The 133,879-nt window shown below is 40.0% G+C and overlaps 9 protein-coding genes and 2 long non-coding RNA genes across 18 annotated transcripts in view; 2 read left to right on the top strand and 9 right to left on the bottom strand.

Moving 5' to 3' along the window:
* Positions 1-7,613, bottom strand: part of clk2b (CDC-like kinase 2b) — a 12,212-nt gene extending 4,599 nt beyond the window's left edge. For 2 of the 4 annotated variants that reach the window (XM_046847172.1, XM_046847171.1), the window contains exons 1-5: positions 7,485-7,596; positions 6,186-6,255; positions 5,903-5,969; positions 5,659-5,775; positions 5,357-5,523 (exon numbers count right to left, since the gene is read on the bottom strand). In XM_046847172.1, the coding sequence (XP_046703128.1) occupies positions 5,357-5,523; positions 5,659-5,775; positions 5,903-5,969; positions 6,186-6,255; positions 7,485-7,544 (481 nt within the window). In that variant the 5' untranslated portion in view covers positions 7,545-7,596. Of the gene's footprint in view, positions 1-5,356; positions 5,524-5,658; positions 5,776-5,902; positions 5,970-6,185; positions 6,256-7,484 lie in introns of all 4 variants that reach the window. The other 2 variants (XM_046847170.1, XM_046847169.1) reach the window with 2 other exon arrangements.
* Positions 7,614-13,741: 6,128 nt separating this feature from the next.
* Positions 13,742-17,950, bottom strand: malsu1 (mitochondrial assembly of ribosomal large subunit 1). The gene is made up of 4 exons (XM_046847474.1): positions 17,659-17,950; positions 17,068-17,240; positions 16,424-16,505; positions 13,742-14,073 (listed from the first exon to the last, which is right to left on the bottom strand). The coding sequence occupies exons 1-4, from the start codon at positions 17,894-17,896 to the stop codon at positions 13,883-13,885; spliced, it is 684 nt and encodes a 227-aa protein (XP_046703430.1). The 5' UTR covers positions 17,897-17,950; the 3' UTR covers positions 13,742-13,882.
* Positions 17,951-19,355: 1,405 nt separating this feature from the next.
* Positions 19,356-26,622, bottom strand: spag1b (sperm associated antigen 1b). Of its 3 annotated transcripts, XM_046847119.1 has the most exons (16): positions 26,490-26,622; positions 25,759-25,918; positions 25,522-25,681; positions 25,221-25,319; positions 24,645-24,721; positions 24,333-24,445; positions 23,973-24,078; positions 23,657-23,787; positions 23,367-23,473; positions 23,114-23,237; positions 22,543-22,782; positions 22,346-22,445; positions 21,821-21,970; positions 21,426-21,705; positions 20,933-21,295; positions 19,356-19,603 (listed from the first exon to the last, which is right to left on the bottom strand). In XM_046847119.1, the coding sequence occupies exons 2-16, from the start codon at positions 25,902-25,904 to the stop codon at positions 19,475-19,477; spliced, it is 2,325 nt and encodes a 774-aa protein (XP_046703075.1). In that variant the 5' UTR covers positions 25,905-25,918; positions 26,490-26,622; the 3' UTR covers positions 19,356-19,474. The 3 variants fall into 3 exon arrangements, with proteins under 3 accessions (XP_046703075.1, XP_046703076.1, XP_046703077.1); XM_046847120.1 differs by lacking the exons at positions 25,221-25,319; positions 25,522-25,681; positions 25,759-25,918; positions 26,490-26,622 and adding an exon at positions 25,021-25,166; XM_046847121.1 differs by lacking the exons at positions 25,221-25,319; positions 25,522-25,681; positions 25,759-25,918; positions 26,490-26,622 and adding an exon at positions 24,898-25,002.
* Positions 26,623-27,721: 1,099 nt separating this feature from the next.
* fbxo43 (F-box protein 43) lies at positions 27,722-30,736 on the top strand. Its single transcript, XM_046846087.1, has 6 exons — positions 27,722-27,858; positions 28,281-28,284; positions 28,330-29,528; positions 29,669-29,771; positions 29,839-30,015; positions 30,189-30,736. Exons 1-6 carry the CDS (start codon positions 27,722-27,724, stop codon positions 30,444-30,446), a joined length of 1,878 nt encoding a protein of 625 aa, XP_046702043.1. The 3' UTR covers positions 30,447-30,736.
* A 2,350-nt stretch (positions 30,737-33,086) lies between these two features.
* Positions 33,087-38,640, bottom strand: creb3l4 (cAMP responsive element binding protein 3-like 4). Its single transcript, XM_046847122.1, has 10 exons — positions 38,446-38,640; positions 37,507-37,647; positions 37,061-37,274; positions 36,243-36,415; positions 36,036-36,125; positions 35,648-35,754; positions 35,496-35,564; positions 34,100-34,184; positions 33,808-33,904; positions 33,087-33,700 (listed from the first exon to the last, which is right to left on the bottom strand). Exons 1-10 carry the CDS (start codon positions 38,491-38,493, stop codon positions 33,384-33,386), a joined length of 1,341 nt encoding a protein of 446 aa, XP_046703078.1. The 5' UTR covers positions 38,494-38,640; the 3' UTR covers positions 33,087-33,383.
* A 4,625-nt stretch (positions 38,641-43,265) lies between these two features.
* Positions 43,266-46,046, top strand: LOC124384360 (zinc transporter ZIP1-like). Its single transcript, XM_046847123.1, has 4 exons — positions 43,266-43,577; positions 43,962-44,422; positions 44,583-44,704; positions 45,044-46,046. Exons 2-4 carry the CDS (start codon positions 44,281-44,283, stop codon positions 45,644-45,646), a joined length of 867 nt encoding a protein of 288 aa, XP_046703079.1. The 5' UTR covers positions 43,266-43,577; positions 43,962-44,280; the 3' UTR covers positions 45,647-46,046.
* Positions 46,047-51,353: 5,307 nt separating this feature from the next.
* LOC124385116 lies at positions 51,354-52,031 on the bottom strand. Its single transcript, XR_006925691.1, has 3 exons — positions 51,982-52,031; positions 51,602-51,752; positions 51,354-51,412 (listed from the first exon to the last, which is right to left on the bottom strand). It is a non-coding gene; the product is annotated as an uncharacterized LOC124385116 (long non-coding RNA).
* Positions 52,032-54,273: 2,242 nt separating this feature from the next.
* LOC124385115 lies at positions 54,274-56,973 on the bottom strand. 2 transcript variants are annotated; one of them, XR_006925690.1, is made up of 6 exons: positions 56,336-56,973; positions 56,100-56,146; positions 55,016-55,992; positions 54,632-54,782; positions 54,396-54,442; positions 54,274-54,289 (listed from the first exon to the last, which is right to left on the bottom strand). It is a non-coding gene; the product is annotated as an uncharacterized LOC124385115 (long non-coding RNA). The 2 variants fall into 2 exon arrangements; XR_006925689.1 differs by having other exon boundaries at positions 54,632-55,992; positions 56,336-56,486; positions 56,720-56,973.
* Positions 56,974-63,751: 6,778 nt separating this feature from the next.
* On the bottom strand, positions 63,752-79,576 carry LOC124385309 (serine protease 30-like). The gene is made up of 2 exons (XM_046848560.1): positions 79,340-79,576; positions 63,752-64,204 (listed from the first exon to the last, which is right to left on the bottom strand). Exons 1-2 carry the CDS (start codon positions 79,384-79,386, stop codon positions 63,847-63,849), a joined length of 405 nt encoding a protein of 134 aa, XP_046704516.1. The 5' UTR covers positions 79,387-79,576; the 3' UTR covers positions 63,752-63,846.
* A 12,346-nt stretch (positions 79,577-91,922) lies between these two features.
* On the bottom strand, positions 91,923-101,458 carry LOC124385308 (complement C1r subcomponent-like). The gene is made up of 13 exons (XM_046848558.1): positions 101,306-101,458; positions 100,105-100,306; positions 99,262-99,436; positions 98,864-99,001; positions 97,355-97,557; positions 96,525-96,672; positions 95,960-96,078; positions 95,711-95,789; positions 95,322-95,456; positions 95,043-95,111; positions 92,765-92,964; positions 92,466-92,680; positions 91,923-92,375 (listed from the first exon to the last, which is right to left on the bottom strand). Exons 1-13 carry the CDS (start codon positions 101,329-101,331, stop codon positions 92,018-92,020), a joined length of 2,067 nt encoding a protein of 688 aa, XP_046704514.1. The 5' UTR covers positions 101,332-101,458; the 3' UTR covers positions 91,923-92,017.
* An 8,113-nt stretch (positions 101,459-109,571) lies between these two features.
* Positions 109,572-133,580, bottom strand: LOC124385347 (complement C1r-A subcomponent-like). Of its 2 annotated transcripts, none has more exons than XM_046848648.1 (14): positions 133,510-133,580; positions 127,244-127,445; positions 126,344-126,518; positions 123,742-123,944; positions 122,440-122,587; positions 121,538-121,620; positions 121,046-121,085; positions 120,716-120,834; positions 120,490-120,568; positions 120,123-120,257; positions 114,847-114,918; positions 111,249-111,454; positions 110,305-110,519; positions 109,572-110,211 (listed from the first exon to the last, which is right to left on the bottom strand). In XM_046848648.1, the coding sequence occupies exons 1-14, from the start codon at positions 133,533-133,535 to the stop codon at positions 109,854-109,856; spliced, it is 2,061 nt and encodes a 686-aa protein (XP_046704604.1). In that variant the 5' UTR covers positions 133,536-133,580; the 3' UTR covers positions 109,572-109,853. The 2 variants fall into 2 exon arrangements, with proteins under 2 accessions (XP_046704604.1, XP_046704605.1); XM_046848649.1 differs by having other exon boundaries at positions 120,716-120,831.
* Between the last annotated feature and the right edge of the window lie 299 nt (positions 133,581-133,879).

The raw sequence follows: 133,879 nt of genomic DNA, 5'->3' as shown, positions 1-133,879 counted from the left end.
AGCACTTTACAACGTATTTTTAAAAGATAGGAATTATGGAGTGACATCTGGTGTCCATACGTATTAAACTTTAAGAGAACATTGCTTGGTATTGTGAGGGAACAAGATCATTGCATAACACCAGAGAGGTTTTACGCAATTATCTTGTGTGTGTGTGTGTGTGTGTGTGTGTGTGTGTGTGTGTGTGTGTGTGTGTGTGTGTATGTATGTATACACATTGAGTTATTGTGAATTCAGATGCATAACATATTGCTATTCCAAAAAAACTATCTATTTTATTCAAAATGTGATCAATAAAATAAAACTTAAAAAGGCGATGTAAAGAAATGTTTTTATTTATTTTGTATTTGAACAACGTTTAAAATTTTTATATATCTATGCTTTTGTAGTAGTACACATTCTAATGTTCAGCAGACTGGATTAGAAGACTTTCACTGAAAAAACCTTACATTTTTAAACAGAGCAGTCTCTAATCTTCAAATTCAGAAATAGTACTTAATTACTCTCACATTCTTGAATAGAATTTTTTTTTTTTGTAAAATTCCCATCTGTCTTCTGAGCAATTCACAGCAGTGAAACAGCGTCTGTTTTTTAACCTTTATCATTTAGGTGTAAATAAATGTGCTATACAAATTCAATAAAACTGAATTGCACATTTTCTCAGTATGTGAACATGTATAAATGTTGAGTGTTAGTTCCAAAAACTCATATCTCAAAACTCATATTTAACATACACTGAAAAGACAAAAATATTTGGAAGACATGCTTTTTCAGCCATATCTGGTCCTTCCCCAAACTATTACTATTACTATTAGTTGTATAGGATGTCTTTGGATGCAGTAACATAAACATTTTTTCCACCAATGAAGTAGACATGAAAGAGTAAAGAGCTTTGCTAATGTCACATGATCAGGCTAGTCCATCAAGGGATTCGGTGGGAATGGGAATATTAGTCACCTGTGTACTTAGTGAGCTAGAGAGGGGGTGAGCAGGGTATGTTGTATTCTTTGTTGACCACAAACACACAAACTTTTTAACATCGGGAAATATCAGTCTGTGCAATAAAAAAGAATGATCAAAATCATCTTTTGCCTCACCAATATTTTATTGTTGCGTTGCAAATGTATCGATTTCCTGTTTTAACTTTTGGTTTTGGGTAACTACAAAGGAGCCGCTACATTAAGTTAACAAAAAATTTACTTCTCAGTGGATGCATCAAAAGGATTAAGTGTACATCAGTAATTGATCAGTAAAACTCGGAAGAGAAGCAAACAATCACCGCATAGGTAAGCCTCTTGTTAAGTAGCTGTGCGGTTTTGGAAAGCGCGCTGTTTGAATCAGGTACACTGTTTATCCATTGGGGATAATCGCGCGGTTGTGTTATTGTTTGTTGTTTGGCTTCAGTTGGTTTTGTCCAGAGTTCTGGTGTACAAAGTTTGTTGTTCGGCTATCCGTTTTGTGTTTGTGTAGTTGATGGTGTTTTATGTGTCGTTGTGTTGCTGTTATTGACTCAGTCGTGAGCACACAAACATGAGTGAAGTAAGTGATGGTGGTGTCACTGCCCTTGAAATGGAATATGGAAAAAGAGAGATTAAGCTCAATGCAAAGGAGTTGGCGAACCAAATGGAAAGTTTGCAAAAGGAACGAAAAACAAATGTGAGTAAAATCAAAGAGCTGCTTACAGAGATTAAAAGTCTGATGACAAGAAAAGAAAATGCCTCTCAGGTGCAAATGCTATTTCAAACTATTGTTCAGCTTTGTGAAAATGCCAGCAATTTGCATGATATGGGTGATTACTTCCTCGGGATGAGCAGGAAAAAACTAAATGAATGTTTTTTTTGAGTATCATGAAATACAACAATACATTTAAAGACACAGTTCAACATTGGTTAAGTGGACCAGAAGGATTGTTGAAAGAGGTTATTCCTGTTCAGTCTGACGCTATTACAACAAAGGACGTGTCTACTATTCCTCAAGTGACAGTCCAAGCTTCATCCATTGTTATGTCAGATAATTAACAAGATGACATTAAACCTAACGACAGTGTGTCAAATGTAGGGAGCAGATCATCCAAAAATAAAATTTCAGAACGAAGATCTGGGGTGTCTTTTGCTTTTTCTGTAAGTTTTAAAGCAGAGGCTGAGTTAGCTGCATTAAAGGCACAACAAAAAAGTGTTGAAGGATAAACATGATCTGGAGCATCAAGAGGAACAGTTAAGAAAAAGAAAAGAAGAACTTAATCTGCAGGGAAAAATTGAAGTTCAAATAGCCAAATTAAATGTGTTAAAATCACAGAGTATATAGAGCAGTAAATCCGGCCGCTCAGGTGGATAACATTCCAATTTAGAGCCAGATTATAGGATAACACAATGTCTGAATATTAATGACAAATCATTTGTTACATAAATGTCTGCAAAAGAGAAAGGATTAATGTATAACTCTAAGGAATTGGGAGGCCTAAAGAGAGAGTTATTCAACAGAGGGTACTCTTACAGCCTCATAAAATGGAGCGGCATTTATCTGGAAACCAAGCAATGGAGCGGAGTACCCAAGGAAATGCATTGGTCCAGATGTTGAATCCAGCTATGACGCACAGGGCAATATTTTGGGTATATAAGAAAACAATAATAAATAGTGTTGAGTAAGACTGATACAGTGATTGCCTGTACATTATACTGTTGGTTCTCCAAGGGATATACGAGAGCAAAAACTTGTTGCAGGAACATTTTGACAATTAACAGAAAGTTGCATCTGCTTATATGAATAAAGTGCTTTCATAATTTTTTTTGTTGTAATGTTATGAAGGAAGTGCAATATATGTATGAGTTGGACATGCTAGCCAATATGATGAGTATTATCGAAAAAAATGCATTAAAGACTTAGGAATAAATGGAGAGCAGTGGTTTGTGAACTACAAGAAAGACACAATCGCAGAGTTTCCTTCATTGATACTGATAACTTGCTCAGCCAAAGGTCACAGTTACTAGAATTTCAGTCATGAATGTGGAAGACATGTTGCACTAGCAGTTTTAAATTGACTTCCCAGAGAGCAGCCAAAATGAACAAACTACCTACTCAAAAGATGGTGATAAACTTTTTTTTTTTTAAAGTTGCCTTTCTTGATGATTATGAAGCCTTTATGAATGATATGGTCTCCATAGGTCATGCAGAGCAAGTATCGGCAAAAGATTTGACACGCAGTGATGAAAATATCTGGCATATTCCACATCATGGTGTCTGTGTGGTGTTTGATTGTGGAGTGAATTTTCAAGGAACATCACTTAATTCTTGGACCAGACCTCACCAGCTCACTTATTGAAGAGGTGATGAGGTTCAGAAAAGAACCAGTGCTGATTATGGCAGATATTGAATTAATGTTCCATCAAGTAAGAGTACCAGCTAATGATGTTGATTTGTTAAGCTTTCCTTGGAGGCCTGATAGGGACTTAAGCAAAATTTCAACTGACTTTAGGTGCTAGCACATCTCTTTGGTGCAACGTCATCTAGCTGCGCAAACTTTGCTCTTAAGAACTGTGCAGAAGACAAGAAAATGTTCAATGAGGAAACAGTGAATAAAATACTCAATTCTTTTTATGTTGATGATTGTCATGTTTTAGTTGCTAATGTTGAACAAGCATCAACATTGTACCAAGAACTTGTATCCATATGTGCCAAAGCTGGATTTAGGCTCACAAAATGGATGAGCAACAGACATCAAGTGCTGGCTGCAATGCCTGAAGATCAAAAAGTAAAGACTGTGAAAGATCTAAATATAGATTGAGAGTGTTAGGTGTGCAAGGGTGCATTCAGTTTGATGCATTCAAGTTCAAGATTGTAATTCAAGCTCTGACATGAAGAGGAATACTATCCATGATTAGTTCTGTTTATGACCCACTGGGAATTGTAAGACCTGTGGTATTGTCTGCTAAGAAAATCTTGCCTGAATCGGTTTAACGAAAACCGCACCTTTCGGAAAATTTTGAGCTTGCAAGACGTTTAAAACCTTCAAAACTTTGTTGACATTTTTACTGCACAATTGCATAATTTTTAGGACATGCGTAAGGATGGTTATGGAACTGTGACATTCTTGCTGTTATGCAACATGCATTCTCAAGTACATTGTGCTTTTATCATGGGAAAATCAAGAGAAGCTTCATTGAAGTCTGTTACCATCCCTAGTATGGAGCTCATTGCTGCTACAATGGCAAGCCGTATGAATGTGTTTTGAAAGGAATTGAAATATTAGTCACCTGCACTTAGTGAGCCAGAGAGGAGGTAAGCGGGGATGATGTATTCTTTGTTGACCACAATCACACAAAAACTTTATAACATCTGGAAATATTAGTCTGTGCAATAAAGAAGAATCATCAAGATCATGTTTTGCCTCACCGATATTTTATTGTTGGTCGCAAATGCATCGATTCCGTTTTAGCGTCTTGGCAGCTTATGGTAACGACAAAGTAGCTGCTACAACCAAAAGGGGGCCCAATCCTGTTCCAGCATGACAATGCCCCTGTGCACAAAGCCAGCTCCATGAATATATGCTTTATACGTTTGGAGTGGAAGATCTTAAGTGGCCTGCTATAGAGCTTTGACCCTACTGAACTTCTGTAAAAACCTTTGGAATGAATTACAAAGCTGACTGCACCCCAGGCCACCTCACCCTACACTAGTACCTGATTTTACTAATGCCCTGGTGAATGAATTTGAACAAATCTCCACAAGCACACTTCAAAATCTATTGGAACATCTTCCCAGAAAAGTGGAGGTTATTATAACAGTAAATTGGAGCTAAATGTGGAATGGGATGGTCAAAAAGTACATACGAATTTTATGTCCAGGTGTTGTCCATATAGTATGTATAACTCGGAACTACTGCCTCAGGTTGATTATCAAAACAACTACAGATCAAAAACTATATAAGATGAGCCAATGTTTGGGAAAATATTATTGTTTTTAGAGCCTTATCTTGGGAATCAAATTCAACAGTACTATGTATTTGTGATGTATAGCATACAGTACATCTGCAATAAATCGACATTATGCACAGAACATGGCAATCCAGATTATAGAATAAAAATGTTATTTATCTCTCAGAGATTTATTATTCATTATTTTGTGGCTTCAGTGGTTTATTTCCAGCAGTCCAAAAAAACAATGCCTTGCAAGTGTTCACAAAAGCACTCAGAGTGTGTCCAACTTTTAATCAACTTATTTTTGAAACCTAAATTATAAACCTAAAAATGAAATCTGATCTAATATTTTTGCGTGTATTATCGAGTGCAATCTTAATAACGGTCTCCTTGATTACTCAGTCACATGCATGTATGCTGAGTGTGTGCGTGTGTATACTTACACTCCACAGCACTGCAGATCTGGTAGGCCATGTGTCTCACCTGCTCCAGGGTGTACGGTATGAAGCTATTTTGCTTCAGAAACTCAAATGTGCTTAGAGACAACAACTCGAAACTAATACATACATGACCACCGTACTGAAACCACCCGTACATAGACACACACAACCTGGGAGAGAGAGAGAGAGAGAGAGAGAGAGAGGAGAGAGAGAGAGAGAGAGAGAGAGAGAGAGAGAGAGAGAGAGAGAGAGAGAGAGTGAATAAATTGTTTTAAACTGTGCATTTAGTATTGTAATAAACTCACTGCTTGTTCTCTGGATCTTTCTCTTTGATTTTCTCCAGAACATTTATCTCCAGTCGAGCTGCTTCTCTGTATTTCTCCACATTTTTAATGATCTTCAGGGCAACACGGGAGCCTTGTCTACATTAAACAAAGACCATAAAACATTCAAAACATACAGCTGAGGACCAAAAGAGATTTGAAAAATGTATCACATATATGTATGTGTGTGTGTGTGTGTGTGTGTGTGTGTGTGTGTAGAACTCACCTGTGATGGTCAATACACTGCACAACCTTTCCAAATGTCCCCACCCCCAACGTACTCACAATCTCATCTACACACACACATATACACACACAAACCTCAGTTAAATAATGTACAGAATAGCCATATTGTACTGCAAAGTGTATTGTTATCACTAGTGTAGGGAACAAGCTGTAACACTGCATAGTGAATCTGGGAAATTTGCTATTTGTTTTGTAGAAGGAAGCGGGTTAAAGATTACATGTCAATGCAGTGAACAATATGTAAAATATTTCATTTTACTCACATCTGTCCTGCAGCAAATGTCCATTCTTATACAGCAGGTGACCATCATCATCATCACGTCTTACACTCTGCTAGGACACATGTACACATCATGGGCCTCATTTGAGACACAGAGCAGAACAAATACATCAGGCAAAACGGACAGGAATAGGAAGAGGGTTTTTTTTTATCAACTGCTTGATAAATGCCTTTTTTGCATTTGGATACATAACATTGCTATGGGAAGTATTTATTATTATTATTATTATCATTTTTAAGATTTTTGATAGCTTCTGGTATTGTCTATTTGAAAACACATATAGGTGGGGAATCTTATGAATAGTTCTTACTATTGTCACTACACAATGCAGGGAAACGTTCTAGTTTATGTGTATAAACGAGCTTCAATGAGCCCAGAATGCTGCAGCAAGAGTCCATACTAGAACCAGAAGATATGACCACATTACCCCTATTTTATTCACAATGCATCCAATCAATTTTCACATTAATTATAAAACACTACTGTTGAAGTATAAAGCACTGAATGGGCTCCCACAGTAGCCTCTCTGTAAACTTTTGATTTATTATCACTAACCACAATCACTTTGGTCAAAAGGTTCAGGCTATTTGTTGTTATTCTAACTGTGAAGGCAACAGCAGGGGGTAGATATTTCTTTCACAGAACCCAACAGTTATGCAACAGCCTTCCAATTAGTGTTTGGGAAATAGTCTCGAGTATAAGTCTAGACTAAAATAATATTTGTTTAATCAAGCCCATAGACAACAGTATTTTCTAATGTAAATGAGTAGATATGGAGGGTCTATAGTTGTAGATTGTTTTGGTGAACTGGGATGTTTGAACGCTGAATCTATAATAAATAAATACATTTTATAGATAATATGCTGCCAATGGTTCTTTTTTCCTCAGATGCCACTTATAATGTTTTGCACTTTAATCAATATAATTCAGAATCTAAATTTTTTGTGTTAATGTTAAAATGTGCTTTCTGACCTATGTGGTGATGTCATCACCATGTTTTTATATAGTTAACTGATGTAATTCATGGGCAGGATCATGTTAATATGTGAATATGTGAATAAACATACATTAATGTCCTATTTGTCTGGAATTGATAAAACTAATAATTTTGTCTACGAAACATTTGTAAATATTGATGAGTTTTTTGTTTTACAAACACAGTGTTCAGAATGGACAAAAATAAAGTGTTTAATACACACATAGGGTCAAGCCACAAGAAAGTAGAGAGAGAGTAATACTACAAGACAACAGTGTGTGTGTGTGTATGTTCAGGTTACTCACAGAGAAGCAAAAGCAGTCCAGAAATCCTTTACATGCTGAATACACACCTGTAATACCCATGTGTGTATCTGTGTGTGTGTCTGTCTGTCTGTCTGTCTGTCTGTCTGTCTCTCTCTCTCTCTCTCTCTCTCTCTCTCTCTCTCTCTCTCTCTCACACACACACACACACACACACACACACACACACACACACACACACAGCAGAGAGACAGAGACAGAGAGAGGACCTAGAGTAAAGTGAAGAAGTAAATGTGTGTGTGTGATGAGTCTTGGTCTAATTTTAAACTGCACACACACACACACACAAAATACATGTCTTGCAAGGCTAAGACTCAAAGATCTGATTACACACACAAACACACTTTCCTATGGCTATCTTTGTGGGCTGTGTCTCAAATCACACACTATTCGTGACACTGTGTAGTGTGTATAATGAATGTGTGTGTGTGTGTGTGTGTGTGTGTGTGTGTGTGTGTGTGTGTGTGTGTGTTTGGTTGGATGTCACATGAATATGCCTATATTTAGTGCACGCTGAAAGCAGTTTGGGATGCAGCCCCGAACTGAACATGTATTGGAGATTGAGCAGCTTAAAGAAACACCCCTTCTCTTTGATATCCTCTTTAAACTCTACACATTAGACAACTACAGCTCCTGCAGATCACTTAGGATTTCACAACTATTAGATGCATTCACTGTTATCTATGCAGATTAATAAAGGGATACGGGTACCGATGATTACAATGCTGTAAGGGCAGGAGGTAGAGGTTAGTGCAGGTCCTACAGGTACTTTGCACTACCTAAACTGCAGATTGGACTGGACAGCAGGGATGAACATTCCTGATCACCATCATCTTTTCTCTGCTTGTGTTCTATATGGTGGATGTTCAGCCTGGATACAATCATTATGTAACACATTACTTAGGGCTGTCAAAATTAACGTGTTAATAACGTGTAAATGCAATTTCACTTTAATGGCATTTTTGAGGGAGCAGGCAATTAGCATGCTGACTGCAGGAATGTCCTCCAGAGCTGTTGCCCGTAAATTGAATGTTCTTTTCTCTTCCATAAGCCCTTTCTGAGAATTAAGCAGAACATCCAGCCAGCCTCACAACCGCAGACCACGTGTAACCACACCAGTTTAGGACCTCCACATCCAGCAACTTCGCACAGCCATTGAAGAGGAGTTTCATTGAGTAGACCAAAATTGCACAGGCCACAATCAGCAACCTGATCAACTCTATGCGAAGGAGATGTGTTGCACTGTGTGAGGCAAATGCTGGTCACACCAGAGACTGACTGGTTTTCGGACCCCCCAATACAGTAAAACTGCACATTTTAAAACAGTCTTTTATTGTGGCCAGCCTAAAGCACACCTGTGCAATAATAATGCTGTCTAATCAGCATCTTGATCTAACCCAGCCATTAGGGGGGCACAAGCCAGTGCACTCTTAGTGCCGGTCCCAAGCCCGGGTAAATGGGGAGGGTTGCGTTAGGAAGGGCATCCAGCGTAAAGCATGTGCCAAATCAAATATGCGGATCACATACCGGATCGGTCGAGGCCCGGGTTAACAACGACCGCCACAGGTATCGTTAGCCGACAGGGTACCGGTGGAAATTGGGCTACTGTTGGCCGAAGGAGGAGAAGGAGAGGAGGAAGATGTCTACAGAGACGGCAGGAAAAGGAGCAGTGTAGGAGAGTAGAGGTACTATGGCGGGTAAAGGGAGAGAGATAGCTGATATGATGGAGAGGAGAAAGGTAGATATGCTGTGTGTTCAGGAGACCAAGTGGAAAGGGAGTAAGGCCAGGAACATTGGAGGTGGGTTTAAACTGTTTTATCATGGTGTGGATGGGAAGAGAAATGGTGTAGGGGTGATTCTGAGGTGGAAGTTGAAGGGATGATGATAAATGTCATCAGTGCCTATGCTCCACAAGTTGGCTGTGAGATGGAGGAAAAGGAAAGATTCTGGAGTGAATTAGATGAAGTGGAAGATGGTGTACCTAGGAAAGAACGATTGGTGATTGGGGCAGACTTTAATGGGCATGTAGGTGAAGGAACAGAGGTGATGAGGAGGTGATGGGTAGGTATGGTTTTAAGGAGAGGAATGTGGAAGGGCAGATGGTGGTAGATTTTGCTAAAAGGATGGAAATGGCAGTGGTGAACACGTATTTTAAGAAGAAGGAGGATCATAGGGTGGCGTATAAGAGTGGAGGAAGGTGCACACAGGTGGACTATGTGCTATGCAGGAGATGCAACCTGAAGGAGATTGGAGACTGTAAGGTGTTGGCGGGGACAGTGTAGCTAGACAGCATCGGATGGTGGTCTGTAGGATGGTTTTGGAGGCAAAGAAGAAGAGGAGGAAAGTAAGGATTGAAAGAAGAATAAGATGGTGGAAACTGAAGGAGGAAGAGTGTAGTGTGAGGTTCAGGGAAGAGGTCAGACAGGGGCTTGGTGGTGGTGAAGAGGTGCCGGATGATTGGGCAACTACTGCAGGAGTGATGAGGAGGCAGCTAGAAAAGTACTTGGTGTGACATCTGGAAATAGAAAGCAAGACAAGGAGACGTGGTGGTGGAATGAGGAAGTGCAGGAGAGCATTAGGGGAAAGAGGTTGGCAAAACAGAAGTGGGATCGACAGAGTGATGAGAAAAGTAGGCAGGAGTACAAGGAGATGCGGCAGCAGGTAAAAGGGATGTGGCAAAGCCAAGGAAAAGGCATATGAGGAGCTGTATAAGAGGTTGGACACTAAGGAAGGAGAAAAGGATTTATACCGATTGGCCAGGCAGAGGGACCGAGCTGGGAAGGATGTACTGCAAGTTAGAGCAATAAAGGATGGAGAGGAAATGTGTTGACTAGTGAGGAGAGTGTGTTGAGAAGGTGGAGGGAGTATTTTGAGCAGCTGATGAATGAGGAAAATCACAGAGAGAGAAGGTTGGAGGATGTGGAGTTGGTGAAGCAGGATGTAGATAGGATTAGTAAGGAGGAAGTGAGAGCAGCGATTAAGAGGATGAAGAATGGAAAGTCGGTTGGACCAGATGACATACCGGTAGAAGCGTGAGATGTTTAGGAGAGATGGCAGTGGAGTTTTTAACCAGATTGTTTAACAGGATTCTGGAAGGGGAGAGGATGCCTGAGGAATGGAGAAGGAGTGTGCTGGTACCGATCTTTAAGCATAAGGGAGATGTGCAGACCTGCAGTAACTACAGGGGAATTAAGTTGATCAGTCACACCATGAAGTTATGGGAAAGAGTAGTGGAAGCCAGGCTGAGAGAAGAGGTGACCATCTGTGAGCAACAGTATGGTTTCATGCCGAGGAAGAGCACCACAGATGCCTTATTTGCTTTGAGGATGTTGATGGAGAAGTATAGAGAAGGACAGAAGGAATTGCATTGTGTATTTGTGGATTTAGAGAAAGCGTAAGACAGAGTGCCAAGAGAGGAGTTGTGGTATTGTATGAGGAAGTCAGGTGTGTCAGAGAATTATGTGAGGGTGGTGAAGGACATGTATGAGGACAGTGTGACGGCAGTGAAGTGTGCAGTAGGTACGACAGACTGGTTCAGGGTGAAGGTTGACTGCATCAAGGATCGGCCCTGAGCCCTTTCCTGTTTGCAGTGGTGATGGACAGGTTGACGGACGAGGTCAGACAGGAGTCTCCTGGACTATGATGTTTGCAGATGATATTGTGATTTGTGGTGAGAGTAGAGAGCAGGTTGAGAAGAGCCTGGAGAGGTGGAGATATGCGCTGGAGAGAAGGGGAATGAAAGTCAGTAGGAGTAAGACAGAGTACATGTGTGTGAATGAGAGGGAGGGCAGTGGAGTGATGCGGTTGCAGGGAGAAGAGGTGGAGAAGGTGGAGGAGTTCAGGTACCTGGGGTCAACAGTGCAAAGTAATGGAGAGTGTGTTAGAGAAGTAAAGAAAAGAGTGCAGGCAGGGTGGAGTGGGTGGAGAAGAGTGACAGGAGTGATTTGTGATAGTAGGGTATCTGCAAGAATGAAAGGGAAAGTTTATAGGACTGTGGTGAGACCTGCGATGTTGTATGGATTAGAGACAGTGGCATTGAGTAAAAGGCAGGAGGCAGAGCTGGAGGTAGCAGAGCTGAAGATGTTAAGGTTTTCGTTGGGAGTGACGAGGATGGACAAGATTAGAAATGAGTTTATTAGAGGGACAGCGCATGTAGGATGTTTTGGTGACAAGGTGAGGGAGGCGAGATTGAGATGGTTTGGACATGTGCAGAGAAGGGACATGAATTAAATTGGTAGAAGAATGCTGAAGATGGAGCCACCAGGTAGGAGGAAAAGAGGAAGGCCAAGGAGGAGGTTCATGGATGTGGTGAGGGAAGACATGCAGGTAGTTGGTGTGAAAGAGGCAGATGTAGAGGACAGGGTGGTATGGTGACGGATGATCTGCTGTGGCGACCCCTAATTGGAGCAGCCGAAAGAAGAAGAAGAAGAAGAATCAGCATCTTGATCTGCTACACCTGTGAGGTGGATGGATTATCTGGGCAAAGGAGAAGTGCTCACTAACACAGATTTAGACAGATTTGGGAACTATAGGTTCCCTGGTGGTTAGGATCTAGTGGTTAGGATGTGGCGCTCTCACCGCTGCGGCCCGGGTTTGATTGCCAGTCAGGGAACCAACCCCAGCCATTTTTAGTGCCGGTCCCAAGCCCGGATAAAAGGGGAGGGTTGCGTTAGGAAGGGCATCCAGCGTAAAAACGTGCCAAATCGAACACACGGATCATGAATACAGATGATCTGCTGTGGTGACCCCTAACAGGAGAAGCCCAAAGGAAGTTTGTTTGAGAGAAATAACTTTTTTGTGTACATAGAAAAAGTCTTAGATCTTTAAGTTCAGCTCATAAAAAATGGGGGCAAAAACAAGTGTTGCGTTTATAATTTTGTTCAGTATATATAAAAAATAAACTCCACTGAAAATTTTTTTAATCAGTAAACATTTGTTTTACTGATGCGCCAAGTCTCAAATTAGCACCAAAATCAGCCATGATGCACACAAATAACCCTCTGGGGGTAACTTTGAGTTTGTTCAAGTCTAGAAGCTTTTATTGTGATTTTAACCATATATAGCTGTCGCATTACACAGTGAAATGAAACCACATTCCTTCTGAACCCATGTGATACATACAACAACAATCACAGAAAACACAGGGCTAAGGACTAGTGTCCTCACCACATAAAGTGCATCGTGTGCAACCTGGTGCAAAGACAACACAAGACAGTTCAAGACAAATACACAAAACACAAAATACAAGTAAATGCCACAAGTAAACCTGTTGTATATTGCACACTGCGGTGTGTAAGAAACATAAAGTGAACATTGTAAGTAACAAAAAATGTAAACAAAATGTATCACCTCATTTACCGTCCGTGTGGAAACATAGCAATGTTTCCGTTTGGTGTCCTGATGATTTACGTAATTTAAAACAATTACTTTAAAACATTTACAAGAATATTTTGTCTTCATGCTCTATATTGTTTATGGTTTCACTAATAATAAACATACAGTTCCATTAAGCATCAATATTTGTCCATGTCCATGTTGATTAAAGTATTTAAACTTGAAATGTATTAATTTAAGGTACATTTGGAACAGATAAAAAATTACGATTATGTTTTGTTTAATGTTGTGTTAACTCATGACAAGCGTTAATAATCGTGATTAAATATTTTAAGCAATTAACAGCCCTAATATTATGAAGTGACATCCAGTTATCAGCATGACACTAAAACAGGTAGTGTTAATGGTTACTTTTTACTTAAGTACATCTCAGAGCCCAAACTTCTTCACTTTAACACTTTAAGAGTCTTTTAAAACATGAGTATCTGTACTTCTACTTTAGTGAAGGATGTGTGTACTTTTGTCACCTCTGCTGGACAGGAACAGTTCTTTATGATAGAGGCTCAGGTTTTCCTTCTGGAGTTTGGGGGTTAGGGTTGTAGTTTTACAAGTCACATGTAGCCAGTGTTCATTTCTATGGTGTGGTCTGCTGCAGAGGAAGAGTCACTGTCGAGGATTGAAATCCGTGTTTTGATGGGGTTTATTTCTGCCATCTCTCCACAATGCCTCCTCACACCATGTAGAATTCAGTCATATACACAAATACAGTTATAAATACGCAAGACCATACATTCACCACACCATGCCAGATTACGTCCCCCCTGAGCAGTGTTAAAACTGCACCTTGGTGATTTCACGATGTCAGATCTTTTATACTGAAACTCAGAAATGAAACACTCAGCAAATAAATTAACCAAATCATGTTTATTGATAAGTGTATAAGATGTTCAGTAACAGAACATTGTCAACAACACTAAACTTTCTTTTTTTTTTTACAGACAGGTGTTTATGGACAGGAGATCTGGAGGGGTGTGTGTGTGAGAGAGTCAATGTGTGATTGTGTCAGTCACTGTGTGCGTGTGTGTGTGTGTTTGCGCATGTGTGAGAATGAAGTCAGGAGGCAGTGTGTGTGGGAGTGTGTTGTTGGTCAGCTGTTCATAGCTCCGCAGCGTCCACAGTGTCTCCAACTGGAACTTCTCTCTTGTCTCCGGGAGCATAAAGTGGACCACCATCGACCCTGCACACGCAGACACATGCACAAATGTCAAACTGACCAACAACTACAACACTAACACCTGGTGTGTGTTTTCATAGAGCTAATAAAAGCACTGATCTAAAATAGCTTCCCTGATTTATTGTAACAGGTTAATCGAGGCTCATGCTGTTTTTTTGTTAAATCAAGGCTCCAACCCTGAAACACACACACACAAATATATAAACAGCTCCATCAGGGCACTGAGGATTGGAACTGTACTACATGGCCCAGTGTGAAAAAGTGTTTGCCCCTAAACCTAATAACTGGTTGGGCCGCACTTAGCAGCAACAACTGCAATCAAGCTTTTGCGATAACTTGCAATGAGTCTGTTACAGTGCTGTGGAGGAATTTTGCTCCACTCATCTATGCAGAATTGTTGTAATTCAGCCACACTGAAGGGTTTTTGAGCATTAATCGCCTTTTCAAAGTCAATAGAATTCAGATCAGGACTTTGACTAGGCCACTCCAAAGTCATGTGGACTTGCTGGTGTGTTTTGGATCATCCTGCTGCAGAACCCAAGTTCAGGATTTTTGATAACTAGCAGAATTCATGGTTCCATTCATCACTGCAAGTCTTCCAGGTCCTGAAGCAGCAAAACAGCCCCAGACCTTCACACTACCACCACCATATTTCACTGTTGGTATGATGTTCTTTTTCTGAAATGAGGTGTTACTTTTACGCCAGACGTAATGGGACACACACCTTCCAAAAAGTTTAACTTTTGTCTCGTCAGTCCACAGAATATTTTCCCAAAAGTCTTGGGGATCATTAAGATGTTTTCTGGCAAAACTAATCCGAGTCTTTATGTTCTTTTTGCTCAGCAGCGGTTTTCGTCTTGGAACTCTGTCATGCAGACCATTTTTGCCCAGTCTCTTTCTTATCTTTCTAATCATTCTTATTAAGGTCATGAACACTGACCTTAACTGAGGCAAGTGAGGCCTGCAGGTCTTTGGATGTTGTTGTGGGGTCTTTTGTGCCCTCTTGGATGAGACGTCCCTGTGCTCTTGGGGTAATTGTGGTCGGCTCCACTGTTTCATGTTTTTGCCATTTTGTGAATAAGCTTTAGAAATGGCTTTATAACCTTTTCCAGACTGATAGATCTCAATTACTTTCTCTCATTTGTTTCTGAATTTCTTTGGATCTCGGCATGATGTCTCACTTTTGAGCAGGGTCTACTTCACTTTGTCAGGCAGGTCCAATTTAAGAGATTTCTTGACTGTGAACAGGTGTGGCAGTAATTCATTTAAAAACTGCATGTTGTGTTCACTTGTGTTATCTTATTCTAACATTTAAATAAGTTTGATGAATTAAAACATTAAAGTGGGACAAACATGCAAAAAATAAAAGTAATCAGGAAGGGGGCAAACACTTTCACACCACTGTGTGTATGTATATATTATACACTATGTGCATGTATATATAATATTAATTTTTTTACTAATTTATATAACCGATAATAATCGATAATTAAACACTGTTATCAATTAATTGGGCTGCTCAAGTTACAGGTCAGCGTGACTAAGATAACAGATGATGGCGAAATGGCAGAGAGAACACGGTCAAACAGCAGCAGGAATAATGTGTGCACGTTAAGCGAAACCTCTATAATCCTTATCATGTGAAATGGTGTAATTTATTAAAGTCCTATTGTGTAAACAGTGTGTTTCTAACAGTCGCACTGGATCTGTTCTGTTGTGACTCGCGAGCATCAGGTTGCACAATCAGCTTGTTTGCGATATAGTGATGGATTCAGTTAAACCGGTGCGAACAAACACTAAATCTAAAAGGAGCAAATGATACACGATTCCATTTTAATAATTCACATATTTTTTTTTTAAATCAAGTCTGTTAGTTTGCTGTATTTCTCCGTTACATTCTCTTTTATAGCATTTGTCTACTATAACAGTAAACATGATTTACTGTGGCTTTAATACGTTTAACTGTCCAAATGCTTGTTTTTTTATGTTTGTATATTTAATTTATGCATATATCATTCCATTATTATACAAAATTATATTAATTATATATTCTTAAGATATAGATGCTTATATCTTCACAAATGAACAAAATGTCTGCATTGTTTTTTAAACAAGCAGCCACTATAAGCTTGAAAATGAACAGATAGATAAACTCAATATGTGGCTTTTGCATTTTTAAGTAAACTTTTATATATAAATACACTAAATGAGGGTTTCAGTTATAATAAGCAAAACATCTTATTGTAAAATTAGTGTCATTTTTTATCCAATTTATTAAGCAACTGATAAAAGGTGCATAGCTAACTTTGACATTATACATTTTCTAAGTGCACACTGAAAAGATCAGACCCACCAAAATCTATACACATCCAGTCATCACTGTCCTGTCCCTCAATGTGTGTGTGGGGATCACAGTCTCTTCTCAGGAACTTATACTGCAACACAGAGGTAAAACACTCAATCCATATATAAACACATTTGGGGTGAGCCTGAAGAGTTGAAAATTCAATGTTTCGATAGGAGAGCCTGATTTCACTACCAGTCACAAATCATCGCAGAGGTGTTATGAAATGAGGATCGTGCCATTTTGGTTGTTTTGGGGGTGCTCAGTGTTTGATTTCACAAAGAACTACCGGTTTTCTCCCAATAAGTACCATACAGCCAATTCTAAACTTTCTTTCGGCTTCTCCCATTAGGGGTCGCCACAGCGGATCATCCGCATGTTTGATTTGTCACGTTATTACGCTGGATCCCCTTCCTAACGCAACCCTCCCCATTTATCCGGGCTTGGGACCGGCACTGAGAGAGTCTGGGGTTGGTTCCCTGACCGGGCCGCAGCGGTGAGAGCGCCGCATCCTAACCACTAGACCACCAGGGAACCCCATTATAATACTCCTGTAATAGATTTTAGTTTCACTTCCCATGATCCATGACAACACAGGACCATCTTGGTAGCAGGGATTTAAATATTTAACAATGTCTGTAATATTCTTTTACCACTTTAATGGCATACTCTGCCATGGCTTTCAGGTGCCGAGTTGAAGATCCGCTCACTATGATGAAGTAGTCAGTGTATTTCAGCTCATCTGAGACTCGGATCGCACAGATATCCGCAGCGTTCTCCTCTCGCAGGAGAGACACCAACACGTCGAGATTAAACACAGCTCCACCTGAGCGCACACACACACACACACACACACACACACAAACCAGATGACATCCTCTGAAGACACTACACACTGATACCTAGCTAACACCAAGGCTGAGTCCACAGGACCTGTGCGGTGGTGCTGCAGCTGTATGGGCAGGGAAAGTGTTGATGCAGCTGTATGGGCAGGGAAAGTGGTGCTGCAGCTGTATGGGCAGGGAAAGTGGTGCTGCAGCTGTATGGTTGGTGCTGTAGATGGTTGGGCGTGGATAATTGTGCTGTGGGTGAAGTGCTGCAGCTGTATGGGCGGTACTGTTTGAGTTTTTAATTACAATATGTAGAAAACAAGTAAGAACAGTCTCCCAGGGATATACACAGCGCATGCTCTAACCTTATTATAGCATCATATCGATAAAAACGGTGTGTGTGTGTAAACTCACCATGCTGCTGCTGCTGACGATGATTGTGTGTATATGAATCTCGCGCTGTCAATTCTGCGTCACTTCCGTCACTGTTACTGAACAGCGCACGAGACAGAGCGCACGGCTTGTTCGGGCACCGAGAGAAGCGCGCAGGATTGTGTGTGTTTGTGAGTGTGTGTAATCCGGTCGCTCTGTAGTATACACTCGTGTTGACCAGTCGTCTGAAAACACATCTACCACTTCCCAGAGCTGCCATTCCTGTGTCCTGTGCGATGTTTAATAATGGCTGTGCTTGCGCTTCCGGATTGTTGCAGGGACATTAAAAGTGCCTGACTACTGCAGTGCCGCCTAAAGGTCCGGAGTGAAATCACAGCATGTACTTACATACAGATTCATTTTATTCTTTACGGGCACATTTTAACTACTAATAATATTATCCAGTTACTCAATCATATGTCATTAGAACCACAGGCGTCTCAGAGTGGGTTCCCTGAAGTGGCTAGTTATAGATGTAGATCCATTCATTCATTGTTCTTCTTTTGGCTGCTCCCATTACCCCATATACCTCCTCTGCACATGTCCAAACCATCTCAATCGCGCCTCCCTCATCTTGTCTCCAAAACATCCTACATGCACTGTCCCTCTAATAAACTAATTTCTAATCCTGTCCATCCTCGTCACTCCCAATGAACATCTCAACATCTCAACATCTTCAGCTCAGCTACCTCCAGCTCCACCTCTTGTCTTTTACTCAATGCCACTGTATCTAAACCATACAACATCGCAGGTCTCACCACAGTCCTATAAACTTTTCCTTTCACTCTCACAGATACTCTTCTATCACAAATCACTCCTGATATCACTCTTCTCCACCCACTTCTCCTTTACTTTGCACTGTTGACCCCAGGTACCTGAACCCCTCCACCTTCTCCCTGCATCCGCACCACTCCACTGCCCTCCCTCTTATTCACACACACGTACTCTGTCTTACTCCTACTGACTTTCATTCTCCTTCTCTCCAGCGCACACCTCCACCTCTCCAGGCTCTTCTCCACTTGCTCCCTACTCTCACCACAAATCACAATATCATCTGCAAACATCATAGTCCAGGGAGACTCCTGTCTGACCTCGTCTGTCAACCTGTCCATGACCACAGAAAACAGGAAAGGGCTTAGCGCGGATGCTTGATGCAGTCCAACCTCCACCTTAAACCAGCCTGTTGTTCCTACTGTACACTTCACTGTCACACTGCCCTCATACATGTCCACAATACATACTTCTCTGACACACCTGACTTCCTCATACAATACCACAAATCCCCTCTCGGCTGAGTTTCTCTGAATGCTGACGTGGTGTCAGATTGCAGTCTGTTTGCATCTTAATAAATCAAATATGTTAAATTTGATTTATTAAGATGCAAACAGACTGCAATCTGAAACCACGTCAGCATTCAGAGAAACTCAGACTGTGTAAACTGAGAGTCTAATGAAGTCAAAAAAAATAAAACCCAACACACAGTGATAAGTGTTTTGATGTTTTAATTTAGTTATCTCAGCTGTTGGAGGAGTGTGTGTTTCAAGTCAAGTCAAGTTTTTCAGCGCTTTTCACAACAGACATCGTCTCAAAGCAGCCTTTTAGAATTTAAGAGTTAAACAGAATTTAAAAGTTAAACATAATTTAAGAGTTAAGGTGAATGATGTACATTGCAAAAGAAATGAAGCAGATGAAACCTTTAATGTTTCCTTCTGAACAATGGTATCTTCTGACAGATGAATTAGTGACTCCCCCCACTGCTTTCATATTTTGTGTGTGTGTCTGTGTGAGAGAGAATATCTTATATGAATTTATTAGCCAGGCTATTAATGTTCTCATGCGTGAACTCATCACACTCCACTGTATGCAAACAATCAAAAAGCTGTGTGATCTGTCTCCTCTCTTCTCTGTCCATCAGCATCAGAGCCACCTACAAACACACACACACACACACACACACACACACACACACACACACACACACACACACACACACACACAAACGTATGTATAAGGGTATTGTATCATTAAGTAATACACAGAATAAATGTCAGGAGAGTGTAATAATAATAATAATAATAATAATAATAATAATAATAATAATAATAATAATAATAATACTTTTTATTTAAAGGCACCTTTCAAAACACTTAAGGACACCTTAAGTGCAATTCATTTATAATTATAAAATCAAGACGAACAAAGAACAACAGCTGTTAACTAGTAAAAATGATCAGAAAAGGCATATTTAAATAGATGAGTTTTGAGGCATGATTTAAAGGTGGTCAGACATTCACTCATACAGATTGTGGAACAGAATTCCAAAGATGAGGAGCAGCCCAGCTAAATGCTCTAGACCCCAACATGACTAAACAAACGGAAGGTACAGCGAGAGAACCAGATGAAGAAGATCCGAGAATACACGTCATTATACTTGCAGCTAAGTTCTGGACCAATTGAAGTTTATGAAGTTTGTGAGGTAGCTTAAATAGAAGAGAGTTACAATAATAAATATGCGAGGTAACTAAAGCATGTACAAGAAAAGCTGTGGAATTGGATGTGACGGACCGGACGTATGCAGACCGAGTAGAATTGTTCACGTGCTTTTCAAAAGACAATGTACTATCGAGGATGACACCCAGACTCTTAACCTGATAAGATGAAGAGATTATAGAATTATCAATAGAAGATGAGAAACTATTGAATTTTGATTAACTGGATTGAGTGCCAACCAGAAGAAACTCTGTTCTGTCAATATTCAGCTTGAAAAAATTGCGTGAGAAACAAGATTTAATCTCCTCTAAACAAGTCAAAAGAGAAGAGAAAAGAAGAGTACAATTTTGCTTGGAGGACAAATAGAGCTGGGGTGACCAGTGGTAACAGATGAGGAGTATGACCCAAAATGTTTAAGTTGGACAAACTGAGTGTGCCCAGAGAGAACCAACTAAAAGGGCACCAGTAATACCTATAATCGTAATCTATCTAAAATTAACTTTATGGGAAATAGTATCAAAGGCCACAATTAGATTGAGAAAAATAAGTATAGTTAAGAGTCCAGAATCGGCTGCCATCACTAGCTGGCATACACATCAGCAGTTTGTGTATAAGTGTGTGATCTCTTCATAGAGCTGTTGGAAGTGTGCAGGTGTGTGTGTGCATGTTTCTGTGTGTTCTTATAATTAACCTGACGGCGATGTGCAAGGGCATGTCTGTGTGTGTGTGTGCGCATGTGTGTGTGGGTGTGTGCACATGACCTCACCGTGAACCTCTCAGCTGTGTGCAGATGTGTGAGAAGATGGTACACCAGGCTGGGCTCAGTAGGCAGGATGTGTGTGTGCAGTGTGTGTATGATGAAACTGAGTGTTTGTGTGTCTAGCTGTGTGCTGATGTGGTGAGGAAGGGTATGAGGTGGCACGCTCCTCATGAGCCGAGCACACGCCACCAGGTCACCACGGTAACGGGCTGCATTCAATGCTTGTCCAAACTCAAAGACATTCGCTGGACTGAAGGTCTTGACGTCATCACCAAGATCATCTTTACCTTCACTATCGGCATCATCTTTATCACCATCATCTTTATCATTATCAACACCATCTTCATCCTCATCATTATCACTCTCCACCTGCACACACACACACACAGGTATGAGTGAGTGGACTTACATGTGAATTAATTGCTTAAAGACCCACACACACACACACACACACACACACACACACACACACACACACACACACAAATCCATACACAACCTCTAATATGCTGATGTGCCTGCGTGTTTGAGATGGACCAGAAATGGGTGGAGCCTTTGTGTGGATCTCCATATGTTTGGAGAGAGGAGTCTCCATGGTGGTCAAAGTCTCTGCATTAGAAGAACTTGTCATTGTGGGCAGAGTGTGTGTGTTGGGTGTGGTTTGCGATGCGGGCAGGGTCTCTGTATCATCACACTGAGCTGATACTGGGACAAGTGGAACCTCTGGCAGTTTTGTTCTCCAATCAGTACCATCCTGCTCCATCAGCACCTGAGTGAGTCTTTATATCACACACACAGAGTTCCTCATTGTGAATCACATGAAACTTTAAACTATTTATATCATACTATAATGAACTTTTTTGGTGATGTGTGTATATCTACTATATGTGTTACCTGTTGACATGCTGCTGTACACAGTAAGTGTTGTGTATTTGTTGTACAGTTCTGTAATCCACAAAAGCGAGTCGAAACTGTTCTAGAGCTTCAAACGCCATCGCTCGCCTCAACAGAGCTTTCACACCAAATGGTTTCAGCTGCAGAGCTCTGATACACACAACCGTGCACATAAACACATGATTTATGGTTACATATAGATGAGAGATTAGGGTGGTTTAGAGTTGTTACTGTAATGTAGTGTGTAGAGTGGAGGTTATACAATGTAGTATATAAGATATAGGAGTGCAGGATGTAAGGTGTAGGGTATAATATGTAAGATACAGGCTATAAAGTGTACAGTGTAGAATAAAGAATGTAAGATGCTGGATGTAGGATATAGGGGTAGTGGTTAGAGTGTACGGTGTAGGGTGCCGGGGATATGTTGTAGGTGTAGATGTCGTTGCAGTGGATATAATGCAGGGAGTAAAGTGTAAAATGTAGTTGGTATGGTATAAGGTGTAGTGTGTAAGGTGTACTGCTCACCGACTGCAGTCTGACACACACTCAGAACACTGTCCCATCTTCAGGAAGCATGCAGCTCTGTTACAGTACAGAACAAACATGTCCTCCTCAGTGTACACACCTGCAGACAAAACATACACACAGACTAATGGACTCACAGGGTCAGGGCAACATGTGTGTGTGTGTGTGTGTGTGTGAACACTGGTATGTAATTGTACCTGATTGTGTAAGTGTTGTAATGCCGTGTGTGTATTTCTCAGCTGCAGCTCCATATTGTCCGATCCTGTACAACTCATTTCCTTCACTTCTCGCAGTTGCTGCGTCCACACCATGTCTCACTCCATCGTTCTTTCTCTCTGTCTCTTCATCTGTTTTAATCTCCATCTGTCTTTTTGTCTCTCTGTCTGTCTGTCCTTTTTTGTCCCAGTGAGCAGGTTTGTCGACTCCAGTTTTAGCATCTGAGAGGAAACAGGACAGAGATATAGATTGTATACAGTTTGTTATCTTCCCAAGGTTCCATCGTCATATCTTCTCTCTGAGTTTTTCTCACCACCCTTACATCTAATCTATTTATTTCGTAAAGTTGTGTTGTGATAATGTCCATTGTTAAAAACACTATACAAAACATTGGATACAGGAGGGCAACCAGTGTGGCCAATTACAAGCAAAGTGTTTTGAGATCAAACATGAGACAAGTATTCATATACATGCACAGACACTGCAGTGCAGATTACCCGGTCAGTTATAGTCAATTTGATGATCAGTGTGTTATGATGTCACATGTCTCACCATTTGTCTTTTCATCCCTTTCCTCATGTACTTCCTGGATAAAAATCTTTTTGCCCTTAGCAAGCTGGTTTGGTTTGTGCTGCAGCTCTGTATTTATTTTCTTATTCACATTCTGTAAAAGTTTCTGTTCACAAAAACACACACATACAGCACAGGTAGTAAAACACACACACATAACACACACACACACATATACACACACAAGCTGTTGTACAAGTGAAGACAAGTGTGTGTTATGTGTGTGTTTTCCTACCTGTGCTATGATATTGTGAGGTTCAATCTGAAGTACAAATGTGATGTCATCATGTGCTGCCTGTAGCTTTCCCAGGTGTGTGTATGCAGTCGCACGACGCAGCAGAGCTACAAAACAAACATACGCACATGTGGATTCAGGTGGCGCTGATGGAGTAAAATGGATGATGGATAAAGGGTGTAAGGCGTGCGTGTGTGTGTGTGTGTGCGTGTGTGTGTGTGTGTGTGTGTGTGTGTGTGTGTGTGATCAGATGAGACTGGGTTAGAAGAGATCAGGAAAAGGACTCTTACCTTTACAGTTGTGTGCTTCGATCTGCAGTGCAGCATCACAGTCTCTTAGTGCATCAGGCCAGCGCTGCAATTTAATCTCAGCCTGAGCTCGATTATTAAACCCAGCTACTGTGGGCAAGATCGACAGACTCCTATATACACATACACACACACACACACACACACACACACACACACACACACACAAACATACACAGATACAAATGCATGAAGTGTTTCATTAATGTGCTGGAGGCACATTCATTTTACAGTAAGTTTGTGTGTGTGTGTGTGTGTGTGTGTGTGTGTGTGTGTGTGTGTGCATGTGAGATCTGACCTGGTGTAGTAGACTATGGCCTCGTTCCAATCGTTTGCTCTGAAGGACTCATTTCCTTTTTCCTTTTCTCGAGTGGCTAACACACATTTCTCCTGCGGTGTCAGAGCTGAAATAAATAAACAAACAAACAGATAAATAAATAAAAATAATTCAAATAATATAGGAATCGATTAAACTTTAAATATAAAATGGTGCCATCTTTTCTATTCTCTAATCCATATACATGATGCAGTTCTTGATTGGAATAAAAATAGATCTAGGCTATATATTTTAAGAACAAACTGTGTAGCATAATGTGATGTGATGTCATTACAGTCCTGGAGTGTGTATGTGTGTGTGCACATTTGAAACAGAACTCACCTGAAGTGTCAATATGTTGTTTGATGTCTGCGTGTGCAGAGTTTATCACAGCAGGGGCGTCGTTGTTATTTACACCCTCCTCTATCTTCGCACATTCTTTATCAACATCAAACCTGCAATATAGTAAGAACCAGCCTATGTATATGGTACACTCACACATTCATGCACACACAACCTCACATGCACACACACACACACACACACACACACACACACATTCACACCCAATCGAACATGTACACACACACACAATCTCACAAATATATTCACACACACACACACACACACACACACACACACACACACACACACCTGTCCCAGTCGCTGTATGCACGAGGAACAGCAGATCTTTCCCTGTGTGTTGAAGTGGCCGTGGTGTTTTTGGGTTTCTGTGTGAAGAGAACGACATGACATTCCTTTACACACCTGTGTTCATTTCCAGCAGGAACACGCTGTCAGAGCAGCACCCAAGATAGTGACAGTAACAAGGTAATTTAACTAAATAAAAATATTTCAAAATTATTTCTTAAGAAGTTTTAAGCGTTACAGTGACACGCTAACATACACAGAACATACTCTGTACGCTCCAGTGTTAGCTGCAGTGTAACCTCAGTTGAAGGGCCAGCCTCTATCTGACACCACTACAACCATTTAAGGATTTGTTTGATTTTTATGAATATTTACAACCTGTCATTACCAACGTCCACCACATGACTCCCTCAGCGCTGCTGTAAAAATTATGAACTTATACTTATGAACAGGAGGAAAAGATCATATGAATAGAGGACAGTATCAGTGCTGAAATGAGCAGACAAACAGCTGACAACATTAAGGGAGAAACTGTGTGTGTGTGTGTGTGTGTGTGGGTGTGTGTGTGTGTGTATATACCTGGAGTGTGCGATTGTTTACAGGTGGGAGTGTTTTAGCATTAAAGAGTGGTGATTGTTTGAGCTGCTGCTCACTTTTTGTGATCTCTCTCTGCCAGGCCTGGGAACATTACACACACACACACACACACACACACACACACACACACACACACACACACACTTCATCAACATTATGAACTCTTAGACAGTGCACACATCACACTGGCTTTCCAATTTCATGTGTTTGAGCACCAGTTAGGTGTATAATAATACATAAGACTGTAAAAGTAAAGAAGATAATGATGTGAGGGTAATGACACCTGTAAGTCTTCAGTGATGTTGCTCCACTCTTCCGTGGAGAAGGAGGCAGAGGTTGCTGGACACATGTCCTTTCTCAGAATGCGATGTCTCGGGTCCAAAGACTCAATGCGCTTCTCACAGAATTCGATCAGGTGTGGATACATCCCCTCTTTGCCTGACCTGAAGGACGTCGCCGATATATTATTAACCAATAAACAGTGAAATATGTACATGTGCATGTAATTTTGAGGACATACCTAAGCACATGCAGAATCTTTTCCAGGTATTTCAGATCTCCACACTTTTGGATGTAGGTGTAGTCCAGGTGCTCCACAGGAAGTGTGTGTAATTTGTCCACTGATGATGTCATCTGTAGAGAGGACATGGCCTCTCTCACACTCATTATTCCTCTTTTCTCTGTATGTGTGTGTACAGGAATATCACAGTGAACAGGTGGGGATGTGGTCGTGCTGAACTTCTCTACAAACCACAAACACTGCTATTTACTCTATAACTTACACTAAAGCCATAACCTTAAAGCCATAACCTGAGTCGTGCTCCACAGTCTTCACTGATAAACTTCTCCTTCTAAACAACAGCTTTGGAATGTACACAAACAATCCAGAGAAGACTGTAGATCAACATCAACTCAATAATGTTCACTGACACTTCATTATACACCTGGTTATGAATGTGCATAAGTCACTTTATAGTCAGAAATAAATATATATTTACTTGAATGAAAAGTATTTTTGAGTAGTAACAACATCTAAACATCTGTGATCATCCTCCTCCTCCTCCTCCTCCTCATCATCATCATTCTCTTCTTCTACCTCTTTTTATTATTATTTATAACCTTTAATCCCCGTTACAGATGTGAGCACAGAGAGACTCAGAGCTAACAGGCTAACGGTCAGATTACAGAGCTGCAGTTATAAAACTGCTGGAGTGAGAAATAAAATCTGGTTTATTGCGCTGATAAACTTACCTAAGATCTTACCAAGTACAGCTTAGACAAACACACTAAAGCTGCAAAACAATACGAGAATACAGCAAAATCTCGAGTTTCGGTCACTTGCTGTCTGTCTGCTTACTCTCGCGTCGAGTCAAACTCTGAGCCACGCGCAGGGTTTCCATGGCAATGTATGTGTGGGCGGAGTCAACTGAGATCAAAGAGTGTGCTAATAGCAGCGCGAGAGAGAGAGAGAGAGAGAGAGAGAGAGAGAGTGAAAGAGCTGCCTTTTTATTACTTTTAAAATATTTTTTATATATGATGCCAATATGCTTTGAAACTAAAATAGAAAATTGAGAGAGAGACATACACACACGCACACAAAGGTTTAATTGTTTATGTTTCTATTTGTCTGTTCTTTATAAAAAATAAAAATATTAAGATGTTTATTATGAAACCGGTGATTTTTTTTATTCCTTCATGTTAAAAAAGAAAAAACAAATATTGTGACCCTAACAGCCAGGTAAATAACCCGGAAGTGCGTCACTGACCAATCAACGCGAAGCAGCAAATATGAACGGTGGCGGTGCGCACTGAGATGCCACTGTTTTACTGCAAGAGACTCCGCTGAGCTGCAGGGAGAGAGAGAGAGCCCGGGACGCGCGCGGGTACTGGTTTAATTTAATGTACTCGTGTACTGTGTGTGTGTGTGTGTGTGTGTGTGTGTGTGTGTGTGTGTGTGTGTGTGTGTGTGTGTGTGTGTGCGCGCGCGCTGGGTTAGTCGTTAGTTGAATGATGATTTGAGTGGTGTGTTTATGATCTCTGCTGATTAGCCGACGGGTGTTGATAATTAAATTCATATTTATTTGTATTGCGCTTTTAACAATAAGCATTGTCTCAGAGCAGCTTTACACAGATAATGTGGTGATAAAAAGTGAAGATGTTCTTTAAGTGTAAGTTTGTCTCTGATGAGTGAGCTGGTGGCGACTGTGGCAAAGAAAAACTCTCCGAGACTGCATAAGGAAGAAACCTTGAACCTAGGGTTTAGGACTCGTTTGCTGTGTACACACACACACACACACACACACACACACACACACACACACACACACACACACACACACACACAGTGATACTGTTCGAGAAATGTAAGAATTATACTTGAACACGGGGTGATGTTTGTATTTTTAATTGTATTAAAGTCCTTGTAAATGAAAAACCGGATGTTTTACTTTTAATGATAAATTAGGCTCGTTTTATTTCACGCAATGTTGCGCGTGCGCGCGCGTATATTTGCCGCGTTCGGTGCTGTTTTTCGCGCGCGGCGATTTAAACGGTGGAGCTCACGCGCAGGGGAGGAACTGTCTGTGGAGTACGCGTTCTGGAACCATGGCAACAGCGAGCCGTAATTCTTCTCATCAGTGCTGCTTTCATTCAAAATCCCCCGAGCACCGGAAACAGTTCTGTCACACTGCTCCTCACACTTCACTCACCTTAACTCTGTCTTCCTGATCTCCTTCTGCAACACACGCACACGCACGAGATGAGGGTTGTCTAGGGTTTTGCTCGACGCCCGGATGTAGGGGACCAGGTAATGCAGTGTGTTGAATGAGTGTTGTGTTGAATGAGTGTTGTGTGGATGTGTTTTGTTTTATGAATGTGTTGTAAAACAGAATTCCTTTTTTTTTTTTTTTTTTTTTTTTTTTAGTAAACCAGCTTATTTTGTCATTGATGAAACTACTATACATATTCTATTAAAAAAATTATTTTTAGTATAAACGTTTTTTTTCTATAAAATTGAATGTGTTTATAATTTTGTCCCAGCAGGAGTGTGAGACTCATACCTGTCTCCACTAGTTGTAAGGATCCTAACTAGGAGACATGGACAGTGAAGGCTGGGTCCAGAAATCCATCTTTCACCAATCCTGTGAGCTCACACACTTACTCGCATGGCGATGACACCAGGACATATGGGAAGGAGAGTGTCCACTTCAGCATTGTGGACACGCAGAAGGAGAACTTGTCCAGCTCTCAGAGACGGGGGAGAGACAGTCAATACCCATCTCACCCGCAATGGTGTGAGACTCCCAAACTGACCAAGAAAGATGTGTCTCTGCGCAGACGTATCCTCACATCCAAATCCTTTACTGACATGAAGATGAGTGTGTCCAGGACACTGGGCTGCAGGGATGCGTGCACACAAGGAGAGGCAGAGTCTCCGGATGTCCTCCTTAGTGGCCCGCTCTCTTTCAGCACGCTCAGGTCAGACGCAGGAGCCTTGGTCTGCATGAAGCGCCGTCTGATGTTCTCTCAGGCTGTTACGTCCACGCTGGAGGACGGGAAGGATGAGGCAAGCCCCCCTTTGTCTGAGCCTGACTTGGATGAAAGCATCATCTCGGGCCTGTTGCCGTCTGAGACACCGGAGATGCAGCGGGGACGAGAAGGCTTCCAGACCCCTGTGACCCGTCTAGCGGCTGATCTGTCTGAGAGCCTGAGCGTGTTGAGTACTCCTTCACACACTCCTCTCTCCGGACTGAACATGTCTGAGGACAGTGGCTTTGGTTCACTGCGATTGGATGGCTTAGAGGATGGTGGTGATGACTGTTCATTCCAGGACGGTGCATCACGGGTTACACTCGGCCGAGACCACCGCCGCTCCAGACTTGATCACCAACACAGACTGTCCACACTCAGGGAGGGCTCACAATCAGATGATGAGGTCAAAGTTTGGTGCATGAATGGGCAGGGCCTAAAGTTGGAGGAAGAGGTGTTTGCAGAGACTCCGCCTCTTAGGGTGACTCAACATGATCTGTCGCTCACTCCTGCATTGCAAGCCATGGAGGCTCTAAGCCGCTCCTTTACTCTCTCACATGACCTTGAGCGGTCAATCAGCACATGCCTAAACCTCTCACATGACCTTGACCATCCAATCATAACGCACCTGCCGCTCTCTCACTTGATTGGCCGGAAGATGGGTTTAGGTAAGGTGGATGTTCTCAGTGAGCTTCACATGAGGAATCTGCACCACATCCTTTCCTCCATCCTGCAGCTGCTCTCTGCCAAAGACTTGCAAATGTGAGGCACGCGCTAACACGCACACATACATACACGCAGAGATGTACAGGAGGAATAGTAAATTGTTACAAATAAGTTTTAAACACAGATCAGAGAAGTTAGGCGAAACCGATTCAGTACTTTTAACTCTGTGTGAGCAGGTGTACTCAGGTGTGTGACTCCTGGAGCGATATAATCCTGCAGGACAGGAAGGCAAATCGCAGAAGGAGAATGTATGAACGAGAGCAGAAACGCGTACTGGAGGTGAGTGCCGTTAGTTGTTGAAACCTGTGTTTGTGTGGTCAAATGTTACTACTGGTGTGTGTTTCAGATGGGTGGAGCTGCTCGAGTGGTGGATGCAGAGACGCGGTTAACCCTGGCGTGTCGCTCGGCTCTTGGCAGTGTTCAAGCTCAGGCTAAAACGCCCAGTGCTCACACACTCACTCCTGCAACTAACGGCACCCATGCACACACTCCACCCTCCATGAAACGCCAACAGTTCCTGCAGGTGTGTGTACAAACTCGGTAGCACTGTAACATACTTTCTCTAGCATACTTGACTCTAGGTTTTGAAAATGTGTGTGTCAAAGTTTAGATATTTGCTACTACATATGGTACTGAAAGCTACACACCAACATTAAGTTAAAATGCATTTTTATTTGTGTCTCCCCTCGCCATCAGGTTGCAAAGACACTGTTCAGTGACGAATGTCTCCGTCCATGTCCCCGGTGTGAGCGTCCCGCTCGCTGTAACTCTGTAAAGGCTGAAGGTGTGTGTAGCTGGAGCGAGTGTGTGTTCCATTTCTGCACTTTCTGTCTGCGAACCTATCATGGCTCGGCAGACTGCACACGCCTTCCCAACATGCACTCCCGCAGGAAGGGCCGGAGCCAGCTGTTACCAGGCAGCGCACAGAGCAAACGCAATGTCAAGAGACTGTGACACTGACTGTGTGTTCTCCCAAGCTGCTAAAGAGTGTATGTGTCCGTGTGTATGTATGTGTGCGTGGCAGAAATAAGGCTGCTAAAGTGTCTTTGTAACCATGTGAGTATGCATGTTTTCTCTGAGTGTGTGTGTGTGTGTGAGAGATTTCAGTGCCTACACATTCTTATGTACACACTGTTTCTGAATGTGATTCCTTATGATAAGATGTTCAGTGTGTGTGATGTACATTGTTTTTACTTGAATTTTTATGGCTAGTTTTAATAAAGTTTTTTTATTCCTTTATCTAACACTGACACCTCATTGAATCAAGTGTGAGCAACTGAAGGCTTTATTTTAACTCTGTATAGCAAGGTTTATACTTTCTCTACCCCAGGAATGCCACGCCACACCACTTTTGTGTGTGTGTGTGTGTGTGTGTGTGTGTGTGTGTGTGTGTGTGTGTGTGTGTGTGTGTGTGTGTGTGTGTGTGTGTGTGTGTGTGTGTGTGTGTGTGTGTGTGTGTGTGTGTGTGTGTGTGAGAAAAATCATTCTTAATTTTACTCATCTGAAACAGCCAATGAGAGTCTAATGAAATCAGATTTCCTGAATCCAGTTCAATGTCAAGTGTTACAAAACCTGAATAAAAACACAACACACACAAAAAAAAAAGAAAATTAACATTAACCACCTGTTTCATTCCTTTTCTTTTGTCTCTGTACAAAATAGAGCACAACTTTCTCAAAATATACCTATTAGGATTTGGGAAGAAGGTATGATTTGGGGAGGAGTAATTTCACTGTAACTCTCTCCAGCTGAAAAATCAGTATGATTCTTCACAGTGCTCCATAGTGGTCATCAAATACCGTTAGAGTGCCGCTTTCAGACCGATTGTGATCATGTCACTTCATTTATTCATTCATTACATCAGTCATGGATCTTACTCTAAGCCAAATTAACCTGACCCTGACTTTTCCCTGACTTTCACTGACTAAAAAGCTGAATTTCCATGACCTAAAATGAACAGAAAAACAGGGTACTAGCCATTTGCAAGTGCCTTGTCAATCTTTTCAATTATCCTAAACATCAAATACAACATTGATTGAAACTGTATTAACAAGTTAACAGTAATTAGCTCGCAACCTAATTAACTACAATTTGAATAATGTCAGTGACCACTTATGCTATCTAACATAGGCTACACTTAAAAATGTTTTAATTAGAACTAGCTAGCTAAAGTTATAGCTATATAAAAATTTGTTCTGATAATCTGTATGACGAGAGGGACTCAACAAGCTTAAGGCACCACAAGATTTCAGCCTCCAGGGTTTTTACTGGTGTTAAGTCGAGACGTGCTCAACTGTGTCTCACACTGCTGTCATGGCTGGAGGTGGGAGTGGATTCATTGGCTGACTGCTTTTCTGTTGAAGCTATATGGGGAGGCTGCAGTAGAGTAGTGATGGGCACTTGGGCCAAAGATGATGCTACTTTCAGCTGCATAGGGGTAGCATGGTTTTTACTGTGGTTCTGCAATGTGCTCCCTCTCAATTATTTGGTGTATGCTCGATAGTTGTTTTACAAACTTTACATTTAACCTTTCTGTCGTCTAATTTTAACACCACACTGCATGAACAGAGCAGAATCCGGAAAGATTAGGAAACAGTAAACTCCCACTTAATTGTTTATTGGATGTATGCAGATAAAAAGTGACCCAGGTTACACAACATCCGCAAACAACCATGTAACTCAAGTAAGCAGACATACTCAGGAAACCGTGATATTTTACGGAAAATAAGGAATGCCTTTCATATGTTGTGAGTGAAAGGTGTTAGATGTCTGCTCTGTTCCTAATGGGAGGGAAAAAGCTGGATGTGTTGTAAATCACTAAAAACTACAATATAACAATTAAATGAATACAAAGTTTATTAATAATAATGTAAAAATGTGTAATCATGTCTGGATTGCTCCTCTTTACAGGGTAAATTCCCCGCACAACCAAAACGGTGACCTCACACCTTCTGAAGCAGTTTTGTGAGTTTGTTGATGCTTGTCCAGATTTTTTTAATATATTTTAGATGTTATTATGTACACTTTTAGACATTGGATTACACATTTAATTTAATGTTGCTAATAATATATTTTCGCTCTGTTCAGCATCCTGCAAGACGTATGAAACCCTAAGCAGGAAATATTCAATGGAACAGCCGGACAAAGCAGAGCTGAGGGAGTCATTAAAAGCTTTGGTCAAAAAGAAAGAAAGAAAGAAAGAAAAAAAGAAAGAAAGAAAGAAAGAAAGAAAGAAAGAAAAAAGAAAGAAAGAAAATAGTTAAGGAATTTGATAAATGTTGTTAGTGTTGCTTTCTACTCTTCTGACACAGAGTCAGATGAGTTTATTATTTACCTAAATTCTTGTAAGTTCTAATGTTTATTTAACTTTTTTAATATTTGTATTTTTTAAATGTATATATTGTTTTATATTCCATATTGAATTGTTATTTTTTATATTTTATCGCTATTTATACTTATTTTATGATATTGATATTTCTACTGAAATGCAAATATCTAAAAAATTCCATGAGCCGTTGGAACCCTGATCAGTGTACTCAGGCCTCCCTCTCAAAATCAACAAACAAACTAGAAGATTGCACACACACAAACACGTTTGACATCGTGATGTTTATTATAGAAAATAAAGACGTTAAACAGAACAGAAAAACCTCAATTCCAAACTGGTGATTAGAGACACAGCCCACCCACTGTCCTAAGCAAACACAATGTGCACTACAGCACTGAGATAGTGTCTTAACAGATACACCCACCAATATTAAAAAAGAAGTCATACCAGCCATCCTAGCTGCTCTGTCCCAGTAGTGCAACTACTAACGTACCTGTGTATAGTGCGACTGATTTGGGACATGGCCCATTAGCGTCCATGAATAAAATTAGAACTTCATGTTACTACATTTCGTCAGCATGAGCAGGTTTAGTTGCATCGACATCCACCACAGCACCCCCTGCTGGAGGAGACTGCAAGTTGATGTTTACTATCTCCTTCCCATTTTCCTCTGTCGCAGAGTCGTTTCCTTTCTGTGTATCCTCCTGAAGCAGTATTTCCTGTAGCCTGTCATCTCTGTTTGAGTCATCTGTGTCATAGTTCTCCCCTCGCTGCATCTCCACCACTGATTGGAACTCAGTAAGGAGGGATTTATCATCTTCTGCATTCTCAGATGGGACAAGAGGAGATGCTTCATCGTTTAGGATGTTTCTGGAAATTACTTCACAGAGGGGAAAAAACAGAATCCTGAATTTATTACAGAAATATGAGTGTTCTAGTCCAATCAAAGTGATGAGCCGATTGTTAAATGCTAATCAGAAGCCATACCTCCAGTGGGCGTGTACGTGCTATCTGAAGCTTGAGTGCTCAGACTGAATGGACGGAAACTTGGGAAAATAATCAAGGTTAAAGAGAAGAGCAAAATCTGAAAAAAGAAAAAAACTTTGTGATCAGCAACGTAAATAATTCCATTATTTATTCACTAACCCCTGTTCTTAACACAGAAAATTTCATTTAGCTATCATGCTGAAGCAGAATTAGCAAGTTAGACATAAATTATTTATTAGCATTCATTTAGTGATTATCCTTTAACACGGAAATTATAATGAAATGCACTGACCACGATGCAGGTGCTGGTCTGAGCCGCTTTACTCGCCGTCTGTTTCACCAGAGACTGTAACTTCCTCAGCTGTGTTAACAGAGACCTAAACACACACACATACATATAGACACAGACACACAGAAAAACAAACGCACCCATGCACACACACACACACACACACACACACGCACACACACACACACCCAAAGCAGTGTGCACACAGACAAACAGACACTGCTAATTTCTCTGCCAAACATCATACTGATCTAGTAAACTGATAAAGACCTACATTTATAATTTATTACACACACTTTTGCAACCCAAATCCTAACAAAGTTGGGACGCTGTCTAATGCAATGATTTGTAAATGTCATAAACCCACAAGGTATTCAGAAAAGAACATAAAAATATATAAAATGATTACATTAAGTAAATGTACCAGTTTGAGAAAAGAATAAAGCAATTCTGAATTTAAGGGCTACAACACATTTTAAAGAAGTTGGGACAGGTCCATGTTTATGCTACTGTATAGCATCCCCTCTTCTTTTAACAACAGTCAGTACCGTAATTACCGGACTATTAAGCACACCCTAATACCCACTGAATTTGACAAAGATTTTTATTTTGAACATAAATAAGCCGCATCTGTTTATAAGCCGCAGGTTCCTACACTGAATTAAATGAACTTTACACAGGCTTTAACGAAAGACAGTGTCTGTTACACGGCTTGTATCTAAACAGTAGCCTAACAAGAAAGTCATTGTTCTCTGTCTTCCTCCATCCTTTCACAACAATTTCTCTCGAGAATTTATCTTTTGGCATCGTCGTGCGGTGAATCTTTTCTCCCGATGCCGTGCAGCTCAGAACACAGGAAAAATCCATAAATTAGCCGCTTTATTGTTTAAGCCGCGGGGTTCAAAGAGTGGGGAAAAAAGTAGCGGCTTATAGTCCGGAAAATATGGTATACATCTGGGAACTTAAGAGAATAGTTGCTGGAGTTTTGGGGGAGGAATGTTGTCTCAATTGTGTTTGATACAGGATTCTAACTGCTCAACAGTCCTGGATTTTCTTCGTCATATTTTTAGTTTCATAAAGCACTGGACTCTTCTACTACAAAGCCAACCATCAGAGATGCAGGCGTCTGATCTCTGCACTGATAAAAAGCTGGATGGTCCCTCTACTCTTTAATATGGAGGATGCAGCATCCATGATTTCCAAAATAAATTTCTAATTTCAATTCATCTGACCACAGACCAGTTTTCCACTTTGCCCCAGTCCATTATAATGAGCTTTGACCCAGAGTTTTTGGAATTGGGGTTTTATATTGGAATTGGGTTTCTATATTGTAAATAAAAGTGTATGAGACTCTGTGTGTTTGTTTGTATGTTTGTGTGTGCGTGCGTGCGTTTCTCACATGTTGTGTTTCTCCAGATGCTCCACTGTTCTCTGAAGTTCCTTATTCTGTGCGGAACATGATGCAACCCTGATACACATACACACGCATACGCAGGTTTTATTATTATTGTTGATTTGTTATTTGTTTATTAATATTTATATAAAGTGCACCTGTTCTCCAGACCGTCGATGTACTCTTTTTTGCGGCGTCTGCTGTCCTGAGCTGATTGTTTATTACGAATTTTACGCCGCACTTTTTTCAGTATTCTCTCCTCCGCCTGTATCCACACAAACATGTGTGTACACACACACAAATGAAAGCTGTGTTTTAAACCACATGCATTTATATTAATCAGTGTGTAAACCAGTGCAGGTAAATGACAGTAATTTAGTGTGTGATTGGCGACACAGCACATGTGCTATTTCCTACAGCTTTTTAAAAAGGGGTTTTAAAACAGCTGCTCTGGAATTTAGTACAGCAATGTGTGATTTGAGACACAACCGTGACTTATTTAGTGTTTTTACAGTTACAGTGTGGGTGTAACTGGAATGTTGGTACCTTTGTGAGTGGCAAGTTGTTAGGAAGGGCCACACCCTCCTGACTGAGGAGCTTCTGTTCCTCCTCAGTGAGCTTTAGTTCCGGATACAGCTGGAATATTAACACAGTATAACACAGTAATAACATCATAAAACCATATTAAAAGCATTATTAACATGTTAAAGGGTCACTGTGAGCAAGTGATGTAGCAAACACTAATCCACTCACCAGGCCATCAGTGAAGGAGTGAGGGGCGTGGCTAAGATTGAAAAGTGCATGGTCAAGTTCAGAGGGGGAGTGGCTGAGCTCTGGATTGGTGTGTTCCACTTTAATGGCAGAAACCATTGGCAGCTCGTTCACCACACACGAGTCAGACATAAGCACTGGAGAACTCCATTCATCTGTAATATTATGAACACACATTAACACCACCTTATTTATTAACACAGTCTTATTAATCACCACCCTTTTATATTCATTACATCACCTATTTATTAACCCCGCCTTATTAAAAACCACCACCCTATATTCATTAACCCCACCTATTTATTAACACCATCTTCTTATATAATAACCACCCTTTTATATTAATTACACCACCTTATAAAGTAGGCGGTGTTAATAAACAAGGTGGTGTTAATAAATAGGCAGTGTTAATGAATATAAAAATGTGGTTAATTTCTAAGATGGTATTAATAAATAAGGTGGTGTTAATGAATATACAGTAAAAGGGTTGTTATTAATAAGGTGGTGTTAATGAATATAAGAGGGTGGTTATTAATAAGGCGGTGTTAATAAATAGGTGGTATTGATGAATATAAGAGGGTGACTCTTATTCAAAGACTCTTACTGTATATTTATTAACACCACCTTATTAATTAACCATCCTCTTATATTTTTTAACACCACCTTATTAATTAAGCTATTCAACTACAAACAATGCTAAGCATTTTATTCAAAAATATCTATAACCCAAATAAAACACATTTAAAAATAGTAAGTAAGAAAAAATAACAGTAAGAAAGATGCATTAATGGTGGACGCACCGAGTTCGATGGAGATAACATCAACCTTCTGCTGCTTCTGTTGATCCCCGCTGATTCCGCTTATGTCATATACGACCTGATACACAGTCGACGTATCCACATTCGAGCAGTGGGTGGGGTCAGAACCATCAGAAGTGCCACTGTCACTCTCATTAAAGACCTCGTTTGGGTTCACTGTGTGAAGAACATCCTCTGACTCGCTGTCGTTAAAATTCTAAGAGTAAAATGTCATGGTACACACTGTATTATTTAAATGCCGATTAAAGCAGTGAGGTGTGTGTTTAATAGAAATTAAAACAGTGGTGTGTTTAATGGAAATTAAAGCGGGGGGGATGTTTGATGGTAAATAAAGCAGTGGTGTGTTTAATGGTGATTAAAGCAATGGTGTGTGTGTGTGTGTGTGAGAGCGCACTTAATGCCACTTAAAGTGGCGGTGTGTCACTTACAGACTGGTGCTGGAGAACCCATCCCGCTGTTCCCTCATACACACATGGAGGACAAGAATCAGCGATGAACACTCTGTCTTCTATCACTATATCTTTGTCACACTGTTCCACATACACACTTTCTGCCTCCTCGCTCGATTCCTGATTCACATAGAGCAGAAAAGGTCAAAGGTCACATGATAAGTGAGATTTTACAATTATTATGGTTTTGTGTGTGTAACAGAGATGAGTGTGTGTGTGTGTGTGTGAGCTTCGCTCAGTTAACAGGAACACGGTGATCCTCCCGTTATCTCCAGCTCACCCATACAGAAGGAGAACGTGAGTGAATAATGGGTATACACACAAGCACACACACACACACACACACACACACACAAAACCACCCACCCACACACACACTTCTCAGTAAGACAGAGAGAGAGAATGTGTCCTTAATCACAGTACCACACTTATTAGTGCACCACTGAGAGGGATGTATTAGTGTACACAAGTGGTTGTGTGTATACATGCGTAGGGTATATTGTGTGTTTGTGCATTCTTCATAGTGTGTTTGTGTAGTGTTTACTGTGTGTATATGTGTGGTGTTTAAAGTGTGTGTAGTCTTTATAGTGTGTATGTAGTGTTTATTGTGTGTGTGTGTGTGTGTGTGTGTGTGTGTGTGTGTGTGTAGTACTTAGTGTGTGTAGTAGTACACACACACACACACACACACACACACACACATCACTATGTCCAGCTGGTTGTGTATAAAAACCCTACAGAATGAGAACTCGTCATTATTACAGATGTATGTAGTGTATGTGTGTGTAATGTTTATATACACACACACACACACACACACACACACACACTCCACCATGTCCAGCTGGTTGTGTATAAACACCCTACAGAATGGGAACTCGTCATTATTACAGATGTATGTAGTGATGTGTAACTCACACTTCCGGTACGTGTCCCGTGTCCTGCTCCACTCGCCGTCTCGCGCATCTTTTCTCACCAAATCACGTTATTATTATATTGTAGTTAGTTTGTGTGTGAGTGTCTGTACTGTGCGCGAGCGCAGCTCCGCCCCCTCACCGCATATCCGTGTGCTCAGGATACCGAACAGGATCAGCGTTCCATACAAAAACGCAATCTCTAACACATATACACACCTGCGCATTACAAACTTGTCAATCCGCATACTTTGAAACTCTGGGCCGTTTCTCCGCGAATACTCATGTCTGATTGGCTCTTCCTCAGGGCGGCCCAATCATGACAGTGATGCCGGAAGTAAGTGGTTTTAAGATTGTAAAAATCTATGTACAGTATTTGAACAATTTTTAATCGATTTATTGGTTACATACATATTTCCAGAAAAGATCAGAAATACTCGAAATTTGCTTCGAACAACTAATACAACCATCATAAAAGCCTTTGGCTTGTTATGCAGTCAGAATGTATATGATTGGTTCATACATTGAGACGTTGTTCTCCAAAGACCACATAGCCTTTAATTATCTCAGTGTTGAATATCAAACCTAAATATCTTCTTCTTCTTCTTCTTCTTTCGGCTGCTCCCATTAGGGGTCGCCACAGCGGATCATCCGTCTCCATATCACCCTGTCCTCTACATCCGCCTCTTTCACACCAACTACCTGCATGTCTTCCCTCACCACATCCATGAACCTTCTCCTTGGCCTTCCTCTTTTCCTCCTACCTGGTGGCTCCATCCTCAGCATTCTTCTACCAATATAACTCATGTCCCTCCTCTGCACATGTCCAAACCATCTCAATCTCGTCTCCCTCACTTTGTCACCAAAACATCCTACATGCCCTGTCACTTTAATAAACTCATTTCTAATCCTGTCCATCCTCGTCACTCCCAACGAAAACCTCAGCATCTTCAGTTCTGCTACCTCCAGCTCCATCTCCTGTCTTTTACTCAATGCCACTGTCTCTAATCCATACAACATCGCAGGTCTCACCACAGTCCTATCAACTTTCCCTTTCATTCTTGCAGATACCCTACTATCACAAATCACTCCTGTCACTCTTCTCCACCCACTCCACCCTGCCTGCACTCTTTTCTTCACTTCTTTAAAACACTCTCCATTACTTTGCACTGTTGACCCCACTTACTCCTACTGACTTTCATTCCCCTTCTCTCCAGCGCATATCTCCACCTCTCCAGGCTCTTCTCAACCTGCTACCTACTCTCACCACAAATTACAATATCATCTGCAAACATCATAGTCCAGGGAGACTCCTGTCTGACCTCGTTCGTCAACCTGTCCATCACCAGTGCAAACAGGAAAGGGGGTTAAGGGCCGATCCTTGATGCAGTCCAACCTTCAACCTAAACCGGTCTGTCTTTCCTACTGCACACTTCTCTGCTGTCAAACTGTCTTCATACATGTCCTGCACCACCCTCACACACTTCTCTGACACACCTGACTTCCTCATACAATACCACAACTCCTCTCTTGGCACTCTGTTGTACGCTTTCTCTAAATCCACAAACACACAATGCAATTCCTTCTGTCCTTCTCTATACTTCTCCATCAACATTCTCAAAGCAAATAAGGCATCTGTGGTGCTCTTCCTCAGCATGAAACCATACTGTTGCTCACAGATGGTCACCTCCTCTCTCAGTCTGGCTTTCACTACTCTTTCCCATAACTTCATGGTGTGACTGAGCAACTTAATTCCCCTGTAGTTACTGCAGGTCTGCACATCTCCCTTATTCTTAAAGATCGGTACCAGCAAACTCCTTCTCCATTCCTCAGGCATCCTCTCACCTTTCAGAATCTTGTTAAACAATCTGGTTTACATTTGTGATCATCACAGATCCAGCACCAGCTTCTCCATGCCAGAGCCTTTAAACACTCCAGAAGGTCCAATGTCAAAACTCCACACATGTACTGGTACGTCCCTGGTGGACGAGATGTTTGCGAGTTCGGCATCTACTTCTTCAGAGGTCCATAATCTTCATGAGGGGGGACATTTTTTTTAACTGTCTGTCTAATATAGGCAATATTGTCTGAAATATCCAAAAGAATCCATGATAATTTTTATATGCCCGGAAAATATAGATAAATAAAAAAATAATTGATAAAAAAAATTAATCAATAGGGAAATATTGGAAAGACTACAATTTAGTTTTGGCTTTATAATCTATTTTTTTCTCCTAACTTACAAAAGCCACAAGGCATCAGTGGTTGTCTGCAATGTCCTGGCTCAGGCTGGATTTAAAACTTTACACCAGAAACTACAGTGGGTGAAGAGAAAGGTCTCATATCTGGGCCATGTGATCTCAGAAGGCCAACGTAAGATATCACAGGACAGAGTACAGCTTGTGTGCCTGGGTTTTCAAGACCTCTGACTGTGAAACAGATGCAGAGCTTCTTGGGACTGATGAACTACTGCCGAGTATGGATCCCTGACTGCGCACAGCATTATAAAGTTTTGCGTAGTGCTATTGATCACAAAGCTCCTCAATCACATCTCATTCTGTGGACTCATGAAATGATTGATAGTTTACTGCCCTCAGGCTATACAGTCTGCTCCAGCTTTAGGTCTTCCAAATTATGCTAAGCCTTTTCACCTTCATGTGCACGAACGTGGTGGTACAGCTGCGGGGATTCTAGCCCAGGAACATGGTGACAGATATCGCCATGTTGCTTATCTTTCCAAATCTTTAGACAACATAGCACAAGGCTGGCCCTTGGGTTTTGTGCGGTGGCTGCTGTGGCTCTGACGGTCCGGGATGCTAAGAAAATGGTGCTGTCACATCCTTTGATACTGTACACCTCACATCAGTTAACAGCTATTTTACACTACCTCAACACACAACATATGACAGCACAACGTAGATCTGGTTATGAAACCACACTCTTGGCGACAAAAAAATGTACCATCCTATTCTCAGCCGCTTTCAGCTGTAGTAGCACTGCATGATCTGCTAGATTTAGATGGTTTTGACGACGCACATGATTGCCTTAAACAGATTGAACAAGAGACCTCTTGTAGGTCCGATCTTTTAGATTCGACCCTGGAAGAGGGGGATTGCCTCTATGTAGATGGTTCATGTTCAAAACCTTCTGATGTGTATTTATGTGGATATGCGTTTGTAAGATTACCTGATGAAATAGTTGAAGCTAAATCAATACCATACACATCTGCACAAGCTGCAGAGTTGGTGGCACTTACAAGAGCATGTCAGTTGTCTTAAGGTAAAGTTGTGACTATATACACTTATGGTTTTGTGCATGATTTTGCCGAAACATGGAAGCAAAGAAACTTTTTAAACAGCTGATGGAAAACCCATAGCACATTTTAATCTCATAAGTGACCTTTTAAATTGTTCAAAGTGAAGCCATAGTTAAGGTGAAAAGACATGCCGCAGGTGATTCGGAGGAAATTCAGGGAAACGCGTTAGCAGATAAAGTAGCTAATAAAGCAGCAAAACAACCAGTAGATTTGGACACAATACATACAAACCCTGAGATCCCGACGATGACACATATCTCCAATATACCAGATATTGACCAAAATATACTTTAGAGTCAGCCTACTGAGGAGGACATAAAGTATTGGGCTTCTAAACAATGTAAATCAGATTCTGCTGGTATAATTAGAGATGTAGATGGAAAAATTGCTCTGCCTAAACTAGCTTTAATAGTGTTGGTTTCCTGTTATATTTGCCTTAATACATGAAAGAGCATGCTTCTAGCGAAGTGTAGCCAGGAACCACTTGCTCTAATCACAGTGTCACCATTCGCACTGCTGTGAAACTTTTCTGTACTTTCAAAACTTCTCAAATTGGTTTTGAATACTTTGTGTGATATAAACAACGAATGGTTTAAATGAGTCTGGCAAACTCTTCAAAATCATCGCAATTAAAAGTCCATCACGAGGTGATTGCGGTTTCTGCTCGAACATAATATGTGACACTCTCATTTGCTATTTTCTGCAAAGATGTTAACTCAGTGTACAGGCTAATTATTCGCGATTTTCCTTTACCAGTATAATTGTTCCTTACAATCTGCAAAGCTTTTCTACAGTCGTCGGCTGCATCTCTCATTACAATAGACAAACTTTTGTCATCCAGATACTAAATCAGCTCAGCATAGGCTTCCTTATTTTTATCAACAGCATCTTCTTCCTCATTATCTTTTGCTGGACACTCCGACAGTATAGTGTCCTTTAGCCCTATCAACGCATGTGCCCTAAAAACTTATTTTCATCTCCGTCGAAACACAATCTGTTCCATCGGTTACCTACATCTCTCCTGGGCCAATGTTTATGTTCTGAACTTGCACAGCACAGTGTCACTTTATACCACACCATACTGCACATGGACACTTTAAGGACAATCACACTAAATCACTTTTATTTGTACTCTGTCAATATCTGCCATACGCATCCATACCCATCTAGAATTCATGTATATACATATATATTTTAATACTTTATATTTTTCTTATTTATCTAGTCTTACTTTTTTTATCCTTATATTCTATTGCTTTTTTTATGTTTAAATGTTGGACAGTCGTAAAAAGCATGTCACTGCATGTCGTACTCTGTTTTTTATATTTAATTTTTGTTTTTATACTTCCAATTATAGAACAATGACGTGTAGTATGAGGACAAAACTCATATATATATATATATATATATATATATATATATATATATATATATATATATATATATATTTATTTATTTATTTATTTATTTATTTATTTAATAAAATCCCATCCATCCCTTTCCGATAGATTCCGGATTATGCGCATGCGCACGAGAACCACGCGGATTTGACAGAGTCTGAACTTCTAGCCAATTAGAACCCAGGTGGGCGTTTTTTCCGGATTCAGTAAACTTGACTCACACGTTCCCGTTAATTTACTAAGCGACTCACGGCGGGTAAGTCACAATTGATGGCATCCTCACTACACATGTGCACTCTGTAAGGTACACAGTAATGGCCTAATCACCCTACTCAGTGCACTGGATGTGGAGTAGGAAGGGATTTGGATCTCAGTTTCAGGAGTTTTTAAACCTTACTACGGAGACTGACTGCCACAGAGGTAAGGCTGATCAACCTCTGCTGTTTATTTATATATGTAGTCACTTCTTTTACATAATTTACACTAGTTAGATTTTAGTAAATAAAAACTTTGGTGCTTCTAGAGTTTTATTCTTAATGGCCCTATTTCCGGTCTCCTTCCAGTAGAGGAGACCGGAAATAAACATAATAGATGTTTATTTTTGTAGATATTTATATTTTAATGGTAAAAGATATTTAATTAAATCTGTCTCCGAATAAATACAAACGAGGCAAAACAGATGAATGTGATTTATTGATTTCTTACACATGAGAGGTGTTATAACTACACTATAACCCGTTATAACATCTGCTCCATATTTGCTTCAGCTTTCTGAACATCTTCCTTCGTGTGTGTTGTGTGCAGGTTTTGCCCTGATACACCTCTGCATGTGGAGTCTCACCGCTCACGATGTGATTCTAAAGTGATTTTATTTCCCCAAAGTGTTTTGTTATGGGCCATTCCACTACAGACCATTTCACTCTAAATCATTACTCTATTTTATTTTATATTTTATTGGTTTAAAAAAAGTTTTAAAACATTTTTATTTGGTTTATTTATGATATGAGTTCTTTAAAAAAAAAAAATTCAGCCCAAATTTGGATTCGGAATCATTAAAGTCTTTCACACCTCTGTGTGTGTGTGTGTGTGTGTGTGTGTGTGTGTGTGTGTGTGTTTGTTTGTAATGATGTTGCTGGTTTCCTCTGTGGTTAGCAGTGTGGGATCAGAGCTATTGTGTGTGTTGGTGTATGTGGTGTGTGTGTTGGTGTGTGGGTTTGGGGCACTCGGAACATTGAGAATAACAGCGAGAGGGGGAACATACTCAGGTAATCACACACACACACACACACACACACACACACACACACACACACACACTCTGTATCTTTATAATCTAACATTTATTAAATGTGAAATTACACAAATGTATTAATGTATGTGTGTGTGTGTGTGTGTGTGTGTGTGTGTGTGTGTGTGTTATGTTAGACACACGTCTCTCCTTTCTCAGCTGTCTGTCTGCAGGTGTGTTTTTAGCCTCCTGTGTGTTAGACATTATCCCAAATTACCTGACAGAGATGAGAGAGCATTTCACAGAGCTTGGCGTGACGGTGAGTAAAATTGCCACAATGCTTCATGGTGCCCTAATCGGTACACAATACCTACAATACACCACAACGACCACATACCGTACCCAATACTGTAACACAAATATGGTACATAATGCCCAAAATACACCTCGTTGGTGTAAAAGGTTTCTGAATATTACAGTGTGATAGTGTGGAGTTTTGATTGTATTTATAATGATGGCTGCCCCGACTGTGCTCCTGTTTTCATGCTTCCTGTGTTCTCTGCTCTATATTCACTGTGTTTCATGTTTTCTTTGTCTTTTGTCCCTGTGTTCGTATGTCCCATGTATCCCATGTGTCCACTGTGTCCTATATCCTCAGCTGCGCTTTCCTGTGCCAGAGTTCATCATGGCTGTGGGCTTTCTGTTCCTACTGGTGATGGAGGAATTGATCCTGGCTCTGAGAGACGAGTGTGAGAGACAGCACAGACAGAAAGAAGAGCGAGATGAGAAGGAAGCTTTGCTCCTGTGCTCACCAACATTCCGGCCACGTCCTGATCCCTCGCTGGCCCCCATCCGCTTTTCTGTGCTGCTCCTGTCTCTCTGTCTCTTCTCCATTTTCCAGGGTTTTTCTGTGGACGAGGTGCGGCTGCATCCTGATCTCCTCCTGCGCGCATCACTCGTCACCTGCAGCCTGGTCTTCCTGCTTGCTCAGAGTCAAATGAGACGCTCCGTGGTATCCGTCTGCCTGTTAATGCTTTCTTTGGCTTTCCCGCTTGGCCTCGCTCTGCGTCACACACATAAACACACCTTACGCCTAGCGCGCTCTACCCTCGAGGGTCTGAGTGTAGGGAGCTTTACCTATGTTGTCTTTATGGACGTGATACCTCGAGTGACAAGCGCTAAAGAGCACCGTATTTCTAAAGTTACGCTGATCCTCACAGGGTTCAGTGTTCTGACTGTTGCGCTGCTCCTCAAAACATAAACATGCATAGTGGCTGCATCCGAAACTGCACATTGATATTTCCATACCATATATTACACTACATGTTACCTAGCAACCAAAGTGTTTCAGCACTCACAACAAGGCTTTACAAATTACCATTGCAACTTGTTATGCCATGAATCATCATAAAACTAATATTATATTGTATGAAGTACACTATGTATTCTAGGAGTGCGTGGTTTAGGATATAAATATGGACACACATTCCAAAGTGACCTTAGAAATGCACACTTGTGTCACATGGAACTGTGCAATGGTGCACTCCTGAGTGTGTATGCACATGTGGGACTTCCTTGATGGTTTTGTCCTTTGTGATGTAAACATACTGTTTCTGTATGTTATAAAACGTTCCAATAAACCTGAGATTTTTTTTTAACAATCTCTGTTCTCTTTTCTTGTGTTCTGCATAGGGCACTTGATTTTGCATTGTATTGCATTACATTGTCTTTATCATTAAGGGTGTTGTGAGTGGAATTTAGGCTGCAGCATGAACTATTTATAGTCTCTACCACCATCCTGAACCATGTACATCATGTACATGAAGCCCTGCCTCCTAGTGGAGGTCAGCCTATATGATGTGATGATACACACGCATTGTGAGATATATAATGCAAATAAAAGGTAAACATGAGTCCAATATAATCTATTATATACAGAAGAATCACCTGATGAGATTTTTAGCTATTGGGTTTCGTCTACAGATCATCACCTAATTTTGTAAACATCAACTTCAGAGTAAAGCTTGCAAAACATATAAGGGATAAATGTACAATTGTTAAACATATAGATTCTAAACTCAAGTTCCAAATGATTTGTCAATGAATATGCCAAACATGAGTACAAGTATCTGAGCAACAACTTTAGACCAATTAGTCCAAATCTGGTGTATCGGGACCAAATTATAGTAATACACCAGAAATGCTGACTTCTAACTCTCATTATACCTGTGTCTCCAAATTTTGTCTAATTTAACCAGATTTTTCTCACATCATCTTGAAACCGCACTGAACAAAACTGAAGGCTTTGTGAAAATCAAAAACGCTCTCTTGTAACATACAGCAAAAGCAAAATAAAAGGCAAAGAAAAAAATGATGTGAGTGTGTATATAGTAATGCATCAACATATAATTACAAAAACTTGAATAATGTTTTCATGACCATGCTCTGTTTTTCTCTGATTGATTAGGAAATAATTGTAGCATGTCTGTAAATGTGCCGCTCACCAAGTCTGACTGCCCGGACCCCACAAATCTTTAGTTATACTAATTTATCCTAATTTGCTGTGTGTGTGTGTGTGTGTGTGTGTGTGTGTGTGTGTGTGTGTGTGTGTGTGTGTGTGTGTGTGTGTGTACTAGGTTGAGTGTGTGTGTAAGTATAACTGTGTGATTTTATACATGTAATTAACCATCCCACAGTAAAGAGAGGACAGAACACAACTCCAGGATGTTTTTATTTTCAGTTTTCTTGCAATAACAACTGCTTTGTTGAGCATTTCATTTAAGTGTAATGTTTAGCATGTTAAAAATGCTGACTTAAGTTTGTATTTCAGTGTGTGTTTAGTCTTCCATCATCCTCCTTGAAGCGCTGTGACAGTTATCGGACAGCAGCTTGTATTTAGTTCCGCCTGCTTCCATTAAATCTGACACCGTCTTAGTGCCTTCGAAGTTTTTAGTCTCCCTGGTCTGTGAAAAAATGTCAGTAACTATGAATAATAAATGAATAAATCAGGATACATTTTATGTCTACAAAGGTTCTTACCGTCCATTTGTCGCTCATGTGACGATCATCCACTACAACTGTGTCAGAGGAAATACCGTAACCACCTCCTTTATGCACCAACCACTTAGTGCCATCTTCCAGAGTCACTCTGAAATCATTATAAACCCAAAATTTATTTTAATTTATAATCTAATTTCAATCTAACCCTAGATATATTTACAATTCTGAACAATAACAATAGACAACAGAACTAGAACTAGAACAATATTATTAAATGCCAAAATATTTATTATGCATCTTTTAGTCTTTATAAACATTATAGCTCTATATATACCTGTATAATATTAGTGTTTCTGTACCTGACTCCTGAGTGACTAAATATTCCTCTCTCCCGACTCTGGCCATCAAGTGGTCGTGTCACCCGCTCAGCCTTATACACTTTAGAGTTATAGAGCTTGGTCAAGTCAGCCTGATCCGACAGGTCATAACTGTATGAGTCTTTTTTACCTTATAAAAAAAAAGTCCTGTACAGTAAATGTGTGTATATTATGTATAACATGCACTATATTCTGTACAGTTCACCTATTGTAATCTCTTCGAAGTGTGCATAATCTTTTTATAATTTCTTGGAAATTCTGTAAAACAAATCTTGTTATACTTAGGCTTCATTTACATAAGGCTTAATAAACACGTTATGATGTTATAAACATACCAGAACCCCAGGAGCCTTCAGCGACAATCAGTGCTGTAATGAACACGAACACACCAAGAGCGTTAGTGACCATCATCTCTGAATCTCTGTAAATCTGATGTTGATGCAAAGTCAAAGATTTTGTGAGTCATTGGAAAATGAGCATGAGCCTGACATGCTCAAGCAAAGAGCTGGAATGAAAATAGTTTTCTTATGTAACAAGAAAGTTGCACAATTCCAGAAATTAATACATGGCTGTCTTCCAGTCCCGTATTTGACCCTGTAAAGGTTCAATCATTCCCACATTCTCCAATTACTTATCTTTTATAATAATTCTTGCTCTAACCTCAAGGATCTAAGTGTAAGGAGCTTCATCTATGTTGTCTTTATGGATTTGATGGCACGAGTGACAAGCGCTAAAGAGCACCGTATTTCTAAAGTCACGCTGATCCTCACAGGGTTCAGTGTGTTGACTTGCGCTGCTCCTCAAAACATAAACAAACATAAGGGTTGCATCCGAAACCGCACGAAACCGCCGAAACCGCATTACCATACTAAGTGTTTCAGCAATCACAACAAGGCTTTACCAATTACCATGACATCTGGTTATATCACAAATCACAATAAAGCAAATATTATGTTATAGGAAGTACACTATGTGCCCCGGGAGTGTGTGGTTTGGTAAATACATATAGACACACACTACAAAGTGACCATAGAAGTGCACACTTGTATCACATGGAGCTGTGTAAGTGTGCACTCCTGAGTGTGTATGCACAGGTAGGATTTCATGTTTGTCCTCCAGCTTAATGTCGTGTTTTGTCGTTTGTTATGTACACATACTGTTTCTGCATGCTTTAATAAGTTTTAGTAAACCTGAGATTTTTAAAAAAAATCTCTGTTCTGTTTTCCCATGTTATGCGTAGGGCATTTGGTTTTGCAGTGTACACTTCATGTACACTACATTGTCTTTATCATTAAGTGTGTTGTGAGTGGAATTTAGGCTGCAGCATGAACTATTTATAGTACAGTGGCCAAGAAGTGCAAAACACATTAACAAATCTGAAAAGAAAATAACAAATCTGAAAACAAATTAAGAAATTCAAAACAAAATAACAAATCCGAAAACACATTAACAAATCAAAAAAAAAAAAAAATCCGAAAACAAATTTAAAAATTCAAAAACAAATTAACAAATCTGAAAACAAATTAACAAACCCGAAAACACAACGACAAGTCAGACAAAACGGAAAAGGTAGGTATAGTTTGTGAATGGAAACTTACAGATCATTGGACGAGACACCTGCCATTTAAAATATACAGGAAGTACAACAGTCTTTTTAAATTAATTAATTAATTTATGTTTTTTATTAAGCAATTAACCATATACAAACAACATGGCAATAACAAGTTCAATTTACATTATAATACAAAGAACAGGTGCATGAAAATACAAATATATACACATATATTTAGGGGAAAGAGGAAAGAAAAAATGGATAAATAAATATAATTTATAATAATAATAATAATAGTAATAAAAATAAATTAAAGTAAAAAACATAAACAGGGCTATGGTTTATCACGTTTTTCTATAAAGGACAACAGTTTCAATGCATTTTTGTTTTTAATCACTTTAAGGGCTTTTGTGAAAGAAATAAACTCATTATAAAATGCAAAAGAAACATTGGTTTCACTTTCAAGTATTTCGATTTTGTATATAAAATTTTCCCATCAGAAGTATATTATTAACAAGAAAGTCGTCTTTGTTATTGTTCATTACAAGTCCAAAGATAATGTCCTTCACAGTGAAATTTCTTAGATGGGGAACCTTTGGGTAAAGCCAGTTATGGATATCAGACCATAAAGCATCTGAAGTAACAGTCTGCAGCAGGAGAAAGTTGGAACGTATGTGTAAATGTGTACAAACTAATCTTTATGTCATGATATACTGCATCATCTCCAACATCATTGCATATAAATGTCTTTCCCAAAAGTAGCTTTGAATTAATTCCAGTTTCTCCTTTCTTGCCAATGTTTACTTCTGTTATTTTCTTATATTTTATGGTGCACTAATCGAAATAATAAAAAAAAAGTTTAAAGTAAACAGAGAACTTTACACATGTACAAGAAACAAAGTTATAAGATTTTATACTTCCTGTATATCTTTAATGACAGGTGTCTCGTCCAATGATCGGTAAGTTTCCATTCACAAACTATACATACCTTTTCTGGTTTGTCTGACTTGTCGTTGTGTTTTCGGATTTGTTGTTTTGATTTTGAATTTGTTATTTTGTTTTTGGATTTGTTAATTTGTTTTCGGATTTGTTAACGTGTTTTGCACTTCTTGGCCACCGTATTATAGTCTCTACCGCCATCCTTAACATGTACATCATGTATATGAAGCCCTGCCTCCTAGTGGAGGTCAGCCTATATAATGTGATGATACACTCGCATTGTGAGATATATAATGCATATAGTACAGAGCTGAACATTACTTAAAAAAAGTTATTATTGTGAGAAACATGATCATAACTTTTGAACTGTGTGTCTAAAAGGTAAACATGAGACCAATATAATCTATTATATACAGAAGAATCACCTGATGAGATTTTAAGCTATCGGGTTTCGTCTACAGATTTTGTCCAATCATCACCTAATTTTGCAAAAATCAACTTCAGAGTAAAGCTTGCAAAACATATAAGGCATAAATGTACAATTGTTAAACTTATAGGTTCTAAACTCAAGACCTTAGACTTTAGACCAATTAGTCCAAAGCTGGTATTTTAGGACCAGGTTATAGTAATACACCAGAAAAGCTGACGTCTAACTCTCATTATACCTGTGTCTCAAAAGTTTGTCCAATTTAACCAGATTTTGCTCACATCATCTGGAAACCGCACTGAACAAAACTGAAGGATTTGTGATATTCAAAAACGCTCTCTTGTAACATACAGAAAAAGGAAAATAAAAGGCAAAGAAAAAAAATAATGTGAGGGTGTATATAGTAATGCATCAAGATATAATTACAAAAGCTTGAATAATGTTTTCATGGCCATGCTCTGTTTTTCTCTGATTGATTAGGAAATAATTGTAGCATGTCTGTAAATGTGCCGCTCACCAAGTCTGACTGCCCGGACCCCACAAATCTTTAGTTATACTGATTTATACTAATTTAGCTGTCTCTCTCTCTCTGTGTGTGTGTGTGAATAATAAATAAATAAACCAGGATACATTTTTGTCTACAAAAGTGCATCCACCACAACTGTCTGAGAGGATAAACCATTACCTTTTTCTTTATGCACCAACCACTTAGTGCCATCTTCCAGAGTCACTCTGAAATCATTATAAATCCAAAATTAATTTAAATCCAAAATCTAATTTGAATCTAACCCCAGATATATTTACAGTTCTAAACAATAACAATAGACAACAGAACTAGAACTAGAACAATAACATGCATCTTTCAGTCTTTATAAACATTATAGCTCTATATATACCTGTATAAAATTAGTGTTTCTTTACCTGAGTCCTGAGTGACTAAATATTCCTCTCTCATTTCTCTTGCCATGAAGTGGTCGTGTCATCCGTTAAGCCTTATACACTTTAGAGTTAAAGAGCTTGGTCAGGTCAGACCTACTCGACAGGTCATAACTGTATGAGTTTCTCTTTTTAACTGATAATAAAAAATATACATATTATATTAGTATAAGTCCTGTACAGTTAATGTGTGTATAATATGTATAACGTGCACACTATTCTGTACAGTTCACATATTGTAATCTCTTTGAAGTGTGCTTAATCTTTTATAATTTTTGGACATTTTGAAAACAAATTTTATTATACTTAGGCTTCATTTACAGAAGGCTTAATAAACTCATGCAATGAGGATGTTATAAACATACCAGAACCCCAGGAGCCTTCAGCGACAATCAGTGCTGTAATGAACACGAACACACCGAGGCGTTAGTGACCATCATCTCTGAATCTCTGTAAATCTGATGTTGCTCACATCATCTGGAAACCGCACTGAACAAAACTGAAGGATTTGTGATATTCAAAACGCTCTCTTGTAACATACAGAAAAAGGAAAATAAAAGGCAAAGAAAAAAATAATGTGAGGGTGTATATAGTAATGCATCAAGATATAATTACAAAAGCTTGAATAATGTTTTCATGGCCATGCTCTGTTTTCTCTGATTGATTAGGAAATAATTGTAGCATGTCTGTAAATGTGCCGCTCACCAAGTCTGACTGCCCGGACCCCACAAATCTTTAGTTATACTGATTTATACTAATTTAGCTGTCTCTCTCTCTCTCTCTCTCTCTCTGTGTGTGTGTGTGTGTGTGTGTGTGTGTGTGTGTGTGTGTGTGTGTGTGTGTCTGTGTGTGTGCAAGGTTGAGTGTGTGTGTAAGTATAACTGTGTGATTTTATACATGTAATTAACCATCCCACAGTAAACAGAGGACAGAACACAACTCCAGGATGTTTTTATTTTCATGTTTTCTTGCAATAACAACTGCTTTGTTGAGCATTTCGTTTAAGTGTAATGTTTAGCATGTTAAAAATGCTGACTGAAGTGTGTATTTCAGTGTGTGTTTAGTCTTTCATCATCCTCCTTGCAGCGTTGTGGCAGTTATTGGACAGCAGATTGTATTTAGTTCTGCCTGCTTCCACTAAATCTGACACCGTCTTCTTACTGTTAAAGTTTTTAGGCTTCCCGTTCTGTGAAAAAATTTCAGTAACTATGAATAATAAATAAATAAACCAGGATACATTTTTTGTCTACAAAGGTTCTTACCCTCCATTTGTTGCTGCAATTTAGGCTACAGCATGAACTATTTATAGTCTTTACCACCATCCTCAACCATGTACATCATGTACATGAAGCCCTGCCTCCTAGTGGAGGTCAGCCTATATGATGTGATGATACACACGCATTGTGAGATATATAATGCAAATAGTACAGAGCTGAACATTACTTTAAAAAAGATATTATCATGAGAAACAGCAGAAAAAAATCTGTGTAGATGTGTATTATTATTACATCTTTCTTCTGCCACCATTAAGGCAGATTTGTGCCTAATTTGGAAATATGTTCATGATCATAACTTTTGAACTGTGTGTCTAAAAGGTAAACATGAGACCAATATAATCTATTATATACAGAAGAACCACCTGATTTTTAGCTATCGGGTTTTGTCTACAGATTTTATCCAATCATCACCTAATTTTGTAAACATCAACTTCAGAGTAAAGCTTGCAAAACATATAAGGGATAAATGTACAATTGTTAAACCTATAGATTCTAAACTCAAGTTCCAAATGATTTGAAAAAAAAAAGCTTGTGCCAAACATGATCCCAAACGTGAGTACAAGCATCTGAGTAACAACTTTAGACCAATTAGTCCAAATCTGGTATTTCAGGACCAGGTTATAGTAATACACCAGAAATGCTGACTTCTAACTCTCATTATACCTGTGTCTCCAAATTTTGTCTAATTTAAACAGATTTTTCTCACATCATCTTGAAACCGCACTGAACAAAACTGAAGGCTTTGTGATATTCAAAAACACTCTCTTGTAAAATACAGCAAAAGAAAAATAAAAGGCAAAGATAAAAAATGATGTGAGTGTGTATATAGTAATGCATCAACATATAATTACAAAAACTTGAATAATGTTTTCATGACCATGCTCTGTTTTTCTCTGATTGATTAGGAAATAATTGTAGCATGTCTGTAAATGTGCCGCTCACCAAGTCTGACTGCCCGGACCCCACAAATCTTTAGTTATACTGATTTATACTAATTTAGCTGTCTCTCTCTGTGTGTGTGTGTGTGTGTGTGTGTGTGTGTGTGTGTGTGTGTGTGTGTGTGTGTGTGTGTGTTCAAGGGTGAGTGGGTATAACTGTGTGATTTTATACATGTAATTAACCATCCCACAGTAAACAGAGGACAGAACACAACTCCAGGATGTTTTTATTTTCATGTTTTCTTGCAATAACAACTGCTTTGTTGAGCATTTCATTTAAGTGTAATGTTTAGCATGTTGAAAATGCTGACTGAAGTGTGTATTTCAGTGTGTTTAGTCTTTCATCATCCTCCTTGCAGCGTTGTGACAGTTATTGAACAGCAGACTGTATTTAGTTCCTCCTGCTTTCACTAAATCTGACACCGTCTTCTTACTGTTAAAGTTTTAGGCTTCTCGCTCTGTGAAAAAATTTCAGTAACTATGAATAATAAATAAATAAACCAGGATAAATTTTTGTCTACAAAAGTGCATCCACCACAACTGTCTGAGAGGATAAACCATTACCTTTTTCTTTATGCACCAACCACTTAGTGCCATCTTCCAGAGTCACTCTGAAATCATTATAAATCCAAAATTAATTTAAATCCAAAATCTAATTTGAATCTAACCCCAGATATATTTACAGTTCTAAACAATAACAATAGACAACAGAACTAGAACTAGAACAATAACATGCATCTTTCAGTCTTTATAAACATTATAGCTCTATATATACCTGTATAAAATTAGTGTTTCTTTACCTGAGTCCTGAGTGACTAAATATTCCTCTCTCATTTCTCTTGCCATGAAGTGGTCGTGTCATCCGTTAAGCCTTATACACTTTAGAGTTAAAGAGCTTGGTCAGGTCAGACCTACTCGACAGGTCATAACTGTATGAGTTTCTCTTTTTAACTGATAATAAAAAATATACATATTATATTAGTATAAGTCCTGTACAGTTAATGTGTGTATAATATGTATAACGTGCACACTATTCTGTACAGTTCACATATTGTAATCTCTTTGAAGTGTGCTTAATCTTTTTTATAATTTTTTGGACATTTTGAAAAACAAATTTTATTATACTTAGGCTTCATTTCCATAAGGCTTAATAAACTCATGCAATGAGGATGTTATAAACATACCAGAACCCCAGGAGCCTTCAGCGACAATCAGTGCTGTAATGAACATGAACACACCGAGAGCGTTAGTGACCATCATCTCTGAATCTCTGTAAATCTGATGTTGATTCAAAGTCGAAGATTGTGTGAGTCATTGGGAAAAAATGCTTGTTTACATACTGAGCCTGACATGCTCAAGCAAAGAGCTGGAATGAAAACTGTTTTCTTATGTAACAAGAAAGTTGCACAATTCCAGAAATTCCTCCATGACTGTCTTCCAGTCCCGTATTTGACCCTGTAAAGGTTCAATCATTCCCACATTCTCCAATTACTTATCTTTTATAATAATCCTTGCTCTAACCTCAAGGATCTAAGTGTAAGGAGCTTCATCTATGTTGTCTTTATGGATGTGATGGCACGAGTGACAAGCGCTAAAGAGCACCGTATTTCTAAAGTCACGCTGATCCTCACAGGGTTCAGTGTGTTGACTTGCGCTGCTCCTCAAAACATAAACAAACATAAGGGTTGCATCCGAAACTGCACATTGATATTTCCATAGTACATGTACACTAACGTTAGCTAGAAACCAAAGTGTTTCAGCACTCACAACAAGGCTTTACCAATTACCATGACAACTGGTTATATCACAAATCACAATAAAGCAAATATTATGTTATAGGAAGTATACTATGTGCGCCGGGAGTGTGTGGTTTGGTAAATACATATAGACACACACTACAAAGTGACCATAGAAGTGCACACTTGTATCACATAGAGCTGTGTAAGTGTGCACTCCTGAGTGTGTATGCACAGGTAGGATTTCAAGTTTGTCCTCCAGCTTTATGTCGTGGTTCTGAAGTGTGTATTTCAGTGTGTTTAGTCTTTCATCATCCTCCTTGCAGCGTTGTGACAGTTATTGAACAGCAGACTGTATTTAGTTCCTCCTGCTTTCACTAAATCTGACACCGTCTTTTTCCCATCGAAGTTTTAGGCTTCTCGCTCTGTGAACAAAATTCAGTAACTATGAATAATAAATAAATAAACCAGGATAAATTTTTTGTCTACAAAAGTGCATCCACCACAACTGTCTGAGAGGATAAACCATTACCTTTTTCTTTATGCACCAACCACTTAGTGCCATCTTCCAGAGTCACTCTGAAATCATTATAAATCCAAAATTAATTTAAATCCAAAATCTAATTTGAATCTAACCCCAGATATATTTACAGTTCTAAACAATAACAATAGACAACAGAACTAGAACTAGAACAATAACATGCATCTTTCAGTCTTTATAAACATTATAGCTCTATATATACCTGTATAAAATTAGTGTTTCTTTACCTGAGTCCTGAGTGACTAAATATTCCTCTCTCATTTCTCTTGCCATGAAGTGGTCGTGTCATCCGTTAAGCCTTATACACTTTAGAGTTAAAGAGCTTGGTCAGGTCAGACCTACTCGACAGGTCATAACTGTATGAGTTTCTCTTTTTAACTGATAATAAAAAATATACATATTATATTAGTATAAGTCCTGTACAGTTAATGTGTGTATAATATGTATAACGTGCACACTATTCTGTACAGTTCACATATTGTAATCTCTTTGAAGTGTGCTTAATCTTTTTTATAATTTTTTGGACATTTTGAAAAACAAATTTTATTATACTTAGGCTTCATTTCCATAAGGCTTAATAAACTCATGCAATGAGGATGTTATAAACATACCAGAACCCCAGGAGCCTTCAGCGACAATCAGTGCTGTAATGAACATGAACACACCGAGAGCGTTAGTGACCATCATCTCTGAATCTCTGTAAATCTGATGTTGATTCAAAGTCGAAGATTGTGTGAGTCATTGGGAAAAAATGCTTGTTTACATACTGAGCCTGACATGCTCAAGCAAAGAGCTGGAATGAAAACTGTTTTCTTATGTAACAAGAAAGTTGCACAATTCCAGAAATTCCTCCATGACTGTCTTCCAGTCCGTATTTGACCCTGTAAAGGTTCAATCATTCCACATTCTCCAATTACTTATCTTTTATAATAATCCTTGCTCTAACCTCAAGGATCTAAGTGTAAGGAGCTTCATCTATGTTGTCTTTATGGATGTGATGGCACGAGTGACAAGCGCTAAAGAGCACCGTATTTCTAAAGTCACGCTGATCCTCACAGGGTTCAGTGTGTTGACTTCGCTGCTCCTCAAAACATAAACAAACATAAGGGTTGCATCCGAAACTGCACATTGATATTTCCATAGTACATGTACACTAACGTTAGCTAGAAACCAAAGTGTTTCAGCACTCACAACAAGGCTTTACCAATTACCATGACAACTGGTTATATCACAAATCACAATAAAACAAATATTATGTTATAGGAAGTATACTATGTGCGCCGGGAGTGTGTGGTTTGGTAAATACATATAGACACACACTACAAAGTGACCATAGAAGTGCACACTTGTATCACATAGAGCTGTGTAAGTGTGCACTCCTGAGTGTGTATGCACAGGTAGGATTTCAAGTTTGTCCTCCAGCTTTATGTCGTGGTTCTGAAGTGTGTATTTCAGTGTGTTTAGTCTTTCATCATCCTCCTTGCAGCGTTGTGACAGTTATTGAACAGCAGACTGTATTTAGTTCCTCCTGCTTTCACTAAATCTGACACCGTCTTTTTCCCGTCGAAGTTTTTAGGCTTCTCGCTCTGTGAAAAAAATTCAGTAACTATGAATAATAAATAAATAAACCAGGATAAATTTTTTGTCTACAAAAGTTCTTACCCTCCATTTGTTGCTCATGTGACGTGCATCCACCACAACTGTCTGAGAGGATAAACCATTACCTTTTCCTTTATGCACCAACCACTTAGTGCCATCTTCCAGAGTCACTCTGAAATCATTATAAATTCAAAATTAATTTAAATCCAAAATCTAATTTGAATCTAACACCAGATATATTTACAGTTCTAAACAATAACAATATACATCAAAACTAGAACTAGAACAATAACATTATTAAATGGCAATTATTTATTATGCATCTTTCAGTCCTTATAAGCAGTATAGCTCTATATATACCTGTATAATATTAGTGTTTCTGTACCTGACTCCTGAGTGACTAAATATTCCTTTCTCCTTGTTCTTGCCATGAAGTGGTCGTGTCACCCACTCAGCCTCATACACTTTAGAGTTAAAGAGCTTGGTCAGGTCAGACCTACTCGACAGGTCATAACTGTGTGAGTTTCTTTTTTTACCTGATAATAAAGTATATAGATATTAAATTAGTATAAGTCCTGTACAGTTAATGTGTGTATAATGTGTATGACATGCACAATATTCTGTACAGTTCACCTATTGTAATCTCTTTGAAGTGTGCATAATCTTTTTCAAATTTCTTGGACATTTTGTAAAACAAATCTTGTTATATTTAGGCTTAATTTACATAAGGTTTAATAAACACATGCAATGAAGTTGTTATAAACATACCAGAACCCCAGGAGCCTTCAGCGACAATCAGTGCTGTAATGAACATGAACACACCGAGAGCGTTAGTGACCATCATCTCTGAATCTCTGTAAATCTGATGTTGATTCAAAGTCGAAAATTGTGTGAGTCATTGGGAAAAAAAAGCTTGTTTACATACTGAGCCTGACATGCTCAAGCAAAGAGCTGGAATGAAAACGGTTTTCTTATGTAAGAAGAAAGTTGCACAATTCCTACATGGCTGTCTTCCAGTCCTGACTTTGACAATGTAAAGGTTTAATCATGGATTTGATGGCACGAGTGACGAGCACTAAAGAGCACCATATTTCTAAAGTCACGCTGATCCTCACAGGGTTCAGTGTGTTGACTTGCGCTGCTCCTCAAAACATAAACAAACATAAGGGTTGCATCCGAAACTGCACAGTGATATGCCCATACTACATGTACACTACATGTTAGCTAGAAACCAAAGTGTTTCAGCACTCACAACAAGGCTTTACCAATTACCATGACAACTGGTTATATCACAAATCACAATAAAACAAATATTATGTTATAGGAAGTATACTATGTGCCCTAGGAGTGTGTGGTTTGAAAAATACATATAGACACACACTACAAAGTGACCATAGAAGTGCACACTTGTATCACATGGAGCTGTGTAAGTGTGCACTCCTGAGTGTGTATGCATGTTTGTCCTCCAGCCTAATGTCGTGGTTCTGTCTTTTGTAATGTAAATATACTGTTTCTGCATGCTATAAAGATTTTTTTTTACAATCTCTGTTCTCTTTTCTCGTGTTCTGCATTGGTACACTTCATGTACACTACATTGTCTTTATCATTGAAGGTGTTGTGGGGGGAATTTGGGCTGCAGTGTGACATTTATAGTCTCTACCAACATCCTCAACCATGTACATCATGTACATGAGGCTTTCCCTTTTTGTAGAGGTCAGCCTATACGATTTGAAGTTACACACATATTGTGAGATATATAATGCATAAAAAAAAAGTAAAGTAAAGCTTGTAAAACTTATAAGGGATAAATGTACAATTGTTAAAGTAATAGGTACTGAATTTATAGACATAAATTAACATATGAATTTATATTTTATAACCTATTTATCACTATAAAGCTGCTTTGGGACAATGCCCACTGTTAAAAGTGCTGTACAGATAAAGGTGGATTGAATTGACTTGAATTAAATACTTATCAAATCAATTCTGAATGGTCCAAATGGTTTGATTTTAATAGACCAATGAATTTGCAACAACTTTGCACAATTAGACAAAACTTGATAAGTTTTTCAAGACCATGACCTGAGGGTAGGCAACTTATTTTGTGACAGTGCAGACTGCTGGTCAAAAGTTATAGTAACACTAAAAATGCTGACGTCTAACTCTCATTTTTCCTGTCTCTCCCAATTTTGTCCAATCTGACCACATTTTGCTCACATAATCTTGAAAACTCACTGAGAAAAATTTAAGGATTTTTTTATATTCAAAACAGCTCTATGTTAACATGCAGCAAAAGCAAAAGCAAAAAAAAAAAAAAAAAAAAAGAAAAAGGATGTGAGGGTGTATATAAGTAATGCATCAACATATAATTAAAAAACGTGAATAATGTTTTCATGATCATGCTATGCTTTTCTTTGATTGACTAGGCAATAACTGTAGCATGTCTGTAAATATGCCGCTCAAATTCACCAGGACCTCACAAATCTTTAGTTATACTTATTTATCTTTGTTTGTGTGTGTGTGTGTTTGTGTGTGTGTGTGTGTGTGTGTGTGTGTGTGTGTGTGTGTGTGTGTGTGTGTGTGTGTGTGTGTAAGTGTGGGGTTTTAGACACATATAGACACAATAAACAATCCCACAGTATACAGAGGACAGAACACAAATCCAGAATCTTTTTATTTTCATTTTTTATTTTTGCAATAACAACTGCTTTGTTAATGTTTAATTGTTGAGCATTTCATTTAAGTGTAATGTATAGCATGTTAAAAAAGCTGACTGAAGTGTGTATTTCAGTGTGAGTTTAGTCGTCCATCATCCTCCCTGCAGCGTTGTGACAGTTATTGAACAGCAGACTGTAATTAGTTCCACCTGCTTTCACAAAATCTGACACCGTCTTACTACCGCCGAAGTTTTTAGTCTCTCTGATCTGTAAAAAAAAAAAAGTCAGTGACTCTGAATAATAAATAAAGAAATCAGGATACATTTTTTGTCTACAAATGTTCTTACCGTCCATGTGTTGCTCATGTGACGTGCATCCACCACAACTGTCTGAGAGGAAATGCCATAACCATCTCCTTTATGCACCAACCACTTAGTGCCATCTGCCAGAGTCACTCTGGAATCATTATAAACCCAAAATTAATTAAAATCCAGAATTTTAATTAAATTATTTAAATATAACCACAGATATATTTAAGTTTTAGTTTCATATCACTTATATTATCTTAAGCAGCTTAAAAATAATTTATCTGAATTTCTTTATCTTAAAAATAAAATGCTAATTAATTTCTATTCAAATTTATATGGATTATCTAGTAAAATCTTACTTAGTGAAATGTATTACCCTAACAAAGTTAATATTAAAATAGGCAACAGAATAAATGATGAAACAATAACAATAAAATTAATAAATGCAACTAATAAATGCAAAAAATCTAATATTTATTTTGTATCTTCCAGTCCTTATAGCTCTATATATACTTGTATAATATTAGTGTTTCTGTACCTGACTCCTGAGTGACTCAATATTCCTCTCTCCCGACTCTGGCCATCAAGTGGCCGTGTCATGCGCTCAGCCTTATACACTTTAGAGTTATAGAGCTTGGTCAGGTCATCCTTTTTCGACAAGTCAAAACTGTATGAGTTTCCAGTTTTACCTGATAATAAAATGTAAATTTATGTAAATTATTAAATTTATGTAAGTCCTGTACGGTTTGTGTGTATAATGTGTATAACATGAACAATACTCCGTACAGTAGACCTATTTTATTCTTTTTAAAGTGTGCATAATGTTTTTTTTTCTTGGAATTTCTATATATATATATATATATATATGAAAAAAAAGAAATCTTGGTATACTTAGGCTTCATTTACAGAAGGCTTAATAAAAACATGTAATGAAGATGTTATAAACATACCAGAACCCCAGGAGCCTTCAGCGACAATCAGTGCTGTAATGAACACGAACACACCGAGAGCGTTAGTGACCATCATCTCTGAATCTCTGTAAATCTGATGTTGATGCGAAGTTGCGGATACTGTGAGTCAATGAAAATGAGCAGGTTTATATACTGAGCCTGACATGCACAAGCAAAGAGCTGGAATAAAAATGATTTTCTTATGTAACAAGAAATTTGCACAATTCCAGAAAATCGTACATGGCTGTTTTCCAGTCCTGACTTTGACCCTGTAAAGGTTCAGTCATCTATTCCTACATTCTCCAATTACTTACTGCAGAAACACAAGCAAAATATGTAATAAATATACAGGACAATGCATTGTAAATACATAAACAACCTTAAAATAATTAATTGTAACAATTACTTTTATTTAAATTATAATTCTGAATCATTTACTTGCTAAATTTTTAATTATTTATTTATTACTTTATTATTTACAACAGTATAGCATAACCCTAGAAATAAATCTTTTCTACCTTTTAATATTTGAAGTACTGTTTATATGTCTAAATTACTGGAAATTCCAAAGTGGCTTTTTGGGAAACTCCTGAATAGTGAAATAAACAACAGTGATTGTGAAATAATTTGGAAAACGAAAATGTTTTGAATTTGGGTCAATAGTTGAACATCTCAGGACAAGATATATTAGATAAAATGACATTCATAAAAATAATCCACACCCTTTGATCTATCACTTAATATAGACCGATACACATAGGCAAACTGTATACATACAGGTGCATCTCAATAAATTGGAATATCATTAAAACGTTGATTTATTTTAGCAATTCAATACAAAAAGTTAAACTTGTATATTATATAGATTCATCACACACAGACTGATATATTTCAAGTGTTTATTTTTTTTTAATTTTGATTATTTTGCCTCACATTTAACAAAAACTCACCAATTTAATATTTCAAAAATAGAATACTTCATAAGACCAATCAAAAACAAAATTGGTAAATTGTGAATAAAATCAGCATCTCCATAAAGCTGGTCAGCAGAGGGAAGCATGAAGTACTCAAAAACGTCCTGGTAGACGGTTGTGCTGACCTTGGACTTGATAAAACACAGTGGACCAACACCAGCAGATGACATGACTCCCCAAACCATCACTGACTGTGCAAACTTTACACTGACCACAAGCAACCTGGATTCTGTGTCTCTACTCTCTTCTTCCAGACTCTGGGACCTTGATTTCCAAATGAAATGCATCATTTAATTTCCTATAATCTGAAAAGACCACTTTGGCCCACTGAGCAACAGTCCTTTACGCAGGTAAGACACCTCTGAGGTTGTCTCTGGTTCAGGAATGGCTTGACACAAGAAATGCAACAGTTGTAGCCCATGGGTACGTCTGTGCGTGGTGGTCATTGAAGCACTGACTCCAGCTGCAGTCTACTCTTTGTGAATCTCTTGAATTCTTGAATGGGCTTCGTTTCACCTTTTTTGACCACATTATTTCGTTTCATTCAACTTTCCATTAGTGTGCTTGAATACAGCACACTGTGAATAGCCAGCTTCTTTAGCGATGACCTTTTGTGCCTTACCCTCCATGTGCAGGGTGTCAATGATGGTCTTCTGGACAACTGTCAAGTCAGCAGCATTTAAAGGTTTAGAAAACCTTTGCAGGTGTTTTGAGTTAATTAGCTAATTAGAGTGTGACACCACGATGAACGATGAAGATTGATGAATCTATATAATATACAAGCTTCACTTTTTGTAATGAATAACTAAAATAAAACAACTGTTTAATGATATTCTAATTTATTGAGATGCACTTGTATGTGTATTATACATATACCGTATACTTCATGAGTCCTGAATGCATGTTTGTGTATTTGTATGTGTTATTAACACAACTGTGCTCACTCTGTAACTAGGCAATTGTGTGCACTGTAGAGTATAGAAAGTGGAGTTGGTAGTGGCCATGTGGAGTCACATTATTTGCTGGAAAAGAGAATTCGACCTGCAATGTGACCTGACACATGCAAAGCATGCTAAGTAAAATATCACATAGGTTTTTTTTTTTTTATGCAGCCAGTAGGGGTTATTATAATAACATTGAAATAAAAACAGCTTGTGATGGTAAAATATTTATCTTTATTTTTCCACTTAGCAGCGCAACCATATATTTTTTAAATCAGCCCAAACATAAGTAGTTTGTGCTATTTTCTTCTAGTTTTCTTCCATGATTTTCTGGATCCATTTTGCATATCGAGCTACACGTGTGTATACGCCGTATCTTCCTGCTCTTCCACAGTCGACTCCCCAGCTAACGATTCCTGCTGCGTAAAACACATCATTCTTTTTCATGACAAAACCAGAGCCACTGTCTCCTTGACAGGTGTCCTTCCCTCCTTCAGGAAGTCCAGCACAGAACATGTTCTCCGTCAGAGTGGACACATCACTTACTGTCTTTTTCACCTCCTCAAAAGACAAGTGACACACTTCTTGCTCCACAATGGGAAGAGCGATGTACCTGAGATGATTAGCAGTGTGGTATGTCTCAGTCATTCCAAATCCAGAGACCCATCTGAAGCAGAAACAGTAGAGAATGCTGCATCATCATAATGTTTCTCTCAAAATCAAACAAGGATATTTGCACGTGTTAAAATGTTGTTACCCAGATTTCTCAAGCTCATAGTCCTGTGCAGGAAGACACACTGGCATTACACCTGCATTAAAGGTAAGGGATGATGCCAGCTTAATTAACGCAATATCATTATTGTAATCTGGGCTTTTATATCCTGGATGGATGTGAAATGATTCAATAGGAAGTGATTCAAATTATGTGTTGCTTTTAAAATAGTCGCTCACTTTGTTGCTTCCAACATATGCCTGAAAAACATCAATAAAAGTATGCTCAAATACTAAAGTAAAAATATATCACTATTAAGAGTTATAGCTGATGGGTAATGCTACCTTTAATTCATCCTTAGACAGCTTTTCTTTGTTGAAATTGTGAGCGGCAGTGAGGAGCCATTTTTCCTCAATCACAATCGCTCCTCCTCTTCCTCCAGGTTGTAGAAACACCTGCCAGGGAAATGAGTTGTCTACAGCTTGTTGTCCTCCTAAAACTCGGCCACGACCACCAGCAATATCCACTATAGAACGGCCACACACTGACACACACATACACACACGTTATTTATTAGACAACCATAAAATAAAAATGCATTACTACTACACTATAGGGGTTACACACTATTACATGCTGACTAGCTGACTATTAATTTATAAAAGTAGTCGACTATTTACTGTATGTAACTTTTTCTTGAGTCAAGGCAGAGACTGTTTCAGAACTTCACAACAGTTAATAGCCAAACATTACTCATTTACATTTCATATTCAATTATATTTTTAGAATTCCAAAAAATTTGGGACACTGTGGAAAATGTTAATTAAAAAAAAATGCAATAATTTGCTAATCTCATACACTTATTCATTTAAAATAGAACATAAAACATAGAACACATTAAATGTTTAAATTTAAGAAATGTAGAAGAAGTTAGGTAATTTTTTGATAGCTGCTTCATCTCCCTGTAAATTGGGACAGGGCCATGTTTACCACTGTGTAGCTGTCAGGAATCCACCTGCCATGCCTCCTTTGGCGGCTGTCATTGCCTCCGCTTTCTCATAAGCTCCCGAAATCAATTGCACACACCTGGGGCTCGTTTCACACTCATCCCCAGCGCCTTTAAAAACCCCACCTCACCCACATTCCAGGTCCATTATTGTAGGTTTCATGTGGTATGTGTCGTCGCGTATGCGTGTTCCCACTACGTACCTGTCGTAATCAGCCTCCTCACTCTTTTCACGGCTGTGCTTCCTTTCCGAAGCGCATCCCGGATTACCCCGCTCCTCCCGGTACTGCTTTCTATGCACCCGCTGCTTGAGCTACGTTTTCCTGTTGCTGCCCAGCGCTGCACTTCCCCGCTCGCGCACTCCTTTGGATTATATTTACGGACTGCCTCTCGTCAGTTCGGGACTTTGTGGGCCGCGCTCCCAAAGCGCACCACCGGATTAACCCTTTCACTGCGTGTATTTGTGTTGGCGTTGCCTTTTGTGAATAAACACTGTTTGCTGGTGCCTCGGCTTCCGCCCCCGTCAACCCCTGAAAAGGAATATAAGGACAGAAAAGAAGGGGAAAAAAAATAAAAATATGGATATGATTGGATTACCGCCATGGTCCCGGCGCGAGCCGAACCTTGGAGGGATGATTCACTCCGCCGCGATGAATTGGCAGCCAAGCTCCGCCCCTGGGAAAACCCGGAAATCCACTGCCGTGTCACGAGGATCATGCTCGGCCGCCCCACGCCCCCTTGATGACGTCACAGGATTCCCTGCTCGCTTCTCCGGCAAAACGGCAGAGTGGGGCAGATTTTTACGGAGCGTTGGTGGATACGTGGAGTCGAATTTGTCCTTTCTCCCAACGGAAAGAGTAATGATTGCGCTCCACATTTCTCTACTGTCTGGGGAATCCCTCTCTCTGGCTAGTAAGTTGTGGAGCGCGACTTGAGGCGAATTCGGCTCTTGCGCCTGTTTTGTCCGGCTCCTCACAAGGGCCACCATAGATCTCCACTCCAGAGAGCGCCGTTCCGCTCCAAGGTTTCCAAGCGAGCTCCACTCCACTCCAGGACGGCGAAAGGGAGGTCGAACCGCCGCTTGGTCACGAAAGGTATGTCGAACCGCCGCCTGGCCGCGAACGGGAAGGTGACGGCTCGCCCCACAGTCTCCCTGAAGGTGACGGCTCACCCCACAGTCTCCCTGAAGGTGACGGCTCACCCCACAGTCTCCCTGAAGGTGACGGCTTGCCCCACAGTCTCCCTGAAGGCGACGGCTTGCCTCACAGTCACCCTGAAGGCGAAGCCACGTCACAGAGTTCCCCTGAAGGTTGAAGCCACGTCTCCGAGCTCCTCTCCGGGCGAAGCAACGTCTCCGAGCTCCTCTCCGGGAGAAGCCCTGTCTCAGAGCTCCTCTCTGGTCGAAGCCACGTCTCTGAGCTTTTCTCCGGTCGAAGCCACGTCTCCAAGCTCCTCTCTGAGCGAAGTTTCACTCTTGATCTCCTCTGATGATGACGTCTCGTCCCAGAGCTCATCCACCGGTGACGTTTCGTCCCTGAGCTCATCTAAGGGCAATGTCTCATCCATAAGTCATGCTGGAGGTGACGTCAAGCCTCCAGGACCATGTAAGGGCGGCCTGGCAGTCCCAAGGCTTTCAGAGAGTGAGGACACCAGCCCGGGTCTTGGTGGAGGTACCACCACTCGGCCTGACCTCTAAATCCTCTAAAGGCAACCCCACAGACCCGAGCTACTCCCAAGGTGACATCTCACTCCCGAGCTCCTCCGAAATCGACGTCTGGCCCCTGAGCTCCCCGGAGGGCAATCTCAAGCCAGTGAACCCCGCCGAGGTCATCGCTCAGCCTCTGAGCTCCATCCATCGAGTTCTTCGTCTGGCCTCCTCGGGACACTGTCAGGGGTGTTGCTCCATCTCCGGTCTCCATCCAGGAGGTCTTCCAGCCCGTAAGCCCTGTTGAGAGCTCCACCCCGCCTCTGGTGGTTGCCAAGGTCGTCGTGCCGGTCCGGGTCTCTGCTGAGGGCGTCACTCTGTTCTAGGTCTCTGTGGTGAAAGAGGCTCCATTCCAGACCTTCCTGGGTAACATTGATCCGTTCCAGGTCGCCGGGGTGGTCGTCTCTCAGCTCCAGACCTCCGCCGGGGACATCACGCAGTCTCCGGTCTCCGCCGTGGACCTCACCCGTGCTCCGGTCCTCGCCGAGGGTCTCACTCCGTTCCAGACCTCCTTGGAGGACACCTCCCTGCTTTAGTCCTCCGCGGTGGACATCGCTCAGTTCCGGGTCTAGGATCCTGCCTGGCTTTCCCCGGTTCCGTGGCGACGCCTGCCGGGTCCCCTTCGGCCCTGGACGGATGGAGGGGCCATCCTCCGAGTGCCCTGGCCCACCGGGCGTTCTGTGGGTTAGGGGCGTCTTGTGCCTCCCTTTGGGGAGGTGGGGGTTGTCAGGAATCCACCTGCCACACTCCCTTCAGCGGCTGTCATTGCATCCGCTTTCTCATAAGCTCTCGGCGTCATTTGCACACACCTGGGGCTTGTTTCACACTCATCCCCAGCTCCTATAAGAACCCCACATTCACCCATATTGTAGGTTTCATGTGGTATGTGTCGTCGCGTATGCGTGTTCCCGCTACATACCTCTCGTAATCGGGCCTTTCCGAAGTGCATCCTGGATTACCCCGCTCCTCCTGGTACTGCTTTCTATGCACCCGCTGCTTGAGCTACGTTTTCCTGTTGCTGCCCAGCGCTGCACTTCCCCACTCGCGCACCCTTTGATTATATTTATGAACTGCCTCTCGTCAGTTCGGGACTTTGTGGACCGCGCTCCCAAAGTGCACCACCGGATTAACCCTTTCACTGTGTGTATTTGTGTTGGCTTTGCCTTTTGTGAATAAACAATGTTTGCTGGTGCCTCGGCTTCCGCCTCCGTCACTACCGCATAACAGTAGCAAATGTTTTCAAAGGATAAAATGTCTGGACTGAAGACTGGCCAGTTCAGCTTTCGGACTCTTCTACTAAGAAGCCATGCTGTTGTAACAGATGCAGTGTGCATTTAGCATTGTCGTTCTGAAATATAAAATGTCTTCAATGAAAACAGACTTCACCTCTATCAAAGCATAAATGAAAGCATATGCTTGCATATAACTTTCAGCATTAATGCACCCCAATACCTTAAGATCTGCAGGTTTGTGAACTGAACACTGATAGCAAGGGAAAGGGGTAGCTTAGTGGTTAAGATATTGTACTTCTGATGAGATGTATTATTGTGATAAATGTAAGTCATTTTGAATAAGGGTATCTGGCAAATCCTGCAAATGTAAATAACCAACCTGGTCCCTTTCCTCTTTAGTCTGGAGAATGCATCATCCATGGTTTACATAAATAATTGAACATTTTGATTTATCAGACCACAGACCAGTTTTCCACTTTGCCTTAGTCTATTTAAAATGGCCTTTAGCCCAGAAAGGATGGCGGTGTTTCTGTAGTATATTCACATACAGCTTTTTTATTTTTTAACCTGCATTTTTGGATGACACAGTAAACTTTCTTAACTGACAATGATTTCTGGAGGTGTATTTGTGCCAATACAGTGATTAACAGATTCATACCTGTTTTATTCATACCTGTTTTCATATCCTCGAGGATTTTACCTGCTGGCAGAGAGCACAAAGTTCACAGGCATTCAATATTGATTTTTACCCTTGTCCATTGAGCACAGAGATACTAGCTTTATTTCTAGTCATATTACTGACCTGTCGCCAAATAACCCAGTTAGTTGCAAATTTTTCTTCAGTTGTTTCTTTTTGGTAACACTTATATTTCCAGCCTTTTTGTCAGGGTGCGAGTGAAACAGAAGGCGGACGCCAGAATACAGCTCGCTCGGGTTTAATGATAAGATTGAGGGAGAGAGATACACACTCACACACTCACACTCACGCACATGCACACGGCCGTCCTTAGGTTGACAGAGTCCGAGGTGTGCTAGGGGAGAAGTGAAGCTGATCAGAGATGCGCGGGGAGGAGAAGCGCGGCCGGTACCGGATAGTGGAGTCCAAATGGGACGGACAGCATAGAGTACTGCATGCAACAGTGGAACCATACAGCAGTACGTAACATCTAACACATTCAATAACGAACAAGGGAGGGAGTGAGAGTGAGGAGCTTATGTAGAAGCGGGGTGAAGTGATGATGAGCCTCAGGTGTGCGTAGTTAAGAGAGAGAGCGGAGGCATGAATGCCACAAAAGGGGTGCGTGGCAGGTGGATCCCTGACGTTACACCCCACCCCCCCCAGAGGGAGCGGCACCTGATGCCCCAAACCCACCGATGCCCGGAGGGCCAGGGCACTCAGAGGAGGACCCTGGTGTCCATCCAGGGTCGAAAGGGGCCTGGTCAGAACCGTTGCAGAACCGGGGAAGGCCAAGGAGGACGTGAGGTGTAGCGACAACCCCGGTGGAAAGCCGGAACCGGACGATGCCCATCCTGAAGACACGGTTCGAAACCACGCTCTCAGCGGAGGTTTAAAACAGCGCGCAGCTTATAGCGGAGGCCAGGAATGGGGGGGAAGCCCTGGCGAAGACCGGAGGCAGGGCCAAGACCTGAGGCAGGGAGAAGGCCGGAGACGGAGAAACGGCTCCAGTGGCGACCAGGGACAGAGAGCTGCCTGTAGCGGAGACCCGGGGATGGAGGGACGTCTGCAGCAGAGACCATAGGGACCAAGCTGAGCCTGCAGCGGAGTCCAGAGGCTGAGCGACCTCCACGGCAGAGACCTGAGACCGAGTGACGCCGTCGGCGGCATCCAGGGCCGGATTAACGCCCACTGGGGAGGTCTGGAGCGGAGTGATGTCCACCCCGGAGACCCGGAACGGAGCGATGCCACGGGCGGAGACCTGGACCAAAGGGGTGCCAACCACAGAGATCAGGAGCGGAGCTACGTCTGTAGCAGAGATCGGAGAACGAGTGATGCACTTGGCGGAGACCGGGAGCAGAAAAACATCCTCGATGGTGTCCAGAGGCCAAGCGACGCCCACGGCGGAGATGATGAACGCAGCGACACCTTAGCCGGGGCTGTGAGCCTTGACGATGCCTTCAGAGAAACTCGGGAGTGCTTTGTCTTCCTCCAAGGGGCTTGAAGGAGAGACGTCGCCCGGAGAGAGACACGGAGGCATTATGCCGCCCGGAGAGGAACGCTGAAGCGTGAATTTGTCTTTTGGGAGACTTGGGGCTGAGACATCTTTGTCGGAGGAGCTCAGAGGCGAGACGCCGCCATCGGAGAAGCTCTGGGGCGAGACATCAACCTTGGAGAAGCTCGGGGGCGAGACAGTGGCGACAAAGGAGCTCGGGGGTGAGACGTCGCCGACGGAGAAGCTCTGGGGCAAGATGTCGCCATCGGAGGAGCTCAGAGGCGTGACGGCGCCATCCGGTGAGCGCAAAGGCGGCGGTACGACGTCCCTTTTGCCGGCCAGGCGGCGGTACAGTGTCCCTTTTGCGACCAGGAGGCGATTCGACTTCCCTTTCGTGGCCAGGGGTCGGTTCGACGTCCCTTTCACGGCCAGGCGGCGGTAGGACATCCCTTTCATGGCCAGGAGGCGATTCGACTTCCCTTTCGTGGCCAGGGGTCGGTTCGACGTCCCTTCATGGCCAGGTGGCGGTACGACGTCCCTTTGTGGCCAGGAGGCGGTTCGATGTCCCCTTCATGGCCAGGAGACGATTCGACGTCCCTTTCGAGGCCAGGAGACAGTTTGCAGTCCCCTCTTGGGGAGGACACTCGGGACACACACACTGGAGTGGAGAGGTGCTCTCGGGGGGACACTGGAGTGGGGAGGTGCTCTCGGGAACACACTGGAGCAGAGAGGAGATTATGGGGACACACTGGAGCAGAGTGCTCACCTGGAGGTCCTGGGGCAGAGCTGTGCTCACCTGGAGGTCCTGGGGCGGAGCGGAGCCGTCCTGGAAGGTTTGGCGCAGGGCAGAGACCTCCTGGAGGTCCTGGGGTGGAGCGGAGCCATCCTGGAGGGCCTGGAGCAGGGTCTGGAGTAGGGTGGAGATCCCCTGGAGGTCCTGGGGCGGAGCTCTCCAGGAAACTCTGGTGTGGAACGGAGCTCTCCGGAAAACATTGGTGAGAAAGATGGTGAAGATCTGCAGTGACCATCCCTAGTTGGGATGATGCGGTCAGGCAGCGGTACAACCTTCCTTTCGGGGCCAGGTGGCGGTTTGACGTCCCTTTTGCGGCCAGGAGGTGATTCGACGTCCCCTTCGTGGCCAGGAGGCGGTTCGATGTCCCCTTCATGGCCAGGCGGCGGTACGACGTCCCCTTCGTGGCCAGGTGACAATGTAACGGCACCCTCAGCGTGACACTGGAGCCGAGTCGAGTGTTCTGAGGAGCCCAGGAGTGGAGTGAAGCTCTCGGGGAAATTCTGAAGTGGAGCGGGGCACTCCTGGAAACCCTGGGGCAGCGTGGCGCGTCCATGGGAACCCCAGATCAAGGCCGCGTGCTTGTGGAAACTCTGGGGTGGAGCAGCGTGCTCGTAGATGCTCGGAGACGAAGCAGCACGCACACGGGAAGCCCGGAACAGGGCGGCGCGATTGTGAAAAGGAGCTCTCCTGGAAATTCTGGCGTACAGCTGAGCTTACCTGGGTTCTCTGGAGCGGAACTGAGCTTTCCGGGAGGTCTTGGAGCAGAACTGAGCTCTCCTTGAGCTCCTGGAGAGGAACTGAGCACTCCTTGAAGCCCTGGAGCGGAGAGAAGCTCTCGGGGACACACTAGAGCGGAGAGGTGCTCTCAGGGACACACTGGAGTGAAGATGTGCTCTCGGGGACACACTGGAGCAGGGAGGTGCTCTCGGGGACACACTAGAGTGGAGAGGTGCTCTCGGGGACACACTGGAGCAGCTAGGTGCTCTCGGGGACACACTGGAGCGGAGAGGAGCTCACAGGTACACACTGGAGCAGAGAGGAGCTCAGCTGGAGGTCCTGGGGCGGAGCTGCGCTCTCTTGGAGGTCCTGGAGCAGGGTGAGGATCTCCTGGAGGTCCTGGGGCGGAGCGGAGCCGTCCTGGAGGGCTTGGAGCAGGACGGAGATCTCCTGGAGGTCCTGGGGCAGAGCGAAGCCATCCTGGAGAGCCTGGAGCAGGGTCTGGAGTAGGGTGGAGATCCCCCGGAGATCCTGGGGCAGAGCAGAGCTCTCCGGGAAACTCTGGTGCGGAACGGAGCTCTCCGGAAAACACTGGAGTGGATCTGTGCTCTCGGGAGCGGGAGAGAGATGGTGGAGATCCGCGGTGACCATCCCTAGTTCCCTTGTGAGAAGCCGGATAAAATGGGCGCACGAGCTAAATTCGCCTTCAGTCGTGCTCCACAACTCACTGGCCAGAGAGAGGGATTCTCCAGATAGTAGAGAAATATGGAACGCGATCTTCCCTCCTTCTGAGTAGTAGGAAGATGAACACGACTCCATGTATCCGCCTACGCTCCGTAAAAATCCGCCCCACTCAGCCCTGTCGCCGGAGAAGTGAGCTGGGAAATCCATGACGTCATCACGGGGGCGTGGCGCTGCCGAGCATGATCCACGTGAAACGGCAGCGGACTTCCGGGTTTTCCCCGAGGCGGAGCTTGACTGCCGCTTTATCGCGGCAGAGCGAATCCTACCTCTGAGGTTCGGTTCGCACCGGGACCACGGCGATAGTCCGATTATATTCCTCCTTTATATATATATATATATATATATATATATATATATATATATATATATATATATATATATATTCCTTTTCAGGGGTTTGTTATTCTGTCAGGGTGCGAGTGAAACAGGAGGCGGACGCCAGAATACAGCTCGCTCAGGTTAATGATAAGAATGAGGGAGAGAGATACACACGAGCACACGCACACACGCACGCACACACACTTACACACACTCACGCACACGGCAGTCCTTAGGTTGAAAGAGTCTGAGGTGTGCTAGGGGAGAAGTGTAGCTGATCCGAGATGCGCGGGGAGGAGAAGCGCAGCCGGTACCGGATAGTAGAGTCCGAATGGGACAGACAGCATAGAGTACTGCATGCAACAGTGGAACCATACAGCAGTACGTAACATCTAACACATTCAATAACGAACAAGGGAGGGAGTAAGAGTGAGGAGCTTATGTAGAAGCGGGGTGGAGTGATGATGAGCCCCAGGTGTGCATAGTTAAGCCTGGAGCTCCAGAGAAAGCGGAGGCATGAGTGACAACAAGCTCCAGGTGTGCGTGGTTAAGGCTGGAGTTTCAGGGAGAGCGGAGGCATGAAAGCAGGGGTGTGGGGGGTGTGGCAGGTGGATCCCTGATACTTTTGTTGCTCTGTCCCAATTTTTTTCAGACGTGTTGCAGCCATCAAATTTAAAATTACCCTGTTTTTTTTTCTTTATAATGGTACATTTCCTTTTTAAAGTTGTTGTTTTTTATGTTCTCCTGTCTTTAAAATATGGGTTTTGCAAGATTTGTAAATCATTTGTATTCTATTTTTATTTACATTTAACAAAGTGGGGTTTTTGGGGGGAATTGGAGACTATTATCAATGAAATGAATAAGTGCAATAAATATTGAAAATAATAAATCTTTAAATGTCTGTAAATATGTTGTTCAAGTTCACCAGGACCTCACAAATCTTTAGTTCTACTTATTTATCTTTGTGTGTGTGTGTGTGTGAGTGTGTGTGTGTGTGTGTGTGTGTGTGTAAGTGTGGGGTTTTAGACACATATAGACACAATAAACAATCCCACAGTATACAGAGGACAGAACACAAATCCAGGATCTTTTTATTTTTATTTTTTATTTTTGCAATAACAACTGCTTTGTTAATGTTTAATTGTTGAACATTTCATTTAATTGTAATGTTTAGCATGTTAAAAATGCTGACTGAAGTGTGTATTTGAGTGTGTGTTTAGTCGTCCATCATCCTCCCTGCAGCGTTGTGACAGTTATTGAACAGCAGACTGTAATTAGTTCCGCCTGCTTTCACAAAATCTGTCACCATCTTACTACCAGCGAAATTTTTAGTCTCTCTTATCTGTAAAAAAAAAGTCAGTGACTCTAAAGAATAAATAAATAAATCTGGATAAATTTTTGTCTACAAAGGTTCTTACCGTCCATGTGTTGCTCATGTGACGTGCATCCACCACAACTGTCTGAGAGGAAATGCCATAACCATCTCCTTTATGCACCAACCACTTAGTGCCATCTGCCAGAGTCACTCTGGAATCATTATAAACCCAAAATTAATTAAAATCCAGAATTTTTATAAAATTATTTGAATATAACCCAAGATATTTTTCAGTTTTAGTTACATATCACTTAAATATTTGATTTTTTGCATTTGTTAATTGCATTTATTAATTTTATTGTTATTGTTTCATCATTTATTCTGTTGCCTATTTTAATATTAACTTTGTTAGGGCAATACATTTCACTAAGTAAGATTTTACTAGATAATCCATATAAATTTGAATAGAAATTAATTAGCATTTTATTTTTAAGATAAAGAAATTCAGATAAATTATTTTTAAGCTGATTAAGATCATTTATTTTGCATCTTCCAGTCCTTATAGCTCTATATATACTTGTATAATATTAGTGTTTCTGTACCTGACTCCTGAGTGACTCAATATTCCTCTCTCCGACTCTGGCCATCAAGTGGCCGTGTCATGCGCTCAGCCTTATACACTTTAGAGTTATAGAGCTTGGTCAGTTCATCCTTTTTCGACAAGTCAAAACTGTATGAGTTTCCAGTTTTACCTGATAATAAAATGTAAATTTATGTAAATTATTAAATTTATGTAAGTCCTGTACGGTTTGTGTGTATAATGTGTATAACATAAACAATTCTCCGTACAGTAGACCTATTTTAATCTTTTTATAGTGTGCATAATGTTTTTTTCTTGAATTATATATATATATATATATATATATATATATATATATATATATATATATATATATATATATATATAAAAAATCTTGGTATACTTAGGCTTCATTTTCAGAAGGCTTAATAAAAACATGTAATGAAGATGTTATAAACATACCAGAACCCCAGGAGCCTTCAGCGACAATCAGTGCTGTAATGAACACGAACACACCGAGAGCGTTAGTGACCATCATCTCTGAATCTCTGTAAAAATCTGATGTTGATGCAAAGTTGAGGATACTGTGAGTCAATGAAAATGAGCATGTTTATATACTGAGCCTGACATGTGCAAGCAAAGAGCTGGAATAAAAATGATTTTCTTATGTAACAAGAAGTTTGCACAATTCCAGAAAATCGTACATGGCTGTTTTCCAGTCCTGACTTTGACCCTGTGAAGGTTCAATCATCCATTCCCACATTTTCCAATTACTTACTGCAGAAACACAAGCAAAATATGTAATAAATATACAGGACAATGCATTGTAAATACATAAACAACCTTAAAATAATGAATTATAATAATTACTTTTATTTAAATTATATTATAAATTATAATTAAAAATTATAAATTATTCTGAATCATTTACTTGCTGAGTAATAAACTAAGGGTTTTTAATTATTTATTTATTTCTTTATTATTTACACCAGTATAGCATAACTCTAGAAATAAATCTTTTCTACCTTTTAATATTTGAAGTACTGTTTATATGTCTAAATTACTGGAAATTCCAAAGTGGCTTATTGGGAAACTCCTGAATAGTGAAATAAACAACAGTTATTGTGAAATAGTTTGGAAAATGAAAATGTTTTGGATTTGGGTCAATAGTTGAACATCTCAGGACAAGATATATTAGATAAAATGACATTCATAAAAATAATCCACACCCTTCGATCTATCACTTAATATAGACAGATATACATAGACAAACTGTATACATACAGGCAGTGTTGGGGGTAACGCGTTACAAGTAACGTGCGTTACGTAATAATATTACTTTTCTGGAGTAACGAGTAAAGTAGCTGGTTACTTTATAAATTTACACGTTAATATCTGAGTTTCTTTTTTAAAAAAGTAATGCAAGTTACTTTTCAGTTAAATTATTTTGCATAAAAAAATAAATAGTGAATTAAAATGAATGTAGTCACGTAGAATCGCGCACTCATACGTGCGAGCAACTAGAACAGATGCTGGTCAGAAGCGGAGATGGCAAACCAGGGCATTACATTACTGTGATGGAAGTATTCTTATTATTTTGAAATAGTCGAGGAAAAGGAGAAAGGAATAATGGTTAAGTGTAGATTATGTGTTGGTGAAAAGCTCTTGTCAACTGCAAAAAATACCACTTCAAAAAAAAATGTTGCATATTTGGAAATGGAGACAGAAATATAGAAAACTTTTGCAGACTTTCCACCACTGCAGATTTATGGACTGCTCAGAATAAACGTTTTCCGTGGGAGACACATGTACGATGCCATCGCAGCGGAGATAGAGAGCAAATTCACAGCTCATTTGCTCTTTGTGGGAAGATAAACTGCCATTGTCACTGATACTGATTTGTAAAAGCGTTCAGAATGTTTCAAGCTGATGATGAAGCAGAGAATGATGTAGACGAGGACGAGGTCATATTTACGGAATTGCATGATGTTTTACGAGATGACAGTGAAAGGTATGTTCTCCCTCCACATCACCGGTGTGCAGCCCACAACCTTAACCTTATATACACGAATGATAGTTACATTTCTGACGGCGAAGGCAGATTGCAAAACAGTGTACAGAAGTGCGACTGGAAAGTGTTCAGCCTTGTTTTCAAAATTTAGTCGATCATCTTATTGTTCTCTAAAAGTTATTAAGCATTTTAAATGTTTAAGAAATTTCTTTTGCCCTAATATAACTTATTTCTTATTGGCAATTCTCTATATTACACCTGTTACACCTGTAAAGCGTGAAAGAGATACAAGTGACACAAAAGTAACGCAAAAGTAATATAACGCATTACTTTCCATAAAAAGTAACTAAGTAACGTAATTAGTTACTTTTTTGGGGAGTAACTCAATATTGTAATGCATTACTTTTAAAAGTAACGTTGCCCAACACTGCATACAGTTGCATCTTAATAAATTGGAATATCATTAAAAAGTTGATTTATTTTAGCAATTCAATACAAAAGGTGAAACTTGTATATTATATAGATTCATCACACACAGACTGATATATTTCAAGTGTTTATTTCTTTTAATTTTGATTATTTTGCCTCACATTTAACAAAAACTCACCAATTCAATATAATACCAATTTAATAAAAAAAATAAATAAATAGAATACTTCACAAGACCAATCAAAGAAAAAATGTGGTGAATTGTGAATAAAATCAGCATCTCCATAAAGCTGGTCAGCAGAGGGAAGCATGAAGTACTCAAAAATTTCCTGGTAGACGGCTGTGCTGACCTTGGACTTGATAAAACACAGTGGACCAACACCAGCAGATGACATTACTCCCCAAACCATCACTGACTGTGCAAACTTTACACTGACCACAAGCAACCTGGATTCTGTGTCTCTACTCTCTTCTTCCAGACTCTGGGACCTTGATTTCCAAATGAAATGCAACATTTAATTTCCTTTCATCTGAAAAGACAACTTTGGCTCACTGAGCAACAATCCTTTACGCAGGTAAGACACCTCTGAGGTTGTCTCTGGTTCAGGAGTGGCTTGACACAAGGAATGCAACAGTTGTAGCCCATGGGTACGTCTGTGCGTGGTGGTTCTTGAAGCACTGACTCCAGCTGCAGTCTACTCTTTGTGAATCTCCCCAAATTCTTGAATGGGCTTCGTTTCACCTTTTTTGACCACATTATTTCCTTTCATTCAACTTTCCATTAATGTGCTTGAATACAGCACTCTGTAAACAGCCAGCTTCTTTAGCGATGACCTTTTGTGTCTTACCCTCCATGTGCAGGGTGTCAATGATGGTCTTCTGGACAACTGTCAAGTCAGCAGTCTCCCCCCATGATTGTGTAGCCTGAACCAGACTGAGACACCATTTAAAAGCTTAGAAAACTTTTGAAGGTGTTTTGAGTTAATTAGCTAATTAGAGTGTGACGCCATGAGTCTCCAATATTGAACTTTTTAACAATATAAAAATTTTCTGAGATTATTAAGTTTAGGTTTCATTAGCTTTAAGCCACAATCATCAAAATCATTCAAAATTTCAAGATAACAATTCTTGAAATGTATCAGTCTGTGGTTGATGAATCTATATATTTTACAAGCTTTTACTAAAGCAATTACTAAAATAAAACAACTTTTTAATGATATTCTAATTTATTGAGATGCACTTGTATGTGTACTATACATATGCCGCATACTTCATGAGTCCTGAATGCATGTTTGTGTATTTGTATGTGTTATTAACACAACTGTGCTCACTCTGTAACTAGGCAATTGTGTGCACTGTAGAGTATAGAAAGTGGAGTTGGTAGTGGCCATGTGGAGTCACATTATTTGCTGGAAAAGAGAATTCGACCTGCAATGTGACCTGACACATGCAAAGCATGCTAAATAAAATATCAAATTTGTTTTTTTCATGCAGGCAGTAAGGGCTATTATGATAAAATTGAAATAAAAACAGCTTGTGATGGTAAAATATTTATCTTTATTTTTCCACTTTGCAGAGCAACCATATATTTTTAAAATCAACCCAAACATAAGTAGTTTGTGCTATTTTCTTCTAGTTTTCTTCCATGATTTTCTGGATCCATTTTGCATATCGAGCTACACGTATGTATACACCATATCTTCCTGCTCTTCCACAGTCGACTACCCAGCTAATGATTCCTGCTGCGTAAAACACATCATTCTTTTTCATGACAAAACCAGAGCCACTGTCTCCTTGACAGGTGTCCTTCCCTCCTTCAGGAAGTCCAGCACAGAACATGTTCTCCGTCAGAGTGGACACATCACTTACTGTCTTTTTCACCTCCTCAAAAGACAAGTGACACACTTCTTGCTCCACAATGGGAAGAGCGATGTACCTGAGATAATTATGTCTCTGTCATTCCAAATCCAGAGACCCATCTGAAGCAGAAACAGTAGAGAATGCTGCATCATCATAATGTATCTCTCAAAATCAAACAAGGATATTTGCACGTGTTAAAATGATGTTACCCAGATTTCTCAAGCTCAGAGTCCTGTGCAGGAAGACAAACTGGCATTACACCTGCATTAAAGGTAAGGGATGATGCCAGCTTAATTAACGCAATATCATTATTGTAATCTGGGCTTTTATATCCTGGATGGATGTGAAATGACTCAATAGGAAGTGATTCAAATTGTGTGTCGCTTTTAAAATAGTCGCTCACTTTGTTGCTTCCAACATATGCCTGAAAAACATCAATAAAAGTATGCTCAAATACTAAAATAAAAATATATCACTATTAAGAGTTAAAGCTGATGGGTAATGATACCTTTACTTCATCTTTAGACAGCTTTTCTTTGTTGAAATTGTGAGCGGCAGTGAGGAGCCATTTTTCCCCAATCACAATCGCTCCTCCTCTTCCTCCAGCTTGTAGAAACACCTGCCAGGGAAATGAGTTGTCTACTGCTTGTTGTCCCCCTAAAACCCGGCCACGACCACCAGCAATATCCACTATAGAACGCCCACACACTGACACACACATACACACACGTTATTTATTAGACAACCATAAAATAAAAATGCATTACTACTACACTATAGGGGTTACACACTATTACATGCTGACTAGCTGACTATTAATTTATAAAAGTAGTCGACTATTTACTGTATGTAACTTTTTCTTGAGTCAAGGCAAAGACTGTTTCAGAACTTCACAACAGTTAATAGCCAAACATTACTAATTTACATTTCATATTCAATTATATTTGTAGAATTCCAAAAAAATTGGGACAATCTCATACACTCATATTCATTTAAAATAGAACATAAAACATAGAACACATTAAATGTTTAAATTTAAGAAATGTAGAAGAAGTTAGGTAATTTTTTGACAGCTGCTTCATCTCCCTGTAAGTTGGGACAGGGCCATGTTTACCACTGTGTAGCTGTCAGGAATCCACCTGCCATGCCCCCTTTGGCGGCTGTCATTGCCTTCACTTTCTCATAAGCTCCCGGCATCAATTGCACACACCTGGGGCTCGTTTCACACTCATCCCCAGCTCCTTTAAAAACCCCACCTCACCCACATTCCAGGTCCGTTATTGTAGGTTTCATGTGGTATGTGTCGTCGCGTATGCGTGTTCCCGCTACGTATCTCTCGTAATTGGACTTCTCACTCTTTTCACGGCTGTGCTTCCTTTCCGAAGCGCATCCTGGATTACCCCGCTCCTCCCGATTATATTTACGGGCTGCCTCTCGTCAGTTCGGGACTTTGTGGACCGCGCTCCCAAAGTGCACCACCGGATTAACCCTTTCACTGTGTGTATTTGTGTTGGCTTTGCCTTTTGTGAATAAACACTGTTTGCTGGTGCCTCGGCTTCCGCCTCCGTCACTACCGCATAACAGTAGCAAATGTTTTCAAATGATAAAATGTCTGGACTGAAGACTGGCCAGTTCAGCTTTCGGACTTTTCTACTAAGAAGCCATGCTGTTGTAACAGATGCAGTGTGCATTTAGCATTGTCGTTCTGAAATATGAAATGTCTTCCCTGAATACAGACTTCATCTCTATCAAAGCATAAATGAAAGCATATGCTTGCATATAACTTTCAGCATTGATGTTGCCTTTCTAGATGTGCAATTCAATAGGCATTAATGCACCCCAATACCTTAAGATCTGCAGGTTTGTGAACTGAACACTGATAGCAAGAGAAAGGGGTAGCTTAGTAGTTAAGATATTGTACTTCTGATGAGATGTATTATTGTGATAAATGTAAGTCATTTTGAATAAGGGTATCTGGCAAATCCTGTAAATGTAAATAACCAACCTGGTCCCTTTCCTCTTTAGTCTGGAGAATGCATCATCCATGGTTTACATAAATAATTGAAAATTTTGATTTATCAGACCACAGACCAGTTTTCCACTTTGCCTTAGTCTATTTAAAATGGCCTTTAGCCCAGAAAGGATGGCGGTGTTTCTGTATTATATTCACATACAGCTATTTTATTTTTTAACCTGCATTTTTGGATGACACAGTAAACTTTCTTAACTGACAATGATTTCTGGAGGTGTATTTGTGCCAATACAGTGATTAACAGATTCATACCTGTTTTTAATGCATTGCTGGCAGAGAGCCTAAAGATCACAGGCATTCAATATTGATTTTTGCCCTTGTCCATTGAGCACGGAGATACTAGTTTTATTTCTAGTCATATTACTGACCTGTCGCCAAATAACCCAATTAGTTGCAAAATGTTTCTTCAGTTGTTTCTTTTTGGTAACACTTATATTTCCAGCCTTTTTGTCAGGGTGCGAGTGAAACAGAAGGCAGACGCCAGAATACAGCTCGCTCGGGTATAATGATAAGATTGAGGGAGAGAGATACATACGAGCACACTCACTTACACACGCACGCACACACACTTACACACACTCACGCACATGCACACGGCAGTCCTTAGGTTGAAAGAGTCTGAGGTGCGCTAGGGGAGAAGTGTAGCTGATCAGAGATGCGCGGGGAGGAGAAGTGCAGCCGGTATCGGATAGTAGAGTCCGAATGGGATGGACAGCATAGAGTACTGCATGCAACAGTGGAACCATACAGCAGTACGTAACATCTAACACATTCAGTAACGAACAAGGGAGGGAGTGAGAGTGAGGAGCTTATGTAGAAGCGGGGTGGAGTGATGATGAGCCTCAGGTGTGCGTAGTTAAGCCTGGAGCTCCAGAGAGAGCGGAGGCATGAGTGACAACAAGCTCCAGGTGTGCGTGGTTAAGCCTGGAGCTCCAGGGAGAGCGGAGGCATGAAAGCCACAAAAGGGGGCGTGGCAGGTGGATCCTGACGTTACCCCCACCACCACCCCCACAGAGGCGGCACCTGAAGCCCCAAACCCACCGATGCCCGGAGGGCCAGAGCACTCAGAGGAGGACCCCGGTGTCCATCCAGGGTCAAAGGGGCCTGGTCAGAACTGTCGCGGAACCGGGGAAGGCCAAGGAGGACTTGAGGTGTAGCGACAACCCCGGTGGAAAGCCAGAACCGGACGATGCCCATCCTGAAGACACCTCAGCAGAGGTTTAAAACAGCGTGCAGCTTATAGCGGAGGCCAGGAATGGGGCGGAAGCCCTGGCAAAGACCGGAGGCAGGGCCAAGACCTGAGGCAGGGAGAAGGCCGGAGACGGAGAAACGGCTCCAGTGGCAACCAGGGACAGAGAGCTGCCTGTAGCGGAGACCCGGGGATGGAGGGATGTCTGCAGCAGAGACCATAGATGGAGAGACATCTACAGCGGAGTCTGGAGGCGGAGAGACAGCTCCGGCGTAGGACAGGGACCAAGCTGCCCCTGCAGCGGAGTCCAGAGGCTGAGCGACCTCCACGGCAGAGACCTGAAACCGAGTGATGCCGTCGGCGGCATCCAGGGCCGGATTAACGCCCACTGGGGAGGTCTGGAGCGGAGTGATGTCCACCCCGGAGACCCAGAACGGAGCGATGCCACGGGTGGAGACCTGGACCAAAGGGGTGCCAACCACAGAGGTCAGGAGCGGAGCTACATCTGTAGCGGAGATCAGAGAACGAGTGATGCACTCGGCGGAGACCGGGAGCAGAAAAACATCCTCGATGGTGTCCAGAGGCCAATCGACACCCACGGCGGAGATGAGGAATGCAGTGACACCTTCGCCGGAGCTGTGAGCCTTGACGACGCCTTCAGAGGAACTCGGGAGTGCTTTGTCTATCTCCAAGGGTCCTGAAGGAGAGACGTCGCCCGGAGAGGGACACGGAGGCGCTACGTCGCCCGGAGAGGAACGCTAAAGCGTGACTTCGCCTTTTGGGAGACTTGGGGCTGAGACATCTTTGTCGGAGGAGCTCAGACGCGAGACGCCGCCATCGGAGGAGCTCTTAGGCGAGACGCCCACCTTGGAGGAGCTCTTAGGTGAGATGTCGCATTCAGGGGAGCCCGGGATCAAGACGGAGGAGCTCGGGGGTGAGACGTTGGCGACGGAGAAGCTCTGGGGCGGGACATTGACCTCGGAGAAGCTTGAGGGCAAGACGGTGGCGACGGAGGAGCTCGGGGGTGAGACATCGCCGACAGGGGAGCTCTGGGGCAAACCGTTGCAGACGGAGGAGCTCTGAGGCGATACGTCACCGACGGAGGAGCTCTGGAGCGACACGTTGCCGACGGAGAAGCTCTGGGGCGAGATGTCGCCATCGGAGGAGCTCAGAGGCATGACGTTGCCATCGGGTGAGCGCAAAGGCAGCGGTACTACGTCCCATTCGCGGCCAGGCGGCGGTACAACGTCCCTTTTGCGGCCAGGAGGCGATTTGACTTCCTTTTCGTGGCCAGGGGTCGGTTCAACGTCCCCTTCGTGGCCAGGAGGCGGTACGACGTCCCTTTCGTGGCCAGGAGGCGATTCGACTTCCCTTTCGTGGCCAGGAGGCGATTCGACTTCCCTTCGTGGCCAGGGGTGGGTTCGGCGTCCCTTTGTGGCCAGGCGGTGATGCGGCGTCCCTTTGCGGCCAGGAGACAATTCGACGTCCTTTTCGTGGCCAGGAGGCGGTTTGCAGTCCCCTCTCGGGGAGGACACTCGGGGGGACACACACTGGAGTGGAGAGGTGCTCTCGGGGACACACTGGAGCGGGGAGGTGCTCTCAGGAACACACTGGAGCAGAGAGGAGATTATGGGGACACACTGGAGCGGAGAGGAGCTCACCTGGAGGTCCTGGGGCAGAGCTGTGCTCACCTGGAGGTCCTGGGGCAGAACTGCGCTCACCTGGAGGCCCTGGGGTGGAGCTGCACTCTCTTGGAGGTCCTGGAGCAGGGTGAGGATCTCCTGGAGGTCCTGGGGCGGAGCGGAGCCGTCCTGGAAGGTTTGGCGCAGGGCAGAGATCTCCTGGAGGTCCTGGGGTGGAGCGGAGCCATCCTGGAGGGCCTGGAGCAGGGTCTGGAGTAGGGTGGAGATCCCCTGGAGGTCCTGGGGCGGAGCGGAGCTCTCCAGGAAACTCTGGTGCGGAACGGAGCTCTCCGGAAAACACTGGGGCGGATCTGTGCTCTCGGGAGCGGGAGAGAGATGGTGGAGATCCGCGGTGACCATCCCTAGTTCCCTTGTGAGAAGCCGGATAAAATGGGCGCACGAGCCAAATTCGCCTCCAGTCGCGCTCCACAACTCACTGGCCAGAGAGAGGGATTCTCCAGATAGTAGAGAAATATGGAACGCGATCTTCCCTCCTTCTGAGTAGTAGGAAGATGAACACGACTCCATGTATCCGCCTACGCTCCGTAAAAATCCGCCCCACTCAGCCCTGTCGCCGGAGAAGTGAGCCGGGATATCCATGACGTCATCACGGGGGCGTGGCGGTGCCGAGCATGATCCACGTGAAACGGCAGCGGACTTCCGGGTTTTCCCCGAGGCGGAGCTTGACTTCCGCTTTATCGCGGCAGAGCGAATCCTACCTCTGAGGTTAGGTTCGCACGGGACCACGCGGTAGTCCGATTATATTCCTCCTTTTTTTCTTCTTTTATATATATATATATATATATATATATATATATATATATATATATATATATATATATATATATATATTCCTTTCAGGGGTTCGTTATTCTGTCAGGGTGCGAGTGAAACAGCAGGCGGACGCCGGAATACAGCACGCTCAGGTTTAATGATAAGAATGAGGGAGAGAGATACACACGAGCACACGCACACACGCACGCACACACACTTACACACACTCACGCACACGGCAGTCCTTAGGTTCAAAGAGTCTGAGGTGCGCTAGGGTAGAAGTGTAGCTGATCCGAGATGCGCGGGGAGGAGAAGCGCAGCCGGTACCGGATAGTAGAGTCCGAATAGGACGGACAGCATAGAGTACTGCATGCAACAGTGGAACCATACAGCAGTACGTAACATCTAATACATTCAATAACGAACAAGGGAGGGAGTGAGAGTGAGGAGCTTATGTAGAAGCGGGGTGGAGTGATGATGAGCTCCAGGTGTGCATAGTTAAGCCTGGAGCTCCAGGTGTGTGCGTGGTTAACCCTCTGGAGTCTGAATTGCCGCCGGCGCCCAAACCTGCTTTTTTTTCAGATGCCAGCAAAAAGAGCTTAAACTGCTCGGTCATATTTAATCAAAAATGTCAAAGTAATACATCATTTAAATCTGTAAAGGGTCTACTTTCATTTGTGTATGCTCACTATATAAACAAAACGTTGTATTTTTTTTAAATGAATAAAATAGTCAGGGTGCGCCATCTGTCGCCTTTGTCTGCGTAAACTTTGTTTAGAAACACGTCATCAAAAAGCGCTGAAACTCGGCCAATAGCCGACACACGGAAATAAAAAATATATCTTTAGACAGCTTAAGGTGTGTAGTTTTAGAATAAGTCGGTGAAATAAAAAAACACATGTTTCCAATGAATATAAATCATGTGAAACCAAGTAGAGGCACAGATTTTCCACCGTAGCTCATTATCTGATAATGAGCTGCGATCGACACGCCCCCCCGCTATTCACAGGTAAAACAGTTCACACGTTGAGTCACACACACACAAACACGCCCCCCGGACAGTGGCATAAAACAATGCCAGAGAATTTACCTTTTCATCCGAAGAAGATTGCAATTCCGACGAGGAGCGTTTGCATTTTGAAGAGCGAGGACTTTCCAGCAAGTTGCTACGATGAGTAAGTTATTTAGTCTTACATTCTGATCATATAAAACTCATATTGTTTGTAGACATATCTGCCTAGCTTTTGTCAGCATTGCCTTTTAATGTTACAACAGAAATCCGCCAATATCTGTTCATTTGTAACATTAACTGTTTGTAATTGTATGCCCTAAATATTGTTGACGTTATACAAAGTTATATTTTAGCCTCAGTTCAGTTTTGGTTAGTGTCACTGATCATCCTGAAAGGCTGTTATGTAGTGTTAGCTAGCAGAGATGTTCCGGAATGCTGAGGTGTAAAAGCTATATGTACAATGCATGATAACAAATATATATTGTTCAAGTGTATTCATCAAAAATACTGAAAAATATATTGTTTGGTTATTTTTAGGAGTTTGGCTGCATCACCCTTGCCTTCACTGGAAACTCACACCAGGCCACCAGGTGTCGCTCCATTTTGAGTTCGACCAAGAATCATCCTGAGTAAGTACATATTTAATATTTTCTTAAATTATATTTAGTTTGAATCATTATTGCATTGTATGACATATGCAAACAACTTTACCAATGACACAATTAGTGATGTGTGTGTGTGTGTTTCATAAACAGATGTGATTAAGCACCTGCTCCAAAAAGGGCAAAGGCAGCACACACAGTCCACCATGTCATGGAAGGATCAGACAGATAACGACACAGTTCCACAGACTCTGCGATTCCTGCCCGCACATGAACCTGGACCTCAACTGAGGTCTTCTGACTCTCATTCTCCATGTAGTCTATTTAAAATGTTTTTCCCGGACAGTGTTGTGTCAACTTTGTGCCACAACACAAATGCTTAAGCTGCCAAGTCAATAGCCAAGTGACGCAAATACAAATGGAAAGATGTAACCGTGAGTGAGATGTATCGCTACATTGGGCTCTTATTTTACATGGCAATGGTTAAGATGCCCTCCATTATAGACTACTGGTGACAGAGCAGTATTTTCACAGTTCCCTTTCCAGCAACAATTATGTCAAGGGACAGATACAGGACAATTTCGTGGAATGTACACATGAGTCAGCCAGATGCAGACAAAGAAAATGACAGAAAGAGGGGCACATCTGTACATGACCGCCTGTTCAGAGTGAAACCGCTTATCGACACAATCCATAAGACATGCAAAGCAATTTATCATCCTAGAAGATATTTAGCCGTGGATGAGAGGATGGTAGCATGCAAAGCTAACACTGGGAGGACACAGTACATGAAAGCCAAGCCAACTAAGTGGGGGTTCAAGTTGTTTGTTCTTGCCGATTCCTCAAATAGATACACTATTATTATTTAATGCATAGTATTGTAGTCCTACAGGCTAGGATTTGCAGAACCTTACTGTAATGTAGTGTTGCACTCTTTATTTTTTATACATACTGTACTGTATTGTTATTGTTACACAATTCCCTTTTTATTGCTGTCCTTGCTAATGTCCTTGTATTTTTAATAAACCATAAAGGAAACACATTCCTTGTTGTAGTACTGTACTTCTCACTGTGATCCTGGCTCAGTGATCCACAGCTCATTATGTAATCGACAGCTCATTATGCGACCCATTGTCTACGAAGCTGTCAGTCACAGCATGTCGACGCCTCTTCGCATATGGCCTTTCAAAGTAGAAAGTGTTTTTTAAATTTTAAATCAAAGTATTGTTTAAGGTGAATGAGCAGGCAGGATGATTTTCACATGATTAAAAATAAAAAAACCTACATTAGAAGATCTGTTCTCAAAAAGTCTTGGGGAAACATGTTTACTATCGGTTTTGTGGCCTTATTTCAGTGAGTTGTTTTTTTTGCTTTTTCAAAAACCACGCATAAACCTTATTTTGTCAAAAATATAATCACACACATATAAGTTATTTACATATTATGGTAGCCCAGTTTGTGCTGAATACAGTGTAATAAGCCTTTTGTCAATAATATATTTTAAAAGCAACTAAAAAGAACCAAATGTAAGAGCATGTCAAAATCTCTCAAGGGGTCAAAAACACCCTCAGACTCCAGAGGGTTAAGGCTGGAGTTTCAGGGAGAACGGAGGCATGAAAGCCGCAAAAGGGGGTGTGGCAGGTGGATCCCTGATACTTTTGTTGCTCTGTCCCAATTTTTTTCAGACGTGTTGCAGCCATCAAATTTAAAATTACCCTGTTTTTTTTCCTTATAATGGTACATTTCCTTTTTAAAGTTGTTGTTTTTTATGTTCTCCTGTCTTTAAAATATGGGTTTTGCAAGATTTGTAAATCATTTGTATTCTATTTTTATTTACATTTAACAAAGTGGGGTTTTTGGGGGGAATTGGAGACTATTATCAATGAAATGAATAAGTGCAATAAATATTGAAAATAATAAATCTGTAAATGTCTGTAAATATGTTGTTCAAGTTCACCAGGACCTCACAAATCTTTAGTTCTACTTATTTATCTTTGTGTGTGTGTGTGTGTGTGTGTGTGTGTGTGTGTAAGTGTGGGGTTTTAGACACATATAGACACAATAAACAATCCCACAGTATACAGAGGACAGAACACAAATCCAGGATCTTTTTATTTTTATTTTTTATTTTTGCAATAACAACTGCTTTGTTAATGTTTAATTGTTGAACATTTCATTTAATTGTAATGTTTAGCATGTTAAAAAAGCTGACTGAAGTGTGTATTTCAGTGTGTGCTTAGTCGTCCATCATCCTCCCTGCAGCATTGTGACAGTTATTGAACAGCAGACTGTAATTAGTTCCGCCTGCTTTCACAAAATCTGACACCGTCTTACTACCAGCGAAGTTTTTAGTCTCTCTTATCTGTAAAAAAAGAGTCAGTGACTCTAAAGAATAAATAAAGAAATCAGGGTACATTTTTTGTCTACAAAGGTTCTTACCGTCCATGTGTTGCTCATGTGACGTGCATCCACCACAACTGTCTGAGAGGAAATGCCATAACCACCTCCTTTATGCACCAACCACTTAGTGCCATCTGCCAGAGTCACTCTGGAATCATTATAAACCCAAAATTAATTAAAATCCAGAATTTTAATTAAATTATTTAAATATAACCCCAGATATATTTAAGTTTTAGTTTCATATCACGTATATTATCTTAAGCAGCTTAAAAATAATTTATCTGAATTTCTTTATCTTAAAAATAAAATGCAAATTAATTTCTATTCAAATTTATATGGATTATCTAGTAAAATCTTACTTAGTGAAATGTATTGCCCTAACAAAGTTAATATTAAAATAGGCAACAGAATAAATGATGAAACAATAACAATAAAATTAATAAATGCAACTAATAAATGCAAAAAATCTAATATTTATTTTGTATCTTCCAGTCCTTATAGCTCTATATATACTTGTATAATATTAGTGTTTCTGTACCTGACTCCTGAGTGACTCAATATTCCTCTCTCCCGACTCTGGCCATCAAGTGGCCGTGTCATGCGCTCAGCCTTATACACTTTAGAGTTATAGAGCTTGGTCAGGTCATCCTTTTTCGACAAGTCATAACTGTATGAGTTTCCAGTTTTACCTGATAATAAAATGTAAATTTATGTAAATTATTAAATGTATGTAATTCCTGTATGGTTTGTGTGTATAATGTGTATAACATGAACAATACTCTGTACAGTAGACCTATTTTAATCTTTTTAAAGTGTGCATAATGTTTTTTTTTCTTGGAATTTCTATATATATATATATATATATATATATATATATATATATATATATATATATATATATATATATATAAAGAAATCTTGGTATACTTAGGCTTCATTTACAGAAGGCTTAATAAAACATGTAATGAAGATGTTATAAACATACCAGAACCCCAGGAGCCTTCAGCGACAATCAGTGCTGTAATGAACACGAACACACCGAGAGCGTTAGTGACCATCATCTCTGAATCTCTGTAAATCTGATGTTGATGCGAAGTTGAGGATACTGTGAGTCAATGAAAATGAGCATGTTTATATACTGAGCCTGACATGCTCAAGCAAAGAGCTGGAATAAAAATGATTTTCTTATGTAACAAGAAATTTGCACAATTCCAGAAAATCGTACATGGCTGTTTTCCAGTCCTGACTTTGACCCTGTAAAGGTTCAGTCATCTATTCCTACATTCTCCAATTACTTACTGCAGAAACACAAGCAAAATATGTAATAAATATACAGGACAATGCATTGTAAATACATAAACAACCTTAAAATAATTAATTGTAACAATTACTTTTATTTAAATTATAATTCTGAATCATTTACTTGCTGAGTTTTTAATTATTTATTTATTACTTTATTATTTACAACAGTATAGCATAACCCTAGAAATAAATCTTTTCTACCTTTTAATATTTGAAGTACTGTTTATATGTCTAAATTACTGGAAATTCCAAAGTGGCTTTTTGGGAAACTCCTGAATAGTGAAATAAACAACAGTGATTGTGAAATAATTTGGAAAACGAAAATGTTTTGGATTTGGGTCAATAGTTGAACATCTCAGGACAAGATATATTGGATAAAATGACATTCATAAAAAGAATCCACACCTTTTGATCTATCACTTAATATAGACCGATACACATAGGCAAACTGTATACATACAGGTGCATCTCAATAAATTGGAATATCATTAAAACGTTGATTTATTTTAGCAATTCAATACAAAAAGTTAAACTTGTATATTATATAGATTCATCACACACAGACTGATATATTTCAAGTGTTTATTTTTTTTTAATTTTGATTATTTTGCCTCACATTTAACAAAAACTCAAAAAAATAGAATACTTCATAAGACCAATCAAAAACAAAATTGGTAAATTGTGAATAAAATCAGCATCTCCATAAATCTGGTCAGCAGAGGGAAGCATGAAGTACTCAAAAACGTCCTGGTAGACGGTTGTGCTGACCGTGGACTTGATAAAACACAGTGGACCAACACCAGCAGATGACATGACTCCCCAAACCATCACTGACTGTGCAAACTTTACACTGACCACAAGCAACCTGGATTCTGTGTCTCTACTCTCTTCTTCCAGACTCTGGGACCTTGATTTCCAAATGAAATGCATCATTTAATTTCCTTTAATCTGAAAAGACAACTTTGGCCCACTGAGCAACAGTCCTTTACGCAGGTAAGACACCTCTGAGGTTGTCTCTGGTTCAGGAATGGCTTGACACAAGAAATGCAACAGTTGTAGCCCATGGGTACGTCTGTGCGTGGTGGTCATTGAAGCACTGACTCCAGCTGCAGTCTACTCTTTGTGAATCTCTTGAATTCTTGAATGGGCTCCGTTTCACCTTTTTTGACCACATTATTTCCTTTCATTCAACTTTCCATTAGTGTGCTTGAATACAGCACACTGTGAACAGCCAGCTTCTTTAGCGATGACCTTTTGTGCCTTACCCTCCATGTGCAGGGTGTCAATGATGGTCTTCTGGACAACTGTCAAGTCAGCAGCATTTAAAGGTTTAGAAAACCTTTGCAGGTGTTTTGAGTTAATTAGCTAATTAGAGTGTGACACCACGATGAATGATGAAGATTGATGAATCTATATAATATACAAGCTTCACTTTTTGTAATGAATAACTAAAATAAAACAACTGTTTAATGATATTCTAATTTATTGAGATGCACTTGTATGTGTATTATACATATACCGTATACTTCATGAGTCCTGAATGCATGTTTGTGTATTTGTATGTGTTATTAACACAACTGTGCTCACTCTGTAACTAGGCAATTGTGTGCACTGTAGAGTATAGAAAGTGGAGTTGGTAGTGGCCATGTGGAGTCACATTATTTGCTGGAAAAGAGATTTCGACCTGCAATGTGACCTGACACATGCAAAGCATGCTAAATAAAATATCACATAGGTTTTTTTTTTTTTTATGCAGGCAGTAAGGGCTATTATAATAACATTGAAATAAAAACAGCTTGTGATGGTAAAATATTTATCTTTATTTTTCCACTTTGCAGAGCAACCATATATTTTTTAAATCAGCCCAAACATAAGTAGTTTGTGCTATTTTCTTCTAGTTTTCTTCCATGATTTTCTGGATCCATTTTGCATATCGAGCTACACGTGTGTATACGCCATATCTTCCTGCTCTTCCACAGTCGACTCCCCAGCTAACGATTCCTGCTGCGTAAAACACATCATTCTTTTTCATGACAAAACCAGAGCCACTGTCTCCTTGACAGGTGTCCTTCCCTCCTTCAGGAAGTCCAGCACAGAACATGTTCTCCGTCAGAGTGGACACATCACTTACTGTCTTTTTCACCTCCTCAAAAGACAAGTGACACACTTCTTGCTCCACAATGGGAAGAGCGATGTACCTGAGATGATTAGCAGTGTGGTATGTCTCAGTCATTCCAAATCCAGAGACCCATCTGAAGCAGAAACAGTAGAAAATGCTGCATCATCATAATGTTTCTCTCAAAATCAAACAAGGATATTTGCACGTGTTAAAATGTTGTTACCCAGATTTCTCAAGCTCAGAGTCCTGTGCAGGAAGACAGACTGGCATTACACCTGCATTAAAGGTAAGGGATGATGCCAGCTTAATTAACGCAATATCATTATTGTAATCTGGGCTTTTATATCCTGGATGGATGTGAAATGACTCAATAGGAAGTGATTCAAATTGTGTGTCGCTTTTAAAATAGTCGCTCACTTTGTTGCTTCCAACATATGCCTGAAAAACATCAATAAAAGTATGTTTAAATACTAAAATAAAAATATATCACTATTAAGAGTTAAAGCTGATGGGTAATGCTACCTTTAATTCATCCTTAGACAGCTTTTCTTTGTTGAAATTGTGAGCGGCAGTGAGGAGCCATTTTTCCCCAATCACAATCGCTCCTCCTCTTCCTCCAGCTTGTAGAAACACCTGCCAGGGAAATGAGTTGTCTACTGCTTGTTGTCCTCCTAAAACCCGGCCACGACCACCAGCAATATCCACTATAGGACGCCCACACACTGACACACACACATACACACACATTATTTATTAGACAACCAAAAAATAAAAATGCATTACTACTACACTATAGGGGTTACACACTATTACATGCTGACTAGCTGACTAGTAATTTATAAAAGTAGTCGACTATTTACTGTATGTAACTTTTTCTTGAGTCAAGGCAGAGACTGTTTCAGAACTTTACAACAGTTAATAGCCAAACATTACTAATTTACATTTCATATTCAATTATATTTTTAGAATTCCAAAAAATTTTGGACACTGTGTAAAATGTTAATAAAAACACTCATATTCATTTAAAATATAACATAAAACATAGAACACATTAAATGTTTAAACTTAAGAAATGTAGAAGAAGGTTAGGTAATTTTTTGACAGCTGCTTCATCTCCCTGTAAGTTGGGACAGGGCCATGTTTACTGTGAAGCAAATGTTTTCAAATGATAAAATGTCTGGACTGAAGACTGGCCAGTTCAGCTTTCGGACTCTTCTACTAAGAAGCCATGCTGTTGTAACAGATGCAGTATGCATTTAGCATTGTCGTTCTGAAATATGAAAGGCCTTCCCTGAAAAGAGATGTCATCTCTATCTAAGCATAAATGAAAGCATATGCTTGCATATAACTTTCAGTATTGATTGATGTTGCCTTTCTAGATGTGCAATTCCATAGGCACTAATGCACCCCAATACCTTCAGAGCTGCAGGTTTGTGAACTGAAAAGTGATAGCAAAGGAAAGGGGTAGCTTAGTGGTTAAGATGTATGATTGTGATAAATGTAAGTCATTTTGAATAAGGGTATCTGTCAAATCCTGTAAATGTAAATAACAAACCTGGTCCCTTTTCTCTTTAGTCTGGAGAATGCATCATCCATGGTTTCCATAAATAATTAAAAAATTTGTTTTATCAGACCACAGACCAGTTTTCCACTTTGCCTCAGTCTATTTAAAATGGCCTTTAGCTCAGAAAGGATGGCGGTGTTTCTGTATCATATTCACATAAAAAACTTTCTTTCAGCTTATCCCATTGGGGAGTCGCCACAGCGGATCATCTGTATTCATGATCCATATGTTCGTTTTGGCACATGTTTTTATGCTGGATGCCCTTCCTAACGCAACAATCCCCATTTATCCAGGCTTGGGACCGGCACTAAGAGTGCACTGGCTTGTGCAGCCCTAATGGCTGTGGTTGGTTCCCTGACTGGGGATCGAACCCGGGCTGCAGCGGTGAGAGCGCCACATCCTAACCACTAGACCATCATTTTCACATATGGCTTCTTTATTTTTTAACCTGCATTTTTAATGACACAGTAAACTTTCTTAACTGACAATGATTTCTGGAGGTTATTTGTGCCCATACAGTGATTCTTTAACAGATTCATACTTGTTTTTAATGCATTGCTGCCAAAGTGCCCAAAGATCAAAAGCATTCAATATTGATTTTTGCCAAATGTTCCTCCAGTTGTTTCTTTTTAGTAACACTTATATTTCCAGCCTTTTGTTGCTCTGTCCCAACTTTTTTCAGACGTGTTGCAGCCAACAAATTCAAAATGACCCTGTTTTTTCCTTAGCATGGTACATTTCCTTGGGGTTTTTTTATGTTCTATTGTCTTCAAAAAGTTTTGCAAGATTTGTAAATCATTTGTATTCTATTTTTATTTACATTTTACAAAGTGGGTTTTTTGGGGGGGGAACTGGAGTTGTAGACTATTATCTATGAAATTAATAAGTGCAATAAATATTTAAAATAATAAATCTTTGTGTCCAGTCAACAGCAGAATAAGGATTGAACTTAATTTTTCAGAAACTGCTGACAGATCTAAACCTCTCCACCCAACCACTATAGCACCCACTGCACATTCAGACACAAGACAGAAGATCCAAAATCTCTCCGTAGCCAAAGATACTATAGAGCAACATTTGAAAAGTTACAACAGCAAGGTTACATCTACATTTCTTTACCTCCAGCCAGGTTCTCTTTAGTGGAGATGGCCATGCAGTGACATCCACATGTCAACCAGATCACAGAAAATATTGCTATACAATATACAAAACACAAACAATTTCTCTAAACGTTACCTGGGAAACAATGCAGTATATCATTGTTATGTCCATTCCATTTTCGATCTGCCTCACAGGTGAGATTTACTAAAAATGATATAAATTGGAGATAATGAGGGACAGTTTTCAATCAACTACTATTCAGTTTAAATGTTTACACATTTAATACTTTTCTAATCAATTTAATTTGAGCCTTAACAGAAATCCTTTTATATATTATTATTATTATTATTATTATTATTATTATTATTATTATTATTATAAAAGAAGATTCTAACTTAACTTACACTGACTTACCATTGTTAGTGTCTGTGAAGGCATAGAAGGGTTCATTGCAGTGATACTGAATGACAGACATGTACTCGTTTTTAGAACCAGACAGATATTTAAATCCACCGTTCAGTAAATGATTTGGTTCTCCACAATCAATAACTGCAACAGAAAGAATAACATTTGCAAAAAATGATTAGCATGATTTTTTTTTAACTTACATTTTTGTTTTGCTCAGAAAACTTAATTGAAATGTTTTTATGTGTTAATTAATAGAACATTCCTGGTGGAGGAACAAACTCTAACATCATATTCATAAACACCACTTCTGTTGTGTTGAACTAAATATTGTCTCCCACTGTAATAAAATTATAATAAATATAAAAACTATATTAATAAAGTGAGTGTTGACTCACTCCTGCACTCAGGTAAAGGTAAATGCCACTTTCCATTCTCCAGGCACATCGATTTATAACTTTTAATTTCCTCTTCTCCCTGAAACACAAATTTTTTTAAAATATAAACTTATAAATATAAATTTATTTTTTAATAGAAGAAAACAATAGATTTTTGCAATTAAATATTAAATGAATGAATGAATTAATAATAAAAAAAAAATCACACACAAAATGAAATAGAAAGAATAAACAGCAATAAAATTTCACCATCATGAGTTTGTATCCAGTGTCACAGAGGACTTGAATGTAATCTCTGTAAGAATATTTTGGGAAGTTGGGAGTGATTCGGCCATTGAGTATTCCTCCTTTGATTTTACACTCCATTCCTACAGAAGGGTTTTATAGACACACACACACACACACACACACACACACACACACACACACACACACACACGCACACACAGATTAAGTACGTTATGCTTCTCTCGCTTTACCATAACTTCATCTTTAAATGTTCTTGAATGTTGGGTTCCAGCATGGATTTGTGTTGCACAAGTGTGTTTGTTTCTTTATTATTTGAGTTGTGAATAATGAACACATACAGTTTAAAGTTTTTTTTATGTCAGTGAAGTGAGCTAAAAAACTCCAGAGGCGACATTCACCTGCACATCGATTTATTTTATTAATGAGTTGATAATATTCATGTGTATTACACAAAAACACACACTAAACACACTGTTAAACTGCACTCTCTGGTGTATCAGCAAGGAATGGAATTGTACAGTGAAACTCTAGCTAACCTCTACATCACGAGGTGATTCTTGCTTACTTTGGGTTGTGTAGTGAAGGCTAAATCCTCCACTCTGTCCATGTTTATCAGTGTGAAATTTAAGCTCTACAGTGTGTGAACCAGTGTGTATGATTCCAGGACTTTTATCTCCACAAAGTTTTTTTGGAGCTTCATCAGGGACAGACACCTAAAGACAGAAAATCGAGGATAGAAAACAGATAGTTGAGTAACAGAAATAGTAATTAAAAAACATTTTATGTAGAAGTTTTTAGAAAGTCTGTAAGCCATAAGATGGATGGTGTGCTTAGCAAAAGACTAGAGTGCAGACAAGAGCTCTTAGCAAAGAGAGTGCAGAGCCCCTCCAAATACCACTATCTTTCTCTCTCTCTCTCTCTCTCTCTCTCTCTCTCTCTCTCTCTCTCTCTCTCTCTCTCTCGCTCTCTCTCTCTTTTAACTTTTAATTCTCCACCTTTATCCTGGCACTGCTCACTGAAATAAAGTAGACCCATTAGTAAAATTTCCCACAAATCTTTGATCTTTAACACTCAATCATTTACATTTACATTTACATTTACATCAATCCTTGCATGCCTGTTTGTAAACTATGTGATAAGGTTCAAAAAGGACTGGTAAGTAGTCTCCATGTGATTTAGTGTTAGATGTTATTAGACAAGATGAGTATCCGTGTGTTAAAACAAAGAACATGATTATATTCATAACCATATGTTTTCAAATGGAGGAGTTTTTGCTTTCTGTGTTCTCAATAACATTACATTTAATTTCTTACTAAGCCATTAGATTGAATATGATTTACTCATAGTGATTTCAGTATAAATGTGTGAAATGGATTAATTGTAATAATGTGATACCTGTAGCCAATGGAACAAGCATGATGGTTCCTGTGCATCAATCTGCTCAATGTGGAAATTGTTGCTAAAGTTAAGAGTTATCTGAAACCCAGGCTGAACAGAGATATTATACAAGCAGGTCATGCCAAGAGGAGCAGCTTTTGGGTATCCAGGACTGGAAAGAAATCCCTCAGGTTCTGTAAAAACATCTCCACCACAGCCCACTAGCACAAAGAGGAAACAACACCACAGAATCAAACAGATATATATAATGGACCAGTATGAATAGCTATGCCTACTGTATAGTCATAAAACATTAAGAAACCTTTAAAAGTTTTTCTTTGTGTGTGTGTGTATGTGTGTGTATTACATTTCCATTTTTGTCATTTGATATATGAAGAGAGACTTACAGAAGTGCTGTAAAAGGTCTGTATCAATAAATACGTCCCCATGTTCGTTCAGGCGAGAAACTAAGAATACCATCAGTCAAAAAACCCTGTTGGGGGTATGTATGAAAAAACTACTTTCCTGGTCTTATTCTTTATTTTTCGTTTAAAGCCTGTGACTCAGGTGTTCATATATTGGGATAAAGTTAATTTCACCAACTAGGCACAAGAACAAGAGTCTTGATGAATTCATTTCTTGTACCTTAAATAATGGTGGGATCAGTTAAAGGTGTATAATTTGCCAGCAATCAGAAAGGTTGTTAAAGGAGGAGGCAACAGGTTAAAAGTGATAGCGTTGTTGTCTAGTTATTCTGATATTCTCTTATTTTTTATAGTTAGGCCCTAGCAGCTATCATGTCAAAAAGGGGAGCAAGAGAGGACATCAGTATCAGAATTTAATTTTTCTTTTTTTAATTGTCTATTTTCCATTGTTCAACATATCCATCAGCCAATACTTACTAGGTTTATAAGAATTCGAAATGAAAGGGTTGGTGGCTAATTCCAGAGGGAAAAAAAGAAAAAAAGGAAAGGGAGACAGGGTTTGGAAAGGTAGGTATGATTAAGGTATGGTGGAGAAAGCATCAGACAAAGGAACAATGTAATAGAGGGTATAAATTGTTGATGTCAGGTACAGTAGGATGGGTTTATCAGATAGGTTTTTCAGGGGGTTGAAGTCTCTGAGAAGATTAAGTGACTCCTAATGGTCTGGATTGTTGTAGATGATTAAAAGAAGGCTAATTAAATATGTTGCTGACATAGCATGGAATTCAAAAAATGAGATGTTAAGGTGAGACAGAACAAGAGTTGAAGCACCATCTCTGAAACAAAAGTAGACCTGTACCACCACCCATGTCCTGCTATTGTGGAGTGTGAAAGAACACATACACAGAGGACAAAACAATCAACTGTAGCCTGGTTCTGAGGCATGATCCAGGATCTAATCTTCAGTTATGGAGAGAGTGATAGGAAGCTTCTGATTTTTCTGTGTGTAAAGGAGCATGTGCATTGCCATTTTGTGTGTGTGTGTGTGTGTGTGTGTGTGTGTGTGTGTGTGTGTGTGTGCATTGTTGGTGTGTACACTTACACACACAGGTACGCTGATCTGCCCGTAGCTGGTAACCATGGTAACAGGTACACAGATACGAGCCCAGAGTGTTGAGGCAGATCTGAGTGCAGCGTGATTCGGAATTGTCTAAGTCATGAGATGAGCATTCATCTATGTCTAAGAATCAAACAACAAACACATTATATATTATACAGTCATTATAGATTTGAGTACAGATGAGTGTCAGTACAGGTGTGAGCCAGTAAAGCGTGAGCCACTAAAGAGCCAGCATAGATGTTAGTACAAGTGGAAGTAAGAACAGTTGTGAATTATTAAGAGCTTGTAAGAGAAATAATTGTTAACAAATTATGATTGTTTAGCATTGTTTGCATTACTATTGTCAAGTAACCAGGCAAAACTAACTCTGTTTATCTTACCAACAGCCTGGTAAAAAGCAGAGAACCCGACATGTTTTTCTGTGTTTGATTCATCAGCCATAAAAAGCAGCTGTAGACGGTTGCTTGGAGACAAAATGGGCTTGCTGCCAGGGTGATGTGGATCTGTGGAATTCTTGCCACAGAACTTTCCCAAAAGTTTCTTACCATGCAGAACCTTAATGATAACAAGAGAACAAAGAGAATCACACTCATAAAGATCAAACTACACCATTTACAGAGTTAAAAATTAGGACTGTGTTCAGAGTCAATCACATAGTGAGGATTTCACACTGTAAAGGCACAGCCTTAATTGTGGTTAGGTTTTTAATTCAACAAATTAAATTAGTAAATTAAAAATGCAATAAAATCTACAATTTAGTTAACTTTATTTAATTTCACATGGCTTTATTGTGCCCACAGCTAACAGCTGGACTACAGCATAAAAAATTAATCTTAAAATACAAGACGTGCTGTTATTCCCTGTGTAAATATAAAAAATGTACTTAATTGAACTTATTGACTGTAGAATACAAAACTTTACATTTATGATAAGACCATCACAGAAATGGCCTCAAATTATCTTTTCATTCAATCATATTAGCCGGTAGATAATTATATAAATGATAATGGTGATGATGATAATGACAATGATGTTGATGAAGATGGCAACAATGGTGAAGTTATTATGGTGATACTAATTATGGTGGTGATGATGATGATAATGAATGTGTTGATGATGACAAGGATCATTGTGATGAAAATGGTAATAAAAATGGTTATAATAATTATATTGAAATTGTGTTGATGGTGATGATGATGATGATGATGAAGCTCCACACTAACCATGAGAGAGTCATAGTAGCAGTTAAGTGAGGGTTCTATGTCCATGTAATTAAATGTGATTTGAAGTTGATAACCATTTGGAACTTCCAGATCCCACTGCTGATGGACATTGGAAGGGTAAGGCTTTGGATACAGAGGAGACTGAATCTGACCATGCATCGATACCTTACACACACACACGCTCACACACATACACAACACACTGCAGGGACAAGAAATCGATAATTAGCACAGAAGTAAAATAAAATTGTACTTTGTATCCAAGTACTATGATTTATTATGGCTAAAATGTCTTATCATTTGTATCACAAGACTGTTGTTTAATCAACTCAGTTTAAGTGAAAAGCATGCAAATGAGCAAAAAAAAAAAAAAAAGATCGATTTGGTTTTTTTCGTGAACGCCCCGTGCTGCCCCCTGGCAAGATGCTACACTGGGCGGCTGCGAATGTCGCCAATGCCTAAATCTGCCACTGCCAAGTGGCAATCAAAACAAGTTCAAAACAGAGCATGCGCTCTACCCTGATTGGTGGCTCACTGCATGTGTTATCAACACACTACTAAGCTTTTTAAATATGCATAGATGAGTTTCATACTTTTGCACAAGAAACACCATTACACATAAGAAAAAAAATTGTGTGTGTGTGTATGCACAGCTGTATGTCATCAACGTGGAATAACTCACACTTTCTTAATTGTTCTGCTCATTAACATAAAGAAGAGCCCCAAAATGATATATATATGGTAAGCATTTTCCCTTTGTATAAGCCAGAAGTAGAAACTTCTGTCTGAGTCTGAGTCTGAGTTCCTTTAGGGGAGGACGGCTTTCTGTGTCATGTTGATCTGTAAAGCAGCACACGCAGCATTTAAAATTAATTCATGTGTCTCAGAGAAAACATGCGAAAGCTTTTACCCTCCCAAAAAAGTACAAATGAAAAGTAAAAATTTACATTAAAAAATTTATTTATTTGAGTCATTCTATTCATGAATTGCACCACGAGTGATGAATGCATTAATACATGATGTGTTGTTATTCGGCATATAGTCAGTTGTCTCAGTATCCCTAAAAAGAGATCAACTTAACAGAAGATTTCCTGCCACTTATTATGACTTGTTTGCATATACATTATTTAATTGCTCATAGATTTCATATCAGAAAAATAATAATAAAAAAACACAAACAATCCAAATTTTCTATTCTTACCTGAGTATTAGCTGTAATCTGGCCATTGCTTTACCAACTGTGTTTTCAAATGAGTAATGCAATGTGGAAGGACAAAGTCACAGAAAATCAGGTTTGTTTAATTTGGCGAAAGAATAAGAGAGATGGATAGAAAGAGTGAGACAGATGGCTACAAAGGGACAGATAGAGATAGATAGATAGATAGACAGATAGATAGATATAGAGAGAGAGAGAGAGAGAGAGACAGAGAGAGAGAGAGAGAGAGAGAGAGAGAGAGAGAGAGAGAGAGAGAGAGAGAGAAACGGACAGGAGGTGCCAACATTTCTCGTAACTCATGTTGTGTTTAAGGTCAAAATCCAAAATGTTGCTTCAGTTCCACCAGTGTGTGTGCTAATACAAAACATTTATTAAATTAAACACTATATTTATGTATACGAGTGTGTGTGTGTGTGTGTGTGTGTGTGTGTGTGTGTAAGTTCAAAAAAGATAATGAAAAAGATTGAATATTTAATCTGTAAAATGCATTTTTAATCTGTAAAATAAAATTATTATAATTATAATAATACAAGTCTCTAGATATCTATAAATAAACAAATTATACTCAGCTTTAGGCTCAAGATTTTAATTCTTAAAATCTAAAAACAAAATGTGCTTGTGTGTGTGTGTGTGTGTGTGTGTGTGTGTGTGTGTGTGTGTGTGTGTGTGTGTGTGTGTGTGTGTGTGTGTGTGTGTGTGTGTGTGTGTGTGTGTGTGTGTTTGCATGTATGTGTGTAAACATGAGTAAATAATTAATTAATGTTGTTTGAACTCACAAATTAAACTGCATAGAATTCTCAGAATCATTCAGATTAAATAAGTATTGTTATTAAGAAGAAGTGTATTGTTGTTCTGTGCAGTTTACAGTCTGCTGCATGATTGTTTTATATAAATGTATGCGAGATTTCCTTAAAGCGGAACAGACAATGAACATAATATGAGCCACAAATAAACTTCTAAAGCTTATGTGTTCAGTATTCCTATTAAAACAGTAAAACAGCTGACATTCTACGTAGTGCTGTTGAGTCATTAAATACCTTCTTGTCCATATACCCTTTAATTCCCGTGCTGGAGAAATGTACAGTTACATGACAAGCTGCATTTTTATTACCTTTAAAAAAAAGCTGGTGAGTGAATGACTGTTTATAGCTGCAATTATGTGACAAGAAAAACTTGTTTCAGTACTATAAAAAGAGTAAAACTAACACACACACACACACACACACACACACACACACACACACACACACACACACACACACACACACTTTGTAGTTTAGAGTGGTTGAAGAGTTGCTCCTGATTGGTCAATATATGGGGTTGAGAAATAACACTAAATTTAAAAAGCATGTGAATACTTGGGAAATATAATTTAATGTGTACTAAGTGGGGATGTGGCAGTAATAACTTAAAACAGCTCCTCAACTGTATCTCACCTGAGTCAAGTAATCCCCTATTGCTAACCAATCACACACTTCTGTTCTATTGGAAAAAGTTATAAAAGGGGGAATATTTGGTGCTATTTTGCTGGTCATCTCATTCCCCAGCTTTTCCCAGATCTAAAATTATCTTTTCAGTATTGTTTATCTATGCAAACATCAGTAACACAGTCTGTAAATACAGGCCATTTACCATTTCATGCCATTTTCATGCATTTTTAGAGTTTGACATTCTCACACAAGTGACAGCACCACTGTTTATGGGATTAATGTTTCAGATAAGGGACACTTTGGCAGATGAAAAAATATTTGTAATTTATTTAGCTATAAATGACTGATTGACCTCTCCTTTGGGAGTCACTGTGACTTAGGAACACAAACACACAACAATTCCCATACAGTAAAAAAATTAAAAAATAAATGTTGGCAAAATATATGTCAAATATACATTAAATATATATTGTATGCGGTGATGTTAAATAAAATATATTTTTAAAATCGAAAATATATTTAATTTAAACCAAAATATATATTTCAAACCTTACAGTAGAACGAGAATGAAGATCAAAGTACCCACTATATAAAATGTATTTAACACAATAAAAAAAAACAATAAAAGTATTTTATATATGTCCACTGTCAACACCTTAAAGTCTCCAACCCCCCCACAAGTTGCATCTCCTACATAGAACATAGTCCACCTCTGTGCACCTTCCTCCAATCTTATACGTCACCCTATGATCCTCCTTCTTCTTAAAATAAGTATTTACCACTGCTATTTCCATCCTTTTAGCAAAATCTACCGCCCTCTGCCCTTCCACATTCCTCTCCTTAAATCCATACCCACCCATCACCTCCTCACCAGCCCTGTTCCCTTCACCTACATGCCCATTAAAGTCTGCCCCATTCACCAATTGTTCATTTCTAGGTACACCATCTACCACTTCATCTAACTCACTCCAGAATTTTTCCTTCTCCATCTCACAACCCACTTGTGGCACATAAGCACTGATGACATTTATCATCACTCCTTCAACTCCCAGCTTCATGTTCATCACTCTATCAGAAACTCTCTTCACCTCCACTACACTCTTACTAAACTCTTCCTTCAGGATCACCCTTACACCATTTCTCCTTCCATCAACACCATGAAAGAAATCCACCTCCAATGTTCCTGGCCGCACTCCCTTTCCACTTGGTCTCCTGAACACACAACATATCTACCTTTCTCCTCTCCATCATATAAGCTACCTCTCTTCCTTTACCAGTCATAGTGCAAACATTTAAAAAGCCAACCCTAACCTTGACTCTCCTCCACTTCTTTTTCTGCCATGTCTGTAGACATCTTCCTCCTCTAATTGTCCTCCTTTGGCCAGCAGTAGCCCAATTTCCACCAGGACCCCATTGGCTAACGATAATTTCCTCTGACATTCTGTGTTTTCCATTTTTCTTTCTGAATGTCGTTTTAAAGCTTCTAAATATATATAAATATAAATAAAACTAAATTAATTTATATAATTTTAAAGAAATGACAACAGAACAAGTTTCACTTCATACCACATCTACATTAAAACTAATATACTGTATATTTAAATCTCTGCATTTTGTGGTAAAAATCATCCCATTGGAAAAGCCAGTTACATCCTGATATCATTAGATAAACTAATTTTGTTACAACAATTGTCTGTACTACTACTAACACATATCCATTTGCTGTATTAACTTTAGCCTGTGGAAACAAATACAGATGTCCTTAAAGTAAGTGTAACCTTTGTCTTAGGTTAATGTAACTAATACATAATTTAAGTATTAGAAAATTAAAGCTGGGCTAGTATCAGAAGCTCTAGATACGACTATGGAGCCTGAAATAGTAAACGGTCATCAGAGAACAGACAACACAAAACAGGGAAATTTGAAAAAATTTATTATACAGAATAAATGGCAGTTATTTACATTCTCTGTCCACCTAAGCCGGTTTCCTGAGTGCACAGCGCACAATAAACTCAAAATAAAACCTAAAATAAAGAAAGAGTCCATGGAAGTTCTTGATGTGTGTGTGTTTCGTAGAGTATGTTCTTTTCACTACCCGGGTAGGTTTACGTGTGTTCTTATCTGTATTACTCATGAAGGCACAGGATGATGCTGGCTCCAAAGATGCCACGGCTGGCCACACCGGGCTCTTAAACCGTTCACTTCTGCGGTTGGCTCGCCACTGTCCACAAGGGTCAGATTCAGATGGTCTATCCCTTTCTAAAAACCAATCAGAGGTATCTTGAGAAGCTCGTGGACATGCGGCTTAACTCTCTCTCACACAGCTTTCAACCAGTCCTTGTTTGCTTTCTAGCAATGTCTTTACCGGAGGAGAATCGTGTTTGTTTTCAAGTGAATTCCCTGGGGTGTATGACCCACCCGCAGGCAGAGTAGAGAGTTGCACTCCAGTAACCTTGTGTGGGTAAAACAAGTTATGCATTTCTAACTATTGTTTTTATTTTATATTCAAATATGTTGGTAGATAAGGAATTGTTCACCTATAATTGATATTTCCCATTAAATTTCACTTTTTTGTTGAATCAAGTTTTTATAACACTTTTTTCAGCAGAGATATGAAGACTATATGCATGTAGATATACAGTCATAGTGGTTCACACGTGCAGTTAATTTATCCTGATCATAAAGTTAGTAGAAGTATATTTTAGAGGAATGTTTCTGTTCTGACCCAAAAATCAACTAAATTGCTTCAGAAGACATTTATTAAACTACAAGAATCTTATCGCTTACAATTAAGCTTGTTTTTGTTATTTTTTTAAACATGAAAACTGTACCTATTCACTTGCATTTTATGTGTATAAACACATCATACCGGTCAGGTTCGAGAGAGAGTCTCGAACCTGGATCGCAAAAGCGAGTGGCAGACTGATTCTTTAATGAAAACAATAAGTCCAAAAACAGCTTGAAAAAAGAGAACTAAAAATATAACAGGCAGAGAGGGTTTATCAATACAAAATAAACACAAGACAAACACAGATAAGAGAAGACTAAACAGGACAAAGAGACTCAGGAAGACAGGAGACTAGGGAAAACTTGGGAGAACAGAAAAGCCAGGAGACGCTAGGAGACTCAGGAAGACAGGAGAAATCAGGAGGCTAGGGAAAACTCTGAAGAACAGGAAAGCCAGGAGCCTAGAGAAGACAGGAGAAGCTAGGAGACACCAGGAAGACAGGAGAAACCAGGAGGATAGGGAAAACAGGAGAAACCTGGAGGCTAGGGAAAACTCAAGAAAACAGCAGACTAAGAAATCAAACAAAATAGAAATACACTCACCAAACAGAACAAACCAAACCCACACATATCCAGTTTCAAATGCAAGTATCAACACAGACAAATACCAAGACCAATATTAAGAAAGACGATACCACAACAAAAATAATGTGAAATACAATGACAACTGTACTGCAACAAAAGTGAAGACAAATATAATGAACCAACAATGACCAAGGCAAAATTAAATAAACAACATTAACAAGAAGCAGTTGGGAGACATTAAACAGTTAGGGGTTAGGGAGTAAGGGATAAGGGAGTAGGGGATAGGGGCCCAGTAGCGGCATCTGGTGGCCAAAGCAAAAACGAACCCAAAAAATGTCCAGACCATGACAATACCTCCATTAAAATATGAGTCACATGACTTACAAGCAGTAATGTTTAGATTGTGGCGCAACACTATGATATTCTGATATTTATTCAAAGATTTTATTGTGCTTAATGTCATGTGTATTGTTTTTAATGTATCAATATTCTCCTTTACCGGTTACCGGTGTTTCCACTATGTAAAACACATCGTGCCGTTTAATTAGTGTCATTCCTTTGTTTATTCTTAATCAAGTGTATAGGTTTGTAGGTAAGCTCTTCTATTTTTCAATTAGTTTACCAGTAATAGTCTGTCTATAACAACATTGTTGACTTTAATTGTATGTATGTATGTATGTATGTATGTATGTATGTATGTATGTATTTATTTATTTATTTTCAAGGTTCCAGTGATGCTGAATATGTAAGTACTGTTTGCTGAGGATTTAGGTCTTTACATACATACTCAGATGTGTTTTTTGAAAATAATGTATATTTAAAATCTCTTTTTATGTGATCACAACCACAGGTAGAGTTAGCACATGGGACGGGAATAAAAACTCAGTGGACTTCTGCCCTGCAGGACCAAACAGCCACTTCAGTGTTGTGTGTTTTTTTTAATGGCTGCCTTCCCAATGGCGATTCTGATCCACAGCAACTTGAAAGGTAAACAGTTTCGAAAGTCAGGTCAAATGATTAGATAATAAAGAGTTTTTAAAAGGCAAATTCTACTTCTCTCTAATTTCTTCCTTTACTGTCCAAAATATACCCATAAAAATATATCTTTATAGCATATCTATATATTTTTTTTATAGTTCCAGTGTTAAGATTAACAAAACTTTGGAAATCTAAAATTAGTCAGAAGACAGTGTTGCATATCATTTGTACCCTATTCAAATGTTCATGCTTCTTGTTTTGTCTATTGTAGGAGGACAGAGTAAAACTGAGAGTGGTGCTGAGTGGAGGACTGCTTCTGACAAGAAAAATCATGGCAGCTACATATGGTTAGTGAAGACTTGATGTGCATCTGAAGTCGCATATTGTGTGTGTAGGTGCTACAACTTACTTTGCAACCACTAAAAAAACCAATGTTCTATATGAATAAAAATTTGTATTTACTAAATTAGCCACGTTGTTACTGTCACGTGACTTACCAGCATCATTGGCATCCCTTCCTACCATTCATAAACTAACTTTTCATAATTTTGTGAATTCTTACTACTCTGTTGACTTACTGTTTTTCACATACATGCATGAGTTGGTATGCCACACAGCATGTGACCCGTACTGTATCCAAACAAAGAAACACAGACAACAGAACAATAGAGAGAAGAATGAAGTTATTCGAGATTATATGTACAGTACAGACCAAAAGCTTGGACACACCTTCTCATTCAAAGAGTTTTCTTTATTTTCATGACTATGAAAATTGTAGATTCACACTGAAGGCATCAAAACTATGAATTAACACATGTGGAATTATATATGGAATTATATACATAACAAAAAAGTGTGAAACAACTGAAAAATGTCATATTCTAGGTTCTTCAAAGTAGCCACCTTTTGCTTTGATTACTGCTTTGTACACTCTTGGCATTCTCTTGATGAGCTTCAAGAGGTAGTCACCTGAAATGGTCTTCCAACAGTCTTGAAGGAGTTCCCCGAGAGATGCTTGGCACTTGTTGGCCCTTTTGCCTTCACTCTGCGGTCCAGCTCACCCCTAAACCATCTCGATTGGGTTCAGGCTCGGTGACTGTGGAGGCCAGGTCATCTGGCGCAGCACCCCATCACTCTCCTTCTTGGTCAAATAGCCCTTGATGCCTTCAGTGTGACTCTACAATTTTCATAGTCATGAAAATAAAGAAAACTCTTTGAATGAGAAGGTGTGTCCAAACTTTTGGTCTGTACTGTACATGTATGTATCTATTATCTGTTTGCTCAATGAAATTAGCTAACATGATTCATATGCTTTTATTATTATTTGATTTTGTTCCCAGTAATTTTTTTTATAACAAATGCTATAAAAATGCAGACATCAGTATTGGCAAGTACAAAAAAATAATGGTATTGGTGCATCCCTACATTTGAGATAAGTATTTGGTTTCGGATTTGTTGAAAGGAAAATTTGCTGCAAATTCAGTTAAGAGGATAGTTCACCCAGAAATGAAAGAAATGTCATCATTTACTCAACCTTATGTCATTCGAGACCTGCAAGACTTTAATTCAGAAACTCAAATGAAGTGATTTCTGTCCCTCAATTGACAGTCTACACAGCTATCACATTGATGCTTCAAAAAGTTCATAAAAGGATCATAAAACTAATTCATATTCATCAAGCAGTTTAGTCCCAATTTTCGGGAGAGACTCGATCGTTTTATATGATGAACAGATTTAATCTAGGCTTTTATTTTTTACTTGAACCCAATACTCATAATTCAAGCAAGCATGCTTGAGCTTCTATTTGCCATTACTGATGTGTGCATTGATTAATGTTTATATGTTGGTATGTGGTGAACCACCCCTTAATATAGCTGTTATTTTTGTCTATTACAGTGACAGTGAAGAGGTTTCCCAGTGTGTCCAGGGGAGCTTTGGGGATTGCAGTGATTTTTTTATATAGAATTTACTTTTTATATAATTGACTATATATAGATATATAGATATGTTCCTTGCTTGATTTGTGAAACTTGTTGTATGTACATGTTTTAGACATAAAATAAAGATTTCCTTAATGATTTATGTGAATATATTTTCTTGAAATAAAATATCTGGAGGACAAAATACAGTTTTAAATGATTTTAAAATATATTTTTTAAATATTTTTTAAAATATACAAAAATTTGGGAAAAAGTGTATATATAGAAAATATATTTATGTAAATATATTTTAGCAAATATATTTTTTGGCCGTTTTTTATTTTATTTTGAAATACATTTCAAAATATATTTATTTATCGTATGGGAATTCTGCAGGCAAATATGGCCCATGTGAAGAGGCTGTGTTCCCACTGCAGCCTGGGTGTGACACAGCTGCAGTTTTACACGTTGCTCCAAATATCGTCAGATCATCATCCCCACCGACCGGTATAAAAACCCACCGTAACCCCACCCACTACAATAACCACCCACACATAATCATAGGCAAACACCCAAAGTTCTATATGAATCTTTAAGAAATATAAAATTCAATGCAATTGAAATGATTTAATAGTTAAAACTGCTGTTTTCAAAATACAGATTGAATACAACAGGTAATTGGGTATGCTATAAGGGTATGTGTGTTTTTGATTTTAAAAACATAGTTATAGGCACAGTTTTTTTTTATAAACAATGGTGACAGTTAATGCTGTTTCTTACTTGAGCCAATAACACACAAGAAAATGTGTTAAAGCTGAGGATTAGATTAAAGCATAACTGTAACACGAGTTCTTATTGTTTAATTAGATTTTGTCATTTTAATTAAATTATTTATTAGGGTTCTTCCATTATTTTCTGGATCCAGTTTGTGTATCGAGCTACACGTGTGTATACTCCGTATCTTCCTGGTCTTCCACATTCGACTCCCCAGCTAACAATTCCTGCTACATAAAACACATCATTCTTTTTCGTGACAAAACCAGAGCCAGCATCTCCTTGACACGTGTCCTTCCCTCCTTCAGGAAGTCCAGCACAGAACATGTTCTCCGTCAGATTGGACACATTACCTCCTGTCTTTTTCACCTCCTCAAAAGAAAAACAACACACTTCTTGATCCACTATGGGAAGAGTGATGTACCTGAGATGATTAGCAGTGCGGTATCTCTCTGTTATTCCAAATCCAGAGACCCATCTGGAACAGAAACAGTTGAGAATGCATCATAATAAAATTTCTCTCTTTAGGAAAATCAAACATGGATATTTGGATGTGTTAAAATGTTGTTACCCAGAATTTTGAAGCCCAGAGTCCTGTGCAGGAAGACACACTGGCATTACACCTGCATTAAAGGTGAGGGATGATGCCAGCTTAATTAATGCAATATCATTATTGTAATCTGGCCTTTTATATCCTGGATGGATGTGAAATGATTCAATAGGAAGTGCTTTAAACGATGTGTTGCTTTCAAAATAGTCGCTCACTTTGTTGCTTCCAACAAATGTCTGAAAAACATCCATAAAAAGATTAACTGTGGTGTAAAGTAACAAATTACAAATAACTCTCCTTACTGTATTTGAGTAGTTTTCAAAAAGTGTACTTTCTCTTTTACTTGATTGAATTTTTAGTGCTGTATCAGTACTTTTACTGCTTTACTGAGATTATGGGTATGACCTACCAGAAGTAGCAGTGTTGACTGACTTGCACCGATGCCAATTTGTTTTGGTAGGAATATGTTAAAAAGGAACTACATGTGCTGTTCATGGTTGCGCTTATAACCAGACAAAGCTTAATTTGTGGCTTAAAGTACAGCAACTGAATGAACAAAGTAGCTAAAAATGCTACTGTACGGTATGCAAGACCACTTTTTAAAATTTACCTTCTATTCCTCTATTAAGGAAGTGATGGGTATGCTGTATGTTCTTTATAAGCTCGGTCAGGGTTTGATTCCATATGTTGCTATGAATAAATGAATGAATGAGTAGTAAAACTGTAGCGAATGATTGTTTATCATTTGTAATTTGTAGGGTATAATCTGCAATAATATTCAAAGCACTATACACACTACTCCCTACTCTAGAGTAATTTAAAATGACTACTTTTTACTCGCACTTTGAGTAGTATTTAGAACAGGTACCTTTACTCTACTTGCACTACATTTATAAAGTAATAGTACTTTTACTTGAGTATGATTTTTCAGTACTCTTTTCACCATTGCTGATGGGTAATGCTACCTTTAATTCATCTTTAGACAAATTGTCTTTGTTGAACATGTGAGCGGCAGTGAGGAGCCATTTCTCCCCAATCACAATCGCTCCTCCTCTTCCTCCACCTTCCACCAGTAGATACACCTGCCAGGGAAATGAATTGTCTACTGCTTTTTGTCCTCCTAAAACCCGACCATGACCACCAGCAATATCCACTACAGGACGCCCACACACTGTTATATATAGGAAAACCAGAAAAAAACAAACTCAGTACTATTAGGTTAAGGGGTAAACAATTAATACTTACTACTTGACTAGTAATTTAAAAAGTAGTTGATTAGTTTAGTCACCATTTCCTGACTCAAAGCAGCAGTGATGAATGAAGTACACAAAGCATGTACATGAGTAAAATTAGAGATACAGTAGGTAAAATATTACTCTAGTAAAAGTGCTCCCTTTAAATTTTCACTTGAGTAAAAGTATCTTCAAATGTATTTAAGTATCCAAATACTATGATATATTATGGCTAAAACATCTTATTATTTTTATCAAGACTGTTGCTTAAACAACTCAGTTTACATGAACAGACTCTAATGGTACTCTTAGCACACCAATCTATTAATAGAATAATATTAATGAGATATTAATGAGTTAAACACTGATTGATATCTAATAAATTATCATGAGCCCAAAACCTTCTTATCAATGGCTTCAAAAAAAGCACACAAATAAGGCCACAGGTGTGTCCACAAATGTGGATACTTTTCTGCGAGTGCCCTTTTGTATAACTATCACCCTAAATGCATTTATTGCACAATTAAATTCACGTCATTGTGCACAATTGATCAAACTTTCCAAACCAAGAACCATAAACTCCTTGGCTAATTGTAGCCATAAGATACATACAACTTATTTATCCTTATCATATATGTCTTTTAAATGAGCCTTTAAGCTGCACTGGAGATTCCTCTTACTGAACTCATTTCAGGACCTGTTCAGTACAATCATAGAAATCCCTCATGACATCACCTCCATTAAAGGTAACTAAATCAATAAGTGGTGTTTAACTGCAATCCAGCTAGAATAGTTAGGTTGTAATTGTTTTGTTGCTACACACATTGATAAACTGCATAGCATAAATTATAATGGTTTTTTTTCTAAATTGGAGTCCTGAGGGTTTAGACTTTTTTTGTCATCCATAATTTTAATTTGGATTCAGTTTCAAATTAAACATCACCCAACCCCTGCCTCTTCTTTCTAAATGTGAGTGAGGGAAATTCTCCGGGTGGTGGGTGCACACGCCAAATCCTGACCAGATTCATTGACCGTGACGTGATGTAATAATTGAAGCAACCGTGCAAATGAGTGATGAAAAAGAACAAACAAACAAAAAAAAGATTTTTTTTTATTCCTGTGGACACCCCATGCTGCCCCAGCAAGATGCTGCACTGTAAATCCGCCAATGCCAAGTGGCAATCAAACCATTGGTGATTTACTGTGTGTTTGATCAATTACGTTTTTATCCGCTCATAAATAAAAGGCTGATTTTGCGAAATGTAGTGGAGTAAAAAATAAGATATTTAACTTTGAAATGTAGTGAAGTTAAAGTAAAAGTCTCCCCAAACGGAAATACTTGATTAAAAACTCGCGAAAAAACGCGAAAAAAATACTTAAGTACAATAACGAATTACAGTTACTTTGTTTCTGTCCACCACTGCAAAGCAGAGACTGTTTCACAGGACCTTTAGAGTGTTTAATTTGTAAAAAAAACATGTTTGCACTTCATTCAAAAATTGGTAATTACAATTTATTGTAATATATCTAGAAAAGAAAAATCTGTGTATTCAGTTAACACCATTTTTAAAAGTTAAACTCCAAAGTATGCTGCCAGTGAGCAAGCTCAGTTCTAGGGCTTCATACTGCAGTACTCTCTGTACTTTTCCAGCCAAGAGGGCATCCTTGAACAACTTAAAATGACCTAGTTCATCAACATGTTAACAGGCAAGGTGCTAATCTGGGTGATCACAGTCTAGTCTAAGGGAGAGGACTGCATGGTACCTTGTCATCCATTTATACCCTTCTTTTCCCAAATTGTCACTTCTTCTTCTTCTTTCGGCTGCTCCCATTGGTGGTCGCCACAGTAAATCATCCGACTCCATACTACTCTGTCCTCTACATCTGCCTCTTTCAAATCAACTACCTGCATGTCTTCCCTCACCACATCCATGAACCTCCTCTTTGGCCTTCCTCTTTTCCTCCTTGCTGGCGGCTCCATCCTCAGCATTCTCCTACCGATATACCCCATGTCCATCCTCTATCCTCTGCACATGTCCAAACCATCTCATTCGGGCCTTTCCCACTTTGTCCCCAAAACGTCCTATATGCGCTGTCCCTCTAATAAACTCGTTTCTAATCCTGTTTATTCTCGTCACACCCAATGAAACCATGTCCCCCATTTTCACTACTTGTTACAAAGGTTAATGGAGTAGCCTGATATCTAACCAGTGCCCTTTTCTCAAGTAAATTGGTATTAGTTTAAAGGTGTCATGATTGGAAGAAGTTACATACCACTTTTCACCTTCAAAGATCACAAAAACATTAAATACTTAAATATGGTTTATATTTAAGAGGAACACGGCAGTGTTTCTGAGTCATGTACGGTTTCTTCTTTGCATGAGCTTTAACCTGCATTTGTGGATGGCACAGTGAACTGTGTTCACAGATAATGATTTTGTTTAGGTGTGTCTGAGCCCATGCAGTCATTTCCATTGCAGAATCATACCTGTTTTTAATGCAGCACAGCCAAAGGGCCAGGAGCTCACAGGCATCCAATATTGTTTTTGCCCTTGTCCAATGCACACAAAAATTTCTTTACATTTTTGTAATCTTTTTATGAAATTATGTACTGTAGCTGATTATATAATCGAAGTCTTCGCTATTTGATGTTTAGGTGTTAACTGAAATTGTTCCACAGTTTGTAGAGGCAGCTTTCTGCAAATTGATTAACCTTTGCCCATCTTTACTTTAGAGAGACTGCCTGTCTAGGAATTTTTATGCCCAATCATGTTGCTGACCTGTTGCCAATTAACCTAATTAGTTGAAAAATGTTCCTTCAGCTGTTTCTTTTTAGTAACATTTACTTTTACAGCCTTTTATTGTCACGGTTCCAACTTTTTGAGATGTGTTGCAGTCATCAAATTCAAAATTTGTTCCATAAAATGGTACTTTTCCTAAGTTTAAACATTTGGTGTGTTCTTTATGTTCTATTGTGAATAAAATATGGCTTCATGATTATATATTATTTAATTATTTATCCAAATAATTACATTATAATGATTACATTCTGTTTCAATATACATTTTACACAGCATTCCACCATTTTTGGAATTGGGATTGTAATATAGATGATATACAAAATTTACAGTTGTTTAAAACAAAACAAAGATTAAATTGATTTTGATGGTTCATTCAGCATGCAGTTCAAAATCAGGTTAATTTATTATAATTTATTAATTTTTTATTATGTTCAGTTTAATTAAAGTAAAATAGGTTACTAAAAGTGTTTGAATGTAAAGCTGAAAGTAAGCTCTACTGGCACAGGAATTTCTGTGTTTTTATGTGTTACCTGGGAAACAACGTGGTATGATGTCATCGTCATATCCTCTCCATTTTCGATCAGCATCACAGGTGAAATTTACTAAAAATTAAATAAAATAGTAGAAAATGAGGGACAGTTTGTAATCAGAAGATCAAATTCATTTATTATATTATTTACTCTCTCTCTCTCTCTCTCTCTCTCTCTCTCTCTCTCTCTCTATATATATATATATATATATATATATATATATATATATAAGAAGATCTGGCACCTAGTAGCATGATCATGATGTGAGGACAATAACCTAGAACTCAACACCAAGAAGATGAAAGAGATCATTGTGGATTATAGACGAGCCGGCAATCACACTTGAGCTCCCATTCACATCAATAGAGCTGCTGTTGAGCAAGTACCCAGCTTTACGTTACTTGGAGTCCACATCTCTAAAGATGTCTCTGTATTCTTCTGTCCTGATCAGGAAGGCAGACAGTGCCTGTTTTACTGAGGAGACTTAAAAAGTCCCGTCTGTGCTACAGAATACTGGATAACTTTTACCGCTGTACCATAAAGAGCATCCTCACTAACTGCATCTTAGTGTGGTACAGCAGCTGCACTGCTTCGGACCGTAAAGCCCTTCAGAGGGTGGTGAAAACTGCCCAACACATCATCGGCACTCAGCTTCCCACCTTGGAGGACATTTACAGTAAAGGCTGTCTGCAAAGGGCAAGGGGCATTATCAAAGATACCTCTCACCCCAAACATGGCCTATTCACACTTCTCCCATAGGGACAAACACTTCAGGTGCCTCAGAGCCACACAAACAGACTGAAGAATTGCTTTTTTCTTGTGGTTGTTACTGCACTGAACAGCTGATTTAATACTCCATTGTCCCTTTCTGTGTATTTTGCACTGCTAATCCACCACACAGCCATTAGAAGGCACAAGCCAGTGCACTCTTAGTGCCAGTCCCAAGCCCGGATAAATGGGGAGGGTTACGTTAGGAAGGGCATCCAGAGTAAAACATGTGCCAAATCGAATATGCGGGTCACGATTAAGAATTTCATACTGGATCGGTCGAGGCCCGGGTTACCAACAACTGCCACAGGTATCGTTTGCCAACAGGGTACTGGTGGAAATTTGGCTACTGTTGGCCGAAGGAGGAGAAGGAGAGGAGGAAGACATCTACAGAGACGGCAGGGAAAGGAGAAGTGTAGGAAAGTAGAGGTTAGAGTTGGTACTTTAAATGTTGGCATTATAACTGGTAAAGGGAGGGAGGTAGCTGATATGATGGAAAGAAGAAAGGTAGATCTTTTGTGTGTTCAGGAGACCAAGTGGAAATGGACTAGCGCCAGGAACATTGGAGGTGGGTTTAAACTGTTCTATTATGGTGTGGATGGAAAGAGAAATGGTGTAGGGGTGTTTCTGAAGGAAGAGTACAGTAAGAGTGTAGTGGAGGTGAAGAGAGTTTCTGATAGAGTGATGAACATGAAGCTGGAAGTTGAAGGATGATGATAAATGTCATCAGTGCCTATGCTCCACAAGTTGGCTGTGAGATGGAGGAGAAGGAAAGATTCTGGAGTGAATTAGATGGTGTAGTAGATGGTGTACCTAAAAATGAACGATTGGTGATTGGGGCAGACTTTAATGGACACGTAGGTGAAGGGAACAGAGGTGATGAGGAGGTGATGGGTAGGTATGGCCTTAAGGAGAGGAATGTGGAAGGGCAGATGGTGGTAGATTTTGCTAAAAGGATGGAAATGTCAGTGGTGAATACATATTTTAAGAAGAAGGAGGATCATAGGGTGACGTATAAGAGTGGAGGAAGGTGCACACAGGTGGATTATGTTCTATGTAGGAGATGCAACCTGAAGGAGATTGGAGACTGTAAGGTGTTGGCGGGGACAGTGTAGCTAGACAGCATCGGATGGTGGTCTGTAGGATGGTTTTGGAGGCGAAGAAGAAGAGGAGGAGAGTAAGGACTGAAAGAAGAATAAGATGGTGGAAACTGAATGAGGAAGAGTGTAGTGTGAGGTTCAAGGAAGAGGTCAGACAGGGGCTTGGTGGTGGTGAAGAGGTGCTGAATGATTGGGAAACTACTGCAGGAGTGATGAGGAGGCAGCTAGAAAAGTACTTGGTGTAACATCTGGAAATAGAAAGGAAGACAAAGAGACGTGGTGGTGGAATGAGGAAGTGCAGGAGAGCAAAAGGGGAAAGAGGTTAACAAAATAGAAGTGGGATCGACAGGGTGATGAGAAAAGTAGACAGGAGTACAAGGAGACGCAGCAGCAGGTGAAGAGGAATGTGGCGAAAGCCAAGGAAAAAGCATACGAGGAGCTGTATGAGAGGTTGGAAACTAAAGAAGGAGAAAAGGATTTGTACCAATTGGCCAGGCAGAGGGACCGAGCTGGGAAGGATGTGTTACGGTAGAAGCATGGAGATGTTTAGGAGAGATGGCAGTGTAGTTTCTAACCAGATTGTTTAACAAGATTCTGGAAGGTGAGAGGATGCCTGAGGAATGGAGAAGGAGTGTGCTGGTACTGATCTTTAAGAATAAGGGAGATGTGCAGACCTGCAGTAACTACAAGGGAATTAAGTTGATCAGTCACAACATGAAGTTATGGAAAAGAGTAGTGGAAGCCAGGCTGAGAGAAGAGGTGACCATCTGTGAGCAACAGTATGGTTTCATGCCGAGGAAGAGCACCACAGATGCCTTATTTGCTTTGAGAATGTTGATGGAGAAGTATAGAGAAGGACAGAAGGAAATGCATTGTGTATTTGTGGATTTAGAGAAAGCGTTTGACAGGGTGCCAAGAGAGGAGTTGTGGTACTGTATGAGAAAGTCAGGTGTGTCAGAGAAGTATGTGAGGGTGGTGCAGGACATGTATGAGGACAGTGTGACAGCAGTGAAGTGTGCAGTAGGAACGACAGACTGGTTCAAGGTGAAGGTTGGACTGCATTAAGGATCGGCCCTGAGCCCTTTCCTGTTTGCAGTGGTGATGGAAAGGTTAACGGACGAGGTCAGACAGGAGTCTCCTGACTATGATGTTTATGGATGATATTGTGATTTGTGGTGAGAGTAGTGAGCAGGTTAAGAAGAGCCTGGAGAGGTGGAGGTACACGCTGGAGAGAAGGGAAATGAAAGTCAGTAGGAGTAAGACAGAGTACATGTGCTTAAATGAGAGGGAGGGCAGTGGAGTGGTGCAGTTGCAGGGTGAAGAGGTGGAGAAGGTGGTGAAGTTCAGGTACCTGGGGTCAACAGTGCAAAGTAATGGGGAGTGTGTTACATTCCACCCATATTTATACTGTATATACTGTATCATATATACATTGATACTTGTACATAACTATATCATGTCATTTGAGTATATTATCTTCTGACATGTCTGTCTACACATAATCTTTGCACAGTGTATTGTATATTGTATATTACTATATGTATATACCATATAGTATTACCTACTGCACCTTCTGTCCCTTAATCAACCTATCAGTGTAAATATGGACCTCATACCTTTTTTCTCTACTGTTATTAATTGTAAACAAGCCACTTATGCACTTCTGGTTAGATGCAAACTGCATTTCAGTGGCTCTGTACATGCACCTTGCACAATGAACAAAATAACACAACATAAAGAAGTAATTGTGAACAAATAACTCAACATAAAGCCATTGTTGTCAAAATAGCTGGCAACAAAATTGAGTAAACCATAAGTCAGTGGTACCCAACCTTTTTTGCTCCACGGACTGGATTAATGTCGGACAATATTTTCATGAACCGGTTTAATGCCAGACAATATTTTCACGGACCGGCCTTTAAGGTGTTGCAGATAAATACATCAAAATAAAATGATATGACCGGCATAAAAACTGGTATTTTCTAAATATAATAATAAACGTGAATCCATTGTGTTGTTTTTTGTTTATTTTGCTAGCTTGGGGGTTTGAATTTAGCGGTAATGTATTATGTGTTAGCGGCCGGAGCAGCTCCTTTAAGAAGGTAGCGGATGTAGGTAAGACATGTGACCGAGGCATCTTGACATGCATCAAGAGTGAGTCATAGACAGATGTGGCGGAGAGAATCTGGTAATTTTCCAAAATAAAACATCGTTCAGAATCAGATAAATAAAAAGGAAATAATGTAAGTTTTGTATTCTTTCTGTGCGGCCTGGTACCAATTGACCCACGGACCGGTGCTGGTCCACGGTTGGGGACCACTGCCCTAAGTGATAACAACTGTCCATCATAACCATGCAAAGCCACATATTCATCATGTTCATGCTTTGTCTGCTTTACAAATACAAATACAATTTGGTGCTTTGAGTACAACTTTCTTATACTAAACATTGAATGTGGAACAAACCTCACAAGGGTTGATCAAAGAAGTTGAGTCCTTGTGTTGTGCAACAGGTGCAGAAGCTGGTTTAAAAAAATTAGTACTGCCAGCATTGCTTTACAGGTTGCAGAAACTGAACATGGCTTGACAGTGCTCAGACCATACACCGCACACTGCAACAAGTCGGTCTGCATGCCTGTCATCCCAGAAGAAAGCCTCTTCTGAAACCTGCAAACAGTGTGCCGAAGTCAACCAAGTTGTTTGTCTCAGATGTTGTCCAGCATGTGTGGCTACGCCCATGTGAGGAGTAACAAAAAAATAATGTTTTGCATACAGTCAAGCATGGTGGTGGTAGCATCATGGTCTTGGGCTGCATGAGTTGCTGCTGGTACTGGGGAACTGCAGTTCATTGAGGAAAACATGTATTCCAACATGTACTGTGACACTCTCAAGAAGAACATGATTCCCTACTATTGAAAACTGGGCCAAATATCTTTCAACATAATAACAACCCCAAACACAGTGACAGATTGACAACTTCCTTGCTGAGGACGCTGAGGGTGATGGAGTGGCCAAGTATGTCTCCAGACCTGAACCCTATTGAGCACCTGTGGGGCAGTCTCAACTGGAAAGTGCAGAAGCACTATGTGTCTAAAATACAGCAGCTCTAATGATGTCATTATGGAGGAGTGGAAGAGGATTCCAGCAACAACCTGTGTTGTGAATTCCATGCCCAGGAGGATTAAGACAGTGCTGCATAACAACAGTGCTCACACAAAATGTTGGCACTTTGGACACAGTTTTGACATGTTGACTTAGGGTGTACTTACTTTTGTTGGCAGCTATTTAGAAAATAATGGCTGCAGAGTTCTTTCTGGAGGACAGTAAATCTATACTGCTATACAAGCTGCACACTGACTACTCTAAAATATATATTATAAAAAGAAGAAAGAAGAACATTCTACTTTACTTTTGTTTGTGTCTTTGAAAGCATAGAAGGGTTCGTTGCAGTGATACTGAATGACAGACATGTACTCATTTTTAGAATTGGCTAAATATTTAAATCCACCGTTCAGTAAACTCTTTGGTTCTCCACAATCAATAACTGCAACAGAAGGGAAAAAAAAGATGATTGACATGATTATTTATTGTTTAGTTTATATCCCTGAATGAACTTATTTTGGTTGCAAAATTGAACACTCGTTGCGGAAGAATAAATTCTAACATCTCATTTATCAACACCCGTTATTTTAATGAACACTTTTGTTTTACCCTGTTGTTAACCTGAAAATTGTTAAAGAATTAATAAAAAATGTGTGTAAAAAAAAATGACTCACTTTTGCACTCAGGTAATGGTAAATGCCACGTCCCGTTCTCCTGACACAACGATTTATAACTTTTAATTTCATTTTCTCCCTGAAACACAAAGAAATTAAGAAAGAAAACTTAAGCAAAAATTGATTTCACATTTTACTAAATTATTTTACTAAATTATACACGGACACACACACACACACAAACAATAAATGAAGTTGAAATAATGAACAAAAAAAAAAACTTCACCATTGTGAGTTTGTATCCGGTGTCACAGTGAACTTCAATGTAATCTCTGTAGCAATATTTTGGCAAATAGTGAGTGTGTTTATTTTTGCAGATTCCTCCTTCAATTTTACAGTCTTCTACTTCAGAGGTGTTTTGGACAGACACACATAGACACAAACACATGATTTTAACAGTGTGTAAGGAGACTGTAGATAACACCCACATCAGCAGGTTGTGTTTCTTGCTTACTCTGAGTTATGTAGTGAAATCCTCCACTATGCCTATGTCTATCAGTTTGAAACTTTATATCTACAGTGTGTGAACCGGTGTGTCTAATTATGGGACCATTACCTCCAGAAAGATTCTTTGGAGTTTCACCAGTGTTTGACACCTGCAAACAACAAAACTTAATTAATATAGTAATATAATTTTAAATTATGGATTGTGATTTTAGGTAGATGATTTTTCTATAACATGGTGGAAGCTAATATCATGTTTTGGAATAATTCAAACCAGACATAGCATAAATAAAGACAAAAGCAGTTGGCCTAAAACATAATGTCGAAGAGATCAGATGTCGAATAAGATCTAAGTCAAGAGGGACAACAAAACAAAGGGTTTTTGTAATCAAAGTTGCAGCCTATCACAGAGAATAGTATGATCACTGCTGTCAGGAGGCTGCACAAAGTTCAAGCCTGATCATAGCTCTTTAATAGGCCATTTAAAAGATTAACCAGCACTGTACTTTTGCTGTGATGACCACCTTTTAAAAATATATTTACACTTAGAAAACATTACACAGATTAAATGAAAATGATATAATAAACAGAAATAATGCATCACCGTATAAAGTTTGTATTCAGTGTCACAGCTGCCTAGAGTGACTCGGCCATTTGGGATTCCACCTTCAATTTTACACTCCACTCCTTTTTTGGACACACACACACACACACAATAGTTTGTGTCTATGTCTGTTTCATGTTTTTCTGGGCTTTACTGTAACTGCATTTTCTGTATACAACCCCAGTGCCGAAAAAGTTTGTACATTCTGTAAAATCTAATAAATTTGTATTTTATTTACAATAAAAAAATATTAAATGTTTAAACTGAGAATATATAACATTTCAAGGAAAAATTAAGGTATTTTTGAATTTGATGGCTGCAACAGGTCTCAAAAAAGTTGGGACGGGGTCATGTTTACCGCTGTGTAGCATCACACCTTCTGCCTGTATAGATCTCGGAACTTAGGAGAAATGTTGTCCCATATGTGTCTAATACAGGTTCTAACTGCTCAACAGTTCTGGGTGTCCTTTGTTGTCATTCATTTTATGATGCATCAAATGTTTTCAAATGGTGAAAGGTCTAGACTGCCGGCAGGCCAGTTTAGCACTCTGACTCCTCTACTACAAAGTCATGCTATTGTAATAGATGTAGTATGCAGTTAGCATTATCTTCCTCAAATATGCAAGGCCTTTTTCCCCAGAAAAGACATTTTCTGGATGGAAGCATTTGGTGTTCTAAAACCTGTATATATCGTTAGCACTGAATGAGCCTTTACAAATGTGCAAGCTGCCCATTCCACAGGCACCAATGCAGTCCTATATTATCAGAGATGTGGCTGTGAGATGTTTGACCATTTGTTTGACTTGTTTGATTTCTAGCATGGATTTAATTGTGTGTTGATCGGGAGTTTTGGTTTCTTTAACATTTATTTTTACCCACAAAACCCATTTTTTATAGCTTACTCTGGGTTGTGTAGTGAAGTCTGAATCCTCCACCCTTCATCCATGGATCGGTGTGAAATCCAAGATATACAGTGTGTGAACCAGTGTGAATGACTCCAGGGCTATTATCTCCACAAAGCTTCTTTGAAGTTTTACCTGGGACAGACAACTGAAGAAAAGAAATGGAATATAAATTGCTTTCATTTCACAATCCTTTGCATAAAGGAATACTGCAAGTAATACCATGCTGGTAATTTCTGGATAGTGAATTCTGGATTGTGGCCAGAAGATGACTATTTTTATGTAAAAGCAGCTCTGGAGGTATTTGATTTGTCTTGATATGAATGCACTTGTTCTAATAGTTTATCATTTATATTATTATAGCCCATTCACTCTGTATAAACAGATTAAAAACCCTGTTTAAGAAGAAATTGTATGTAGTTTTCTGCAAGTTAGAGGTACATATTCAACTTGAAGCCGCTAAAAGTTTGCAGAATAAAGATAATTGTTTTAAAAAACCCTAATAACTTACCTCAAAATGCAATGATTAAAGGGGTGTAGTTCTATGCCCGGTTAGAATAGAGATTATATGAAGAGTATTATCTGCACTCATTCACAGCATATACCAAGGGAAATTAGCACATATTTTAGCAGGTATTATGGCCTGTTTTGGCTCCTTGTTGGTGTTTTATTTATTTGGAATTATAAGCCATATGTCAGGCCATCAGATTACTTGCATTTACATTTATAGCTTTAGGCAGATGCCCTTACTCAGACTGAATACAGAAGTGATTTGAAATCTCAATAAATCAATAAATAAATCCTGATACTGGTTCATTGAGACACAGATGAAGATTGCAATCAGTCTAAAACCGCTTTTGGGAAGGAATATAGGTAGACTAGTACTTGGATCAGTGCTTGGACACATTCATGTCTTGAGTCTTATCAGTGCATTAAATGCAAAGGCACTAATAAATGGCCATTATATATTTTTTTGTAAATACTGTGCTCTTGAACTGGAAGGACACACTGCCTAAAGAAAATTTTAGCTCATGTTAAGATTTGCTTTTCTGATATAGGAAAATTGTTTAACATTATAATTTTAGCTAGGAACACTAACTTTGTTTCCAGTCACAGTCAATCTATAATGCCAGTCACTCTGGCATTATAGATTATTTTCCTATAACAGCAAGACCCTTAAGAATGTAATTCCTTTTAATTATATATATATTTAGAGATATATTAGACTCAGTTTAATGTACTCGTATGCTTTATAATAAATGTGTGGACAGTGAACAAGCCCTCAGTGTAATAATATAGTACCTCTAGCCAGTGGATTGAGCAGGAGGGTTCCTCTGCATGAACCTTCATAATGCGGAAGTCATCACTGAAGTTTAGACTTATCTGAAAACCGGGCTTAACAGATATAATGTACAAGCAGTTCACTCCAAGAGGAGCAGCATTTGGGTATCCAGGACTTAAGAGAACTCCCTTGGGTTCTGTAAAAACTCCTCTATTGCAGTCCACTAGCACAAAAAGAAAACAACACCACAGATATCCAGAGTGGGCAAGTATAAATAGTTGCCTATTGGCTATGTCTATAGTCTTAGAACATTAAGAACCCATTAAATGTTCTTTACTGCTTGTATAAAATTGACATCTAAGGCATTTGACATTGACGTACACACTTAACAAGAGTGATTTACATATGTGTTTAGAAATCTCCACTAAAAAAATATATACTCATATTAGTTCTCTATAAAGGGGACTACAGAATAATCAGTGTACAGGAATGTACCTAAAAGAGTACAAATGCTTTGTCGCTCCAGCTGCACAGCAATGTAGCTCTGAACATTGGTCAGAACTGATTTTGTACCTTTAAATTTAAACAAAGTTGTCATCTTAAGGACTATTTCCTGTACCTTACAAGTTACGTTTGTGGCAAATGTACAGAAACAATACCCCTATTTTTATCTGTATACTATGGCCTTGTTTGTGTGGCCACAGTATAAAAAAAAAAAAGGAAGAGGTTTATTTAAAATTTGTTGTTTGAAGCATTTTCAGTGATATGCAGGTTTTGCTGGGAATATCTAGCTGATAAGATGATCTAATCAAGAACTGATATCTGCCAGACATCTGTTTAGAAACATTATTGTTTCAAGGTGGAAAAGAGAGGATAAGTTAAGGTATACCAGTTGTATGAAAATAGATGTGAGGATATCACATAAATAGAAAACAAAAAAAGAATAAATAGAAACCAAAAGAGGGCCAAACAATGAGTTTTGCAGGCCAGCAGTGGGTAGTCTGCATTGAATTGCTGTGAACTGCCGATCACAGCAATGTCAAGCAAGATAAGTATCTATCCCATAGATACTTATAGAGAAGCAGAGCATTGCTACGCTGTATCAGGATTACTCATAAGGATGAACAAATTGACACTTTAACTGATCTAGTGGGATGAAGCTTCACACTATTGAATACAATAGCAGATTCTCTGAAATGTGCTGTTTTAAAACCAAACTGGATAAAAGTATTGGTAGCCCAGTGGTTAAGACATTGGTCTTTGGATCAGAAGGTCTTGACTTTAAATCCCAGCACCATGAAGCTGCTACTACTAGGCCCTTGATCAAGGCTCTTAACCCTCAACTGCTCAGTTGTAAGTCACTCTAGATAAGGGCAATTTCTAAATGCCATAAATGTAAATATCTTGAAGGATGTTGGAAAGAGTGATAGTAGATTTGTCAATGATGTATTTAAGGATATTAGAAAGTAAAGTAAAACGTGACATCAGTCTGTAGTTGCTAATCCCTAAGGTATCTAAGGTATAAGGTATATTTCTTAGAATGGAAATAGGATTAAATAAGGAAGCTAATACTAGTGGTCAAAGTCATACTAGCGTAAAAGTCAGTAAGAGTAAGACAGAGTACATTTGTGTGAAAGAAAGGGATGGCAGTGTAGTGGTGCGATTGCAGGGAGAAGAGATAGTGAAGGTGGAGGAGTTCAGGTACCTGGGGTCAACAGTGCAAAGTAATGGAAAGTGTGTTAGAGAAGTGAGGAAAAGAGTGCAGGCAGGGTGGAGTGGGTGGAAGAGTGGCAGTAATGATTTGTGATAGAAGAGTATCTGCGAGAGTAAAAGGGAAAGTTTAAAGGACTATGATGAGACTTGCTCTGCTGTATGGTTTAGAGACAGTGGCATTGACTAAAACACAGGAGGTGGAACTGGAGGTAGCTAAGCTGAAGATGAGATTTTCATTGAGAGTGACGACGAGGGTCAGGATTAGAAATTAGTTTATTAGAGGGACAGTGCATGTAGGACGTTTTGGAGACAAGGTGAGGAAGGCGTGATTGAGATGGTTTGGACATGTGCAAAGCAGGGACATGGGGTAGGAGAATGCTGAGAATGGAGCCACCAGGAAGAAGGAAAAGAGGAAGACCAAGGAGGAGGTTTATGGATGTGATGAGAGAAGACATGCAGGTAGTTGGTTTGAAAGAGGCAGATGAAGAGAACAGGGGGGTATGGATATGACCCGCTGTGGCGACCTCTAATAGGATCAGCCGAAAGAAGAATAAGAAGAATACTAGTGGTTAACATAAGTCTGGAAAGGGTGGACCCCAGAGTGTTGATACAGGTTCTGTGTGCAACTGTGATTCTGAATAATCTAAATCAGGTGATGAGCATTCATCTATGTCTGAGAACAAAAGCACAGATAGTAAGTTGTAAACTAGTACAGGTGTGTATCAATACAGATGTGAGTCAGTAGAGCTTTGAGCCAGAAGAGGTGTCAGTCAGTGTGGATGTTTGTGCAGGTATGAGTCAATGTATATGTTAGTCAACTGTAGGTCAATACATAGGTGATTAGGTGTGTGCATTATTTTGATCAAATAATCAGAAAAAACTAAAGGACACAATTGTGTTGTATCTTACCAACTGCCTGGTAAACGGCGGAGAACCCAAAATGTGTTTCTGTGTTTGATAGATCAGTCACAAACACCAGCTGGAGATGGTTGCTTTTAAACAAAATAGGATTGTTGCCAGGATGATGTGGATATGTGGAATTTTGGCCACAGAACTTTCCCAAAAGTTTCTTACCATGCAGAACCTTGATGATAATGAAAGAACAATAAAAACCACATTCATACATACCAAATTATACCATCTACAGGGCTCATAACTTAAAATTGACTTCAGAGTCAATCACATAGTGAGGATTTCATACTGAAATAAAATGTATACACATATTATTCAGACATCACTGACTTTTACTCCAATTAGAAGTATGTGAGAGTTATACACATGGAAGCAGCTCAATTCTGATCTTGATCTTAAACGAAATTCTTTTTGCCGATATCAACTGGGTTAAACCCAGTGCCACTGCTTGACAGTTTAATGGAACCGCAACATGTCAAGATAAATTTTGGTTTTAGTTGTAAATCCACTTACATACACTAAAACATTATCCAAGATGGTAATAAAAGTGTTGATTATGAATAAAATGGTGATGGTGTTGATATCGAGTGTGCAAACTCCAACTTCCTGACCAAATACAGTACACTCTCCTGCTCCAAGTCACCATGCTACTGACTGAACACAGGTTTGCTCAATTATTCACAAAACCACACACTTTTATTAACCATTCCATACAGAAATGCACTTTGTCACTAGCTTTACCAAGTCTTGCATTTCATATTATTATATCTTGTTGCCGACTTCTTTTCCCCTTTTTGGATACTCTTTGTATAATCACACAATCTCTGCCTATTTTAGTCTGTGCCTATTTTGATCTAATGATGATGACCAATGATGATGATGGCGATGATCACTAACCATGAGAGAGTCGTTGACACAGTTAAATGATGGTTCTATGTCCAGGTGATAAAAAGTGAACTGAAATTGATAGCCATGTGGAACCTCCAGATCCCACTGCTGATTAACACTAGTGGGGTAAGGCTTTGGATACAAAGGAGACTGAACCTGACCACGCATCGATACCTTACACACACAAACACTCACACATATACACAACACACTGCAGGGACAAAGAGATAAATAATCAGATCATAAATTATTTACACATTATTTAAAGAGGAAGTGAGTAAAACCATCTCTAGGTTACGTATGTAACCCTAGTTCCCTGCGGGAATGAAACACTGAATGCTTTGGGAACGTGACTGCGTTGTCCATGCTCTGAGTAATGAGTCTAATGAGTCAAAATTTAAGACAGACGACCAGGGAGTATAAAGCGCACCTGGAGAGAAGACGGCTTCAGCTTCTGTAACCATGATGGAAGCGCTGAAGGGGCGCCGGAGGTGTGGCTGAAGATGCAGTGTCTCGTTCCCTTTAGGAAACTAGGATTACATACGTAACCTAGAGACGTTTCCTTTCAGTAACTCCATCTGCGTCGGAATGCTTTGGGAACGAGACTCCAATAACACCACACTGACCAGTCCTTTACTAGTGTAAATTAGCACAACTGTGTCGAAGGACAGAGGTGCAGGAGTGGCACTGTGAAAACTCCAGAGGACCAAGCCTTAGAGGCTGTCACGCTCTGGGTCGAGTGAACTCTGTCCCCGAATGGAGCGGGGAGACCAGAGGACCCATAAGGTCAGGAATGAAGGAGGGTTGAATGCCTGGAGCCTGACAGGTCATGGGATGACCGAGGGCACATTGGGGATGTAACCTGCTCCAGGGTGCAGGAAGGCACTGGTCATACCTGGTGTCTCCAGGGAAGAGGGGGCCTGCAATTTACCTTATCTCCTCAAAGAACAGATGGCCAGCAAGAAAGCAGTCTTGATAGACAAGTGCCTTCACAAAGTCCTGGCCAAAGGCTCAAAGGGGGGCTCAGATAGAGTCTTAAACACTTCTGCCAGGTCCCACCAGGAGAAAACTAGTCAGGAGTGGGTCTCTGCCCAGTGAATGGAAGGGGTATGTGATACGCAGAAACAGCGGACACGTACACTTTAATGGTGGATGGAGCCAACCCTTTTGCGAACTGCTCCTGCAGAAACTCCAGCACTGGGCTACCAGGAGGAGACGGACTCCGTCACGGCGAATTCAGAACTACCGGAAGCAGTGCGATGGGGGGAAAGGCATAAAGACGCAGCCTCGGCCATGGTTGCACCATAGCATCTAGTCCAGGGGTCACCAATGTGGTGCCTGCAGGCACCAGGTCACCCGCAAGGACCACATGAGTTGCCCGCGAGCCTTTTCTAAAAATAGCTGTTTCCTACCTTGTTGAATCATTGTTGATAATTATTGTGAGAAATCATTAACATGATCAGTGTCTTCACATAGATCAGGGGTGTCAAACTCAGTGTCAAATCCAGCCCGACGTACAATCATATCCGGCCCGCGAGATGATTTTATATAAATCTATTATTATTGTTATTAATGTCCCAGCGATATGAAACGCTGATAAACACAAACTACAAATCCCATAATGCAGCGCTTCAGTTGCCTTACCGAACGCTAGACTACCTGGGAACATTCCAGCGTCAATCAAGTCAAACTTCTGTTGATGTATTTAACCCTATGGTAAAGTTATTGTGAAACAGCGCCTCACAGTGGCAAAGAGAAAAGATGATTCTGAAAACAGAGCCTTTCAAAACCGATGGGAGTATATGTTTACTGACACTGCAGGTAAACATGTGTGTCTTATTAGTGGAGCAAATGTGGCTGTAATTAAGGAATTGAATATAAGACAGAACTTTGAAACAAAACATCAGGAGAAGTTGAAAAACCTGAATGCAGAGCAGAAGATACAGAAAGTAGAAGAGTTAAAGAAAAATCTGACATTTCAGCAGACGTTTTTCACCAGAGCAAAATCACAAAGTGAAGTTGGTGTGAAAGCAGAGGAGAAATCAGAGCCACATCAGCCGGGTATTTACTAAGAGAGAGTTTCTGAAGAGCTGCATGATGAAGCTGTGAGAGCTAAATATTTAAGGTTATTTCAAGTTTGAGATAATTTTTTATGAAATAGCATAAGAGCAAAGATTGTTTTGATTTGTTGTTATTTTAACGTTTACTTAAAAGCACAATTTTTATTGATTTGTTCAGGGGTTTTTTTCGCAGCATGTTTATATTTCTAACTTAATTTTGACAGGAGATTTTTTTATGGAGAGCTATTTATTTAAAGTTTAAGTTTATTTATTCTGGAATAATATTCCTGTCTGTAAATATTAATATTTATGTTCAAAAAATTGTTTTAGTGTGTTTAATAAATGTTTATCCTGTTCGGCCCGCGGCCTGCTTTGAGTTTTGGCCACCTGTACAATTGAGTTTGACACCCCTGATATAGATGAATATCATTAATTATTAATAATAACATATAATTAAAGGTAAATTGAGCAAATTTGTTATTACAGAATTGTGTATTAAACTGGTAGCCCTTCACATTAGTCTGTACTCAAGGAGTAGCTCTCGGTGTCAAAAAGGTTGGTGACCCCTGATCTAGTCCAAACGGGGATGGTGGATATAGGGAGAACCATAGGGGACAGTGCGATGTCTCTAAAGACGCGAACAGGTCTACCTGGGCAGTGCCGAATTTCTCCCAAATCTGCTCCACCACCTGAGGGTGAATGTGCCACTCCCCGGGCTTGGACCCCTGTCTTGACAGGGTGTCTGCTGCTTCATTCAAGCGGCCTGGGATATAAGCTGCTCTGAAGGAGAGGAGCTTCCCCTGGGCCCACAGGAGGATCTGGCGTGCCAGCCTGTACAGGGGGCGTGAGCACAGTCCCCCCTGGTCGTTCATATATGAGACCTCTGTTGTGTTGTTCGAGCGTAGGAAGTGCGTCAAAGTCAGAAGCCAGCCAGCATTTCTAGGCAAGTTATGTGTCACCTCACATAGAAATGGTCCCATAGACCTTCTGCAGAGCGACCATTCATGACCGCTCCCCATCCCGTGAGGGATGCATATGTCGTAAGCACAATGCAAGGTCTCATGTACAGGAGGCCAAGTGGAATGACACTAGACACTGCTGCCATGAACCCGAGCAGTCTCTGGAACTGCTTGACAGTGAGTGACTGCCATTCTCTGACCTTCCTGACCGCTGTGAGGATGGACGCTATGCGGGCAAAGGAAAGCTGTGCATGCTTAGTTGCCGAATCCCAAATGACGCCAAGATAACTGGTTCTCTGTGGCAGAAAAAGCACACTCTTCCCGGTATCAGCCAAAACCCCAGCTCCTTTATGTGAGCGAGATCGACATCTCGATGCCGAACCACTAACTGCTCTGATTGAGCTAATATCAATTGATCGTCGATATAATTGAGGATATGGATGCCCTAAAGTCTCAGGGGAGCCAGAGCCACATCAACACACTTTGTGAAGTTATGGGGTGACAGGGCAAGACTGAATAGAAGGACCCGATATTGTAATGCTTTGACCCCAAAAGCAAACCTCAGGAACTTCCTGTAAGAAGGAAGGATGGGTACATGAAAGAACGCATCCTTTAGATCTATTGTGACAAACCAACCCTCGGATCTGATCTGAGACATGACCTGCTCGAGGGTCAGCATCCTGAACCGGAGCATCATCAAAAAGCGGTTCAGCTGACGTGGATCTAAGATAGGACGCAACCCACCGTCCTTTTTGGGAACTATGAAGTACTGGCTGTAGAACCGGTAGACTCTCTGTCTGATGGAGGGACCATCTCAATGGCCTCCTTCCTCAGAAGATTATCTACTTATCGTTCCAGAACCAGAGCCTGCTCTACACCAGAGTAAACCAGGGCGGACGAAACCCGAACTGAATCGCGTAGCCTTGCTCTACAGTATGCAGGACCCACAGTGACACGTCTAGCAAAGCCCTCCATGCTGCCAGATTCTCCCTTAAGGGTATCAGTCTCTCTAGACTGACCTCCGGTGTGTCCAGAGCCAGGGCAGTGTTCAAACGTGGCTCTGAAATGAGACCTCCTAGTCCGCAATGGTGCCGGGCGGAACCGAAGGAGGGAGCTCAGTGGATCTGACCGTGCCCTGAGGCACATTTCGTGGCAGGGTTATGAACCAGGTCCCTAAAGGGGCTGGAGGAAACAGGCACCGAGAAAAGTGGTGCTACACGCCCCCCGGTCATCCCTCCAAAGGTCAGGTCAGGACCTTTTGGCCTCTTCCTGGAGATGACAGTCCTCAGATCTGTCACCTCATGGGGCTTTGACCCAGGGCTCCACGTGGGATCCTGCACAGGGGGAGAGCGTGTCGCAATGCTCTGTCTCTGCACTTGGCGGTATGAAGTGCTGGGTTTGGGTTGGGGCTGCACCCGTCGAGCAGCCCTATGAGAGCGGCGTACCAAATCAACGGCATCACCAAACAGGAGAGAGGCTGGCGTCCAGCAGCACGACCTTGTCCCTGTCCAGTATTTTGAACAGAGTAAGCCAGAGGTGTCTCTCAGTGGCTACTAGGGCGGCCATTGATGGGCTGATGTTCTTGGCGGTCTCATTTGTGGCCCGTAGGACAGCCGTCTTCTTTCCAGGTGCGCTTTATACTCCCTGGTTGTGACATCACCTCAAAAAACTGGCCTCCCAATGGATCGCCCAGATCCAGCTCCCAAGCAGGTCGGCTTGGTATGCCTGCAGTACCGACATGGCGTGCAGACATCCAGCCTGACCTGCCGAGGTGTAAGCCTTTCCCACCAGCATCGAGGTAGTGCACAGGGGCATGGTGGTTAATGTTGGGGGTTTTAGGGAAGATGCCACACCCTGAGAGTTAGCGTGCTAGCATCTCTTCAACATGTGGCATGACACCATAGCCATAATCCCTTAGCCCCAAGACGTTGGAATAAACCGCGCCCAGGACCTGGACACCTCGGTGTCCAGGGGCTTTATGCTCACCGGCCGGTCAAGCTATATTGAGCTTCTGAACAGCGCGTGTCACAACCTCCAGGAGCTCCTCGAATATCAGGTTCTGTATGAACCCGCCCCCCTCCTCGGAGAAAGAGAGGCAGAGCTGGGCGCTCTCGTGACAGGGGGAAGACATCACCGATGACAGCCTGTCTTAAATTTTGACTGATTAGACTCATTACCCAGAGCATAGATAACGCAGTCGCGTTTCCAAAGCGTTCCGACGCAGCTTGAGATGGGATTACAAATTACTCTAACACACAGACCCAAAACATTACCTCATGCACTGTGCACAGAATACAGAACAAAGAATTGTGTGGTGTGTGTGTTAAATTCACATAATCTGTCTTACATGCATTTTTCTTACTTACAATGTAGTACATATTTTTAAATACAGATAAAAACAATGAGTGATTTTTTTACACCATTACAGGTTTCTTTGTGCTATATAATATACTTTGTATTTTTTTACTTCAGTACAGCTGTATCTCTATTTCACTGTTTTTAACATTAATTTTTTAAGACCTTTCAAAATGCTCTGCCTATGAATATGATATAGTATTAATGCATTCAAGATGTGTGTATTCAGCTTACAGTGAGTTGTGAAACTACATGTCTCCATATTCCTAAAAACTACACATGTCCACTACACATGTCTCCATATTCCTAAAAACTAAAACTGCAGTGAGAAAAATACATTTATTTAAAAAACATTTCACAACAGAATCTTTTTTTTTTTAAACAGTCCCCAAAAGCTTAAAACATTGGCTTTAAGCGAGGCATCATCATGATTGATTTTTATGCATTATTTTACAGTTGGTCTGTTATCCATCTGCACCTTATTCTGATTACTTTGTCAATAAGACTGACATAATTGATACGAAGTGCGATTTCTTATAATCAGGAATTTGTGCACATATATGATCAGAGGTGTGTATAAACACACACAAATCCTCATGCACAAATTAATAAATAATCTTCTGTGTGAAATAAACAATTTTTGCATAAATGTACACCCTAAATCCGAAGAGCAATGCATCCTGTATGTGTGGATGTTCCTCCATACTTAGTCAGGCACACCGCACAATATTGCACAATATATTAGTGTCAGCTATAGGAATATAATCTTATAGAAATCTAGCCAGCGTGCATTTTCTTTAAGTCAGCATAACCCATTAAGAAATGATCTGCTTATGTAATTATTGCTATATTTATTAAGAATTCATGAGACAAGTAATATAAGAAAATGTCTCCAAATTACCTCAGTATTTGCTGTAATCTAGCCATTGCTCTTCCAGCTTTGTGTTTTTAAATGAGCTGGGTGGAAGATAGGTTTATCAGGAAAATCTGTTTTATTTGATTTGGCAAAATATTTAGAGAGAGAGGTAGGGAGAGATATAGAGAGACAGAGCATGCAATCATTTCTGGTAAATCTTGTGTGTGAGGTCAAAATCTGTGTGTGGGGGTGTGTGTGGGTATGTGTGTTTTTACTGATTGACAAATATAATACAATTACAACAACAACAATAACAGTTGTATTGTTTTGTGTATACTATAGTTTGCAGTCTGCTGCATACTTATTATAGTGATTATTTTAAATAGTTTACTAATCAGAAAACAGGATGCCTGCT

The sequence above is a fragment of the Silurus meridionalis genome, chromosome 4 (genome assembly GCF_014805685.1).
Source record: "Silurus meridionalis isolate SWU-2019-XX chromosome 4, ASM1480568v1, whole genome shotgun sequence".
In the NCBI taxonomy this organism is placed as follows: domain Eukaryota; kingdom Metazoa; phylum Chordata; class Actinopteri; order Siluriformes; family Siluridae; genus Silurus; species Silurus meridionalis.
Note: the sequence above shows the minus strand (reverse complement) of the source record. Positions and strands in the feature narration are given on the sequence as shown.

Coding starts and splice junctions, on each gene's coding strand:
- malsu1 (XM_046847474.1), bottom strand. CDS start 17,896: ATGGCAGCTCTGGGAAGTGGTAGATGTGTTTTCAGACGACTGGTCAAC. Junction 17,241..17,658: donor TCGTCAGCAGCAGCAGCATG/GTGAGTTTACAC, acceptor GTGTGCGCTCAG/GTGGAGCTGTGTTTAATCTC. Junction 14,074..16,423: donor CTGGATGTGTATAGATTTTG/GTGGGTCTGATC, acceptor CTGCGTGTGCAG/GGTCGATGGTGGTCCACTTT.
- spag1b (XM_046847119.1), bottom strand. CDS start 25,904: ATGAGTGTGAGAGAGGCCATGTCCTCTCTACAGATGACATCATCAGTG. Junction 25,320..25,521: donor ACATCACTGAAGACTTACAG/GTGTCATTACCC, acceptor TAATGTTCCCAG/GCCTGGCAGAGAGAGATCAC. Junction 23,474..23,656: donor CGAAGCACACAACTGTAAAG/GTAAGAGTCCTT, acceptor TTTGTTTTGTAG/CTCTGCTGCGTCGTGCGACT.
- fbxo43 (XM_046846087.1), top strand. CDS start 27,722: ATGTTGCGCGTGCGCGCGCGTATATTTGCCGCGTTCGGTGCTGTTTTT. Junction 29,529..29,668: donor TCTGCCAAAGACTTGCAAAT/GTGAGGCACGCG, acceptor CTGTGTGAGCAG/GTGTACTCAGGTGTGTGACT. Junction 30,016..30,188: donor AACGCCAACAGTTCCTGCAG/GTGTGTGTACAA, acceptor CCTCGCCATCAG/GTTGCAAAGACACTGTTCAG.
- creb3l4 (XM_046847122.1), bottom strand. CDS start 38,493: ATGCGCGAGACGGCGAGTGGAGCAGGACACGGGACACGTACCGGAAGT. Junction 37,648..38,445: donor ACGGGACACGTACCGGAAGT/GTGAGTTACACA, acceptor TATGTGAATCAG/GAATCGAGCGAGGAGGCAGA. Junction 36,126..36,242: donor ACTCCTTCACTGATGGCCTG/GTGAGTGGATTA, acceptor TTAATATTCCAG/CTGTATCCGGAACTAAAGCT.
- LOC124384360 (XM_046847123.1), top strand. CDS start 44,281: ATGATGTTGCTGGTTTCCTCTGTGGTTAGCAGTGTGGGATCAGAGCTA. Junction 44,423..44,582: donor GAGAGGGGGAACATACTCAG/GTAATCACACAC, acceptor GTGTTATGTTAG/ACACACGTCTCTCCTTTCTC. Junction 44,705..45,043: donor TCACAGAGCTTGGCGTGACG/GTGAGTAAAATT, acceptor CTATATCCTCAG/CTGCGCTTTCCTGTGCCAGA.
- LOC124385309 (XM_046848560.1), bottom strand. CDS start 79,386: ATGCCAGTTTGTCTTCCTGCACAGGACTCTGAGCTTGAGAAATCTGG. Junction 64,205..79,339: donor TCTGAGCTTGAGAAATCTGG/GTAACATCATTT, acceptor TTTCTGCTTCAG/ATGGGTCTCTGGATTTGGAA.
- LOC124385308 (XM_046848558.1), bottom strand. CDS start 101,331: ATGGCCAGATTACAGCTAATACTCAG. Junction 99,002..99,261: donor TGCTTTTTACCAGGCTGTTG/GTAAGATAAACA, acceptor TTTGATTCTTAG/ACATAGATGAATGCTCATCT. Junction 97,558..98,863: donor AGATCAGCGTACCTGTGTGT/GTAAGTGTACAC, acceptor TCTTTGTGCTAG/TGGGCTGTGGTGGAGATGTT.
- LOC124385347 (XM_046848648.1), bottom strand. CDS start 133,535: ATGGCTAGATTACAGCAAATACTGAG. Junction 120,835..121,045: donor TCCAAAGAATCTTTCTGGAG/GTAATGGTCCCA, acceptor ACACCTCTGAAG/TAGAAGACTGTAAAATTGAA. Junction 120,569..120,715: donor CCGGATACAAACTCACAATG/GTGAAGTTTTTT, acceptor TTTGTGTTTCAG/GGAGAAAATGAAATTAAAAG.